We start from the raw sequence: 144,179 nt of genomic DNA on the forward strand, positions 1-144,179 counted from the left end.
TGCTTTCTTAAACTTTTTGTATATGTCATGTTCACTTTGGTAGTCTATTGAAATCTATGCAAAAATATCAGAATAATGTTAGCAGAAGAACCAAATAAAATTCATAAAATTACCAACATATACTGAAATATATTTACCAAAATGTTGTTCTTAAAGGTTCAATGAAACCAAAGTTTAAAAGTCCTTATAAAGATTTATGATTCTTTATATCAATTATTTCATGTGATGTTCACTAGAGCTACCAGATTTTACAGATTAGGTAAAAGGCTTAGGCACATCAGTATTCTTAGGAGACAACAAAAAACAGGGAAGGGGAAATTTGGAGGGGTTAAATCTATATTTGAAGGCAAAGGAATAGTCAATAGTAATAAGTGAATATTCTTTTATGGCTTCGTATTGAAGACAATAGGATGTAATATATTTGTCAATGAATTTCTGTTTCATTGATTTCAGCTGTTGATTGCTCTGTCTGTCCATATAGTGAAGACCACTTTGTTTCTTTCTAGATTTTCCTCTACCTCTGCTTGGTATTTTTCTGAACTAATGTGTCACTTTGCACCAGTAACTATTTAAACTCAATATGACACTTCCAGGCCAATACAACTTTGCCCAGAGCTGCTGCTCTGGGGATGGTGATGTGTCAGCTGGAAGAAGCAATTGGAGCTATCCCAAGTAGCTGCAATGGAATCATCTTTGTAGTGTTAATAATTTATTCTGTTCCAGAGCTATGTTAGTTGTTTCATGCTCCTCACTCTCGTGCCAAACATACCTACGTTTCTCAGGACCTCCTTCTTCTGTGGTCTTTTAGGCATCATTTATACATCTATGTTTTGATAGAAGTATAATCTCATTGGATGGTAATTCCACAAGTTCTGCATGTCTTTTTATTTTGTATATTTTTGTACATGATCTTCCATCAATCTTTCATGGAAGAAACACACAAAGTGCTGGAGGATATTTTGTGGGATCTTTTAATATTTCATGGCTATCACTGTAATGGATTGTTGGTATTTGTCATGTGGTCTATTGGTATTTGTCAGTCTTCAGTCTTGTCCAGGGGTGCTATCCTTTCTGTACTCAACCTCTCAAAAGTCCTACTTTCTTAAAGGCTCATTTATCATATTACCTCCTAGAAGATATTTTCCTCATTTACTTGATTATCAAAGCTACCTACTGCACTTGTAATTAATTTATATTTTCTTTTTATGTATTATATACTTAGAATGGCAGCAAAACAGACAGATCTAGCCACAACATTATAAGAGACAGACAATATTCCTTATTTAATATTTGTAACTATATCAGAGCAAAAAAGGATGTGTGTGTATATATATATATATATATATGTGTGTGTGTGTGTGTGTGTGTGTGTGTGTGTGTGTGTGTGAGTGTGTGTGTGTATACATATATATGTATGTATAAAACTCCTTAACAAATATTTTAATTAAAATTATATCAGTTGACCCATTCAATTAATATGTGACTGCTAAAATGTTGAAATACATTTTTACTCAATCCCCAAAGTTTAAGAAGTTATCTTATTTTCCTATCTGAAACTGTTCTTACTTTATCACATTCTATATTGTATCATACTGATCTGTGTACATGTTGTATTTCCCCTATTACATTGTTACCTTCACAGTAACTTATAATAATATATTATATCCAGGATACTTTTTTCCCCTGAGGCAATTGGGGTTAAGCGACTTGCCCAGGATCACACAGTTAGAAAGTGTTAAGTGTCTGCTGTCACATTTGACCTCAGGTCCTCTTGACTTCAAGGTTGGTGCTTGTGCCATCTAGCTTCCCCAATGTTTTTAAAAGTAATTTTTGCTGTGGAATTAAAATAAAGACCTAAATGTAAGTATCCCCTACTCCTTTGAGGAAACACTTTGCCTCAAATATCTAAATATTTTAGAAGAAAAAATTTTTATGCAGAAACAATTTGTAAAGTCAGTTGCTTCATCTTTCCAATATGTCTGACACACTTAATTTTAGCTATTTCAGCTCTAAGATGAGAGTCCACAAGTTATAAAGCTCAAAATTAATTATTTCAAATGTAATAAACCCTGATTAAATATTAGGTTGTCACAACTTCTTCCCTGGGGATTTGTATTTCTTTACAATTTAAAAGAAAGGAAACTAAGTTATGATTACCCCTCTAATGGATCTGAGGGAAAATTATTCAAAGTGAATTTGGGGTACTTTTTGGTGTTCAGTCATCTGCAATAGTGTTTGACTTTTGTCACCCCACTCAGGATTTTTTTTTTTTTTGCAAATGCTGGAGTGGTTTGCTATTTTCTTCGCCAGATAATTTTATAGATGAGAAAACTGAGGAAAACAGTATGAAGTAAATTTTCCAAAGTTACAAAACTCAGGAATATGAGCCTCTTTTAACTTTGGTCTGCCATTCTATCCACTGTATAACCTTGTTGCCCTAGGAATCTTGGGGAATCTCAAGGAAATCCAAAGGAGAAAAAGAGAGGTATAGAAGTCCTCCCATTTCAGAAATGCTTTTGTGACAAAAAGCAGCTAGTGACTACTACATCTGAAAATCTCATTTTTTATATGATGAGAAATGACTTTTAAATGCACAAGCTTAGTAATATGTAATGAAATGTTTCTGTTACAGACAATTGCTCTAATACCAGAGAGAAGTAAGCAAGCCAAGAGGAAAGAAACTGGAAAATGATTTGACAAAGACTAGGAGAACTATTGGAAGAAAAAGGAAATAGTAAAGACATTATACTGTACAGGTATCATCTGTTGGCTTCAGTTGACATTTTTCTTAGCTTTAATGTCTGACATATGTTTAACTTACAATTAAAGGAGTAGAATGATCATTAAATAGCAAAGAATCTGTTTGATAAGTGCTGACATTTTGCTATAGCACACTCTTGAAATAAATTTCAAATGTAATTCCTACACAATAAAATTTAGTATCTTGACATTTAACTACTTTTTTTCTCTTTGACCTTCATATAATCCCAGAGATTTTTCAACTAACGACAATGCCATCTACAAACAGAAATATTTGGAGGATTACACCATTTAGAGGGAATCTATCTCTAATTAAGATTATGATTATATACACATGCCATATACATAGACATGCATGTTACATGTTTGTACATATACATGTACACTTATACAAATACATACATGGAATGTATATATTGTGTCTTCTGTGTATCTGTTGTATTTTACTGATGTGTATGTATACAATGTATACAATGTAGTCTTCAGACATGATGAAAAATGCTATCCACATCCATAGAAGCAACTGATACAAGTATACATCTTTATTTTCTTGTGGGCTTTTTTTGGGAGGGATCTTTGTTATCTTTTGCCAATATAAAATGTTTTTCATGACTGTACATGTATAATCTGTTTCAAAGTACTTGTCTTCTCAAGGAGGGGTTAGGAAAAGAAGGTAATAAATTTGGAACTCAAAAGTTATTTTAAAAATGAAAGCCAATATTGTTCTCTATATAATTGATGGGGGAAAATAAAAACCATTATAGAATTTTTTGTTATTGTTTTTCCTGAGGCAATTGTGGTTAAGTGACTTGCCCAGGGTCACAAATTAGAAAGTGTTAAGTGTCTGAGGTCACATTTGAACTCAGGTCTTTCTTATTTCAGGGCTAGTGAGCTATCCATTGTGACACCTTGCTGCCCCCTAGAATTTTTCTTAAAAGATATTCTGTAGAATATGATTTACCTTATTTTGTTTCTTCCCTTCCTGTACTTTTGGTAAAAAATGCCCTCAATATATATATAGAGCTCATTTTCACCCATGTTGTTATTACAGAAAAATCAAGCATGTTAATATTTATGTCCATAATTTTTTCCTCCTTTCAATTTTTGTATACTTAGGAAATACATTTTTTCACAAATATCTTTAAAGATGTCATGCTTCTAATAAGGACATTGTCTACATCAGCTTGTTCAATTACAATTACTCACTTCATCTTTATTACCATCAGTGGTATTTTCATTCTTCCATGCAACATAGTGGAAACTGCAATGATAGCGTCCAAATGTGGGGGATCCGTTGGCATTGAAAGGGGAAAATGAAAAATGATTACAAAGAAAAATATATAAAGCTCCTTTCAATTTTAAACATTTTTTACATTTGTTTTGAAGATTTTTGATTTCCAAGTTCTCTCATTTATTTCCACCCACAATTAACAAACCATATGTAAAGTTATACAAAAATTTCCATAAAAATCATATTGGGAAAGAAAGCACTGATCTTCCACTGTAATAAAAATAAAATTTCTGGAGAAAAAAATAAGTTAAAAATAAGAGAGATAGAGAGAATAATAAAGAATGCTTCAATCTATATGCTGACTTGTTCAATTCTTTGTCTGGGTATGGATAGGATTTTTATCATAAGTCCTTCCAATCTTCGTGGAAGGTGGATGATTTTACTACTGAGAATGGCAAAATCATTTATAGCTGGCCAGGCCAAAACATTGCTATTACTTTGTATACAATATATTTGACTTTGCTCATGGAGGATGTTCCAGGATTTGTTTTCCTGAGAGCATTTCCAGAAAACAATAATATTCTGTCAGAGAAACTTGGTTCATTTTTTTTTACAGTTACTATTGCTAATTGTGTTACCATCAATATTCATTCTCTCTCTCTCTCTCTCTCTCTCTCTCTCTCTCTCTCTCTCTCTCTCTCTCTCTCTCTCTCTCCATCTTATCCCTCCTCAAAAGTGTTTTTCTACTAAACATTCCCTCCTCCAATGTGCCCTCTCTTTTATCACCCTCTTCCTTTTCCATAAGCCATTTCCCTCTTGTTTTCCTGCAAAGTAAGATAGATTTGAATGAGATGAGGTGAGATCTTTCAAGACAGTTGAGAAAAGTGAATAAGGCTTCATCTACTTCAGAGTTTGAGTAGGCCTGAAGGACTTTGAGGATTGAGTCAAGGGCATAATTGAGTCCCCTTCCTGCTATCCTCCCATGACACAATTTCCTCCTTATTTCAGTCAAATATGGGCAACTATGTACTTATTGATCAAGTTCAATTTCTTGGGTAGATCTTGCCTTTATAATTTAAGACTCTCAGCCAATGAGGATAAGGGTCAGTGGTGGGAGCAGGTGTTTGCATTAGGGATTAAAAGTGCTGATCCTGCCGACAGGAAGTGCTTCCTTTCTTCCATTGTCTTCTTGAGGGGTGGGATGCCCTTTTCGTGACAATGTACAATAAACTTTGCTTTACTCTAGAGATCTCTCCAGCTTTTTTATTAAATGGTTACCCCTCACCATTTCTGTACCACACACATTTCTATACTCCTATTGATATGTATGTTAGTCCCTATTTGAGCCAATTTTCTCATTTGCCTTTTCTTCCCTTTCTTCCCCTCCTCTGTAAAAGCTTTTTTTTTTGCCTCTTTTTTATTACACAAAATTTTCAGCATTCCACTTTCCCCTTTCCATTTCTCCCATTAGATTCCTCTCTCACTCCTTAATTTCATCATTTAAAACAATATTTTATCCCTCTCTTACTTACACAGTAAGCTTCCCTTTATGACAAAAAAAAAAAGAAAGAATAAGAAATTCACCAAAAACAACATATGGATCATATATCTAACACTATGTGCATCATTCCCACATCCATAATCTTCTGCCTCTACAACAAAAAGGAAGGAAAAGGATTGTGTCATCCCTTCTTCACAACCAAATTTGTTTGTGAAATTTTTGTAGACTTTAGTTTCTTTGTATGAGTCCATGGGTGTAAAGGGCTAGAACTGAGGAAATGCACTTGGATAATGGAGCACATGAGACTAATTGTCAATTGGACAATTCTCTATTAACATATTTGAAGGATGACCCTTCCCAACTATCCCGTGCTGGTTGGATCAGGGGTGTGGAAAAGGAGGGGAAGTAACATGTGTGAGTGGAGTAGTAGGAGGAAATTGAGGCATTCTCCTGGCAGTGGAGGGGAGAGGAAGGAGGTGTGGAGATCTAATCCCCTGACCAATACCTCAAAAGACCAAGAATAAAGACTTTTGATTATCCTGACTCCAGCTGATTTCTGGAAAGACAGAGTTCCAGCAGATGGGTATGGGTAAATGTGCTCTCTAGTCACAATGAGTCAGACAATGTATATATTATTTTCTTGACTGTGGTTATTTCTCTCTGTATCAATCCATATGTCTTATTTTTAAAATAATTTATATTCCTTGTTTATTGCAGCATAATAATAACTCATTACATTCATGTACCAAAATGTGTTTAGTCTTTCTCTAATAAATGGAAAGCTCACAACAATTTGTCTAGTTTATCTTTTTGCAAACAAAGCATTTAGGATAAAGATCAGGCTCCTGCATAAGCTGGATTTTCTTATATTCTCATTTCTTATTTTTGAACATGTTCCTATATATTTTGTGAATCTATTTCCTATGTTCATATTAACATTCAAATAATGAATTCTCAAAGCTATTGCTAATTTAATTTGGAGATATTGTTGAATTCTAAACTAAATAAAGTTTAAAAATAGTTCCTTTAAAAGTCCTTTCTTTTCTTCATAAATATATTTTCTAAAGTATTTTAAGCATGGGTCACACGTGAAGTTTTTGGAGAAGTTTTTAGATATAAAATTAAATATTTTATTCTATTGAAAACAAAGAAGAACATACATATGAAAATAATTATATACTTCATATTAAAGGAAAAAATAGTCTCTTCCTTGTTTATCCCTTGACTTTCTGGTTTTATCTAGACACATGCAGTGAGTTGGAGAATTGAAGTAATTTTCTAGATCATTCAATCTAAAAACACTTTCACCTGAAATATCCAGATAATTAAGGTCTGAATGGTTTGATTATTATTTTGATGAGTTATCTCAATTCTCTACTGAATTGTCCTGTGTGGCATAACAACTATAAGGTGAACCTCAAAAAATAGTTTTTCTCTGAGTTCTTTTGTTACATCCATCAAATAAGGATAATCATTTCTTTTTGCCACTAAATTTGCCTGATTTTCATTCTCTACACATGTTCACTTTCTAACATTCAGAAATCTCATTGATTTCAAAAAATGACAGTTAGATGAAAAAGGCAAGGAAGAGTCAGCCAATTGTTTGTAAAGTCTGATTGTTATTTTAAAGGAAGAAAGCTTCTTTTAAAAACAAAAATTTACAAACATGTTTCCAAAGAAAAGATATAAGAAGACACCCCCACTTATGTCTTTGCAGAAGTGAAACATGGATGAGGATTGTGCATTTCAAACATCTCAGATTTTTGTTATATATTGATCAGTTTCTGTTCCCTTTTTATATGCTTTTTTGGCTTCAAAAATATTATTTGTTAGAGGAGTGGCCTTAAAAAATTCATTTTAAGACATCAAAGTTGCATACTACCTTTTTCTTAGAGGAAAAATATTCCTATGTTATTTCCTTTATTTTTGCAACTTATATTTATATTCTATAGTGACATTATATACATACTTATAGTTATCTCACAGGCTTACAAAGAAGTGTTTGATGAAGGTTTGATGAGATAAGAGACAAATAAGCAGATTAACAGAGGGAAAGAAAGATATGACAATAATGAAGAAGTGAAACAGAACGTTTTACATGGAAAAAAAATGAAAAAATGAAAATATAGAAGCAAGTTTTGACTTTGCTAGTTTTTGTTCTGACTTGGTAAGAATGCAACTGGACTCTGTAATTTAGATTATGCCTCTATACAATTCAGAGGAGGAAAATAAGATTCTGAAGACGACTGATTTCAAGATATGTGAGTCAACTGAAGTAAGTGGGAATGTTTAGCTTTTAGAAGAAAAGACTGGGGGAACAGGGACATGATAGCTTTCTTCAAGTATTTTGAATGGCTGTCACGAGGAAGATGAATTGGACAAGTTCTTTTTTACCCTAGAGGAAAGAACTTGAGTAATGGTTAAAAGTTTCAAAGAGACAAATTTATGCTTGATGTAAGTAAAAAATCTTGCAATAATTAGAATAGAATAAATAGAAATTTTTGTAAAAGCAATGGATAAGTTTTGATCAGAGACCTTCAAATAAAGTTGAGACAATTTGAATGATATTTCAGAAGGGGGAAAACTTTTTTTTTCTCATAAATGACTTTGAGCATATAGATATTGAGATATAATCCAACTCTTCTTTGTTTCTGGAGGTGGAAGAGGAAGGAAGTAAAAAATAAATGGCCATACAAGAGAATATAACAATTTGACTTAGAAATGAGTATGCATATAGAGAAACTGAGAACTTTGATTAGGCTGAGGTGGTAGTGGGCCTTGAAAATCATGCTAAGAACTCTGAAATTTAATTTGGCATTATAATATTATGGAATAATTTTAACTTGAATTGGTATTATCTAATTATTGACTGAGTAAAAATTATCTTGGGGACAATATGAAGAATGTACTGAGAGAGGACATTTGAACAGGAAGATTAAGTAAAAGACTCTTGCCAAAGTCCCAGGCATGGAATCATTAGACTTTGTCATGTTCAAAAAAAGGTGTAAAGGGTGAATTTTTTGCCTCTCTATCATCAGTACATTGTATATCAAGTGATAGGAGCTCAGGCTTGCTTAAATATAAACTTCTCTTCTGGACTGGAAAATTTAAAACACCACATCTTTTTCCCACATGGTAAAAACATATAGTATCTTCCATTACTGCCTACAATTTGTAGACTATATCATAATTTCATATTAAACCAATATCATCACTACTTAATGGAAATCTCTGATTTTTTTTTTAAATTTGGCATTTTTTTACGTTTTCTCTCAGGCCCTGAGGTTTATATCAATGAATTGGCAAGAGTCCCCAATATGCCAGTTATAATCAATGTCCAGAGATTCCATTCTTACAATTCAGATGCTGTTGTGGAACACAGAATAGGCAATTTATGCATCTTCTTAAGAGAATTTTAGAGATAATAAAGAGCTGTCAAAATTCATGCCTTTGTTAGACTAGGGAGACAAATGTAATGGACCTGTCATGTCATTGAAGGAAAGACATTAACCATTGGTAGCTGTCATCTTCTCTTCAATGCAAAATCTTTGGGTTTCTTGGAAAATTGCTGAGATGTCAAATTAATTGTCTAAGTTCACTCATCTTGTATATACCATAAGGAGTGCTTGAATCCTAGAGTTCCTAAGTATGTACACAGATCTTTATTTACTATTTTATTATTATTGAGTAATAGTATTTATCTATGATTTATCTGTCTATCCATATACTGATCATCTATCCTTCTATTCACTTATCTATCACTTTCTATCAAACTATTTGTCTATCTCTCTACTTCTCTCTCTTTGTATGTCTATCTTTAATAAAGAGCAATTTAGATGAATTAAGTTTAAAATAGTGAACAACTTTGTAATAAAAATCCAACGCAAAAAACTTGAGTATGTGAAAAATAAGAAATAAAATTGGACACACATGTCACTCTCTCTAATAGCACTGTATCTGGCTAATTCAGAGCGAAAAGAATTTAATCTCCCTACTTTGCAAACCACAAAGTAATATATAGTCCTGGTTCTTTGCATGAATAGTCCTTCAAACACTTGTCTTAGCTAGTCATAGGTTGTTTCAGGACTTGGAATAGCTATAATTGGTAGAAATACTGTTTGTCTGTCACATAAAATCTAAATTTGTCCTCTCTGTCATATTATAGAACCACTGATTTTTAGAGGTAGAAGGTACTATAGTTCTTCTCTATTCTAACTAATACCTATACATGTATATTTTGAAAATAGTTACCTAGCCTCTACAGGAAGATTGTGTTATGATAGAGAAGTCATTACTGATTAAAAATGTCTATTTCAATTGTTGCTGTGGTTGTGGTGGTTGTGTTTGCGGTTGTTACTGATGATAATGTTAATGGTGACTAGATTGTTCAATAGATAGAGTGCTAGATTTCAAGTCAGAAAGCCCTGGATTTCAATTTAGTTAGATCCCTTACTTGTACCCTTGAGTAAATCATATGCAACTTCTCAGATAAATTCCTCATTTACAAGATGGGGTTACCAGAATGCAATTTACAGGTTTATTTTAAGAATCACATAAGAAAACTTAAGATGTTTTTAAACCTCAAAGTACAATATAAATGTTAGCTATTATTGTAATCACTGTTGTTCTTGTCTTTGCTATGTATGAATCATGGATTTCCTGAATGAAAGTCTAGTTGCCTTTGAAACTTCTCTGTATTTCCCCTGATTGTTTTCTCTGAGAAAGGCAAAAAAGAATAAGCATAATCCTTCTTTTACATGACAATCCTTCTGATACTTAAAGAAACATATTATGCCAAGCCTGTTCCTCTAAATTTTCTCTCTAAATAGTAAACATTTCCAATTCTTATGTCTTCTTATTCTACAGCCTATTCTAACCAGTTGTATGGCCTTCATCAAGCAAATTTACCTTTTGCAGCCTAGATTTCTACCCTTGTAAATTAGGGATATTTTACATTACTAATCTGGTTTTCAGCAAAGTGATAATAATTTTGTGTCAAGAATAATATTAGAAACTTCTGGCCAAGATGGAGGAGAAGACACAAACATCTATTTAAGCTCCATCTTTTCTCTCAGAATACTTTATTTCATGACAAGGCATCAGAATTAGTGCTTGACTTGAAAAAAAACATACAAATAATTGCCAACAGAAGATATCTTCGAAATTTACTAGAAAATGTCTGTTTTTGCTCACAGGTGGGAATAGTTACATCGGGTGCAGACTGAAGGCAGGCAGGCAGCAAGAGCAGTGAGTGTACTAAAGGGAGCTCACACTGAACAGAACTGAGCAGGGAAGGGTGTGATCTCAGCCTTTTTGTGGGGAGAACTTGAAAACAGTGTGGCTACTTTACCCAGCCAGTAGATCAGCAAAGAAGCTATAAACACAAGGGGTAAAGAGTATAACTCCAAAAAGCTAGGATCTCTCAGGACCTGGACACACCCACCCTGATTATCTTTAAATTATAAAGGCTCTTACAAAAGAGCTAAAAGATAGATGGTGGAGAAGGCACATGCAGGATTCTGAGCTCCTCTCATATCCTCATTACCAATTTTTAAAATCAGCCTCAAAAAGAGCACTAGACTGGTAAAGTTCATGAAGATCGGAAATACAACTCCAGCCAAATATAATCAGGAATATTGCCAGAAAAGGTATCTCCTAAGTGGAGGGAACAGACCAGCGCAGGGCAGGGATAGAATCGGGAGTGGGGGTGGCCTCTGCAGTTGGAAGGTTTACATAGAGCTCTCTGCCATAGGCTGACTGCTTTGCTTTGGTTGTGGAATAGTGGGCCAGCAGAGAAATCAGAGCATGGGGTACTGGGTACTCTGAGGGACACCAGAGCAGGATCTGGCTGCACCCACCCAGGACTAGAAGTAACTCAGCACAGACCATAACACAGCTCTTCATGCCATTCTGCAGCTAGGGGCTGTTGGTGGGCAGTCACAAAGGCAGGGGCACACCCCAGAGCAGCCTCTCATCTAACAGTGAGGGGCTCCGCCTGGGGTAGTGTAATCTCCCGAGCTCAACTGTGCTCCTCAGGCAGAGACACTTCGTGTTTGGTGAGAGATAGGGCAACTGCTAATACTCAAAGTAGGCTTTGTGGGAGAGAAGGGGGGCAGTGATACTTTTGCTGCTTAACCTCTAGTCCCAAGGCAGTCACTAATCCTCACAGCAGGACTCCTCCCAGGGCACATACACAGTCTGGCCCTTGATACCCAGGCTTAGTCACTTTCCTGTGAAGCTCTTCCCAGAGCAAGCCCATAGCTTGGCCACTCTTTGCAGCCCATTGACAGGACAGGTACTGTCCATACACCCATCCTTGCTCTTCAGAGGAAGTTAGTAACCTTCTTCCCCTGAAGGCAGACTCTAAAGGTTTTGAAAAAATTGAGTAAAAACAAACAAAACAAAACAAAAACAAAAACAAAACAAAAAAAAAAAAAAAAAAAAAAGAGAACAATTGATAGCTTCTATACAGAAAGAGAACAGTTTTCAATCCTTAGGAGGCTAATAGCAAACAACCTCCAGAAAATTCCCCAAATAAAAATAAAGCTTTCCTAGGAGAGACTATTAAAAATCTCAAAAGAGAGTTAGAAGAAAAATAGAGAAAGGAAAGAGAAGCTATGCAAGAGAGTAACAAACTCCTGAAGTGTGAATTGAAAAATGTAAAGAATTCACATGAAGTACAGGGAAACAGAATTAGGGAATTGGAAAAGATGAAGAAATCACAGAAAAGTAGGATTTGTGAATTGGAAAAGATAAAGAATTCCCAAGAAAGTAGAATTTGTGAATTGGAAAAAGAAAATAATTCACTAGGAAACAAATTTAGTGAAGTAGAAAAAAATCCCATAGAGCAAAACAACTCACTTAAAAACTCAATTGGACATATACAAAAAGAAGTAAAAAAAGCTAATGTAGAAAATAATGATACATACAGAGTAAAGCTAAAAGGTTGGAGCAGAATCTAATATGCTTCAGGTGAAGCCAAAAAAAGCAGGGGTAGCCATCCTCATCTCAGATCAAGCAAAAGAAAAAAAAATTATCTAATTAAAAGAAATAAGGAAGGACACTATATCTTGCTAAAGGGTAGCATAGATAATGAAGCAAATATATTAAACATATATACACCAAGTGGTGTAGCATCTAAATTCTTAAAAGAGAAATTAAGAGAGCTGCAAGAAGAAATAGATAATAAATAGTGGGAGATCTCAAACTTGCACTCTAAGAATTAGATAAATCAAACTACCAAATAAATAAGAAAGAAGTAAGAGGTAAATAGAATACTAGGAAAAAATATTAGATATGCTAGATCTTTGGAGAAAACTAAATGCAGACAAAAAAAAAAGAATACATTTCTTCTCAGCAGTTAATGGAAATTAAGCAAAAATTGACCATATATTAGGACATAAAAACCTCAAATTCAAATGCAGTAAGACAGAAATAATAAATGCATCCTTTTCAGATAACAATGTAATTAAAATTACATTCAATAAAAAGTCAGGGGAAAATAGATGAAAAAATAATTGAAAACTATATAATCTCATATTAAAGAATGATTGGGTGAAACAGCAAATCATAGACATAATTAATAACTTCATCTAAGAAAATGACAATAATGAGATGTCATACCAAAATGTGTGGGATGCAGCCAAACTGGTAATAAGGGGAAATTTTCTATATCTAGAGGCCTACTTGCATAAAATAAAAGAAAGAGAATATCAGTGAATTGGGCTTGTAACTAAAAATGCTAGAAAAGGAACAAATTAAAAACCCCTAGTCAAACATGAAACTTGAAATTCTAAAAATAAAAGGAAAGATTAATAAAATAGAAAGTTTAAAAAAATGACTTAATTAGTAAAACTAAGAGTTGGTTCTATGAAAAAAAATACTAACAAAATAGATAAACCCTTAGTAAATCTGATTTAAAAAAGGAAAGAGGAAAATGAAATTGTTAGTCTTAAAAATGAAAAGGGAGAACTCGCCACTAATGAAGAGGAAAGTAAAGGAATAATTGGGAGTTAATTGCCCAACTTTATGCCCATAAATTCAATGACTTAAATGAAACCAAGAATACTTTCAAAAAATAGCTTGCCCAGATTATTAGAGGAAGAAGTAAATTGGTTAAACAGTCCCATCTTAAAAAAAGAAATTGAACAAGCCATTAATCAACTCCATAAGGAAAAATCCCCAGGACTAGATGGATTTACACGTGAATTCTACCAAACATTTAAAGAACAATTAACTCCAATGCTATATAAAGTATTTGATAGAGATTGAAAGAGTCCTACCAAATTCCTTTTATGATACTAATACTGATACCTAAAATAGGTAGGTTGAAAACATAGATTGGCTAAGAAATAGATTAGTTGATCAGTGGAATAGTTTAGAGTCACAGAACAAAATAGTTATTAACTATAGCAATCTAGTGTTTGGCAAACCAAAATATCCAAAAATTTTGGAATAAGAATTGATTATTTGAAAAAAACTGCTGGGAAAACTAGAAATTAGTATGACAAAAATTAGGCATGGACCCACACTTAATACTGTATACCAAGATAAGATCAAAATGGGTCCATGATTTAGGCATAAAGAATGAGATTATAAATAAATTAGAGGAACAAGGGATAGTTACCTCTCAGATGTGTGGAGGAGGATGGAATTTGTGACCAAAGAACTAGAGATTATTATTTATCATAAAATAGAAAATTTTTATTATATCAAGTTAAAAAAACTTTTGGTCAAACAAAACTAATGCAAACAAGATTAGAAGAGAAGCAACAAACTGGGAAAACATTTTTACAGTTAAAGGTTCTGATAAAGGCCTTATTTCCAAAATATATAGAGAATTGACTCATAAGAATTCTAGCCATTTTCCAATTGATAAATGGTCAAAGGATATGAAGAGACAATTTTCAGATGATGAAATTAAAACCATTTCTATTCATATGAAAGGGTGTTCCAAATCACTATTGATCAGAGAAATGTAAATTAAGACAACTCTGAGATACTACTACACACCTGTCAGATTGGCTAAGATGACAGGAAAAAATAACGATGAATGTTGGAGGGGATGTGGGAAAACTGGGACATTGATGCTGGTAGAGTTGTGAATGGATCCAGTCATTCTGGAGAGCAATTTGGAATTATGCACCAAAAGTTATTAAACTGTGCATACCCTTTGATCCAGCAGTGTTACTACAGGGCTTATATCCCAAAGAGATACTAAAAAGGGGAAAGGCACCTGTATGTGCCAAAATGTTTGTGGTAGCCCTTTTTGTAGTGGCTAGAAACTGGAAAATTAATGGATGCCCATCAATTGGAGAATGGTTGGGTAAATTGTCGCACATGAATGTGATGGAGTATTATTGTTCTGTAAGAAATGACCAGAAGGATATATACAGAGAACCTTGGAAAAACTTAAATGAACCGATGCTGAGTGAAATGAGCAGAACCAGGAGATCATTATACTCTTCAACTACAATAGTGTATGAGGATATATTCTAGGGAAATGGATATCTTCGACAAAGAGAATATCTAATTCAATTCCAATTGATCAATGATGGACAGAATCAGTTACACCCAGAGAAGGAACACTGGGAAATGAGTGTAAATTTTTTGCATTTTTGTTTTTCTTCCCAAGTTATTTTAACCTTCTGAATTCAATTCTTTTTGTGCAACAAGAGAACTAAATGGTTCTGAACACATATATTGTATCTAGGATATAGTATAACATTTAACATGTATAAGACTGCTTGCCATCTAGGGGAGGGGGTGGATGGAGGGAAGGGAAAAATGAGAATAGAAGTGGGTGCAAGGGATAATGTTGTAAAAAATTACCCATGCATATGTTCTGTCAATAAAGTTATAATAATATAAATGGAAAAAAGAATAATATTAGAATTTTACAAACCCATAGGAACCACTTGATTGAATTTGCTTAATTTATTGGAAACCCAGGTGGAGTTACATAATATATATTCAAGGCAAAAGTTGAACTCAAATGTATTCCAGGGCAATATAAGAACTTAATTTGATTTTTATGGCAATAGTATCCTTTTTCGATATCAAAAGACTTTAGGTCCATATGTGTATTATCTGTGTGTATATGTATCAGCATATATAAGTGCATTAAAAAAGCTTTTCTCCACAAATTTTCTATGATTATCCAACCTTATCCAAAAGTTTACAAAAGCAACAAAAAGAAAATCATTTTAAAATTGAATCATGAAATTGTCAGAACTATTCTTCTATGGATTGTGTGTTCTTTTTTGTTTGTAAAGACTTGCCTATTCCCACTCCCTTTGTATTTCATTTAGCATTCTCTCTTTAGGCTGAGTCTAGGTCAGCCTCTCCTTTTACCTTTTCTTTTTCTCAAAACAATGTCAGGTTTTTCTAAAACTTTGCAAATTCTATTTTCCCAACATCCATTCTTAGGTATCTACCTTAAAAGAAAAAAGAAAAATTTATATATGGGAAACAGATAAAAGTGACTCTCAGATTGTGCATAGAAAAGACATTGGGAATAGATCAAAATTTAGCCTTTCTATAGAAAGATTTCCGTGAAAATCAAACTGAAATAGGACAATTGTTCATTGAAGTTAAATTTCCTTCATTTTATGTTTCAAAGCAATAGTTTTAAATAAATGTGTATAATATAATATAATGTATTCATGAGTGATCTATTCAGTATGCCTCCTGGGTCTATTACTTAGTAAATGAAGCAAAAATAAAAATCTCTCTTAGAGCTAAACTTTTCTTAAGCATACAGTTAGAAGAATACAGTTAAGAGTATCACAATTAAATATGAAATGTCATTGCTGTTCCTAATGTTTGCAAAAGATGACTTTCTTATTAAAACATCCCAAGATTTACATAATTTTTCACATGTTTACCTTCACACTTTAGTATCAGAAAATTCAAAATGCTTCTATAAACAAAGAATTTTTTCCCAAATGGAAAGAATAATTGCCAAATCCATTCTAATAAGGGGATAAACTGGAAACCTACAAGGTTATGGAAGATTAATTCCTTTGTCTATTCCATCTACTGAGAGAAACCATAATACATAAATAATGAAGGTTCCAATTGAACAATATTTTAAATAGTATCTTTCTATTTTCAAAATACATAGAAAGATAATTTTCAATATTGACCCTTGCAAAACTTTGTGTTCCAATTTTTCCCTCCCTTCCCTGTACTTCCCTCTCCTAGACAACAAATAATCCAATATAGATTAAACATATGCAATTCTTCCAAACATATTTTCACATTCAACATGCTGCACAAGAAAAATAAGATGAAAAATGAAAAAAAATGAGCAAGAAATAAAACAAACAACCAAAAGAGATGAAAATATTATATTGCAATCCACATTCAGTCCTTCCAGTCTTCTTCCTGAACAATCTCATGAAAAATACCTTTTTAGTGAAGGTATTTGGGTACCAGAAGGAACACTGGCTTTATTATATTCAATATCCCTGTACTTGAATATTGGCATTTCCCCTTACAATTTATGTGACTTTGGTTTTCTTTTCTTCTATGATATTCAAGTTTGTTGTGTGTTAAAGGCCGGGGATGCAATAAGTAGTACCAAAACTAAGGTACCACATTGATAAGTTTGAAGTTTTATTTAAGAACACAACTCAAATGGTCATTTTTTCATATGTGTGCCAAATAATCAAAAAACAAACAAACAAGAAAAAAATTTTTTTTTACTTATTTTGGAAAAGAGAAGGTATAGGATTGGATGGAGAAAACTAGAGAGAAGGTTTCAAGTATTGCAAGGGAATATAGAAAGGAAATTAGACATGTACTGCTCTTGATCAAATAGGTGTAATAAATATGAAGACATTGCAATGAATGGAATTTAAACTTTATATTGGGGGGAAAACTTCCTAAGAATGGTTGGCCATATAAAAATATAATTGATTGCCACTTAAGTAAATTATCTCACTGGAACTCTGCAACCAAAGGCTTCAGTGATCACATGTTGAGTACATTACAATGATAATCACCCAGATTAAAAAAACAAACAAACAAACAAACAAAAAAACCACTTCTGATAATAAATTACAATTTACTTTGCTATTTTGATTAGAGTTAACTAATTCATTCTCAATTCCAATCCAAAATGTTAAATTTTGATAAAAAATATTTGTTGGAACAAAAATTCAAAATGGCTTAAGGGCATAAAAGGCAATTCTGCAAAATTGCAGAAATATGAGATTAGAAATTTGAATAAATATAAAGAATAACAGTTCTCAATTCTGCAATAATGCAATAGGTTCAATAAAATATAATAAGATTTAAAGGAATGTAAAACATGTAAATTCTCTAGGGCACTTCTAGAATATGCACAAAAATCAGAGAATAAAAAGAGATATGCTTTGATAAATAAGTATTTATCAAGTTTTATCTATGAGCAAAATGCAGTACTAAGCACTGGAGATGTAATGGGATAAATGAAATAAATAATATTCTCCATCCAGGAACTTATATTGCATAGGGAGAACAACTTAGATCCATGTAAATTTATCTCTATCAATACAAATTTTAAAAAATCAAATCAACCAACCAAGGAATTTTTAGATGGGACATGCTAATAGTTATCAAGATTATAAAAGACTTCATGAAGAAATTTTTTGTAACATTTTTTGTTCCAAATTTTTTGTCCTCACTTCTCTGAGTTCTCCTTTCCAAGGCCAGCAAGTATTCTGATATATGTTATACATATGCAGTCATTTTAACATATGTCCATGTTAGTTATATTGCAAAGAAAATCAAAACAAAAGAAAAAAAACACAAAAAAGAGAAAGCAAGCAACAAAAAAATTGTGGTAGTATTTTATTTGGATCCCCATTTAGTCTTCACTGTTCTCCCTCTGGGTGCAGATGTATTTTTTTCATCCCAAGTCTATTGGAATTGCCTTGGATCATTGTATTGCTGAGAAGACCTAACCCTATCACATTTGTCATCACATTATCTTGCTATTAAGTTGTACAGTGCTCTTCAGTTATGTTCACTGTAATCAGTATCAGTTCATGTAAGACATTTCCAGATTTTTCTTAAATTCATCCATGCATTATTTCTTACAGAACAATAATATTCCACTGTGTTTCTATATCATAACTTATTCAGTGACTCCCCAATTGATAGGGATCCAATTTCCAATTCTAGAGTCATGGCATCTACACAGCAATAATAATGAAATTTATTAAAGTTGGAGAGAGTTTATAGAGAGAAGAAAATTGAACACAGTTCAGAGTCAAGGGGACAAGCCATACTTTATAGGTTTAATTTAGATGATTGTTCACAATAGGAAACAAAGATAGCATGGTTCAATAAGTAGGAGGATAATTAAAACCATAATGTCACAAAAACCCAGTGAGTAGAAAGTATAAGTGAGTAGAAGATAGTCAGTAGTATCAAATGCTGATGAAAAATCAATAAAGATGAGGACTGCAAAAAAGGCATTAAATTGGAAAATTAATAGATCATAGAAATGCTAGAGAACCATTTTCAACTGAAGGTGAAGATCAGGATCCAGAATGAGAAGTGGTTACCTTTGAGAGATATAGATTATATATTTTTACTCTAAGAGCTTGATTATGGACAAGACAAATTTGCATTTACAGAGGGTGTCCATGTAATCAATGAGATTGATTATTCAATTTGTAAACTAGGTCTGATAAAAGTTTTAACTTTGATCTTGATTCTATTATGTGGCTATTTCTCCAAAGATGAACAGAAGATGAAATGATACTAACTTTTCAATATATACATATATATTTATTTAGAAAACATTTATTAAATGTCTCTGTTGTAGAAATTTCCTGTGGGTGATTGCTATATTCAACTTCGAAGGTAGATAGACTGCATTAATGCTATGATTATGACAGTAATTATAATATGAAAATATTTTTACAAAGTTGATAATGTCTCTGCATTGTAAGACATTACTACTTGTCTCAAAAACCTTATTAGAGAAAGAAGTGCAAAAAGACAAATCATTTTACCTATTTAATCCCATTTATACTATGAAATACAATATAAAGTACTTGAGCAATAATAACAAATAGAAAAGAAATGTTATGTAACCAAAAAGTGGCCTTTTTTGATGATACAATAGTTTTTAAGTGGAAAAATAATATCTGTATCTTTGTAGATTATTTTCTATTAAGCTTGTGACCCAACTAAGTGGAAAGAATTTAACAGTTTCAGTACTTTGATAGAGAAAGCTTTCCTGTGATCCCAACAGTTTATCCTCAGTGATGATTTCTATAACCTTTATCCTTAATAAATATTATCAGTAAATGTAATGGCAGCTAGATTCTTAGTGAATCTTATTTTGGCACATTTGAGTATTCCAGCTAAAATGAATTCACCATTTTGACTTTTTATTATTATTAAGGAATTGAGAATTATTAAGAAAGGGGGATGCTATGGAATCCAATCTTTCAAGAGTGGTTAGAATAAACTTCTCCATGCAGCATTTTTTATTCAATTCTGCAAAGCTGGTTGATTTAATTTAATGCATCTTCCTAATAGAGCAAAAAGCTATTGTGTCTCTAACTGCAAAAAAAGAACTGACTTCTGACCTAGTAGGATCTAAGTTATCTTCAAGGAGAGCATGAGGACATACCATGAAAGGCAGCAATTAGGGGAAGGAATTGACATTGAAGGTAACTCTCTCTTTGGAGACAAAAGGCTTGGTGTTATACAAGGTGAACCATTTAACTTTTCTGTAAGAAATAATAGATTGAATAGTGGATTCTAATATCTTTTCTATCTCTTAATCTGTGATCGACATACAGCATCTAATTGATACAGTGGGTAGAATATTATAATTGGAAGTCAGTAAAACCTGAATTCTAATCCAGTTTCTTATGTTTACTTTGAGAAGTTATTTAAATTCCTCCAGCCTCAGTTTCCTTATGAATAAAATGGGGAAATAATAACACTTCTTCCATAGAATTGAAATAATCAAATAAAATAACATTTGTAACAGGTTTTTTCCTAAAACTTGATAGCTTAGATAAGGATTATCCTCTCTTTCTCATCATTCTCATCCTAAAGAAAGAATGTGATATTTGAAATTATCACAACTAGGTTTAAATATTAATCCTAGAACATTTTAGTAGGGTGAATTTAGAAAAGTCACTTTCTGAATCCAACATCTCTTTCTGAATCCAAGTTTATTCATCACTAAAATAAAAAAAAATCCAAATATATATTATTTTTACAAGTATTGTTAATGACATAATGTACTTAAAATGCTTTGTAAAATGCTACTTCAATCTCCATTAAAATTATATGGTTATATTATAAATGATCACAAAACCATTGTAACATGATGGGAGGATGCAGTAGAAAGAGGCTTATAAGATCATAAGAGCCCAGTAAGTACAACTTGTTCATTTTAAAGGTAAAAACACTGATGCCCACTTAGGTTAACCAATTTGTCTAATTTCACAATGATGTGAGGAACACAGATCTTTCTGTTTCTAGTTCCCATGATCTCCATAGCACCTCTTGTTGCCTATAGCATACTCGATTAAGAATCAGAAGAATATGTGTTCAAATTCTGACTCAATTACATACTTACTTTGTGATCTTACAAAAGTAACAACATTTTTCTTGGTCTCACTATCTTCATCTCTACAATGAGGGGTGACTTCTGAGATTACCTGAAACACTGCAATTATTACTTCTACATCACAAGGTGCAGTATAGGTCTAAAAAATACATTTTTGAGAAAAATCAGTGTAGAAAATCAAAATTTTAGCCAATAGGAACAATTTCAATGTGGAAGGTATAATTACATATCTCTATTCATAAGACTTCTTCCTCTAGCACTGTATTTGTTATAAATTTAAAGAAAAGTATGAGGCAGATGCTATGGAGATGAACCTGCAGAGCAGAAGACGTATGGGTAATTATGAGAAATAAAAGCAAGAAGTTTCAACCATAAGATAATTTAAAAAAAAAAAACATTTTAACAAAAACTGAAAAGGTGTCAAGGGATGAACCAGATTAATTCATGATTAGAATGAGTATTCTTATTTACATTTTGCCAGTGAAGAAAGACAGCTTCAGATGGTCATCTGTTTTCCTAGTAGTATTATTGCCATACATAATATACTCCAAATTCAAAAATAATTCTTGACTCTAGGGTCAGTCCTATTCCAATTATACCATATTGTTCTGATTTCTGTAAAACAAATGCTCATCTTAATTCCACTGCTTTTTTTTTTTTACTTCAAACTTTTAGAAATGTCCATCATTTAATTTTTAAAAATATAACTGATAAAACTTTTATAATTTTATAAATTCATATTCAATCATTTTCTAGTTTTTAATTAGTATCACTTTAAGCTAAAATAATATTTTGGGTATGCCAGATGAAGCTAAAAATGGGACAGAACTGGAGGTTACATGAGAGTATCTCCATAGCTTATCTATTCATAATACTATTTTACAATTATAAATAATTTTCCTTGTTGTTTTTTCATGATGAAAGTCAAATAATATAATTAATATAAATTATTATCAGTGTACATAAATATATGTATATACATATATTTTGTTAATTTTATAATTATAAAAAAATTTTGGCAGTACATATGCATGAGTAATTTTTTATAACATACCTTGTGTTCATTTTTCCAAATTTTCCCCTCCTTCCCTCTATTCCCTGCCCTAAATGACAGACAATAACATACATATTAAATGTATTACAATATAACCTAGATACGATATATGTGTGTAAATCCAACTTTCTTGTTGCACGTTAAGTATTGGATTCCGAAGGTTTAAGTAACCTGGGTAGAAAGACAGTAGTGCTAACATTTTACATTCAATTCCCAGTATTCCTTCTCTGGGTATAGTTGTTTCTGTCCATCATTGATCAACTGGAAGTGAGTTGGATCTTCTTTATGTTGAAGATATCCACTTCCATCAGAATATATTTTCATACAGTATTCCTGTTGAAGTGGATAGTGATATTCTAGTTCTGCTCATTTCACTCAGCATCAGTTCATGTAAGTCTCTCCAAACCTTTCTGAATTCATCCTGCTGGTCATTTCTTAGAGAGCAATAATATTCCATAGCCTTCATATACCATAATTTACCCAACCATTCTCCAATTGATGGACATCCATTCATTTCACTTTCTAGCCACTACAAAAAGAGCTGCCACAAAAATTTTGGCAAATACAGGTCCCTTTTCCCAATTTAGTATTTCTTTGAGATATAAGCCCAGTAGTAGCACTGCTGGGTCAAAGGGTATGCACAGTTTGATAACTTTTTGGGCATAGTTCCAAATTGATCTCCACAATGGTCAGATTCTTTCACAAGCCAACCAACAATGCATTAGTGTCCGAGTTTTCCCACATCCCCTCCAATATTCATCATAATTTGTTCCTGTCATCTTAGCCAATCTGACAGGCATGTAGAAGTATCTCAGAGTTGTCTTAATTTGCATTTCTCTAATCAGTAGGGATTTGGAACACTGTTTCATATGAGTGGATATAGTTTCAATTCTCATCTGAGAATTGTGTGTTCATATCCTTTGACCATTTATCAATTGGAGAATGGTTTGATTTCTTATAAATTGGAGTCAGTTCTCTATGTATTTTGTAAATGAGGCCTTTATCAGAAACGTTAACTGTAAAAAATATTTTCCCAATTTGTTACTTCCCTTTTAATCTTGTTTGTAATAGTTTTGTATGTACAGAAGCTTTTTAGTTTGATGTAATCAAAATCTTCTATTTTGTGATCAATAATGATCTCTAGTTCTTTTCTGGTAATAAATTCCACAGGTCTGAGAGGTAAACTATGCTCTGTTCCTCTAATCTATTTATGATATCATTCTTTATGCCTAAATCATGGACCTATTTTGATCTTATCTTGGTAAATGGTGTTAAGAGTGAGTCCATATCTAATTTCTGCCATACTAATTTCCAATTTTCCCAACAGTTTTTTCAAATAATGAATTTTTATCCCAAATGGTGGTATCTTTGGGTTTGTCAAACATTAGATTGCCATAGTTGTACCCTTTTTTGTCCTTTGTACCTAATTTGTTCCACTGATCGACTGGTCTATTTCTTAGCCAATACCAAATGTTTTTGGTGACTGATGCTTTATAATATAGCTTTAGATCAGGTACATCTAGACCACTTTCATCTGACTTTTCTTCTTCATTAATTCCCTTGAAATTCTCGAACTTTTGTTCTTCCATATGAATTTTGTTGTTATTTTTTCTAGGTCATTAAAATCGTTTCTTGGGAGTCTGATTGGCATAGCACTAAATAAATAGATTAGTTTGGGGAGTATTGTCATCTTTATTATATTTGCTCGGCCTATCCATGAGCACTGAATGTCTTTCCAATTATTTAAATCTGTGGCAAGTGTTTTGTAATTTTGCTTATATAATTCCTGACTTTTCTTTGGTAAATGGATTACCAAATATTTTACACTCTCAACATTTGTTTTGAATGGAATTTCTCTTTGTATCTATTGCAGTTGCATTTTGTTGGTGATGTATAAAAATACTGAGGATTTATGTACATTTATTTTGTATCCAGCAACTTTGCTAAAGTTGTGAATTATTTCTAATAAATTTTTATTAGAATCTCTAGGGTTCTCTAAGTATACCATCATATCATCTGCAAAGAGTGACAGTTTAATTTCCTAATTACCTACCCTTATTCCCTTAATCTCTTTCTCGACTCTTATTTCCAAGGCTAGCATTTCTAATACAACATTGAATAGTAATGGTGATAGTGGACAACCTTGTTTCACTCCTGATCTTAATGGGAATGGTTGCAATCTTTCCCAATAACATATGATGCTTATTGATGTTTTTAAATAGATGCTACTGATTATTTTAAGGAAAAGTCCATTTACTCTTATCCTCTCAAGTGTTTTTAGTAGGAATGGATGTTGTATTTTATCAAATGCTTTTTTCTCCATCTATTGAGATGATCATATGGTTTTTATTAATTTGATTATTAATATGGTCAATAATACTAATAGTTTTCCTAATATTAAACCAGCCCTACATTCCTGGTATAAATCCTACTTGATCATAGTGTATTATCCTGGGGATGATTTTCTGAAGTTATTTTGCTAATATTTATTTAAGATTTTATCATCAATATTGATTAAGGAGGTTGGTTTATAGTTTTCTTTCTCCGTTTTCACCCTTGCTGGTTTAGGTATCAGTACCATGTCTGTGTCATAAAAGGAGTTTGGTATGACTCCTTCATCCCCTATTTTTCCAAATAGTTTATATAACATTGGGGCTAATTGTTCTTTAAATGTTTGGAATTCACATGTAAATCAATCTGATTCTGGGCATTTTTTCCTGGGGAGCTGATTAATAGCTTGTTCACTTTCTTTTTCTGAAATGGGACTGTTTAATCAGTTAACCTCCTCCTCTGTTAATATAGGAAACCTATATTTTTGGAAGTAGTCATCCATTTCACTTAAGTTATCAAATTTATTGGCATAAAGTTGGGCAAAGTAACTCATTATTTTTCTCATTTCCTCTTCATTGGTGGAAAGATCCCCATTTTCATTTTTAAGACTTGACAATTTGATTTTCCTCTTTCCTTTTTTTGATTTTTTTAACTTTCAATATTATTGATTTCTCCTTTTAATTTTAGTATTAGAAGTTTGGTTTTTGGTTGGGAGTTTTTAATTTGGTCTTTTTCTAGCTTTTTAAGTTACAGGCCCAATTCATTAATCTTCTCTTTCTGTATTTTGTTCAAATAAACCTCTAAAGATATAAAATTTCCCCTTATTACTGCTTTAGCTGCATCCCACAGATTTTGGTATGATGTCTCATCATTGTCATTATCTTGGGTAAGAGTATTAATTGTTTCTATAATTTGCTCTTTCACCTAGTCATTCTTTAAGATGATGTTATTCAATTTCCAATTACTTTTTCGTCTATTTACCCCTAATTTCTTATTGAATGTAATTTTTATTGCATTGTGATCTGAGAAGAAGGCATTTATTATTTCTGCCTTCCTGCATTTATCTTTAAAGTTTAATTTAGAGGTTCCATGAACTGCTGAGAAGAAAGTATACTCCTTTCTATCATCATTCAGTTTTTTCTAAAGGTCTATCATATGTAGTTTTTCTAATGTTCTATTTACCTCTTTAATTTCTTTCTTATTTGTTTTGTGGTTTGATTTACCTAATTCTGAGAGTACAAGTTTGAGATCTCCCACTACTATAGTTTTGCTGTTTATTTCTTCTTGCAACTCTCTTAACTTTTCCTTTAGGAAGTTAGATGTTATATCACTTGGTGCATATATGTTTAGTATTGATATGGCTTCATTGTTCATGCTATCTCTTAGCAGGATATAATTTCCTTCCTTTTCTCTTTTAATTAGATCACTTTCTGCTTTTTGCTTGATCTGAGATAAGGATGGCAACCCCTGCTTTTTTGGCTTTACCTCAAGCACAATAGATTCTGCTCCAAATTTTACCTTTACTCTGTATGTATCTCTCTGCTTTAAATATATTTCCTGTAAACAACATATTCTAGGCTTCTGAAGTTTGATCCAGTCTGTTATATGCCTCCATTTAATGGCAGAGTTCATCCCATTCACTTTTGCAGTTAAAATTACTAATTCTGTATTTCCTGCCATCATATTATCCCCTGATTTTGTTTTTTTCCCCCTTGTGCCCTCTGAACCCCTTCCCCACCATTTAATTTATAGACCCCACTTGTGATGCACAGCCTTCCCTTTTTAGTGTCCCTCCCCCCTCCTTTTTAGTCCCTTCCCCTTCCTTGAACCCTTCCCTTATTCCCCTTTTCCTTTTCCCTTTTTCTCTCCCCCATTTTAATGATGTGAGAGAGAATTATCTAAAAAACAAATATATCAATTATTTACTCTTTGATCCTGCTCTGCTGAGAGTAAGATTCACAACATTTTCCTCCCCCTCTCTAAATTCCCTCAGATGTGGTAGATTTTTTATGTCACTTCCTGGGATGTAGTTTCCCTCTTTTAATCTCTCCTTTCCCTTTTCCTGATACTATCCCCTTATCTTTACTACTTCCCTTTTTTATATTATATCAGTAAAATAAAATATATCCATATGGACTTTCTGTGTATCCACAACAGAGATACAGTTCTCAAGAGTTCTTTTTACCTTTTTCTGCTTCTCTTCAGTCTTGTGGATGTAGATCAAATTTTTTGTTTATGTCTGGTATTTTTCTTAGAAACAAATGGAATTCCTGTTTCATTTAATGACCATCTTCTTCCATGGAAGAAAATGCTAAACTTAGCTGAATAGTTTATTCTTGGTTGCAATCCTCATTCTTTTGTCTTTTGTAATATCAGGTTCCAGGCCCTTTGATCCTTTAATGTGGAGACAGCCAGATCTTGCATGCCCTTATTGTCACACCTTGATATTTGAATTGCTTTTTTCCTAGCTGCTTGCAGTATTTTTTTCTTGGTTTGATAGTTCTGCAGCTTAGCTACAATGTTCCATGGAGTTTTTTTTTTAGGGTCTTTTTCAGGTGTTTGATGAATTCTTTCAATGCCTATATTCCCTTCTGTTTCTATTATCTCTGGACAGTTTTCTTAGATGATTTCCTGCAAAATAAAATCTAGGCTCTTTTTTATCATAGTTTTTAGGAAGTCCAATGATCCTCAGATTATCTCTCCTAGATCTATTTTCCAGGTCTATAGATTTCTCCAGTAAGTATTTGACTTTATTCTCCAGCTTTTCAATTTTTGTTTTGTTTTGTTTGACTGATTCTTGGTTTCTCACTGAATCATTCATTTCTATTTGTTCAGTCCTCATTTTTAATGAGTTATTTTCTTCATTCACATTTTTAGTTCTTTTTGTATATGTCCAATTGAGTTTTTAAATGAATTATTTTGCTCTATTGAAATTTTTTTCCATTTCGCTTTTTTTTTTGTGACTTGTTTTCTTTTTCCAATTCTTTTTTATCTTTTCCAATTCAGAAATCCTACCTTCCTGTGATTTTTTAACCTTTTTTAATTCACAAATTTTGCTTCCCTGAACCTCCTGTGAATTCTTTATCTTTTCCAACTCAATTTCAGGATGTTGTTATTCTCTATCATAGCTTCTCTTTCCTTTCCCCATTTTTCTTCAAACTGTCTTAACTTTTTAATAGGCTCTTCTAGGACAGAGTTATGTGATGGGGGGCAGGTATCATTCCCCTTTAGGTTGTTATGTGGAGACTATCTGCTGTTAGCCTCCTTGGGGTTGGAAACCTGTTCTTTCTATGTATAGAAGGTGTTGATCATTCTCTTCAGCTTCTTACTCATTATTAAAAATCTGTGTGGGGCCTGCCCTTTGGGTAGGAAATTTAATCATCAGCTTCTTCTCAGATGGGGATTGGTTGCCGCTGTCCTTTGTCTGGACTAAGTGAGAGCTCTGGGAGAGAGTTCCTGAGTGACTTAGAGATAGTTAGCACTGCTACGTGGTGAGGATACTTAGTGAAGGACCCTCACTATGTGGCCTAGCAACTGCCCTGAGACTAGAGGCTGAACAGTAAAAGCTGAACATCACAAACAGAAGCCAAAGCCTCCTGTGTGGCCGTGGATATTAGCAGCTGATGCAAAAAGCCCCTGCGCTCAAACTGTAAGCATCTGCCTGGAAAGCACAGTCCCTGCTCTGAAAGGTTCTGTTATTATGGGAGTTTCACTGCTGGAGTTTTGTAGCAGAGAGAATTCCACTGCCTCAGGCTGAGCCCTGCACTATGTGGATTAGAGGCTACTCCAAGCTGTGTCCCCCTCTGTTCAGGTTCTTAACTAATCCAAGGAAAAGCCCCAGACAGCAGAACGCGGCTGCACAGCCGTGCTGAGATCTGTTAGGTCTCTTCTGGTTTGGGGTGATTATATTATCTGGCCATTGCTTTAACATGGCTTTGATTTCTCTTCTGATCTGCTATTTTTAAAAGCAGAGTAGAGCTATCAGCCTATGCCAGATTCTTCTATCTCAGTGGCTTGTCTGATCCCAGAGTTCTCCCCAGGCCATTTGGCACTGTGTGCTAGCCCCAATCCAACACTGTCTGTGCTGATCTTATTTTTCCTCCTCTTAGAACCGACCTTTTCTGTTGAAATTCCAGAATCTCTTTGGTTGGTAAGTTGTGCTTCTAATCCTTGTGGTTTTTATCAGTCCAGCGTTATTTTTGAGGCTTGTTTAACTAGTTGGTATTGAGGGAAGAAGGGAGCTTACAAATTCACATGTATCTTTTCTGCCATCTTGGCTCTGCCCCATAAATTCTTAAGAGATAGGAAATACTTCATATTTCTCTTTGTATACTAAAATAATAAGCCTGTATTAGTCATATAAGAGTACTTTTACAAATCTATGTTAAATTGTATTCAGTTAGAAATATTATCTCAGACTCTTCCAGATCATTTATAAGTATTTATGAGAATATGCAAAAAGAAAGTAAATATTATCTAAAGAATCCTCATGAGGAAAAATCAAGTCAGAATCAGTAAGTTAATTAAATAATTAAGCAATTAAAAATATTCCCCTAAGACAAAACATAGTATATTTAATAGCATGTTAGAATTTGAATCAGTAAAATCTGAGTTTGAATCCTATTTCTGATACTCCTTAGATATGAGATTCTTGACAAGTTTTTAAACCCCTCTCTTCCTCAGTTTTCTCATCTGTTAAATGAAGATAGCAGTGATAATTGAATCCACCTGTAAGTTCATATCAGAATGTTCCCAAATCATTTTTCTTTCTATTCAAGCTCTCTAAAAGTATGGATTGTTTCATACTTGTCTTTTTATCTCCACTACTTAACATGGTCTCTAAAATATAGAAAGCATATTGTAAATGCTTATTGAATGAATGAATGAGTGAAAAAGATACTTGTACATTTACCTCAAAACAAATTTTGACTCAGTTGAGATGATGTTGACAAAGGGTTGTAAACTGTAAAGTTTTCAATATAAATATGTTCAAAAATAACCACGGCATTTTAATGATGATCAACTGTAGAAGATTTAGGTATACTATAAATGTCATGATCTAAGACAATTCCAGAAGAGACCATGAAGAAAAGCATTATCTACCCCCAGAGAAAGAACTGATGAACTCTAAGAACAAATTAAAATATACTGTTTTAACTTCTTATTTGTAACATGGATAATATATGTTTTACATTTGTTACATATGAGAATATATGTTCTCAATGGGCAGAATAGAATTAAAAATTTTAAAAATGAATGTTAAAATAATTTAAAAAGTAGTATTATTTACAACTGACAGCTATGTATTAATTATGAAATTATGAAAAACATACACACAAAAATTCCACTAAACATCTAGTGCTAAATGATGGCTTAAGTATACAAGCATTTCCTGTGAGATTCAGCATAACATACTTCAGCATCAAAAATTCTTGAAAAGACCAGTAGGGCACAGAAACAAATTGTACTTTAACCAAACTCCTATAGCAGGTCATTGGTCAATCCAAGAATAGAATTTAGAAAATCCCTGACTCCAAAGGGCCTTGTTGAGGTTAATAGAGACCAAGAATCATCTTTTAGGTATTTCTTTAAGCTTTGAAGTCTTTCCACATAGATATACCTCCTATCCTTTGTCAGAATTGTTTTGTTTGGTTTGTTTGGTGTTTTTTTTTTCTTTCTTGAATCTCAGAAAAAAATCAGCTCACATTAAATTTCTATCTTATCTCTTCATAAAAATATTCTTAGGAATTTTTAAGTGACTGTATGAAATATTTATGTAACATGACTCCATGATTCTCTTATGATAAAATAGCTAAAACATAATAGAAGAGGCAGTGTAGTCTAGTAATTAGTGTAACACAATTAAAAATGAAGACCACTAAAATATGTATAAGGATACCTGGAGGCTTTTCAGGCTTACAATGCATAGGTATTTTTAAAAATTATACTTCAACACACTAAATTCAGATGTGAAGCACATTTTCATGTGGTCTGGGCTACATCCTGGAGTACTGACTGATTATCAAGCAATATTTTTTTTATTTTTTTATAATAGCTTTTAATTTTCAAAATACATGCAAAGATCATTTTCAACATTCACCCTTGAAAAACCCTGTGTTCAAAAATTTTGTCCTTTTCCAGACAGCAAGCAATCCCATATATGTTAAACATGTTCAATTCTGCAATTCTTCTATACACATTTCTACATTTATCATGCTGCACAAAAAAAAAAAATCAGATTGAAAAGGAAATAAAAAATGAGAAAGGAAAAAAAAAGTAAGCAACAGCAAAAAGGTTCAAACATTATACTGCAATCCACATTCAGTCCCTATAGTCTTCACAGGAGATGGTCTTTCCAACAAAAGTCCATTGGAGTTGATCCAAATTACCTCATTGAAAGGAGCAAAGTTCATCAGAGTGGATCATCCCATAATTTTTTTGCCACTGTGTACAATGTTTTTTTAGTTCTATTCACTGCTTAGCTTCAATTTATGTAAGTTTTCCCAGGATTCTCTGAAATCATCCTGCTGATTATTTCTTATATAATAATAATATTCCATAACATACATATACCATTACTAATTCATCCATTCACCAACTGATGGGCATCCAATCAATTTCCAGTTCCTTGTCACTACAAATAGGACTGCCACAAACAATTTTGCATATATGGGTCCTTTTCCCTTTTTTATTATCTCTTTGGGATACAGATCCAGTGGAGATACAAAAGGTATGCACAGCCCTTTGGGCATAGTTCCCAAAAAGCAATACTTTTTCTATAAAAATATATCAGCAGAGGTTTAAGTCAATGACATTAGAGAATTTTTCCTCATCCTTCAGGTCTACCTACAGGTATTACATAACTAACCAAACTCCAGATCCAATTTATCAGGGAAAAGTGAGAAATCAGAGAAGAATGCTTTAGAACTTCTATGACATTTTCTGTGTTAGCTGTGTTGCAACAAGATACATTTTACCAGTCATTTAACAAGATTAATAATCTCCACATCGTGCAAAACATAATTGTATATAAGCAATGTAAGTGAACTAGAGTTAACTGTTCTGAGCCTTTTATATTTGCAATGGGAATAGTGCTAGATTTGGAGTTAAAGTAATTCTTAAATGCCAGATTTGCTATTTATTCCTAGTATGATCTTTAGAAAATCGCCCACCTAGTTTCTAATTGTAAAATTAGGAATTGTATAATCTCTGTTTTTTTCTTCATTATTGGCCTTATAAAGAGATCAGACAAAATACCATGATGCTGTACTACAAAAACAGTTTCTCAAGTAGCCATTATTGCTCAGATCCTTGCAGAATGACTACTTATAAGACAATAGATATATACCCAATGGAAGAAAAAAAGCTTGACCTAATGGAGAGTCAGAAGAGCTGAGTTTCCATCCCCTAAAAATCTTTGTTACATTTTCAAGATGCTCAATCACTTTGGTCCTTAGTTTACATTTTTATGAGACGTGAGTTTAGAATAGATGATATTGTGATATCATCTAGCTCTTGCTATGATCCTAATAGAAACTATGAAGAATTCTACTTTCAAAATTTAAACAAAGCATGCCTCTGACATTAATCTACATAGTAGAATTTTCTGAGTCTTACTTTTTCCAAATTATATAGTTTTCTTTGAATTATTATATAATATTTATTATGACGACATGATAGAGCCAGCACAGTGAGGTGAGGGTCTCAAAACCAAGAATATTTGGATTCATATCTTACTTCTGCCCTTATTTTTTTATGTGAAGTAGTGCAGGTTACTCAATATCTCTAATGTTTATATGCTTTAAGTTCCAAAAAATAGAGATAGTAATGCCTATAAGTAGCTTATTTCTTGTGATCCTGAGGGAATAAATGGTTGGTTGGTTGTTGTCCTTTGTTCTTGAAAAGTACCAAAATGACATCATTATGTTGGAATCAAGATACAGTATGCACAACTGTGACAATCAGATCAATATGACTTTGGAAAGCACTACCACCACAGACTGGGCACAAATAGCCCATATGAACAGTTGGAGTCAAAGTATCTCTAAATTTGCACTTCTCATATTCTGAGATGTAGCGAGCTGTTGTCTCCAGAAGCTGCCAGATTGCTCTCTGGGAAGAGATCTGCTGTGTCTACTCAAATCTCTCAGACAGATTCTTCTTCCTGTAGCGAACCGTTGTCTCCAGGCAGTTGCTGTTAACTCTTGTCCAGAGAAGTGACTTCCCTTCCTGCAGAGAGCCCCGTCACGCCTGATGTAATGCAGAGACTTCTCCTATCTCTGGAGTGGTGTCCTCTTTTATCCTCCCAGAGAATGGGCGTGGGATAATGCAAGGGCTTCTGGGAAGAACCACTTCAACCAATGAGCTTGCTCCTTCTAGGATTCCTAAGGTGTAAACTGCCTTTACAGGTCTGAGCCAGAGAACTGTCAAGTCAACCTGAGTTCTCACCTTGTAATTGTCCAGACAACCTGAGTTCTCACCGTGTAATTGTCCAGACAACCTGAGTTCTCACCTAGTAATCCTAACACTGAGATACTAAATTTTTGTTTTGCTCATAGATCAAGCATCTTCATTGAAGTGGACCTACCAGTTGGGCATTTGTTAGCATTTCTCATATCATACAATTGATTCCAGAATTCTTCAGAGACCTTGAATGCGTCCTTACATTACTTCTTATTACCATATGAGTTACCATCTTGTGTGAGTTTTCTGTAAGATAGTCTTTTAAACAAAAATATCTTTAGTATTTGATCAATGTGGCCAGCCCATCAAGTTACACACTCTCTGGTAGCATTTGAATGTTAGTAGTTCAGACCTCACTGATATACAGTCCAGATTTCATAGGTATATAATAATGAGATCAGCAAAACAGCTCTGTAGACCCTCAATTTTCTAGTCAGTCTAATACCTCTTCTTTCCCACACTATCCTTTGAAGCCTCCTAACCACTAATCAGCATTCTTGTGTAATATTCTTCTCTAAAATATAATCTTCTCTGGAAGCAGGTTTCTTGGGGGGGCTTCTGGAGGCAGCCTTAGTTTCAGTTCATTAATCACCCCAAATGCAGCCAGGAACTAAAATCCAAATCCTTTATTGTCTCCTTCAAAGTTTTGTCTGTTTTCCTGGGGCCCAGTTAGCTTTAATAGAGACCTATTTCTCTCCTTGGTTTCGAGAGCTCCTGCCACTAGTCTCTGCCAACTGCTGCCTCTATTTTCTTCCAAATGAGCTTCTAGTGGGCTTCTCCTTTTTGCCCTGAGACCCCTGCTTATATGCCCCACAATGAGTATACACCAATCATTATATCACTAGGAAACCATTATATGTTGTGGGATTAAATCAATGCTAAACTAGATTTAATCATTGTCTCCTCAATTCCACTTAGTACATTGATTCAAGTTCTGGCCCATAACATCTCCTTGTAGGATCAGATCAATCATACTGAACCATGCTAAATTAGATAATTAGTATCTCTATCAATTCCAGTGACATAGCACCTGGTAAGAATCCTAACATCTCCTGCTTTCTTTTGATTTTTACATAGGTGGTCATGACCTCCCTGACTTCTCAAGGAGGTGAGAACCCCCAAAAAGAAGGTGATCCCACCTTCCCTACCGGCTCAAAAAAGGGGTAAAAATACCATTAAAAGAGGTGATCACACCCTCCCTGACATCTCAGGAAGGGAAATGAAAACACAAAGGAAATGGGAAATCAAATCGATTAGCGAGTTTCTGAAGGGTCTCACTCTTAAAACAGGTATACATAAATCCATCAATCTGGGAGGTATTGCACATAATTACATAAATTACATAAGCATATAGCAATATAACACAGGCTGCTGGAACTCTATCTTTCCAGAAATCAGCAGGAGTCAGCATCACTAAATGTCTTTATTCTAGATCTTTACCGTCGCCTCCAACGCCAGGTCACGAGTGCAAATGAGCGTGAGTTCCACCACCCAAGTTTTTCTTACTCCTCCCACACAAGTCACTTCCCTCTCTTTGTCTCACCAATCAAGTCAGCACAGAACAGCTGGGGAGGGTCAACCTTAAACAAGTTAATAGGGAACTGTCCAATTGGCAATTAGTCTCACGTGCTTCATCATTCAAGTGCATTGCTCAGTTCTAGCCCTTTACATCTCCCGCTTTCTTTTGTTTTAGACCACAGGTGGTTGCGCCATCCCTGACTTTTCAGGGAGGTGAGAATCCCAAAAAGGAGGCGATCACGCCCCCCCTGACTTCTCAGGAGGGGAGATGAAAGCACTAAAAAGGAGATAATCACTCCCTCCCTGACATCTCAGGAAGGGAGATGAGAAGCACCAAAGAGAAATGGGGATTTGCTAGAGGGTTTCTGGATTGAAGGGCCTTATTAGAGACAAGTATGCACAAACCCATCAGCATGGGAGTTATTACACTAGCACATAGCAATAACGCAGAGGCTATTAGTGGTGACTCTCCCCACAGTCAGTGCAGACTAGATGTGGTGTAACAAACAGGAATTGTACATGCAAGTAGTGATATAACAAACAATATAAATCAACATGGTATTGTAAGAGATTTCCAGAAGTCCTAGAAGGAGGGTATGTAAACACCAGACACACATACCCCTTCTTCAGCAACCAAGAGATAGTCCAAAACCAATCTATTGTCCATTGCTTCACTGTTAGGGAATCCAATGATCCCCACAAGTTTTTGAAATCCCACATCAGTCTTTTTATATGTTAGGGAATCCAATGATCCCCACAAGTTTTTGAAGTCCCACATCAGTCTTTTTATATGTTAGGGAATCCAATGATCCCCACAAGATTTTGAAGTCCAGCAACAGTCTTATGATGCCTCAGAGAATCCAATGATTCCTGAGGACTTTCAGTCCTACAATAGTCTTATGATGTCTCAGAGAATCCAATGATTCCTGAGGATTTCAGTCCTACAGTTTTTGATGTCCATGGGTCAAACGCCATAACTGCCAGGTTCTTTCAGTGGTGGGCACAGTCAGCAACGGAACCACCCGATGTTTCTTGGGCCTTCTCCTTCGTTTCAAGGGTCTGCTCTGTCTCTCTCCGATGGACAAGGCGAATACGGCTCATTGGTACCCATCTGATTCCTTCTCCATCTGTAGAGATACAAGCAAACCCTCTCCCCTAAGCAGTTAACCTATCTGGTCCCTTCCATTCACCACTTTCTGGGTCTCTCCACATTACTGGTGATTATCTAAAGACAGTGGAGATGCTCGCACTGGACACTGCCCTTCCGGTGAGTTATAAAACCTGTCTGCTGGAGCCAGTGCATCTTTGTCAAAAATTAAAAAATTAATGGTATAGAGAACTAAATTTAGAAGTTCTCTAGGGTTACCCGTGGCTCCCCCTTTCTTTTGTTTTTGGAGGAGTGTCTTAATATCTCTGTTTCTTCTCTCTACTATTGCCTGCCCTTGAGGATTAAAGGGTATGCCCGTGGTGTGTAAAATCTTATACTGTGCACAAAAGTGTGTAAAATGTTTAGATGTATATGCAGGTCCATTGTCTGTTTTTATTGCTTGTGGCACACCCATAATTGCAAATGCTTGTATAAGGAATTCAGTTACCACTCGGGCTGTCTCTTTTGCTGCTGGCATTGCAAATGTGAATCCTGAAAAGGTGTCTACCACAACATGGATAAAAGATAGACGACCAAAAGATTTATAATGGGTCACATCCATTTGCCAAATTTCATTAGGTCTCAAACCACGAGGGTTCTTCCCTGGAGGGAGTGTAGGAGCATGGAAAGGAAGGCAAGCTGTACAGGCTTTTACTATGCTCCTAGCTTCTTCTCTTGTTATTCCAAACTGCAAAGTAAAGCTCGGGCAGCCTGATGATATTTAGAATGAGACTCTTGTGCTTCTTGAAATAAAGGAGTACTGGCCAGCATGGTTAGAAGGCTATCTGCCTTTGAATTACCATCAAAAATAGGACCTGAAAGTCCACTATGGGAATGGACATGCAAAATATAAATCTTACCTGGATGCTTTCTCACTTGCTCTTGAAGCTCTTTAAAGAGCTGATATATATTGGAGGCTACAAATTTTATTTGGGCTGTGGCAATTCTTTGTACCACACCTACTGAATAGGCTGAATCAGATATTATATTTATGTCTTCCGGATAATAAGTAAGAGCTAGAATGATTGCATACAATTCATTCTGCTGAGTGGACTGAAAAGGAGTTCTGATTACTTTCTTTATAGTTAAGTCACGAGAATACACAGTGCAAATATTATGTTTGGATGCATCTGTAAAGATAGTTGGTCCTTTAAGAGGAACTTTAGAAACCTTTTCTTCAAGAATCCATTGCCAATTATGTAGCAGTCTGGTTATCTTTAATGGAGACCCGTGTGCAAAATTTGGAGCCATGGTTAATAAAATTTGCCACTCTGGGATGGTTTCGCAGCACACATTAACTTGTGCATTAGTATAAAAGGTATATATCTTGTCAGGTCTTGTCCCAGATAATTGTACTGCTCATTTAATGGCGTTTAATAAAATTCTAGCCACAAGCACTGGGTAAGGAATAAGGCTTTGTTCTAGTTGTGCTGGGAGGTTCACCCACTCTATCACACTGTCTCCTTGATGAAGGACTGCTGTGGGGGCCTCTTGTGTAGCAAAAACTGATATTTCCAAGGGTTTTTGAGTGACTCTTTCAACCACATTGGATAAAGCCAGTTCAACTTGTCTCAAAGCCTCTTGAACTTCTTTTGTAAGCTGGCGTGGTGAATTTAAAGCACTGTCTCCCCTTAAAATGTCATATAATGGTTGCAATTGACAGGTAGTCAAGCCTAGCACGGGACGCATCCATTGGATATCTCCTATCAATTTCTGGAAGTCATTTAAGGTGCTTAGCTTCTCTGTTCTTAAGGAGAGTTTTTGTACTATAAGCACCTTAGGATATACTTCATATCCTAAATATTGAAAAGGAGCATGTCTTTGAATCTTTTCTGAAGCTATGTGCAATTTATAATTCCTTAGTGTTTCTATGGTTTTTTGTAGACATGCTTCTAACATTTGTTCCTCAGGTGCACATCCCAATATATCATCCATGTAATGTAATAACATTACTTTTGGAAATGCTTTTCTTACTGGACTAAGAGCAGCAGCAACATACATTTGACACATAGTAGGGCTGTTTTTCATTCCCTGTGGCAAAACTGTCCATTCATATCTTTTATAAGGCTCAGCTAAGTTAACGCTGGGCACTGAAAAAGCAAATCTTTTCATATCCTCCTTATCTAGAGGGATAGAATAGAAACAATCCTTAATGTCTATAACCCACAGAGGCCATTCTCTAGGCAACTGAGTAGGAGATGGAAGTCCAGGTTGAAGAGTTCTCATAGTTTCCATCTGTTCATTTACCTTTCTTAAATCAGGCAACATTCTCCATTTTCCAGATTTCTTTTTTACAACAAAATTCCAAGGACTTAGAGAAGGTTGTAAGTGTCCTTGATCAAGTTGTTCCTGTACTATATCTAGTAAGGCCTGAATTTTATTGTTATCTAAGGGCCACTGTTCTATCCACACTGGTGTATCAGTTTTCCACTGGATAGGAACAGGTGAAAGTGTTGGCAGGCCTTCAACAGCAGCCCTGCCTAAAAAACCGAAGTACTCATTTTTAACCCTAATTGTTGTAAAATGTCTCTTCCCCACAGATTGATGGGGATTTTTTCAACTATAAAAGGAGTAAAAACTCCTGTTTCACCTTCAAATACCCATCTTAAAGGGGTAACACTAACTTCAGCTGCTATTGATCCTCCTACCCCAGACATGTAGGTGTCTGCCTTAGTCTTTGACCAGTGACTGGGCCAGTTGGCACCTCTAATGACTGTGCGATCTGCACCTGTGTCCACCAGTCCTTCTAGTGCTATGCCAGTTATATAGATGGTGAGCATAGGTCAGTCAGCTGTCACAGCTGCTGTCCAGTATATTCTTGGGTTTTTCTGTTTGGAGTCAGAACATGGGTGACTGTCACCAGGTTGCTTATTAGGGATCTGTATCAATAAACCCGATGCTACTACTTCCCCTGGTTGATAAGTCATACATTGTCTCCCTGTGTTAGTGACTGGGATATTATCTACACATTCCCCAGTTTCCCACATCAGTGTATGAATGAACACTGTCTTGTAAGTACTCTCAGGAGGTGAAATGGTCAAGCCTACTATGCCTGGAGGCAAGGGATCCATAGGTTGGAGAGGAACAGATTTCACCTCTCCAGGGGGTATCTCAATTGTCCCAGCTGCATACAACTCTATCCTCCCTAATTGTAGTCCCTTTCTCCCATCATGTTGCTTCCTGGCTGACTGACTGTGTAATCCCTTTCTCCCCTCAGATGGCTTCCTGGCTGATTGGTCATGTCTGGGTATTTGACTTGGAGGCACTCTCTGGGTGTGGCATCGGCTGCCATCATGCCCCAAGTGATTTTTGCTTGGGGCCCTGGAGCTGGGCCCCTCATCCCGTTTCCCTGAATCAGTCTACACTCTGAGGCCCAATGGAGTCCTCTGTTGCATTTTGGACATGGGGTTTTGGGTCTTGTTCTCCCAGCCTGTCTTCTCACTCTGTCTCTATGCCAACATTGAGCTTTCAAATGGCCTACTTTACAGCATTGAAAGCATTAACGAGTCTCTCTGGTAACCCCTTGCCAAAAGGGATCCTGTCTCCCCATGTTGGGATCTTGGGAAGTCTGCACCATAGCCTTGCTATAAAAGGTATTTGTGCCCATTGTGGCACAGCGTCTTATGATCTCCTCTAAAGGAGCATCCTTACATAGCCCTAGTATAATCCTTCTACAAACCTCATTGGCATTGTCTCTAGCAAGTTGTCTCACCAAAGTGTATGTTACTTCATTTTCACCATTAGCCTGTATGACAGCTGTCTGCAAACGTGCCACAAAATCAGCAAAAGGTTCATTTGGTCCCTGTACAATTTTTGTGTAGTTCTCACCCTTGTAGTTTTTACTGGGGAGAGAAGCTCATGCTTTGATAGCAGCAGCAGAAATTTGCTCAAATGCTGTTATGGAGTAATTAATCTGTACCGAAGCATCTGCATAAGAACCTATACCTATTAGTAGGTCATAGGTGATGGAAGTATTAGCTGCATTTTGACAATTTTGTTGGGCTTGAATTCTACAGAGCTCAGTAAATTCAGAAAACCACAACAAATTTTGTCCAGGTTCTAAGCACACTTTTGCAATGACTTTCCAGTCACTAGGGGTTAAGGTTTCATAAGCCAAATTGTGTATTAACATCTTAACATAATCTGATGTAGCCCCAAAGACAGTGCAAGATTTTTTCAGGTTTTTAAGGACATCCATATTAAAAGGAGCATATCTTCTACTCTCTTGACCTGCAGAATTATGCTGTTTAATCACAGGAAAAATTTGAAGTTTGAAATCATTATCTACTTCTTTTCCATTTTCAATTGCTTCAATAAGCCCTCTTTCTAATCTAGTTACAGGAGTGGGCAGTTGTTGGGAGGGGGGGCTCTGTGTGGGAGGAGGGGGGGCGCTGATGATGTCACCGCCCCTCCTACTCCTCCTCCTCCCTCTGTCCCTGAAGATGGAGTGGATGTGGGCTGATCAATAATCTGCTCTCTAGGTGGGGTTGAAATTTCTTCTGGACAATCAGAGTCTACACACTCAGATTCCTCATTCAAATCCCCTTGCCCTCTGGCAATGTCCTGAGTTTGCCTATCTTCTATCTTTTGTTCCTCACGCTTCCTTCTCTGTGCCTTTTTAGAATTCTTCCTTCTTCTAAACTCTTCTGGATAGCTTAAGTCTAATAGAATCAAGTTGTATAGATAAAATACCTCTGGGAAAATTTGACAATTCCCATTTTTTGAGTAAAATTCTTTCATTTCAAGTCCCACTAGCTTCCATTTATCTATATGTAGTTTTTCTTCATTTAAGAACCAAGGGGACGTGCGAATCAATGAGTGTAAGAGATTATTCATTTGTGGGATGGGAACAAGTAAACTTTTCTCATCAATTATCTTAATTATATCCTCTATAGCATTGCTAGATGAGGCAGGGGCTGGGGTTGAGGCAGGGGCTGGGGTTGGAGCAGGGTCAGCTGAGGCCCAGGATTTACCTAACATCTGCCCCATCTCAGTTACTAGAGATTGCTGATTTAGTCCTTAACAAGGTAAGTTCCTTATTTCTATTAGAATACTCACCTAATCTCCTGGTCACAGGAGAACTTCGGTGGAAGTAGGGTGCCAGCCCCACGTTGGGCGCCAAATGCTGGAACTCTATCTTTCCAGAAATCAGCAGGAGTCAGGATCACTAAACGTCTTTATTCTAGATCTTTACCGTCGCCTCCAATGCTAGGTCACGAGTGCAAATGAGTGTGAGTTCCACCACCCAAGTTTCTCTTACTCCTCCCACACAAGTCACTTCCCTCTCTTTGTCTCACCAATCAAGTCAGCACAGAATAGCTGGGGAGGGTCAACCTTAAACAAGTTAATAGGGAACCGTCCAATTGGCAATTAGTCTCACGTGCTTCATCATCCAAGTGCATTGCTCAGTTCTAGCCCTTTACAACAGGCTAGTAGTGATGTAACTAATAGCATGAATCAACATGAAGAATTATACATGTTCATAAGCCCTAGAAATAGTCCAAAAGGAATCTATTGTCCATTAGCTCATGTGCCAGGAATCCAATGATTCCTGCAAGCTTTGAAATACTGCAATAGTCTCATCAACAATTTATCATCTCAAGAAATCCAATGATTCCAGCTGGTTTTCAAGTTCTGCAATAGTCTCATCAACAATTTTTCATCTCAAGGAATCTAATGATTACTGCTGGTTTTCAAGTCTTGCAACAGTCTCCTCTTTATGTAAGGAAATCCAATGATTCCTGCAGATTTTGGTCTTAAGTCTTCTCCTTTGTTTTGAGGTTTTTCTCTTTTTCTGTCTCTCTCCAGGTGCTCATTGGCACCCATCTGATGGCACCTTCTCCTTCTGTAAAGATACAAGCAAATCCCTTCTCCCAAGCAGTTAACCTGTCTAGTCCCTTCTATTTACCACTTTCTAAATCTCTTCTCATCATCTGGCAATTACATTGGAGCTGCTCATTATATTGGAGCTGCTCTCACTGGACAGTGCCCTTCTCTTGGGGTAAAATGCCTATATTCTCTCTAATTGTAATCCCTTTCTGCCATCTGATTGCTTTTCTGCTGATTGATCATGTAATCATTTTCTTCCATGTGATTGCTTTTTAACTGATTGATCATATCAGAGTATTGAGCTTCTAAAGATATAACCTCTTCTGCCATCATGCCCCACCTGTCTTTTGATTGAGGCTTTGGAGCTGGGCCCCACCTCTCATTTCTCTGGTCAATCTATATTTTGAGGACCAGTGGAAGCCCTTATGGCATTTTGGAAATAGGGTTTTATGTCTTCTATTACCCTGTCTTCTCATTCTTTCTCATACGTACATTGGTCTCTCAGATGTCCAATTTTTCCACACTGAAAACATCGATGACTTTTTCTGGAATTTTTTTTTGCCAAGAGAGAACCTTTCTTCCTATGTTCATCATAGTCTGGGTATAATAAGCATTTCTGCCCACTGTGTCACAGTGTCTTATGATCTCCTATAAAGGAGCATCTTTGTGCAATGTAAACTTCATTAGCATTTTCCTTAGCTACTTGTCTGATCATAATTCTTATAGCTGCATTTTCTCCAATGGTTCTTGTGACAGCTATTTGCAGATGTTCCACAAAATCAACAAAAAGGTTCTTTGGGACCTTGCTCTATTTTTATGAAGCCTTTCCATTGATCTTTTCCTGAGAGAGAATCCCAATCTTTTATAGCAGTAGTAGTAATTTGTTCATACACTCCTATGGGGTAATTAATTTGTGATGAATTCTCCACATAGTGAAATTTGTGATGAATTCTCCACATAGTGAAATTCACCTGCTAGTTGGTCTAATGCAAACAAGATTAGAAGGGAAATAACAAATTGGGAAAACATTTTTACAGTTAAAGGTTCTGATTAAAGGCCTCATCTTCAAAATATACAGAGAATTGACTTTAATTTATAAGAAATCAAGCCATTCTCCAATTGATAAATTGTTAAAGGATATGAACAGACAATATTCAGACGATGAAATTGAAACTATTTGCACTCATATGAAAGTGTTCCAAATCACTATTGATCAGAGAAATGCAAATTAAGACAACTCTGAGATACCACTACACACCTGTCAGATTATCTAAGATGACAGGAATATATAATGATGAATGTTGGAGGGGATGTGGAAAAATTGGGATACTGATGCATTGTTGGTGGAGTTGTGAAATAATTCAGCCATTCTGGAGAGCAATCTGGAATTATGCCCCAAAAGTTATCAAACTGTGCATACCCTTTGACCCAGCAGTGCTACTACTGGACTTATATCACAAGGAAATACTAAAGAAGGGAAAGGGACCTGCATGTGCCAAAATGTTTGTGGCAACCCTTTTTGTAGTGGCTAGAATCTGGAAAATGAATGGATGTCCATGAATTGGAGAATGTTTGGGTAAATTATGGTATATGAATGTTATGGAATATTATTGTTCTGTAAGAAATGACCAACAGTAGGAATACAGAGAGCCTTGAAGAGACTAACATCAACTGATGCTGAGTGAAACGAGCAGAACTAGGAGATCATTATACACTTCAATAATGATATTGTATGAGGATGTATTCTGATGGAAGTGGATATCTTCAACATAGAGAAGAGCTAATCCAATTCCAAATGATCAATGATGGACAGAATTAGCTACACTCAGAAAAGGAACATTGGGAAATGAGTGTAAACTGTGAGCACTTTTTTTGTTTTTCTTCCCAGATTATTTTTACCTTCCAAATACACTTTTGCAACAACAACAACAACAAAATTCAGTTCTGCACATATATATTGTACCTAGGATACACTATATGATATTTAATATGTATGGGAATGTCTGCCATCTAGAGGAAGGGTGGAGGGAAGGAGTGGAAAGATTGGGAATAGAAGGACGTACAAGGGATAATGTTGTAAAAAAAAATTACCTATGCATATGTACTGTCAAGAAAATGTTATAATTATAAAATTAATTAAAAAAATAATATCTCCTTGCTATGGATTTCCAATCTATAGGGGTTAGGGTTTCATAAGCCAAATTATCTAATAACATTTTAACATAAGACGATGTTGCCCCATAAAGAGTGCAACCTTTTTTTTTTTTTTTTTTTTCAAATCCTTAATTATTTTGCAAATTAAAAGGAGTGATCTTTTCCTTTTTCATGTTCTTCAATCACAGGGTATGCATTTATTAAATCAGGTACATCCTGTCCTTCATTTTTTGCTTTAACCAATGTTTTTTTGTAATCTTGTCATAGCCTTTTTCATAGGTGGTGCTAAATGTGTTACTGAGTCTCCCCCTCCTCCTTCTCCCTCTACCCATGAAAGGTTAATTGAGGGAAGTAGGTTGGGGATGTGGAATGACCTAATTTCTCCTGCTGTAAAGTACCACACTTAAAATTGTACTTAATTCCATTCTTATCTGATTATTCATCATTTTCACCTAGTTTTTTGGCTCCTTCCCCTCCTGCTTTTTCTTCTTTTTTCCTTATTCTAGTACCTATGTAACTTCTTAAAGCCAGTTGTATTAAATTGTATGTATAAATTTTAGAAATTGAGTTTGGATTGGAATTGTAGTATTCACCTAGCTGCTCTCCTACTAATTACCACTCATCTGGATTTAATTATTTTTCCTTAGAGAACCAAGGAGATGTGTACTGTGCAGTTTCTAAAAGTTCAGTGATCTGCTCCCAGGTTACAATTAAATCTTGATATTTTTATCAGTCTGACCAAGCTTTCGACACATTTTCCTTGAAGAGGAAAACAAAAGCTGTTTTCTAAACTGCTGTCCCATTTTAACTGAAATACCATTTTAGCCCCTTAACAAAGTTTCCTTCTTGTACTTACCTGAATTTCTGGGTCACAGATGAAGGTTCTTGGTCCTACTTTGTTCCAAAATGTAATATTATTCGCTAAAATGTATTGTTCTCTGAGAGCAAGTTTCTTAGGGGGCTCTGGAGGCAGCCTTCCTTCCAGTTCAGTTATCATCCTAATGCAGACAGGAGTCAAAGTCCAAATCCTTTATTGATTCCTTTTTAAGTCTTGTCTCCTTCCTGGGGCCCAGTTAGCTTTCTTAGAGGTCTACCTATCTCCTTGGTTTCAAGAGCTCCTGCACCTAGTCCTTTGCCTCTGCCAGCTTCTGCCTCTAGCTTCCTCCAAATGAGCTTCTAGTGGGCTTTTCTTTTCTGGCCCTGAAAACTCCTTCTTATATGCTCCACACTGAGTATATATCAATCATTATATCACTAGGAAACCATTATTTGTTGTAGGATTAAGTCAGTGCTAAACTAGATTTAACCACTGCCTCCTCAATTCTACTTAATATTTTGTTTCAAGTTCTGGCCCATAACATCTCCTTATAGGATCAGATCAATCATTCTGAACCATGCTAACTTAGATAATTATAGTTGATAAATTACAGTGACTTACCACATTGTAAGAATCCTAACATTCTTGCATGTATTAATCTTATTATCAATGTGTGCAACCCTAGAAAATATACTGCCAAGATAGTCTATATAAAGTGTTTTTGCAAACATTTGGTTAAAATGTATTATTAATAATGATTAAGAAACATATATAGTAAACTCATCAAAGGATGTGGGCATGAGATGCATGTGTAAGTACTGATAGTTTGAAATTAAAGAAGTAATGCTATCAAATATTCAAATAACAATTTGAATTTCCCAATTAATGAGTCATAATGGGAAACTGGGGAGACAGAATGAAAAAATAAACAGAAGCATAGTCCTAGAATCAGAAAAACCTAGACTATATTATTATCTCTGATATATACTAGCAGTTTTACCCTAAATAAATTACCTTAAGCATCTAATGTGATACATGAAAAACTGAACTTTGGTTGTGAAGACTGAGTTCTAATCCTCCTTTAAGCTCTTAATAAATATATGCTTTGGGAAAAAATTAACAATCTTGAATGTCAGTTGCTTTATCTATTAAATGAAGATAGTGACAGAATGTAAATTTATAGAGTTAGTATGAAGACTAAACAAGATAATATATGTAAAAAATTTATACGTGCAAAATAATTTGTAAATCTTAAAGGGTTACATTACACATAAGTGATATCATCATCATCATCATCATCATCATCATCATCATCATCATCATCATCATCAAACATCAATAGAAGCAGCAGTATATAAACTCTTAATGTACTCAGGCAGCTAAGTGTATAACTTATAGACCAGAGTTTGATGTTCATGGTAGACAGAAGTTCTATATGATAAGAATCTTTCATGAATGAAATCATCATTACAAGCCAAAAGGGGAAAAAATCAGATTAGAAAATACATATCGGGACTCTAGTTTTAAAGTAATATATGTATTGTTTTCATTTTGCTAAAAGACTGTATAAGTAATTACAAGGGAATTATATTCCAGTGATTTCATTATAAATTGAATTATAATTCTCCTTTTTGCACATGAATTTGCCTTATGACATTTATATAAAATCCATATAAAATGAATCTGTCAAAGGCAAACCTGTGACTTTGACAGTAATAAATATTTTTTCGTTGTTCCAAGTGGCCATGTGGAGCTGACCATTTTAGTGTTAGGGGGAAGAAAGCAATTATGCTATAATTAAAGCTGGAGTAGAGATTTTCCTGTTTCTTGTAACTGAGAAATCATGTAGTGAGTCACAGAAGGGATAGGCAAACCTCACATAAAATTCTCATAGACATTTTTTCTTTAATAATGTCCTTAATACATTGCTTTCATCCAATTTCATTTTAAAGTCTAGGGTTACCTGAAAAAAACATAATCTGACCAGTTTCCTGAGAGTGGTCTCTCCCAAAAGTTATATCTAGAATGGCATTTTCGCCCTTCATTTCACAACCTACCGTGTTTCCCCGATAATAAGACACTGTCTTATTATTTTTTTGGGACTAAAAAACACCAGAGGGCTTATTTTCAGGGGAGGGCTTATTTTATCCTCCATCATGCCCCTTTTATCCTCCATCATGCCCATTTTAGCCTCCATCATGCCCCTTTTATCCTCCATCATGCCCATTTTAGCCTCCATCATGCCCCTTTTAGCCTCCATCATGCCCCCTGAGTGCTTATTTTATTCTCCATCGCTTACTGAACTTACCGAGTTTTTAGATGGTCCTGTCTCAGCTCTACTCCACGGCGCTGCTCTCAGTAGCGCCAGCAAGCAAATCACCAGGGAAGAAGAGGATGACGCGCTCACTGCTGCAGCTCTGATTGGATGCAGCTCGGAGCGCGACGTGCGTTTCACCCGGGACGGGAGGGCGGCGCTGCTTACTGAAGGTACCGCTACGCAGCATATAGCGCAGGGGATCACCATGATGACCGTTTTCATAGTAAGTTCGATAGGGCTTATTTTTGGGGGAGGGCTTATTTTAGCGGAATATTAAAGAGTATGTGGGTGTCTTATTTTCAGGATAGGTCTTATTATCGGGGAAACACGGTATGTATACCAATATTCCTTATTTTGACTTTAAGCCTGTTTTGGGTCCCAGTGCAATAACTAGCTACTATCACAATAGAAATAAATTATTTGATTAAAATATGAAATATTAATAGTCATTTCAAAATGAATAATCATCAATGCTTATAAACTGTAAATGAAAAAAAAACTTGAAAATGAATGGAAAATTTCAAATTTCAAAAATACAAATCATTTATAGCATCTCAAATCTATCACTAATAAAGAAAGTAAAAAATTTAAGGCAATGATTGAAGGAGGTACTGTGAGAACACAGGTCAGAATTCATTATTTGTATGATTCTAAAATTGTTCAGTCATTCTAGAAAGCAATATGATATTATTTCTTTGACCCAGAGACACATTTGTACCTTGGGAAGAAATTATATGTCAATAACTTCTTCCCAAGGTACAAGTGTGTCTGTCTCTGGGTCAAAGATTAGAAACAGTTTTCTTGAATATATACATATATATATGTATATGTATATATGTATATTATGTATGTACATATATATATACACATATATATTATATATATGTGTGTGTATATGTGTGTATATGTGTATGTATATATGTATGTGTATATATTTAGAAGTTGCCATAAGAGCATTATTTGTTGTATCAAAAAGTTGAAAATAAAAATGTTATCAATAATTGAGTGATAGCTAAAAAATATGATTTAGAGATGTAAAGAAGTTTGATCATATCATAAGAAGAATCATATGGAATTATCCATAATAAAGGAATGAAATCAATAAAAGTGAACATAACAAAGTAAAAAATAATCTGGAATATCAAACACAAATGGGAAGTGTTAATATCATAATTTCAAAACCTGAGTACATATCATTCTTTTGGGTAATAACTAATAATCTAACTCACTGCAATCTTTCCAAGGAATATACTTAATAAAATGGGTTCTATTGGTATTTGATGGAAAGAATCTCATATCAAAGTAAAATACATACATATATATATATATATATATATATATATATATATATATATATATATATATATATATATATATATATATATATATATATATATATATATATATATATATATATACAGATATACTCCCAACCTGAGTTCAAATCCATCCTCATGCACTTAATACTTCCTAGCTGTGTGACCCTGGGCAAGTCACTTAAACCAAATTGCCTCAGTAAAAAAAATGCTACAAATATGATGGTTTGCCAATGTTATGCACTTCAGACAAAAATTAACATCTTGTTTTAGTAGAATTTTTATTTACAATTTAATTTGACTATTAACAATTGGAGCAATCCAATTAAAATACTCTTTTAAAAAAGCCTTCTGTTGAGAATCTCTGCTAGACTAGAAAGGCTAAATTTGTAGAGGTCTTCCATTCATCTTCCACCACTATAACTTATTTCCTATGTATTTTTGAACATGTCATATCTTAAATAGGATAGGAGAAAGGGTTTGAAGTAGATGGCTTCTGAAGTTTTTTTTTTTTTTTTCCCAATTTTAGATTAATGATTTTTGTCCAGCTTCATTATTATTGAAGCATTTTTTGAGTTGACTTTACGTTCCCATTGCAAAGATGAACTGGATTCTCAGAATGTAATCAAATGATTTGTCACTTGTTGGGAGTTAACTCATACTGGTGTGCACTTCATTGATTATCCAATTGACAAATTAGTAAGCCAGAGTTAAGTAGCTTGTAAAAACAAACTTATTAGGATAATAAAATTAGTAGGTATTAAAATATTCCCACCAAAGTATGAGAAACACTCTTCCCAAATCTGACAAGTAATTGGCCCATCCTTAGAAACCAAATTGGCAAAAGGATAACATATTTCCTAATTGAATGAAAGTCCATTTTTCCCTTTCTGGAATCTTTCTGGAACTTCCATGAAATGTGAGTAAATGTCTATTTGGTCCAAAATATTTGAGTTCATGTACAATCTTTCTGAAGTTTTACTTCTGCCTTCATTTTGTGGGTCACACTGTCTAAATCTTCCCTTTCTTCATTCACTGTCTCACCTTTGCTGGATACATATATTTGTTTGTGCCTGATGCTGGTCCAGTTTTCTCTTTGATGATAAGGAGAAAGAGAGGAAGAATCTTAAAACTAAATTCAATATAAGAATCCAGCCATTCTGGAGAACAATTTGGAACTATGCCCAAAAAGTTATCAAACTGTGCATACCCTTTGACCCAGCAGTACTACTACTGGGCTTATATCCCAAAGAAATACTAAAGAGTGGAAAGAGACCTATATGTGCCAAAATGTTTGTGGCAGCTCTTTTTGTTGTAGCTAGAAACTGGAAGATGAATGGATGTCCATCAGTTGGAGAATGGTTGGGTAAATTATGGTATATGAAGGTTATGGAATATTATTGCTCTGTAAGAAATGACCAGCAGGAGGAATACAGAGAGGCTTGGAGAGACTTACATCAACTGATGCTGAGTGAAATGAGCAGAACCAGAAGATCACTGTACACTTCAACAACAATACTGTATGAGGATGTATTCTGATGGAAGTGGAAATCTTCAACATAAAGAAGAGCCAATTCACTTCCACTTGATCAATGATGGACAGAGGTAGCTACACCCAGAGAAGAAACACTGGGAAGTGAATGTAAATTGTTAGCACTAATATCTGTCTGCCCAGGTTACATGTACCTTCGGAATCTAATGCTTATTGTGCAACAAGAAAATGGTATTTACACACATGTATTGTATCTAGGTTATATTGTAACACATGTAAAATGTATGGGATTGCCTGTCATCGGGGGGAGGGAGTAGAAGGAGGGGGGGATAATTTGGAAAAAGGAATACAAGGGATAATATTATAAAAATATATAATAAAAAAAAACTAAATTCAATATGCCATTGCTATAATGTTCTTGTTAGAATCTCTTTCTTTGATGCTCTTTGGGTTTTTTTTTTCAAACTATTAAAATACTTTTATTCATCTGATTTCATGTAGACGCAAAGCATTCTACTCCTTGCAAAATTTTTAACTAGACTTTTCACATATAGAGCAAATCTTTGGCTGATTTATTTAATGAAATGGATTAGCAATTGGTCTGACTTATTTTATGTGTTTGGTGGGTTTATGTAAAATTTTCTAATTCAATAAAAGAAGCATTTTCATGTCAGAAATGTATATTCCTTTTGGCACTCAGGAGATAAATAACCAAATCCTAGATATTCCTTCTTGTCTCCCATTTTTAGCCAAAGTGTTATTTGGAATCATATGGGAGTCACTGCCTTTAAATTTGTATCAGTTTAGTTAAAATGAGAGACGAGAATCAGTCTCTCCAATGTGATGTCTCCTCTATTCTGAAGATGAGGAAATATCCCCAATGTCACAAAGCTAGAAAATGTCCCAACTACAAATCCATCAGCTCTATTCAGCATAAAATGTTTTTTTCTTCCCATAATTAGCTCATTTGAATCCCAGAAAACAATATATTGAAGCTTAAAGTCTTGCTTTAATTTTCTTTATTTTTAGGAAATTTGTTTCAAATAAAAAGTTCTATTTTTGAATTATAATCTTTCTAAGCTCCAAACTTGAGGTGGCTGAAGAAAAGTCAATATTTCCCTCATTTTATATTATATCTATTTCAGGTTCATCTTTGGACTCTGGTTGAGGAAAACATGTTCACTGGAAATATTTGTGTAACGCAATAGGAAATTGTATTATATTATTTGTGAATAGATAGCAATTGGGAGATGAAATTAGAGAAGGTTGCCCTTTCCTTGGGACTCCTCTCTGAGATGTTAATATGGAGAGAAATTCCCTTCTAGTTGTCTCCCTTCTCTCCACACCTCATTTCTTTCCTTATTCCATGCTTTCTCCAACTAATGCTGAGTATCTTTTTTTTTTTTTTGATTCTTTGATAGCTTTCCTTCTTTTTTCTTTAAATAGAAACAAATTTTAGAGCATGCCCTAGTCACTCACAATAGATTTAATTGATATAAGAAGTGCACATACTCTTCTGATTCTTTGATTCAATGAAAATGTTTTGTATCTTTTCATGACCAAAAGAGATGGCATTAATTCTACCTTTATACCACAGAGTCTTGTTTACACAGGAGGTTCAAGCTTTTCCCTCTCTAATAGCCTCCTTATATCAACTTGCTAAGTCCCATCTAGCATAACTAAAGCCATAAAATCTGACAAAATATTTTTTTAGTTATGTTAAAATAGTTATTTCTCAGGAAGAATGATAGATAACATAAAGAAAGAGCATATACTCATGAAAGAAAATACAAAGCACAAAATCTGAACAGGAAAAACTAAAAAATAGTAAAATAGATATATAGACAGGTAACTAAATTATGATCCATTTTAATTATACAGATCACTTTCCAAAAGTAATTTAGAATATTTTTAAAAATTTATTAAATATTTTTATTTTTTCCTGGTTACATTAAAAAAACATTTTTTTATTACTTGTTTATATTTAATTCTCTCCCTTCCTCCCCACCCACACTCCATTGAGAAGGCACAAGTAAAATTATTCAAAATATTTTCATAAATGTCATATTGCAATAGAAAACATATGATCTTTCTCCTTCACCCCAAGGGAAAAACACAAGAGAAATCATATTTTTAAAGTAAATTTCAATCTTTAAGCAGGCACAATCAGTTCCATCTTTGGGCAACAATTTTGGTTGTAATTCCTTCACAGTATTTCTCAATCATAGCAAAGGGAGTCTCATCATGAAACATTTCTAGTTTTTTTTCAATTTTTTCTTTTAATTCATTGCTTTATCAATCATGTTGGGACAAAAAATTTGAGCAAAAGGGAAAATACATGGGAGAGAAAAAAAAACAGAAAAAAAGAAGTGAATATAGCATGTGTTGATTTACATTCAATCAATCTCCTTAGTTTTTTGTTTTGTTTTTGTTTTTGTTTTTGTTTTTGTTTTTTTGTTTTGTTTTGTTTTTGTTTTTGTTTTTGTTTTTGTTTTCTGGATGCAGATGGCATTTTCTGTCCAAATCTATTGAGATTCCTATGAATAACCAAACCAGTGGGGAAAAACAAATGTTTTATAATTGATGATTACACATTCTTGCTGCTATCATGTACAAGTTAATCCTTGTTCTGTTGTTTTGCTCAGCCTCAGTTCATGTAAATCTTCCCAGGCTTTTCTAACATCAGTTTGCTCAGAATTTTATATAAAACATTAATATTAAATTACCTTCTTATAGCATAACTTGTTCAGTCATTCCCCAGTAGATGGGCATCACACTCCTTTTCCAATTCTTTGCTATCACAAAAAAAAGTTGCTAGAAACTTTTTTGCACATGTGGATTCTTTTTTCTCCTCTATGATTTTTTTGAGATACATACCCAACAAAGGCACTGCTGGATCAAAAGATATTTTCACTTTGATAGTCCTTTGCTTTCCAGATTGTTCTGCAGAATGATGAGTTCATTTTGCCACTCCACCAACAATATTATTTTCCCACATTCCCTCCAAAATTTATCATTATATTTTCCTTTTATCTTAGCCAATCTGAGAAGTTTGAGAGGACAGTTACTGTCCATATACCTATTCTTGCTCTGCAGAGGAAGCTGATAATCTCCTTGCCCAGAAGGCAGACCCTGAAGGCTTTAAAAAAATGAGTAAGAAAAATCAAGAGAATGATTGATAACTTCTATACAGAAAGAGAGCAAGTTTCCTACCCCAAAGAGATTAATAGCAAACAGCCTCCAGACAATACCCAAAATAATGCTCTCCTAGAAGAGACTATTAAAAATCTCAAAAGAGAGTTAGAAGAAAAATGTGGAAAGGAAAGTGAAGCTATGCAAGAGAGTAACAACCTCCTGAAATGCAAATTGGAAAAGGTAAACTTCCTGAAATGTGAATTGGAAAACGTAAAGAATTCACAGGAAGTGCCTGGACACAGAATTAGTGAATTGGAAAACTGTGAATTGGAAAAATAAAATAACTCACTAAAAAACAAATTTAGTGAAATGTAAAAAAAAAAATTCCATACAGAAAAACAACTCATTTAAAAACTCAATTGGGTATATACAAAAAGAAGTTTAAAAAAAGCTAATGAAGAAAATAACTCATTAAAAATCAGAAATGAACAAATAGAATTGAATGATTAATTGAGACACCAAGAATCAGTCAAGCAAACAAATAAAAAAAGAAAGAAAAAATAAAGGAAAAAAAAAAAACTGGAGAAAAATGTCAAATATCTACTTGGAAAAACAACAGACCTGGAAAATAGATCTTGGAGTGATAATCTGAGGATTATTGGACTTCCCGAAAATTATGATGAAAAAAAAGAGCCTAGATACTATTTTACAGAAAATCATCAAAGAGAACTGTCCAGAGGTATTAGTACCAGGACATAAAATAGGCATTGAAATAATTCATGAAACACCTTCTGAAAAAGACTGTTTAAAAACAAACAAACAAACAAACAAACAAACAAACAAAAATCTCCATGGGATATTGTGGCCAAATTTCAAAATTATCAGACTAAGGAAAATATATTACAAGCAGCCAGGAAAAAAAAAAATCAAATATCAAGGTGCCACAATAAGGGTCACTCAACATCTGGCTGCATCCACATTAAAGGGTCAAAGGGCCTGGAATCTGATATTCTGAAAGGCAAAAGAACTTGGAATGGAGCAAAGAATAAATTACCCAGCTGAAACTAAAAAGAGAAATTAATAGTATTGAAAATTTAAAAAAAACCTATTGAACTAATCAATAAAACTAAGAGTTGGTTTTATGAAAAAAACAATAAAATAAATAAACCTTTGATAAATCTGTTTAGAAAAAGGAGAGAGGAAAATCAAATTGTTAGTCTTAAAAAATGAAAATGGAGAACTTTCCACCAATGAAGAGGAAATTAGAGAAATAATAAGGAGTTACTTTGCCCAACTTTATGCCAAAAAAATTAATAATCTAAGTGAAATGGATGACTACCTCCAAAAATATAAGTTTCCCAGATTAACAGAGGAAGAAGTAAATTTCTTAAATAATCCCATTTTAGAAAAAAGAAATAGAACAAGCTATTAATCAACTCCCTAAGGATTTTTTCTTAGGGCCAGATGGAGATACATGTGAATTCTACCAAACATTTAAAGAACAATTAGCCCAATGTTATATAAACTATTTGAAAAAATAGGGAATGAACTAGTCCTACCAAATTCCTTTTATGATACAGACATGTTACTGATACCCAAACCAGGTAGGTTGAAAATGGAGAAAGAAAACTATAGACCAATCTCCCTAATGAATAATTAAATAAGATTTTAGCAAAAAAAACTACAGAAAATCATTCCCAAGATATTACATCATGATCAAGTAAGATTTATACCAGGTATTCAGGCTGGTTCAATATTAGGAAAACTATTAGTATAATTGGCCATATTAATAACCAAATTAACAACAAAAAAAATGACCATCTCAATAGATGCAGAAAAAGCACTTAAAAGGGACCTGTATGTGCAAGAATGTTTGTAGTAGCCCTCTTTGTAGTGGACAGAAACTGAAAATCATGTGGATGCCCAACAATTGGAGAATGGCTGAATAAATTCTGATATATGAATGTTGTGGAATATTATTGTTTTGTAAGAAATGACCAACAGGATGATTTCAGAAAGGCCTGGAGAGATTTACGTGAACTGATGCCCAGTGAAATGAGCAGGACCAGGAGATTGTTATATACTTCAACAACAATACTATATGATGATCAATTATAATGGATGTGGCCATCTTCAACAATGAGATGAACCAAATCAATTCCAATAGAGCAGTATGAACTGAGCCAACGACAGCCAGTGAAAGAACTCTGGGAAATTACTATGAACCACTCCATAGAATTCCCAATCCCTCTATTTTTGTCTGCCTACATTTTTGGTTTCCTTCACAGGATAATTGTACACTATTTCAAATGATTTTTTTTGTACAGCAAAACAATTGCTTGGACATGTGTATATATATATATATATATATATATATATATATATATATATATATATATATATATATATATATATATATATATATATATATATATATATATATATATATATATATATATATATATATATTGTATTCAATTTATACTTTCACATATTTAACATGTATTGGTCAACCTGCCATCTGGGGACGGAGGGAAGTAGGGGAAAAGTTAGAACAAAAGTTTTGGCAGTCGTCAATGTTGTACAATTACCCATGCATGTATCTGGTAAAAAAAAAAAAAAAAAAAAAAAAAAAAAAAAAAAAAAAAAAAAAAAAAAACTATAAAAAATAAAATAAAAATATATTAAAAAAATATTTTATGAGTACTTCCAAGAAGCCTTTTTGGGCTTAACACCAATTCATATCATTTTTTAAGATTTCCTCTGTGAACATTCAATACCCTTTTTGAGTTTGTGTTGTGGACTGCCTTGTAAGGTTCTTTTCTGTTTCTTGCTCATTTTCTTCCCTTTTCTTTTGTTATTTTTATTTATTTATTTATTTTTTACTTGTAAGGTTGAGAGCTCCATTCCTGGGATAAAGGGGACACTGTTCCAATCTGCCTGTGAGTCTCAAAGCTTTGGCTTTCAGCACAAAGCCCATTGTGTTTGTAGGGAGTAGCTTTGCATTCTCTATTCAGGAAAAAGTCTGGTTTTCCAGAGTTTGCCTTCTGAGCTGGAACTAGAAGCTGCCCCACTGATTTGTGCCTCTAGTAGGTCAGAATTGAAGGTTTTAGTTGCTCATTTGTTGTGATTAAGACATTTTAACCAGCTTTCCTGCAATCTAAACTGGATTGAGCACCCTTTTCATCCCAATGAAAATGACATTATTTGAAGTTTTTTCAGACCATTGGTTTTCAAAGGGAAATTGGGAGAGCTTGGGCAGCTTCCTGACTTTTCTCTGCCATGGCTCCACCCCTGGAAGTTAATTTGGAAGATTATAATAACATTTGATTTCTTGGTATATTATGTTTTATTAAAAAGGCTATTACTAGTTAGAGCCTATTCCAATGCCACATATTTAACAAAAAGAAAACCTGCAAATAATTTAACACAGCATTGAAACCTTTAAAATGGGATTTAGAAAGCAAGGGAAAATTATAAATTGATCTAGGGAAATGCAAGAAAGAGAGAGAGAGAAGGAGAGAGAGAGAGAGAGAGAGAGAGAGAGAGAGAGAGAGAGAGAGAGAGAGAGAGAGAGAGAGAGAGAGAATCCCTGGATATCCCTTAGAAAGTAACAAATAAGTTTGTTTATTTTTTATATTTCTTTCCAGTTTACTCCAATCCAAAAGGCATATCTTTCTTATCTAAGGCATGTTCCTCTTTTAGTTCAATAACAAGTTATGAAAATATCCTAAAATTTTGCTCTTAAAATGTGGTTCCTTAGACCTCTTAGTCACATACTAAGAGTAACAATAGCAGCAAATGCTTACCTTTGTATAGGTCCAACCATGTGCCAGTTACTTTATTGACATTATTATTTTGATTGTTAGAACTATTTTGGGTATTTGATGCATTTACTATGATTATATCTGTTTTTTAGATGTGGAAATTGGGGTGAACGGAGTTAATTACTTGTTCAGGTATATACAACTGGTAAATATTTGATGACATATTGAAACACAGTTATCATTGATTTCAGCACCAGTACTCTATCAGTGTACCCATTGTCAACTTTATTATTTTATAAGAATCTAATGGATTCTAGAATTATTTTTTGATTTTTTAAAGAGTTTGTCATTCCTACATCCTAATTGCCTCAGAGAAGCAACTTTAATGGAATAGGAAACATTACAGAGGTATAAATTATTTTCTAATAGTCTCATAGGCAATATGCAACCCTCTTTTCAATAACATTATGCAACATTGGGTTAAAGTCCTTTCTACATATTAAACATTCTTTTAAGATTACTTAAAATATTAAGATTAAGAACTATTAAGAATATTTTGTAGCTACCCTCTTCCTGTTCCAAATTCTCTCAAGAAATATAAATACTTATGTGACTTTGGACAAATTAACCTCCTCATCTGGAAAATTAGAGTTCTAAATATGTTACCTTTTATGTCTTAGTAGTAGATTATTTTATTCTAGTATGCTTTTCAAACCTTTTCCTCCTTTATTATCTTTCAAAAATTGCCTTTGATAAAGGAAACAAATATTTATGGAAATGTTACCTTGAACGAATAAGCAAATAATAGGACAATAACCTTCATACTTTTTTTATATTGTCAGCTATGATATTGGTTCTTATATTTCAAGATTTGATAAGCTTTATTTATGCTTAAAGTCACTCAGCCCAGAATCCACTGAGTTAATCACATGAACATCTAATGATCCTAAAATAATATTATGGGGAGTATACAAGGATAATAATTTTAGGGGAAAATTATATACTGGAAAATAACCTGTTCTTGTGCTTCTACTATTTGCTTGATACTGATTAAATGATTTGAGTTTGAGACTCTGGACTAAGGAGTAAAAATCTCTTTTTCTTTTTTTAAATGAAGAATTCACTCAAATACTTAAATAAATGTTCCTTTTTTCCCCATTCCCTTTTGCTTACTCCAGTGGTACAAACTGTTCTGAGATTTCATCTTACTTCTGAAACCAGAGATAAAAGTATTCATTCAGCCACAAATATAAACTTATCACAGAAATCACATAAAAATAAATTTTATAATATATTTTAAGGTATATACATTTTTAAACATTTAAGAAAATGTCTTCATCATGAATCTTATAAAACATAACCCACTTATCTTTTTTTTTTTTTCCCAAAGATCAATCAGTCTAACCTGGACTAAATACCAGTGTCCTTTTGCACACTATGTTTGTGACATAACATAAATACACAAGCTAGCAAGGTTTTGTGAATGATTCAGTTAATATAATGTATGTCAATCACACAAAGACCAGTAAAACTGAGTGTGGAGATAAACATGACCAAGCTGACAGCAAAAACTTTTATTTGTTTATTACTTTCCAGATTAGTGAATTATGGAAGATTAAGAAGTTCCTTAGTTGCAGAGTGGATGAAGTACTGGACCAGGAATCAGAAAGTCCTATGTTCAAATGAGGGATCAGCATTTATTGGGCAAATCACTTTAATCTACTTGCCTCAGTTTCCTTATCTGTGAAATGAAATGGAGAAAGAAAAGCAAATCATTCCAGCATTTTTGCTAAGAAAACCCCAAATGGGATCATGAAAAGCCAGACATTACCAAAATGATAAAACAACAAAGGGAAAGACCTATTGCAGATTGGAATTATGGAAAGAATGTACAAACTGAAAATATCCTTGAAGTTTAACATATGAAAATACATTTAAATAAGGAAAACATTAACTATTTCAATAACCCATTTATTCTTATATTTTGATTACATTATAAACAATAAACCAACCAATTTTCCTCTGGGTTTATGTACTATAAGAATGACTGCTATTTCTGAAATTATCATTATAAAAATATTTTTTCTTATGAAGAAAATAACCCTATTGTTCCTCATGTGAACAATAAAATTGGATTTTCACCTCAGTTTTTGTTTTCAATAGTAGGATTTAGAATAATTCCTTGCCACTTAGCATAAGCAGAATATGACAGTACATTTTCCATAAAGTTAAAATTTTAATGGGATTATTCAACAGTCCCAGAATAAAAGGCAAACTATACTATTGCAGTCTTATATTGAGTGTTTTGCTTTTATGACTTAATAAGATGGGCTAATGGTGTCATTACTATTTTTATGTTTTAACCTATAGACTCATTAAATCACTTTACTATGCCTTTAACAATTTCTTCCAACCAGTTTGTTTTCCTTTATGTATCTTACTTTCTCTATCTCTCTCTTGATTTGATTTGTACAACTCTGGCTCTGTACCCTGTCACTACAGTGTATGGGAGTATTAGTGAAGTATTCCACTGTGGTGTGTAAGTAGTTTTTATATATTGTATAGATTTGTACATTTTTATGTGGCTATACATATTTATAAGTTTTTTAAAAGAATCATTTTGTTTACTGGTACAGTTCAAGTTTATTGGGGAAATATATATTTATGCATACTTTTAAACCATATCATATATTATATGAATACTTATTACTTATCTGTAAGCCTAAGAAAATTTTTCTGACACAAATGATTAGGTTTTTATTGTTTAAATAAGACATCTTTAAATTTTTAAATATTTAAATTAGCTTATATAGCCTTTGAATTAAAATAATAACAAATCAATATGGACTAGATTACTATATGATATTTATTTCCATAAAAACTTGGTCTATAGAAAATAAAAACTTTCACATTCATTATATTTTTGTAATTCAAAATGCTTTCTAATTTCATAAAGTGAAAATACAAATAACTATTTCCAATACCATTTCAATATTTGCAAAATAATTGTATATTATTTCACATGGTCCTCATATAATCCTATCAAGTAATGGTTTATATCATCCTAAATTTATAGATTAAAAATCAAGATAAGGAAAGAAAAAGAGATGTCAGCTTTCATATATCTAATGAAAGAGGAAGGATTTGACTCCAGAATTGGGGTTCAATACATTCCTTTCACTACTACACATTTATTCCCACTTCCTCTCAAATACAGCCATGCACAATACATAAAAGAAAAAAAAAAAAAAAAAAAAAAAAAGGAAATACTGAAAGAAAATGAGCCAGAAACAGACTATAGAAAACTACTATGATGACAGAGCAGACCAAAAAACAAACTCAATGGGAACAGAATGTCAACAGAGGCAATCCCAAAAAATTATATTAATTGGTTTTCAGATCAAAGAGTCTTCTTGTAAGTGCTCATAAAAGTCTTTAAAAGGAAAATAATGGAAGTAAAAGAAAAAAATGAGAAAAGAAATGAGAGGTGTGCATAAGAGAGTCAACAACTTTGAAAAGGAAGGAAAAAATTGTCTGAAGAAAACAATTCCTCAAAAAGTAGAATTCAACAAACGGAAGAGAGATACAGAAGCTAACTGAAGAAAATCACACATTAAAAACTAGAACAAGACAAATTGAAGATAATGACTCTGTGAGAAAACAAAGATGAGCAAAAACAAAAACAAAATAACTTAACAAGAATCAAAAAAAAAAATGGAAGAGAATGTGAAATAACTCATTAGAAAAAAAAAAAAAAAAAAAGCTAACCTGGAAAATACATCCGAAGAGAAATTTAAAAAATTATTTGCCTACCTGGGGCCATGACCAAAAAAAGTGCCTGGATGGCTTAATATTCTCGAAACTGAAGGGGAAATAGTAAATGAATCCAGTGGGGTGGAGTCAAGATGGCAGAGAATAAACAGGTCTTTGTCTGAGATCTTCTTGAGTTCCTTCAGATCAACACCAAATCAAGATTCTCAGATAATTTTGAAGTGACAGAACACACAGATTTATGAAGTATAACAAATTTCCAATGGAAGATATTTTGGAAGAATTCAGAAAAGGTATGTTTCAATCAGGCATGGTGGGGGGAGTGGCTGAGTGCAGGCACAACACAGGAACCTCAGGTGGTATAGTGTCCACACAACAGGTGAAAATACAGGGAGTCTCTTAGCCAAAATACAGCACTGCTGGCTACTCTGTCCTGGTTCAGAAACCATGTATCAGCAGACTAGCTGTGAGACATCTAACAGAACTACAAAAGGCAAATGGAGCCCTAAACTTCAGAATAATATAAGACTTGGCAATTCCCACCTAGCATAGGAAGGAAGTCAGCAGCACAGAGCAGCATGAAGGCACTGTTGTCTGTAGAGGAAGCTTGGGATAATCTCCCCTTTCCCTTAAGGACATATTTAAATCTTTAAAAATGAGCAAAAAATGTTAAACAAAAACAAAAACAAAACAAACAAAACAAAACAAAACAAAAAAAACAACTCTGACCATAGATAACTTTTATGGGATAGAGAACAGAACTCCAGATAAAGTTCCAAAGGATAATATGAATTATTCTCCTTCTCAAAATACTTTCTTAGAAGAATTTTTAAAATGTCTAACAAGACAGTTAAAGGGGGACTTCTAGCCAAGATGGCAGCGTGGAGGCAGACAGCTGCTTGAGCTCCACATTTTCTCTCAGGACTTACTTCATGACAAGCATCAGAGTTAATGCTGGACAAGAAAAGAAACCCACAAATAATCACCAACAGAAGACATCCTTTAAATTCGCCAGAGAAGGTCTGTTTGCTCAGGGGAGGGTCGAACAGATTGGGCACAGACTGAGGGCAGGCAGCCAGAGTAAGACAGGCAGCTTACACAGCTCGGACCATAAGGGGGAGGGGTGCAATCTCTGCCATTTCTGTGAAAAGACTTTTTCCCCAGTGTGGATGTTCCATCTTGGCAGCAAGCCAGGAGCAGTGGAGAGGGTACACCAGAGGTAAAGAATAAAACCCCAGAAAGCTAGTGTCTCTCAAGACTCGGCCACCCCCACCCCCACCCAGAGTGACTCAGCTCATTCTCAGAGCCTCAGAGCACAGACACAGCACAGCCATCACTGTTAGTGCCTCGCTACTGTCTCCCTCAGTCTGTAGAGAAAGCTCAGTAAAAACATTCAGCCCCATCCCCCCCCAGAAACAGGCCAATTGTTTCTTTTGTCAATTTCTTTTCTTTGATTCATGCACTGACAAAATGAACAAAAAAATTTAAAAGGGCTCTAACCATTGACAGCTTTTGTAGGGAGAGAGAGCAGACTTCAAACCCTGAAGAGACTAAAAGCAGATTATCTCCAGAGGAATCCCCTAAGGGGGATATGAGCTGCTCCTCCATACAAAAGAATCTCATAGAGGAAATCAAAAAGTCTCTCAAAAGAGAGCTAGAAGGAAAAGGAAAGGGAAGCTTGGCAAGAGAGTCTGGAGAAGTCATTCAGAGTGGATAAAGATATCAAATTATTGAGAAATAAAATTAGTGAGCTGGAAAAAGAAATTAGCTCTCTAAAAAATAAAATGCAGGAAATGGGGAAAAATTCCATAGAAGAAAAAAAAAAACTCACTTAAAAACTCAATTGAACAATTACAAAAAGATATAAAAAAGTGAGTGAAGAAAATACATCATTGAAAATTAGACTCGTACAAGTAAAAATGAATGAATCAAGGAGAAACCAAGAAGTAGTCAAGCAAAACTAGAAAAATGAAACAATTGAAAAGACTGGAGAGTATCTTATTGGAAAGACAACAGACCTGAAAAACAGATTCAGGAGAGACAATTTGAGAATAATCAGACTCCCTGAAAAATGTGAGGAAAAAAAGAGCCTGGACACTATTTTCCAGGAAATTATCAAAAAGAACTGCCCAGACATTTTGAAATCAGAAGGTAAAATATATATTGAAAAAATTAATCTATAACCTACTGAAAGGGACCCTAAAATTGAAACTCTAAGAAATATAGTGGCCAAGTTCAAGAACCATCAGACAAAGGAACAAATACTGGAAGCTGCTAGAAAAAAAAAAAATTCAGATATGGAGGAGCCATAATAAGGATAAGCCAGGATCTAGCAGCATCCATATTAAAGGAATGAAGGGCCTGGAACATGATATTGCTAAAGGCTAAGGAACTTGGTATCCAGGCAAGAATAATTTACCCAGCAAAAATGAGCATCGTTTCCAGGAAAGAAGATGGACATTTAACAAAATAAATAAATTCCATCTATTCTTGATGAAAAAACCAGACGTACATAAAATGTTTGAACTTCAAATACAAAACTCAAGAGATTTCTAAAAAGGTAAAAAGAAATCTTGAGAACTATATTCCTGCCATAAAGATATGTAAAGAATACAGGTATAAGTTGTCCTAGGAACTAGAGTTGGAAAGGAAATTATATCATAAAAAAGGGTAAAGTGGTGGTAGTACATCTCATGAAGAGGCAAAGGTAACCTATTTTATCTGAGAGAAAGAAAGGAGGTAGATGAACATAGTGTGTATCAATAGACATATTCGATTTATGGTGAAACTTCTTGCACTTCATTGAAAAGTGAGAGGAAAAGAGTAAGCTAAGGGGAAGGCAATACAGAAATTATGAGAAAAAGGGGTAAAATAGGAAGAGGAACTTTAAGGTGGGGGAGTGATACTAAAAATGGAGGGCTGTGAAAAGCAAGTGGTGTTCAGAAGTTTAATCTGGGTAGGGGGGTAAGAGGGAAGAAAAGTAGAAAAGCATAAGCAGGGGATAACAGGATGGCAAGCAATATAGAATTAGTCATTCTAACCATAAATGTGAATGGGGTAAATTCCTTCATAAAGAGGAAGCAATTAGCAGACTGGATTAAAAGCCAGAATCCTACTATATGTGGTTTACAGGAAACACAGCTGAAACAGGGATATACATTCAAACTAAAAGTAAAAAGGTAAAGCAGAATCTACTATGCTTCAGGCAAAGCCAAAAATGCAGGGATAGCCATCTTCATCTCAAATTAAGCAAAAACAAAAATTGATCTAATTAAAAGAGATTAGGAAGGGCATTATATCCTGCTAAAGGGTAGTATAGATAATGAAGCAGTATGAATATTAAACATATAAGCACCAAGTGGTGCAGCATCTAAATTCTTAAAAGAGAAATAAAGAGAGCTGCAAAAAGAAATAGATAGCAAAATTAGAATAGTGGGAGATCTCAACCTTGCACTCTCAGAATTAGATAAATCAAACCATAAAATAAATAATAAAGAAGTAAAAGAGGTAAATAGAATACTAGAAAAGTTTGACATGATAGATCTTTGGTGAAAGCTAAATAGAGAGAGAAAGGAGTATATTTTCGTCTCAGCAGTTCATGGAACCTATACAAAAATTGACCATATACTAAGACATAAAAACCTCAAAATCAAATGCAGTAAGGCAGGAATAGTAAATGCATCCTTTTCAGACCACAATGCAATTAAAATTACATTTAATAAAAAGCCAGGGGAAAATAGACCAAAAAACAATTGGAAACTAAATAATCTTATACTAAAGAATGATTGGGTAAAACAGCAAATCATAGACATAATTAATAACTTCACCCAAGAAAATGACAATAATGAAGCATCATACCAAAATGTGTGGGATACAGCCAAAGCAGTAATAAGGGGAAGTTTTATATTTTTAGAGGCCTACTTGCATAAAATAGAGAAAGAGAGGGCCAACGAATTGGGCTTACTACTAAAATTGCTCGAAAAGGAACAAGATAAAAACACCCAGACAAACACAAAACTTGAAATTAAAAAAATAAAAGATGAGATTAATAAAATTGAAAGTAAAAAACAAACAAAAAAATTATTGAATTAATTAATAAAACTAAGAATTGGTTCTATGAAAAAAACAACAAAATAGACAAACCCTTAGTAAATCTGATTAAAAAAAAAGAAAAGAGAAAAAGCAAATTGTTAGTCTTGAAAATGAAAAGGGAGAACTCAACACTAATGAAGAGGAAATTAGAACAATAGTTAGGAGCTACTTTACTCAACTTTATGCCAATAAATTTGATAACTTAAATAAAATGGAAGAATACCTTCAAAAGTATAGTTTGCCCAGATTAACAGAGGAAGAAGTAAGTAGTCTAAATAGTCCCATTTCAGAAAAAGAAATAGAACAAGCTATCAACCAACTCCCTAAGAAAAAATCCCCAGGACCAGATGGATTTACATGTGAATTCTACCAAATATTTAAAGAACAAGTAACTCCAATGCCATGTAAACTATTTGAGAAAATAGAGATTGAAGGAGTCCTAACAAATTCATTTTATGACACACACATGATACTGATATCTAAACCAGGTAGATGGAAAACTGAGAAAGAAAACTATAGACCAATCTCCTTAATGAATATTGATGCTAAAATCTTAAATAAGATATTAGCAAAAATACTTCAGAAAATCATCCCCAGGATAATACACTATGATCAAGTAGGATTTATACCAGGAATGCAGGGGTGGTTTAATATTAGGAAAACTATTAGTATAAATGACCATATTAATAATCAAATTAATAAAAACCATACGATCATCTAAATAGATGCGGAAAAAGCATTTGATAAAATCCAACATCCATTCCTACTAAAAATGCTTGAGAGAATAGGAATAAATGGACTATTCCTTAGAATAATCAGGAGCATATATTTAAAACCGTCAGTAAACATCATATGTAATGGAGATAAACTGGAACCTTTCCCAGTAAGATCAGGACTGAAACAAGGTTTCCCACTATCACCATTACTATTCAATATGGTATTAGAAATACTAGCCTCGGCAATAAGAGCCAAGAAAGAGATTCAAAGAATTAGAGTAGGAAATGAAGAACTCAAACTATCACTCTTTGCAGATGACATGATGGTATACTTAGAGAACCCCAAAGGCTGTGCTAAAAAGCTATTAGAAATAATTCAGAATTTTAGCAAAGTTACAGGATACAAAATAAATCCACATAAATCCTGAGCATTTTTATACATTACCAACACAATCCAAGAGCAAGAGATACAAGGAGAAATTCCATTCAAAAAAATGGATGTAGTATAAAATATTTGGAAATATATCTACCAAGGAAAGTCAGGAATTATATGAGCAAAATTGTGAAACACTTGCTACAAAAATAAAGTCAGATTTAAATAATTGGAAAGACATTGAGTGCTCTTGGGTAGGCCGAGTGGATATAATTAAGATGACAATATTCCCTAAACTAATCTATTTATTTAGTGCTATACCAATCAGACTCTCAAGAAACTATTTTAATGACCATGAAAAAAATAACAATAGAATTAATATGGAACAACAAAAGATTGAGAATTTCAAGGGAAGTAATGAAAAAAAAAATTAAATTAGGTGGTGTAACTGTACCTGATCTAGAACTATATTATAAAGCAACAGTCACCAAAACCATTTGGTATTGGCTAAGAAATATACTAGTTGATCAGTGTAACAGATTAGGTTCACAGGACAAAATAGTGTGCAACTATAGAAATCTAATGTGTGACAAACCCAAAGATACCAACTTTTGGGATAAGAATTCATTATTTGAAAAAACTACTGGGAAAACTGGAAATTAGTATGGCAGAAATTAGATATGGACCCACACTTAACACCATATACCAAGATATGATCAACATGGGTCTATGATTTAGGCATAAAGTAAACGATCATAAATAGATTTGAGGAATATAAGATAATTTACCTCTAAGACTTGTGTAGGAGGAAGGAATTTATGACCAAAGGAGAATTAGAGGTCATTATTGATCACAAAATAGATTTTGATTACATCAAATTAAAAAGCTTTTGTATAAACAAAATTAATGCAAACAAGATTAGAAGGGAAGTAACAAATTGGGGAAATATTTTTACACTTAAAGGTTCTGATAAAGGCCTCATTTCCAAAACATATAGAGAACTGATTCTAATTTATAAGAAATCAAACAATTCTCTAATTGATAAATGGTTAAAGGATATGAACATACAATTTTCAGATGATGAAAATTGAAACTATTTCCACTCATATGAAAGAGTGTCCCAAATAACTATTGATCAGAGAAATGCAAGTTAAGACAACTCTGAGATACCACTACACAACTTTCAGATTACCTTCAATGACAGGAACAAATAATGATGAATGTTGGAGGGGCTGTGGGAAAACTGGGACACTGTTGGTGGAGTTTTGAAAGAATCCAGCCATTCTGGAGAGCAATCTGGAATTATGCCCCAAAAGTTATCAAACTGTGCATACCCTTTGATCCAGCAGTGTTACTACTGGGCTTATATGCCAAGGAAATAGTAAAGAATGGAAAGGGACCTGTATGTGCCAAAATGTTTGTGGCAACCCTTTTTGTAGTGGCTAGAAACTGGAAAATGAATGGATGTCCATCAATTGGAGAATGATTGGGTAAATTATGGTATATGACTGTTATGGAATATTATTTTTCTGTATGAAATGACCAACAGGACGAATTCAGAGAGGCTTGAAGAGACTAACAACAACTGATGCTGAGTGAAACTAGCAGAACTAGGAGATCATTATACACTTCAATAATGATACTGTATGAGGATGTATTCTGATGTAAGTGGAAATCTTCAATATAGAGAAGAGCTAATCCAATTCCAATTGACTAATGATGGACAGAATCAGCTACACCCAGAAAATGAACTCTGGGAAATGAGTGTAAACTGTGAGCATTTTTTTTGTTTGTTTTTCTTCCCAGATTATTTTTACCTTCCAAATACAATAGTTCCTTTGCAACAACAACAATAACAAAATTCGGATCAGCACATATACATTGTACCTAGGATATACTACAAGATATTTAAAATGTATGGGAATGCCTGCCATCTAAGGGAGAGGGTGGAGGGAAAGAGGGGGAAAAAATCAGAACAGAAGGGAGTACAAGAGATAATGTTGTAAAAAAATTAACTATGTATATGTACTTTCAAAAAAAGTTATAATTATAAAATTAATAAAAATAAATTTCCATTGATCATAACCGAGTATGAAAAAAAATTACTTTCCATGTATTTGATCCCATTGGATATTAATAAACCATTTAAGAAAAAAAAGACAGTTAAAAAAATTTGAGAAATGAAATGGGAATTTTACAGGAGAGTTTGGAAAAAGAAACAGAAATTGTCTGAAAAAAACTTCTTTAAAATAGATATAGAAAAATGGGAAAGCATAAAACTCCTTACAAAATAGATTTAATGAAGTGAAAAAAACATATAACACTTTATAAAATAGATCTGACAAAATAGGAAAAGAAACCAACTTATTGAAAAACAGAATTTTTGAAATGGAAAAACAAAAGTCAATGAATAAAGCTACTCATTTAAAAGTCAAATTGCCTAAACGAAAAAAAAAAAATTAAAAAAACCTGAAGAAAGTAATTCACTAAAAATTAGAATAGAACAAAATGAAGTGAATAACTCAATGAGATATCAAGAATCAGGTAAAACCAAAAATATGAAAAAAATAGAAGAAAATATAAAATTCCTCACTGGAAAAGATAACTAACCTGGAAAAGAGATATAGAAAAGAAACTTTAATAATTATTATTCAAAACTTTCTGAAAATTATATCAAAAAAGCATAGATATCATCATTTAGAAAATCATCAAGGAAAACTCTCCTGATGCCCTAGACCCAGAGGGTAAAATAGCCATTGAAAGAATTCACCAATCACCTCCTGAAAGAGAACCCAAAATGAAACCTCCAAGAAATATCATTGCTAAATTTCAGATCAAGGAGAAAACAATGCAAGCAGCCAGGAAAAAAAATTCTGAGGAGCCACAATCAGGATTAGTTACTTTCTACTTTAATTGAAGGGCCTGGAATATATTACATAGAACAAAGGAACTTGGATTGCAGTCAAGAATCAACTATCTGGCAAAACTAAATATTGTCTTTCAGGGAAAAAGATGAGCACTTAATGAAACAGGTGAATTTCCTTTATTTTTGATGAAAAGACAAGAACTGGACAGAAAATCTGATCTACAAATACAGAGCTCAAGAAAAGCATTGAAAGATAAAAGGGAAATTGTTTCTTTTTAAAATTTAAAAAGTTTACATGCCTGTAAGGGAAGATGATATATTTAACTGTATTTATTTAGCTGTATCTCTGATATGGATATACTTAGAAAGTGTAGGTATAATTTGATTTAATTATGATCATATTTAAAAAAAAAGAAACTGGATGTGGAAAGAGGATTGTACTGGAAGAAGAAAGGGAACATAAAATGGAGTAAATTACATCTAACTAAAAAGTTAAAAAAAAAAGACATTCCAATTCAGAGGAGAAAGGGAGGGATATGAGCATTGTGTAAATATCAGTCTCATCTGATTTAAGTCAAAGAGGGAAAATCAGAGATTTAGCTTGATAAACTTGTTTCACCCTATAGGGAAATAAGAAAGGAAATGGGAAAGAAAAGGGGAAGGCTAATAAAAGAGAGAACAGAAGAAGGGACAGAAAGATAAGAAAGAAGAAAGTACTGTAACAAGGAAGGGCTATTTTAGAGAGATTGTGGTCAGAAGGAAAACAGTGGGGAGGAGGGAAAGTGGGAAAGGAAAGAGAAAAGTATAAATTGGGCAAAATAAGATGGTGGCAAATACAGAATTAGTTACTTTAACTGTGAATGTGAATAGAATTTATTCTTCTATAAAATGGAGTCAGATAGCAAAGTGGCTTAAAATTCAGAATCCTACTATATGTTGTTTATAAGAAACACATTTTTATATATTACAAAGTTCAGCAGCAAGACATACAAAGATAAATTCCATTTAAAAGAAATGTAGATTATATAAAATATTTGGAAGTCTATTTTCCAGGGGTAAGTAAGGAAATATACACAATCCTTTTCACACAAATAAAGTCAGATATCATTAATTAGAAAACTATCAAAAACTATATATTTATTTATAAATAAATAATTTAAGAAAGTGAATAGAATTTCAGAAAGCTTGGATAAACCTTTGGAAAAAAATGAATGAAGACAAAAATAAATATTTGTTTTTCTCAGTGGCACATTGAAACAAAACTGGCCATGTATTTTTGAGGAAAAAGCTCAAAATCATTGCAGAAATAGTAAATGAATCATAATGAAAAAAAAAAAAAGGAAAAAAAAACATTTATATGTAACAAAGGGCCAGGAAAAAATAGACCAAAAGTTAATTTGAAACTAAATAATTTAATCATAATGAATGGGTGGGTGAAATAACAAATTATTAGCACAATCAATAATTTCATCTAAAAATGACAATAATGAGACAACATACTAAAATTTATAGGATGCATCCAAAGCTCTTCTTAGGGAAAGTTTTCTATCTCTAGAGCTTACTGGCATAAAATAGAGAAAATGAAAATTGATGAATAGGCATGCAGATGAAACAAATAGAATAAGAACAAATTATAAGCCCTCAATAATTCTGAAAATAAAAGGGAAAATAATAAAATTTGAAATATTTTCTATAAGGAAACCATCGAATTATAACCCCCCTACAAAATAGATAAATCTTTAGTTAATCTCATTAGAAAAAGAAGAAAACCAAATTGCTAGTAACAAAATAAAAAGGGCAAATTTTCCAACCTAAATGTTATGGAATTTTATTGTTCTATAAGAAAGGATAAGAAGCATAATGTCACAGAGCCCTAGAAAGACTTATATGAACAGGTGCTAAGTGAAGTGAACAGAAGTAGGATATCTTTGTATATGGCATCAAGAAGATTTCTGATAGACATGGCTCTTTTCAACAATGAGGTAATTCAGGCCAGTTTTAAGGACCTTGTAATGAAGAGAGCTATCTATATCCAGAGAGAAGGCTGTTAGAACTGAATGTGGATCACAAAATTGTATTTTCCCTCTTTTTGTTGTTTTATTGAATTGTGTTTTCTTTCTCATTTTTTTTCCTTTTCAATTTGATTTTTCTTGTACTACATGATAATTATGGAAATATGTTAAGAAGAATTGTGCATGTTTAACATGTATTGAATTATCTGCCATCTAGGGGAAGGGGAAGGAGGGAATGGAGGGAAAATCTGGAAACAAGGTTTTCCAAGATTGAATGTTGAAAATTTACTATGCTCATATTTTTAAAATAAAAAGCTTTAATAAAAAATAAATAATAATAGATAAATTCAATATGATGTAGACATAAATGCTGATATAATTAAATAAAATAGGATAATATAGATGAGTTTAACTTTCACATCTATGGAGATAGGAAACATGTATTAACAAGTAAGAGATAAAGAGCATTACTATAAATAAAATGAATAATTGTAATTACATTAATTTAAAAATGTTTTGTATGCACAAAATCAGTCCAATCAAAATAGCATGTGGAAAAATTACAGCAAGTGTCTTTAATAAAGTCTCATTTCTCTAATTTACAGAGAAATAATTTAAATTTATGAGTATATTTTATTCACCATTCAATAATCAAAAATATAATCAAGTACTTTTTAGAGAAATCACAGCTGTCTAAAGGAATGTAGGATAAAAATTCTCTAATCCATTATACTTTAGAGAAAAGCAAATTAAAAGAACTTTGAGGCAATATCTCATACCTATCAAATTTGTTAATAAGAGAGATGTGGGAAAATTAGAAATGCATTGTTGATGGAGTTTTGACCTGAAACAACCCTTCCATGAAAAAAAATACAATTATGCTCAAAAGGCAACCAAACTGTGCATACCCTTAATCCAACAATACACTTATTAGATATGTATCTCAAAGAAATCATAAATAAGGAAAAAAAGAAACTATATATGCAAAAATATGTATAGCAGATCTTTTTGTAGTGACAAAATATTGGAAACTGAGGGGACTCTTTTCAATTGGGGATTGGCTGAACAACTTGTAAAATAGGAATGTAAAGGAATATTATTGTGAAGTAAGAAATATGGATTAGCATATATCAGAAATGTCTTAAAAGACCTACACAAACTGATGCAAAGTAAAATGAACAGAACTAGAAGAACATTGTACATTGTAAGAACATTAGTGTATGATTATAATCTGTTAATGATTTAGCTGTTCTTAGCAAAACAATAACCCAAAAGTCTTATGAAAAAAAAATTCTATCCATCTCTGGAGAAAGATAAGATAGATTGTGATTGCAAATCAAGCTTAGTATTTTTCATTTTCTATATATATTTATTTTCATTTTTTGTTCTGACTGTACAAGTGTAATCTATATCAAATTGCTTGCAATTTAAAGTAGGGATTAGAGGAGGAAGTGAAGGATAGAATTTTTTTTTTTTTTTTTTGGCAATTGGGGTTAAGTGACTTGCCCAGGGTCACACAGCAAGGAAGTGTTAAGTGTCTGAGACCAGATTTGAACTCTGGTCCTCCTGACTTCAGGGACTTCCACTGCACTACCTGGCTGCCCCTGTGAAGGATAGAATTTGGTACTCATGTAGTAGAAAAAATCCAGGCTGGTAGAATCTCCTCACTGGGAGTATTTGAAATATGCAACTAATAATTCTTCTTTGATAGATGTTTTTGACATGATTGACTTCTTTCTCTGTGCCTTTTCATACTACTATATGGACTTGATTTCACCAATAGAATATGAGTTCCTTGAAAGTAGAGAGAGTTTAAGTTTTGTATTTACTTTGCTAAACAAAGTTGCTAACAAATAGTTAATATTACTAGATTGATGGATCTAGTATATGCCTAGAATGTACTTAATTTTTACATTTTAGTTTTTGAAACTCTAGTTAGCATCAAATCCCAGTTCAACTGCTACCACTACCTAAATGCTGGCTTTCTGGATGCCCTTCTCATCCCAAGCTTTTAATGTCTCCTTCCAAGTTGCTTTACATATTTTCATTTTGTACATACTTAAGTATGTGTATGATATTTCCCTGGTATTATTCAAACTTCTTAATGACTGGGACTATCTCAATTTTATTTTTCAGACCCAGTATGGACTATAGGACAAAACATTTATGTGCTAGCAAAATATATATATTAATTGGTTAGTTTATTGAATAGCATTTTGAGTCTTAATCTGAAGAGATATTTGCTTATTTCTATCTCATTCCAACTTGGAAAAGTGGAATTATGAAGAAATAACAATTCTCCCTTGTTCTGGCTGCAATCTCCAGGACCAAGAGGAAGAATGTGAAATTCTCTTCCATATGATACTTTTTCACAAATTGAAAAGAAAGTTCTTATCTATGTAAGAGACTAGGTGGCTTCTTGAAAGCTGGGATAGGGTGCTAGTCTTGAAGTCAAGACTCTTCTTCCTCATTTCAAATATGGCCTCATATTATGTGTTGCATACCCTGAACAAGTCATTTAACTCTGTTTCCCTCAGTTTCCATATATGTAAAATGAACTGAATAAAGAAATGTCAAAACAAGCTATTATCTTTGCCAAGAAAACTTCAAATGGGATCAAGAAATGATGGAAAATATTGAATTGAATAAACCATTATAATATAAACCATCCACTATCAAACACACACACACACACACACACACACACACACACACATACACACATGCACATACACACACATTTTCTCTTCTCCAGGCTACACCACTTATCATCATATGACATTAATTTTAGTCTTCACAAAATTATGCAAAACTTACTCAATATGTGCTCTGTAAGAAATGAGCAGCAGGAGGAATACAGAAAGGCCTGAAGAGACTGATGCTGAGTGAAATGAGCGGAACCAGAAGATCACTATACACTTCAACAACAATACTGTATGAGGATGTATTCTGATGGAAGTGGAAATCTTCAACATAAAGAAAAGCCAACTCACTTCCAGTTGATCAATGATGGACAGAGGTAGCTACACCCAGAGAAGAAACACTGGGAAGTGAATGTAAATTGTTAGCACTAATGTCTGTCTGCCCAGGTTACATGTACCTTCGGAATCTAATGCTTATTGTGCAACAAGAAAATGATATTCACACGCATGTATTGTATCTAGGTTATATTGTAACACATGTAAAATGTATGGGATTGCCTGTCATTATATATATATATATATATATATATAAAAAAAAAAACTTACTCAATATGAACTTATTTTACAACATTTCCCCTAAGATCTAATATCCAGAGATGAATATGATATTTCAAAAGATGTTTGACTGAGGTAGATTATAGAATTATTATTATATCCTTCATTCTTGACATTGCATTTATTCAATGATCACAATATTTTTTGGATTTCAATATTGTGCTTTTAATTAAAATTGAATTTGTAGTCCACTAAATCTTCAAGATATATGTTTTTTTCCTCATCAAAAATCTCCTTGCTACTTACTCACCCTTCATTTTGTCATTATGTAATGAGGAATTTGTATCTTGACACTTTCCTCTAAATGTTATAAATTTTCCATCTTTATCTTCATCTTACTTAGTTATTCCCAGTTTTCAAACCACTATGTCATGCTGCATTTCAATTTTATAATGCCATCATTATAAACATCATTGAAAGCATAGGTGAGGCATACACAGAATAAGTCTAAGGTACAACAAGTGCTCAAGCTGAGAAATAATATGGTATCTACACAAAATCAAAGCGTCCAGTTTAAAGTAGACTCTCCATGGATATTCTGAAAATTATAGCTAAGACTCTAATAGTTTGAGAAGACTGGAAGCCATCAATTTATTTATTGTTTGAGGGAGAAAACTGCAATAATATTACAATCCTAACAAAGTAACAAACTGATTTCATTTTAATGAAAACATTATAGTATTGTATTCTCTCTTGTTAGGATTCTTACAAGGTGCTAAGTCACTGGAATGGACTATCTAATTATCTAATTTAGCATGGTACTTAACAATTCTCTAGTTCAGTAGTGTATTTACTAGAATTCCATGAGATTCACACCTTTAAGAGAGCATACTTTTAAGGAGCTCCCACAACCCCAGGGAGTACCCATAAAAAGCCCATTCTCTGGGAGGATATAAAAAGCCAGGATTGAGTCAAGGGGAGGACTTCAGGGAAGCTCAAGGAGATTCAGAGCCAGGATTCAGTAGATTCATAAGTCCAGGAGATTCACAAGTCTAAAGGAAAAGCCTGCTCATAGACTTCTGGGAGATTCAGAACTAGGATTGACTTCCGGGAGATTCACAACACAGAAGCCTGCAATCCCACACTCTTGGAAGCAGTCAAGATTTCATTCCCATTTCTAAGTTCATGCTAGCTGGTGATATTCTGACAAGAGCTCTCGAAAACCAAGAAGAGAGATATGGCTCTACTAAAGCTAAGCAGACCCCAGGAAAAGATTCAGGATTCAGGACACAATAAATGATCTGGACTTTAACTCCTGGCTGCATCTTGGGGATTATTTAATTGAACTGAAACTAAGGCTGTCTTCCAGAAGCTCCCCAAGAAACCTCCTCCCAGAGAATGATTATAATCTACATAAAAACAGAATATTACACTTTCCTTCCAAAGCTACTGATTCTCAGGGCCATATATACTGATCTTCCCTGGATAGACATGAAAACAACCTGATGTTAAGGTGCCAAACAATATTTCTTTATTGGCAATTTCAGCAGGGATTAACAGGAAGCAAAATCAAATGTATATATAGCTCTGCTTCTCTCTTTCTGCTTCCCTGAGTCTCTCTACAGCTCTACCTCTCTCTGCTTCTCTCAAAATCCTTTTTCTGCCTATGGACTCAAAGCTGGTTATTTATATTTACTCTCCTCTGGGATTACTCTGTGCCTAGCCTATTTAGCACAGTATAGGTGGATCCGCAGAAGGGAGACACCTGAAGTTAGTGCTCTGTCCTAAGAAAAGTTCTGTATACCTGTAAGACACAACCTTCTGCTTCAGAGTCCAATCCCCTTTTTACCTCCTGGGTCCACTTTACAAGGTGACATGACAATTCTCAGAAGGAAAATCCTAAACATATTCTAACATATTCCCCTTTCTGTTTAGCAGGGACCACTCATAAAACCAGCTTTGATATTAAAAGTGTAAACATATATAAAACATAGGCTTAAAGTAGAAAAGGTATAACAATGCAATAGAGGGGGTGAGAAGGGAAGTATGTTTGATCAGGTATTGATAACAGAGCTAGAGAAGAATTTCCCCAGGTTTTCAATAAGGGGCTACTTCAAGCAGTTAAACCCAGATTCATCCATGACAAAAGGATGGAGGTCTCATTTTCTGGAACTACTTCATGTTATGGGCCAGAACTCTGAAACAAGGATTCTTAGAAGGTAGTATTGATAGAATTGATAATACAATGATTATCTAGTTTGTCATGGTCTTAATAGTTCTCTAAATTCAGTATGATTGGTTTAATCTTACAATAAATAATGGTTTCCTAGTGATATAATGATTGGCTTATACTCAGTGCAGATCATATAAGCTGGGAGCCTCAGCCAGACAGGGCAGAGAAGACAAAAGGCTGGAGGTTGAAGAACAAACCCTTGGACTCAGACTCACTTCATCTCACACCATTGTAGTGGCTTATTCTCCTGCATTTTCTCCACAGAAACCAAGTCCCCTCTGAAGGCCAGGAGAAAGCTAGCTGAGCATCAGGTGAAGGAGATAATAAAGACTTTTGGATTTTATTACCTGGCTATTCTTGTGATGATTACTTGATTAAAAAGAAGGCTGCCCCAGAAACCTCCAGAAAACATCACAAGGGGCACATAACTGGCCCTACCCAATGGGTTCTGGACTGAAGAGGGGGATATGAGTGACTTGTAGGCAGCAGCAGCACCATTGGGTACCAAACATCAAGATTAGATCTAAGGTGTTTTCAGGTTGACCAAGCAATTGGTATTTCTGGGATCCTTCTGAAATCCAGTGGCCTTCCCCATCAAGACCTGCAAGACATAAATATCCCGGCCTTCTCCAAAGTAATAAGGTTGGACTTTGCCAATGTCCTTCCTTGTCCTTCCAAAGGACCTTTTGAATATTCTCTGGTGCTTGAAGCCCTGTTTTCATAGGATCTAGTTTACTATCCTGTAAACCTTTTTCCACATCCATCCATCTGCCTCTCTAACTTATACACTACAGCTGTGTCACTTGCATGACCACAGGCAAACTTACACTCTGACCCATTATGCATTCATGTCTTCCTGCCTCTCAGTGAGGCTGTTGAACCTTCCCTTATGGAGTCAGCTATTCTCACTTGTAAAGGCTCCCTTAGAGATTACTGATTGTCAGCATGCCTAATCCCAGGTCTTTGAACATTTCTGGTCACTGCCTCATCAGGCAGTGGTTCTTGTTCAACAGAGCACCCAGACACAGGAGCTTGAGAGCTCAAGTTTGAAAGACACTGGAGCCAGCATTCTCACATCTTTTTATCATGTCCTCAAAATTTGTGTCCTTATATAAGGAGGACATGGCTTTCTGGCAATAGGCGTTAGTGTTCTCTCTAGCTAATTTCCAATAAAAAGACTAGGTGCTTCTTTTTTACCTACTAACTTCTCAACAGCCACTTGTAGGCAGCCACAAAATCAGGGAAAGATTATACTACTGGAGACTAGAAGAGCCAGCAATTCTGTAACACATAGAGATTTCAGTCTTGTAAGTGTTAACTGCCTCTTTCAATTCCTTAATTTTTTTTCCCATTCTCATGGGGCCTATGTGCTTTCCTAGGGACTATCAAACACACCAAATCCTTGCTTCTTGGTTTCCTTCCTTTGCTGCTTTCTGCAACATAAATCCTAATTCGGTCTGTAAATCTACTTCCTCCTTCTTTCCCCACTGCCTCTTCCTGTGATGTCACATCTACTTTTGGCTTGCTTTATCATTTTGGGGTCTCCTCTCTCTTCCATGATCAGACCAGTTGAACCCATGAGGTTCCTGGCCAATCCTGTCCCTGTTCAGGCATTATTTGTTACCTCCCATTCCAAGGCTACTTAGTTCCAAGGCCATACATACCAATCTTCCCCGGATATATATGAAGATGAGCCGATATTAATGTGGCAAACAATCTTTCTTTATTGGAAATCTCAGCAGTACTTAGCAGGAAGCAAGAGCAAGTATATGTATGGCTCTGCATCTCTCTTTCTGCTTCCCTGAATCTCTCTATGTCTTTGCCTCTCTCCTTCTTTCTGCTTCTTTTTTCTGCCTATGAACTCAACGCTGATTATTTATATTTACTCTTCTCTGGGACTACCCTATGTCTAGCCCACTCAGTCCTGTTAGGTGAATCCACAGAAGGGAAACACCTGGAATTAGTGCTGCGTCTAAGCAAAGATCTTAATACCTATAAGACACAATCTCCTGCCTCAGAAACCAAGCTCCTTTTTGCCTCCTGGGTCCATGCTACCAGCCAACGTGGCATACATGGCAATTCTTAGAAGGGAATTCCAAACATATCCTGACATAATACTGTTCCTAATTGGGAGACTTTGTAATCCATAATTTAAGAGGGATATAGAAAACATGAATTATATGAAAATCCTGGAAGGTTTAGAAATAAAATGGATGAGCAATATTACTCTTTACAAAAATAATTTATTTTGTTTAAAGCTGCAGGAAAAAATAATCAATAATTATAGTGACTGCTGTAAATACTTATTAAGATTGTGTTTGCTTAGGACCTATTCAAACAGATACTGGGATATCAGAAACTCATGGAAGCCTGAAACAATCTCAGTTTGGATCATAAGAAATTACCAATTGATTGATTGTGGCTGTCATTTAAATGTTATCTCCTGGAACCCCAAATGAACTAAACCAAGAGACCTGTTCTTCAGAATAAACCAAGAGCAGGAAATCACAGCACCCAGACCAAGGTAACTGGAGATAAAACTTTGCTCTGAATCATATTTTGAAAGGAAAGAAGGAAAGGATGAAGGAAGAGAAAAAATAAGGGACAGAAGGGAGCAATAAAGCAATGAAGGAAGGAATACTTCCTTCTACTATTTGTTATGGTATCATTGCACTATTACTATTATATTTGCTAATTCTGCATGCATTGAAGTTGGACAATATTATTCTAGAATATCACCACAAGTAATTTCTTTGAGATTCAGTTTGACAAGGGCAAATTATAGGAAGATTATTTGATTTCATTGTTATTATTCTGAACATCACCTCAGTACTAACAAATTATACTATTCATTCATATTGAATGGTGCCATGCAGAATTGGAAATAAATGATATAAGTAAACAACCACAACAAAAATTCTAGCATTTTTATAAGAAATTTTATCTCACCATCACATACCTGATCTTTACCTGACCAGTCATCTATAAGATTTGACCTTATGGAGATTAAATAAGATTTGTTTATATTAAAACTAACAAATTTCAAGGGAACTAATGAAAAAAAAACTCAAATAAAGGTGCCCTAGCTGTACCAGATCTAAAATTATATTATAAAACAGCGGTTACCGAAACCATTTGGTATTGGCTAAGAAATAGACTAGTTGATCAGTGGCATAGGTTAAATTCAAATGACAAAATAGTCAATAACTTTAATAATTTAGTGTTTGACAAACCCAAAAACCCAAGCTTTTGGAATAAGAACTCACTGTTTGACAAAAACTGCTGGGAAAATTGGAAATTAATATGGCAGAAAATAGACATTGACCCACACTTAATACCATACACCAAGATAAGGTCAAAATGGGTTCATGATTTAGGCATAAAGAATGAGATTATAAATAAATTAGAAGAACATAGGATACTTTACCTCTCAGACCTGTGGAAGAGGGAGGAATTCATGGCCAAAGAAGAACTGGAAATCATTATTTCTCACAAAATAAAAAAAAAAATTGATTATAACAAATAGAAAAGTTTTTGTATAAACAAAACTAATGCAGACAAGATTAGAAGGGAATCAATAAACTGGGAAGACATTTTTACAGTCAAAGGTTCTGATAAAGGCCTAATTTCCAAAATATATAGAGAATTGACTCTAATTTATAAGAAATCAAGCCATTCTCCAATTGATAAATGGTCAAAGGATATGAACAGACAATCTTCAGATGAAGAAATTGAAATTATTTCTAGCCATATGAAAAGATGCTCCAAGTCATTACTAATAAGAGAAATGCAAATAAAGGCAACTCTGTGATACCACTACACATTTGTCAGATTGACTAGAATGACAGGGCAAGATAATGCAGAATGTTGGAGGGGATGTGGGAAAACTGGAATACTGATACAGTGTTGGTGGAATTGTGAATAAATACATCCAGCCATTCTGAAGAGCTATTTGGAACTATCCTCAAAAAGTTATCAGACTGTGTATACCCATTGATTCAGCAATATTATATCCCAAAGAGATCTTAAAGAAGAGAAAGGGATCTCTATATGCAAGAATGTTTGTGGCAGCCCTCTTTGTAGTGGCCAGAAACTGGAAACTGAGTGGATGGATGCCCATCAATTGGAGAATGGCTGAATAAACTGTGGTATATGAATATTATGGGATATTATTCTGTAAGTAATGACCAACAGGATGATTTCAGAAAGGCCTGGAGAAACTTACATGAACTGATGCTGAATGAAATTAGCAGAACCAGGAGATCATTATATACTTCAACAACAATACTATATATGATGATCAATTCTGATGGACCTAGCCCTCTTCAACAATGAGATCAACCAAATCAGTTCCAATAGAGCAGTAATGAATTGAACCAGCTACACCCAGCAAAATAACTCTGGGAAATGAGTATGAACCATTTTATAGAATTTCCAATCCTTCTATTTTTGTCCACTTGCATTTTTTATTTTCTTCACAGGTTAATTGTACACTGTTTCCAAGTCCGATTCATTTTGTACAGTAAAATAACTATGGCCATGTATAAATATATTGTATTTAACTTATAATTTAACATATTTAACATATATTGGTCAACCTGTCATCTGGGGGAAAGGGTGGGAGAAAGGAGGGGAAAAATTGGAACAAAATGTTTTGCAATTGTCAATGCTGAAAAATTACCCATGCATATATCTTGTAAATAAAAATAATAAAAAAAAAGAACTAATAGTTGAAACTGATATTAGAATAAAACTATGTATTCATTCTGAGCTTCTTCTACTAAGAAAATAGAGTTAGTTTTTTGTGGGGAATCTGCCTTTGACTAGTTATATAACCATGAATGAGTGACTTAATTATCCTCATCATCTTTCCTCATTTATAAATAAGCGAATTAGATTTGATTGTCTCCAAGATCTATATCTACTTCAAAATTCATTACTCAAAAATAACCCTGAAGTTCAAATCAGTAGTCCTTAGAAGAGTTCCAGACCGAATTTTTATTGTTTTATGGATCTTAAGAAACTCACATAAAAATCCTTCTGCTTTAGTTTGTCATCCATAGTATGGTGCTAGCCTTGAATGCACTATCCAATCCAAAAGGCATTTAAGAGAAAATTTTATAAACAGCATACCTCTAAAAATTATAATCAGGGAGGTATAGTTGTGATGTGTGTTTTGAAGAAATTGGATGATCTGGTAAAATTCTGCCATTCTTCTGCCATTCTGCTATTTCTTAACTTCTGCCATTTATTAACTTTTAACATTGATTAAATGACTGAATATCAGTTTCCTTATCTCTATCTTAGGAAATATAATACATCTACCTCAAATGAGTTTCAGTAAATTTCATTGACATACTATATTATGTGTATAAAATTTAAGTAAAAATTACTTTACTGTGGTATTTGATCTATATTTTCTAGGGCAACCTCAGTTCCAAGAATTTTATGTTTACTGCTATCCCCATAAACTATGAACATATATTAATAATGTAATAAATTGGAAATAACTGAATAGAATAAATATGCATAATTAAAAATAATAAGCTATAAAAGATTGAAGATAACAATAGATGGATGACAGAATGATAAAACATTGTTAATCCTCAAGTGTCTCCATATTCACTACCATGTTCTGTCTATATTGTTCACTGATTAGAATTGCATGTACTAAGAGATGCCCCAAGAATGTGGTTTGGGAAAAGAGACAGTTATAACTTCTCTCAAACTTGAACTTAATGGTAGTTCCTACTCCATATTTCAGCTTTATAATTCTTTAATCATAACTATAAGAAACATTGTAGTGTGATTTTTAACATAGAAGTTTTATAAATTTGTCAGAAACAATAATTTTATTTAGTTATTTAAAATGGTCATAATATTACTCTGCTACATTTAGGATGAGGAAGAAAAAACAATAGAGAGCCTGAAAAAAACAAACAAACAAAAAAACCCAAAAAACAATCAAACAAACAAAAAGAAGAGTGAAAGTAAGGAAGGAGTAAATCTAAATGATTCATTTCAGGAAAGAAGGAATAATTATATTAATGATATTTAAATATTAATTACAATAATTATAATACTCATGGCTTACATGTGCCACTTTAAGTTTTGCAAATCATTTTACACACCTTATATTCTTTGAACCTTAAGAAGTGGTATTAAATGCAGCAATATATTTATTTTAGAAATGAAAAATTTGAGACTTAGAATAATAAACTGATATGCTCCTAATTACTTCAGCTACAAAGTATCTGGAGTTAACTGAGTAAGAGGCAACTGGTGAAAACACAGAATTTTGTTTGTTCTGTTTGGTTTTTTCTATATGTTCATATTACTGTCTACTATATCAATTTGCCTATCTGGAAAATCTGGAAGATGAAGAAGAGGAGGAAGATGAAGAAGAGAAGGATGAGAAAAGAGAAGAGGGAGGAGGAGGAGGAAGAAGAGGAAAAAGAAAAAGAAGAAAAAAAAAAGAAGAGGAAGAGGAAGAAGAAGAGGAAGGAGAAGGAGGAGGAGAAATAAAAAATGGTAGTTATATTCACCAAGGACTCAAAGAGATCCATTTTTAGCTCAGGGATGATTTTACATAGTGGTATTTCCATTTCTGGATCTTTTGCTTCTCCAGTTAAAATTACCTTAAGCCTGAATGATGTCAAGTGACATTAGGTGTTACTAAGCCATGATGAAGAGTAATGCAGAAGAAATTCAGTCTAAGAGCCTTTTTACTACCTTCATGAGTACTCCAAGACGACCTGTGCTTCATCACTGAACTGCAAACCCATCTGGCAAGAGAAGAAAAGACTCTGGAGAGAGTTCCTAGAAAACTATGAGCTTGTGATGACATGAGATAAGATAGCTTGACTGTCCTGAATCTCCAGTAGTTACTTGACTAAGCAGAAACAAAGGTTCATTTTAATGCTAATGAACAAATTCCTATTATCTAATGACCTCAGAAAGTTCTAAAAGAAAGTATTCAAGTTACTGAAATTATGACCCCTATCTGATCAACACTGAGGTGACCCTAACTTCTGAAATAGCATTCTGTTACTAAAATGAGATTATAATGAAAGAATAGTATTTTTGGTCAAAACTCCATTTGGGAAAGTTCCCATGTTCAATATCTTTGAACAATCTTTATAAACTCTACCTAGATCTGTTTTTATTCTGCCCTGATCTGAAGGACTTTAAAGTTTTTTTTTTTGTTTGTTTGTTTGTTTGTTTGTTTGTTTGTTTTTGTTTTGTTTTGTTTTTTTAAACACTGGAAAGCATTGTTCTTTTTGGCAATCTGTAGTTTTTCTACTACCCCAAATGAAATGAGAAGTGATTTTATTAAATATGCATATATTTCCATAGACATATGCAGAGTCATCTCTTTGTGCTTTGTTGCATTGCATAAACAGGTAGCCCCTGTGTAGTACTTAAATATAATTAGAAAAAATACAGATAACAATCTGAGTCTTAAAAAATTCATTCTAAATTCAATAGTTGACCAAAAAAATAAAATGTCAATCATGTTTGCAAGCTGTAGACTATAATTCCAATCAAAAGAAATTGCTATTTTACAATTGGATTTTGAGAGAGGGGTAGATCAATGTTATTGACTTAACAGATGCATTCATTATTTATTTTAAACTTTGTTTATTACAAAAGTTTCATATATAGACTAATTATTTAGATGGGGATTTGCCACTGTTTAAAGTAATACTTGGGAAATGGAATCTTTGCCCTGAGGCTGCAAAGTTGATCTTTGTCAGGAAACTGATGGGATGGGAAGCAGATAGTGTGTAAAGAAATATCTTTTTTAGTAAATGCTGCAAACTTGACCATGAAAGGAAGAGACTATAGCCATTATTTTCCATTTGAGTGTAATTAAATACAAATTTAAAAAGACTGCTTTGTTTGATGTTCTGCATTCTCTCTTCACAGAAAATGTATGCATAAATGACAGCTGTCAGAGGGCTAGACTTCCTGACACCATCAGTTTGAAGATTTATAATTGTATATTTCCTGAAGAAATAGTGCAGGCACTGTGACAGTCCCTTTGCTACCAGGTGGATCTTGTGCCCAATGGCAGCGGCAACTGAACCCCAGACAGGGCATTGAAAAAAGGAAGTCAGACAAACAGTGACTCTGAACAGAGGTCATGAGAACAACAAGCTTTCCTTTCATTCACAAAAGTGACTTTTAAGACTCCTAAAGCAAGGCCAGGAATATTCCCACAAAAATGAGATCAGAGGTCTGGTATGTCACCTAAGAATAATCACTCAAAAAAAAAAATGTGATAGGAACTCTCTCATCAGGAAAACTCTTCTATTATTGGAAATTTACACAAGTGATGCCTCTGAGACAAACTTTGTAGTTGTTTTTATTTTTTAGTCAAGGAATGTATAGAGAAGTGATCAATCACAAGCTTTAGCAAAAGCCTACTAAGTGCCATGTACTTAATCAGGCACTGGTGATATGAAGACAATAACACAGCAGTTTCTGCACCCATGAGCTTATGATGATTGAGCCTACTACAATCATTCACTCAATCCACTTGTATTTATTTATTTAAATTTTCTTTTCTTTTCTTTTTTTTTTTTTTTCCTAAACATTTCCACATTTACCATTTGGAATTAACCTGAATTACTTCATTGTTGAAAAGAGCTAACTCCATCTGAACTAATCATCACATAATCTTATTGTTGCTGTATACACTGGTCTCTTGGCTTTGTTTACTTCACTCAGAATCAATTCATGTAAGTGTCTTCAGACCTTTCTGAAATAATCATATGGATTGCTTTTTTAAAAAAGCTTTTTATTTTCAAAACATATGATGGATAATTTTTCCACACTGACCCTTGCATAGCCTTGTGTCTCAGATTTTTCCCTCCTTTCCCTCACTACCTCCCCCAGATGCCAAGCGATTCAATATATTTTATACATGTTAAAATATATGTTAAATCCAATATGTGTAAACATATTTATACAATTCTCTTGCTTCTTATAGAACAATATTATAGCATATCATTCATGTACTATCACTTATTCAACTTTTTCCCAACTGATGGACATTCACTCTGTTTCCAGTTCCTTTGCATTTCTTTTATCAACAGCTTTTTTTTTTATTTTCAAAGTATATTCAAAGATAGTTTTTAGCATTCACCCTTGCAAAACCTTGTGTTCCAAATTTTTTCTGCCTCCTTTCCCCACCTTCTCCCCTAAACAGCAAATAATCCAATATATACTAAACATGTGCAATTCTTCTATACATATTTCCACATTTATGATGCTGAATAAGAAAAATCAGATTAAACAGAGAAAAAATGAGAAGGAAAACAAAAAAGCAAGCAAACAACAAAAAAGTGAAAATATTATTTGTGATCCACATTCTTGTGATCCACATTCAATCCTCTTTCTGGATGCAGATAGCTCTTTCCTTCACACATCTATTGGAATTGGCCTGAATCACCTCTTTGTTGAAAAGATGCACAACCATCAGAATAGATTATCACAAAAGCTTCCACAAGTGTTTAGAAAGAGATTATTATATGTCAAGTAAGAGGAAACATTATGGAGTAGATAAAGAAGTGGCCTCTAAATCAGGAAAAACTGCTTTTAATTTCATCCTCAGATAAATTCTGAACATTTTGCTAGACACAAAAGAACTTTTCTGGTCTTGACACACCTCCTTCAACTTCCAATCCCTTCCCTCTAAGAGGATGTCCCCTTTAAACCATATATCTTGTATATACAAAATTATTTGCATATTTTATCTTTTCATTAGAATATCAATTTCTTGAGGGTAAGAACAGTTTCTGTGCTTCTTTTTATCCTTACTTCTTGGAATATTAATTGGCTCATACTAGGTACTTGTTGACTGACAGTGTTCTAGGTAAATATCTAAGACTCAGTTTTTGAAATTTTTGAGAAATTAGAGTGAGTTTCTTCACTGGAGAATTAATTTTTCTAGACATATATGTGTAGAGTATGTCGCTATTCACCTTTACTTTCACCTTCCCTGATTGTTTCAAGGTGGAAAGCAAATGTCATCAGTTCAGGAAGTTACTTTATCCATTTGCAAATGCCTTCACTTCTAAGAGTGCCTTCTATCTACTCTTTATTTAAGTGAAAAAATATGCTGCAATATGCATTAGAAATCCATCACTCTTATATGTAGTTATGGATATCATCTTCCTTAGTGGGTCTTTTATACTTGTCTAGAATCATTGTGTTGCTAAAAAGAGCTGAGTCAATCATATTTGATCATTAGACAATGTTGCTGATGCTGTGGACAGTATTTTCCTGATTTTGCTGATTTCACTTTGTATCACTTATAAATCTTCCCGGGTTTTTTCCCCTTAAATCTATTTGTTCATCATTTCTTACTGCACAATTATATTGTATAACATTGATATGCCACAAGTTGCAGCCATTCCTCTTTTGAGTACATCCCTCAGTTTCCAATATGTTGGCACCATGGAAAGGGCTTTTATAAATATTGTTTCAAGCTGTAAATCTTTTCACTTTCATATAATTTCTTTGACATATAGATCTAGTAGTGATATTGCTGGGGAAAAGGGTATTTATAAGTTAGATACCCTTTGGGCATAGTTCTGAATTGCTCTCCAGAATGGAGAATGCACCAAATTTCCCATATCCTTTCCAGTATTTGTCACTTTCAATTTTTTGTCATATTGTCCAATCTTATAGGTATAAGGTTGTAGCTCAAAGTTGTTTTAACTTGTATTTCTCAAATTGAAAGTGATTTAGAACACTTTTCACATACCTATGGATAGCTTTGATGTCTTCTTCTGAAAATGACCTATTCATATTCTTTGACTATTTGTCAATTGGGAAAAAGCTTTAGCTCTTATAAATTTGACTTAACTCTTATGTATTTAAAACATAAGGCCTCTAACAGAGATCTATAAATATTGTTTCCTAGCTTTCTGCTTTCCCTCTATTCTTAGTTGTATTGACATTGTACAAAAGCTTTGTAATTTAATATAATCAAAATTATCTATTTTTTTCATTTTGTAATGCTCTCTATCTCTTGATAAATGGTGAATTTTTCTCCTCATAGATCTAACAGGTAGACTATAGACTGTTCTTTGCCTTTTTAACTTATTTATGGTGTCTAATATTCTCTTTTTATCTCCTTGGATAATTTTCTTTTAAACTTTTTTGGTTGGATTTATCAACTTCTGAGACAGACACAGTTAAGGTCTGCCACTTGTCTAGTTTTCCTGTCTATGTCTTTCTGTGATTTACTTAACTGCTCTTATAAGAATCTGGATACTACATCAATTGGGACATAGAAATTTAGTACTAATTTTATTCCATTGTACATAATATCTTTTATTGAGATATAATTTTGTTACTTTTGTCATTTAAGTAGTTTATTTTTGTTTTTATGTTATCTGAGATCAGTATTGTTACTGTTGCTTATTTTTTTTTAAACTTCCGCTGAGGCTTAATAGATTCTGCTTTAGCCTTTTATCTGTACTCTCTCAATGTGTGTGTATATCTTTGATTCAAGTGTGTTTCTTTTAAGCAATATATTGTAAGTTTCTAATTTTGGATTCACTTTGCTATCCACTTTCACTTCTATATGGGAGAGTTCCTTCCATTCACATTCACAGTTGTGATTACTAAGTGTATATTTCCCTTCATCCCATTCTTTCTCTTGTCCACTCTCTCCTTTTAACCTTTTCCCTCTCCACCTTATATCCACAATTTCAGTCCATGTATTCCTTTTAGCTATACTATTAGTGATATAATTATTAAGAATTATAAGTTTCTTCTTCCATATATGAATTGAACTATTTATCTCTATTGAATACCTTGTGCTTTCTTTTCCCTTTTTATTTGTTTATACTTCTCTTGAGTCTTGATATTGGAGGCCAAATATTTTATTAGTTGTTGTCTTTTCCTAATAAAAGCTTGAAATCTTTCTATTTCATCAGTTATTTTTCCCTTGAAGAATTATGCTTAATTTCACTTGGTAAGAGATCCTTGATTGTAGTCCTAACTCCTTTGCCTTTTGGGATATCATGTTCCTTGACCTATAATCTTTTTTAAATGTTGCAGTTTCTAGGTCTTGTGTGCTCCTGATTGTGACATTCTGATGTCTGAATTGTTCTCTCTAGCCACTTTTTTTGACCTGATAATTCTGACATTTAGCTATAATGTTCCTTGGAGGTTTTATTTTTGGTTCTCATTCCCAAGTTGGTCAGTGGATTCCTTCAGTGTCCATAGTGTCCTTTGATTTCAGGTTAGCAATTTCCTTGATACTTTCTTAAAATGCTATCAAGATCCTCCTTTTGACAATGGCTTTCATTCTCTTCTTTCTTTCATTCTTTTGAATTTTTTTGATTCTTGATGTCTCATAAAGTTATTAGTTTCCACTTGCCCAACTTTAACTTTTAAGGCATTGTTTCCCTCAATTATGTTTTGTATTCCCCCCCCCCCAATTTGGTTAATTGTACTCTATAAGAAGCGAATTTCTTCAATGGAGTCTTGTGTCTCCTTTTCCATTTGACCAATTCTGCTTTTAAAGCGCTTTTGACCCTTTCCTCCCATGATATTCTTATATTTCTCAATTTTTCTTGTACATCTCTTATATGAATTTTTGATTCCTTTTTGAGATGTTCCACAATTTTTTTCTTGGCTTGAGATCTGTTTTCTTTGAAGTTTTGCCCATAAGTATTTTGACGTTGTTTTCTTCTGAGTGTATGTATTTTATCTGCTACTATAATAATTTTATATGGTCAGATTCCTCTCTCATTGTCTTTTGCTCATTTTTTTTACTTAAATTTGAACTTTGATATAAAGCTGGGGGAAAAATTAAAGCTAGTCTTTCTGAGAAAACTCTGATTTCTAAAATATATAAAGACCTGTGTTTCATTTAGAAGAAAACAAGTCATTTCCAATTGATAAATGGCCAAAGTATATGAATAGACAGTTTTCAGATAATGTTAAAACCATCTACAGTCATATTTAAAAATGCTCTAAATCACTATTGATTAGAGAAATGCAAATGAAAACATATCTGAGATACCACTTCATACTCCTTAGATTGGCAAAAGTGACAGGGAAACATGATAAATGTTGAAAGAGATATGGGAAAACTGGGATAATAATGCATTGTTGGTGGTGGTGTAAAATGATCTAACCATTCTGGAGAGCAATTTGGAATTATGCCCAAAGGGCTATAAAATTGTGCATACCAGTTGACCATCAGTACCACTACTATGTCTATATCCCAAGGAAATCATAGGAAAAGGATCCACACATGCGAAAAATGTTTGTAGCAGCTCTTTTTGTGGTAGAAAAGAATTGGAAAATGAACAAATGCCCACCAATCAGGAATGACTGAATAAGTTATGGTATATGAAGATACTGGAATATTACTGTTCTATAAAAATGATGAACAAGCTGATTTTTGAAAGGTGTAGAAAGATTTACATGGACTGATGTTGAGTGAATCAAGCAGAAACACAAATATATAATACACAATAACAGTAACAATGTGCAATGATCAACTATGAAAGACTTGATTATTCTCAATTGTTCAGTGATCCAAAGCAATCCCAACAGGCTTTGAACAGAAAATTGCATTCAGGAAAAAAAAAAAAAAAAGCTATCGAAACTGAATGCAATTTCTACTTTTTTCTGTTTTTTTTTCCCTCTCCCATGTTTTTTTTTTGCTCTGTTTTTTCCTCTTCCAAAATGATTCATAAAGAAATATTTATTAAAAATAAATACATTAAAATAAATAAATAAATTTGAGCTCTGCTCCCAGGGTTGAAGGAGTAATTTTTCAGGGTTCCTATGATAATGGGTGCAGGCTATAGTTATTTACCTGGTGCTGCTCTGATGTTGCTCTGAGGCCCACAGGAAATTGTCATTTCTGGTACTGTATTGAGGGGTTGAGGTGGAGGGATGACCAATGCTGCTGGAGACTGTAAGGGTCTGATAGCTTACCTAGTGCTATAAAGGTTCGAGTTACAGTGATTGTCATGTGCTGCTATCACAGTGCCCAGGAAAATATGTCCAAAATGTGTTATCTCTAATTGACTATCATGGAAATCAAAGATATGGATCCTTTATATAAGGTACCCTATTGTGTACTGGTGATTCAAAATCAAAACTGAAATCATTCCTGCTATAAGGAGCTTTTGTTCTATCAGAATAAAAGAGTAAAAATAAATTCAGTGCTCAAGAAGCCACACCCTCAACCTAATCATCACAGCTACATCCCTGCCATAAGAATAAATCGATTTATAAGCAGAGTCATGAATTGCAAGTCAAAATTCCAAGAGATCTTAAGTTTTAACTCAGGTAGGCTATAGGACACCAAATCTTAGAGAATGATAACTAAATTTACCTTTTTCATCAAAGGCAAATACCTTCACTTTAGTACCAAAGTTGCAATAATGACTAAGTATCATAAGAAATGCTTCATCTGGTGTGCTTTTTACCTCACAAACAGGGGTTCTTCAGTTGAGGTGCATCAACTTTTTGAAAAAAAGATTTTGATAATTATTTCCCATATAATTGTGTTCCTTTGTAATACTACATATTTTATATCATGCAAATTCAACATTATTCTGAGAAGAAAAACTCTATATTACATCAGAGTGAAAAAGGGGTCCATGAAACAAAAACAAGTAAAGAAACCTTGTACTCATGAATTCTTTTTTTTTTTTTTTTTTACTTCATCTGTCTCTACTTTCTCTTTCTGGGAAGATGTCTGCAGTAAGCATGAGACTTCAGATGTATTCATGTTAAGTGAACATTTAATGCTTTTTATTTCATGCTATATTTTGTTATATTTTCCAAGGTACCAGAATTGTTAATTATGATTCTGCCTAACAAATGTGAGATAATTTACTGAATTTTTTGTATTTCTAGTTTATTTAAGGTAGTATTTAATTGAGCAGCCTCAAGTAAGGAGCATGAACTCAGCTATACTATAATGAATGTATTTCCAAGTTATTATTCATTTATACATATCTTATAAAAACCCATTATTAGTCCTTTCCTTTTAAATATACAAATTTAGTTCCATAAACTGTCAATATAAAAATGTTATATGCTTAATATATGTTAGTATCTGAATGGGGCTATCTTTAGCCTTTTCAGTCTTAGTATTTGGTGTTATATTCTTCAAGCCCCAAAATGTGAAGGCCTAGACCAGTTCTGAAATGTTATTCTTTAGAATATCTCTAAAAATAGTAATTCAATTAGTTAAGGTAGAAGGGAAAGATCTGAGATAACTTGTTTAGCTTTAAATATGCTAAATCCAGTGAAAATACCCAGAATATACATACAATATGCAGGGGGAATCACTATCATTTTAAAGTTGACTTTATGGAGTAAATGTGCAATGAAATGTGCTGTTTATCTGGAGCATTTCCTATATGTATTATGTGTCTGTCTCCAGACCTCAGAACACATAGTGACCAGTGTATCCTTAATCATTCCTATCATGATATCTAACCAATCAAGTCAATGTATAGCTCTAATAGTCAGGCTTTTGTTTATTTATTGTTTTCTTTTGTTTTGTTTTTCCTTAATATCATGTCTAAATTGGATTGTTTTTAATTTCTACCCATTGCTCCTGGTTTTATAAACAAAGCAAGGTAAAACAGTTTTTCAGATGACTCTTACAAATATTTGAAAATAGTTATTATGTCTCCTTGGAGTCTTCATTTTTTCATGGTAAATATGCTTGGCAATTTCAGTCTTCCTTACTGCAAATAGCTTTGAGAGTGGGGATGCTCACACCCCTATATAATGTCCAATTAATTAGGGAATTATTTATTCATTTAGAATTAAATACCTCAATTAAGTCAGAAGAGATGAGAGGAAAATTAGTAACCTTCCTATTTCTTTAAGTTCACAATTCTTGATGTAGCCCTAGATGGCTGCAAAATCACACTGCTGATTCATGTTGAGCTTTAAGTTATCACTCAAATCCTAGTCCCTCCCCGCCCCAGAATAACTTCTGTTTATGCTTACTTCTCTCATCATGTATTCACAAAATAGATTTTTGTACTTGTGTGGGTGGTTTTTTTTTGCATTAAATTCCTTCTTATTAGATTCTCTCTAATATTATAGGCTGCTAAAACCTTTTTTGGATTCTGACTCCATCATCCATTTTAATAACCATCCCTCTCAACTTTGTGTTGCTTATAAGTTTAATGAGAATGATGTGTTGACTTTTTTATTCAGTCATTGATAAAAATGCTAACCTACACAGTGCCAAGTACAAATTCCTGTAGTATTCCACTGGAAATCCCTACACCATGTTGATATGGAACAACTAGTAACGCATCTTTGAATGCAGTTATTTAACAAGTTCTATTTGATTCTAGTTTCACCTAAATCACATCTCCTCATCTTCACCACAGGAATAACAAGTGATATCTGTGCTAAAATCTAAATAAAATTCATCAAACTTAACTCTCACTTTTAACTATATGAATTTGAATATTCCTGAAGTAGGACTGGTTTTCAAATAGGGAATTACAATCATACATTTTTTTTTAAAAATTCACTGGATTGCCAAGATTAAAATATGTTCCAAGTTATGATTTCTATCTATGCCACTAGAATGTTAGGAAAAAAAGAAAACAAAAAAAAAAAAAAAAAGAAAAGAAAAGAAAAACAAACAATGGAAACCCAATTTGACCTGGTGAACTACAATGTAAGAAATGCATATTCTAAAATAGCTCTAAAGTTATTTGGAATTATTCACAAAGGGCTATAAAATTTGTTTATAATATTTGATCCATCACTATCATTACTTTGTCTGCATTGAAAACACATAAAATGTACAACAAGAAGACTTTTTTGTACAAAATATTTGTAGCAGCTCTTTTTTCTTGTGGATAAAAATAAAATTGGAGGGATACTCATCAACTGGGAAATGGATAAACAAGCTTCAGGATGTGATTGTAATGGGATATTATTGTTTTATAAGGAATGACTCCTGGGATGATTTCAGAAAAAAAATATCCTGGAAAGACTTACATGAAGTGATGCAAAATAAAGCGAACAGAAACAAGTGATGGTGGCAGCAATAGTATTTGATGAAGAATTGTGAATGAAAACTATTGTCAACAAAATAACAATCCAGGGCCATTCCCAAGGGTTAATAATAAAGCATATTATCTATTTCCTGAGGAAGAACTGATATTGTTTGAATCTCAATTTAAACATTCTATTTTCACTTTCTAACCATAATTTTGTTTTCAAGGTTCATGTATAAAATGACTAATATGGAAGTATTTTACATGATTGAACATAAATGATCTATATCTGTTTCCTTATCATCTCAGGGAGGGTAAGATATGGAAGGATATGGAAGGATATGGAGGAAAGGATAGAATTAGAAACTCAAAACAACAGCAAAATATGTTAAAAAATTAATATGCAATTGGAAGATATCAAATATATTTTAAAAAATAAAATAGTTCTAATTTAGAGGCTATCACAATTTTAAGAACTAATTAGCCTCTCCACTTCCTAACCAACAGAATCTTACCCTAACTTGTCATATGATTCCCTGACTTTGGTGACAGCCAATTTTGAGAATTAGAGATGATCACACAGATCATTTCTTAACTGTAACATGCTTTAATAGCATAGAGATCAGTAATGGAAAATTGCACATAAAAGAAGTACACATTTTTAACATCCACTCACCAGAATCATTGGTACAAAATTTGATTAGCCTCTGAGAAAGGAGTCTTATTTCTGACACATATCTCCTATATGACCCTGCACCAAGTCATTCAAAAACACCAAAGGGAACTTTTAATATTACATTTTAGTTCTAGAGAAAATCATGACTTTTGTCAGCAGTGGCAGTTCCTTCAACTGGAAATTTCCTGTGCAGTGAAATCAGAGATCTATCCCTATCACTATGTGGGTAATAAACCTACAGATGTAATTATTCACTTGATAAATAAATGTCTCTATTCATATAAATTGTGTTTTTTAAATTTATAATTTTAGAGTAAGTAAAACAGTCACCTTTTGATATTTCAAATAATAAATACATCAGATAAATAAAAAGATGAAGGCTAGTAGAAATCTTTGAATGTATAGAGAAGAACTCCAGTCTGTATATATTTTCACTTCTTTCTCTAGGGGAATGAATTTAGTATAAAAGGTCTACATCAATGTGCTTAAATTCTGGTATTACTTTTTAATCTACTTGTAGGGTTTGTCATGATGATGCTATCTGACACTATAATTTCTCTGATCTTATAAAGTTGGGGAAGCCTGACATCAATTGGGGAAGAAAAGTCCCTGAAAATGAAGTAGTAATAATGACTAATATTCATCAATAGCAACAATCTTTTCATCACAAGGGATTAATATTAATATTTTTTCTAAGTAACAAAACTGAGATACATTAAATGTTGTTAAAGCAATGTACTCAAGTTAGGGAGTCCTTGATTTACATATCGTCTTAGATACCTATTACTTGTGTGGCATGGGGGAAATGACTATTCTGTAATTCAGTTCCTCAACTCGAAGATGAGGGGATTAGTCTTAGTAGCCCTTAAAGTCATACTCTATGCACATCTCATAATAATTATATCTTAATAACAATATTTTGTGGATTATCTTTGTTCTACTGAATAACAGGCCAAATATCAAACTTCTGTGGCTGATTTGGCTATTTCATTGAAGGGTCAAGAGGACTCCACTGATACATATTACCATTCCAGCAAAAAGATTTTAATAGCCAGTATTTATTATGTGACTTTTTTTTTTCTCACACAAAATGAACCAAACTTCTTTGGAAGTAAACCAGTGACTTACATCCTGTTTCTTTTGTCACTCTAATATACCAAAGGAGAAATATCTTTGAGAACAATTTTGTCTTTAGTAGACCAATAAATTTACCTACACATAGCACCACATTGAACATAAAACCTTGTAAATGGAGGCCTTACAAAATTTAGGAAATCCACTGTGAAGCTCTCAAATTGTTAATTTATATTCACTCAATAAATAATAATTAAGTGGCAAACATGTACCAAGCACTACCTTGGGTGAGGAAGATACAAAGGATTAGTAAAAAGACTTGAATTTATGATTTTACTGCTCTAGGGAAGCCCTCTGCAAGCCTTATTGTGAGAGGAAATTCCCCAGGGACACATACAAGAAAAAGGATGTAAAAATCCTATCTTCAACAAACTTCAAGAAATATTTGGGGGAGGCAGTGAGGGAAACATATAGACCAAGGGATCTTAACTGACAGAGATGAACAAGCTTCTATCTGGAGCTTGGTAAAATTATAAAGCATAGGACATCAGCAGTCCCAAAGGAAATTTGCAAGAGTTATTTTTTTTTGTGGTAAATCCACATACTTATGTCTTTCTATTCTCTATGGAACCCTGTCTTGGAGACCTACTTATATCGCCACAGACTAACATCACGAAATCATGTAATGGTGACAAAAACAAAACAAAATTAATGAAGCTAATTAGACATTTTCTAAGTAGAAGTTAACTATCTTTCCCAGAAAAAATAATGATCATAGCAATAATGCATACAATTGCATATATAGGTATGTGTATATATATGGTTTCAGATATAGACAGGGAAAGATAGAGGAAAAAAAGAGGAATGGAGACAGAAAGAGATAAAGAGAGATATGGAAAGGCAAAAGCACACATTAAGAGAGAGAGAGAGAGAGATACATACACAGACACACAGAGACAAACAGAAATACAGAGAAACAAAGACAGACAGAAAGACAGAAACAGAGACAGAGAGACAGAACAAAACAGAGGAAGGAAGAAAATTTTTGTGTTCTTTTAAATTTCCCTAAGCAATTCTCCAAGACAATTAGTTACAGATGACTTTCTGATCTGAATTGGTGGAAGTGATTTTCATACCAGTAGTACTAGATAGATCAAGAAGATCTGGATGTAAAACTTGAATCAGATATTTATTTTTTTTTTGTGAGCTTGGTCAAACTACTTCTACTTTTTGTAAGTTTTTCCATGTGTAAAAAAGGGGCTGAAATGAAATTGCAGTTCTACATATATCCCTCTCATCCCACTAAACATGTATCCCCATACTGAGGAAAATATAAAATGGAAGAATGAATCAAATGCTTCATCCATAACTTGTGTCCTGCTCAGTATATTCACCACATGGCAAGTACCTACAAGAAAGTTATTCAACGTAAAATTCTATCATTAAAAAAAAAAAAAAAACTAAAGAAATTCTCTTGTCGACAACAGAAAGACTTGCCACCATCTGCATTATTCAACTTACTCCCTTTTAGCTTTTACAATGGATTTAACTACTGTTATACATATTTTGTTGTTTTGCTTCCTCTTCTTACACAAAATCTACGAAGAATATAACTTTCAGTGAATCTCACATATGTAGGTATAATATATAGGGGAAAATGATTGCCATTCCACTTATGCAAGAATAGAAACCTGACATGATTTTGTGTCATGAAAAATAAGTGAAATGAAATCATTTGGAAGCATAACTAAGAGTGAATACTTCCTTCTTCCTTGGGATATGCTTACTTTCATGCCTCATATATGAATGTCCACTGGCAACTGTATAGATTAAAGACATATTAGCTATATATTTTATCTGATATAGATAAGATATAGATATAATATTTTCTCCTTCCAGAGTCTTCAGCTCCATGTCAAATGATTGCTTTCAAAGTTCTGCTGCTGTCTGATGCATATTCCAGCTATGGTTTTTCACAGTAGTTATATTGTCCCTTTTCATTCCCTATTGCTCTTTTTTACCACCCCAGTTCTTTTTTAAACCTCTTTCCCCTCAAACATAAAAGTCATTTCCTAGGGGAAAAATTGATCCATATGTCTCTTATGGCATGAAGTGTTTCCCCATTAGTGAGTTTCTAAAATATCAAATTCAGTTCTGTGACCTGTTCACTTTAAAGATGCACCTAAGTCATTCAGAACTTAGCTTTTCTTTCACTTAGTGATGAAATGATTTTCATCCTGCTGGATGAACTTTGCAGGTAATCTGAATAAGGGTTATTCCATTTGGGGGCAGGTTCCACTTTCCTCTTCCTAATGTACATGTCTGCAGGGAAGAACAGGAAATTCAACTAGAATATAAAAACTTTAGTGTCCGACTTAGTAGAAATAGTGGTGGCACAGATGCCAGGTGTGGAGGGCTACACATTTTTATACATAAACCTACAGAGGCTGATTTAGACCTAGAAAAAAATCTCCTATTTTCTAAGCTTAGCTTTTCATGCCTTGCTTAACAATAGCTGACTAGGGAAGAACATCCATAGTCTCTGTCTCTCTGTCTCTGTCTCTCTCTGTCTTTGTCTCTCTCTCTCTCTCTCTCTCTCTCTCTCTCTCTCTCTCTCTCTCTCTCTGTTTCTCTCTCTCTCTTTCTCTGTCTCTCTCTGTCTTTCTCTCTCTCTCTCTCTCTCTCTCTCTCTCACACACACACATACACACACACACACACACACACACACAAAACACACACACACACATATACACACATATATGCAAACACAGAGTATTGTTTTTCTTCCAGGGGAAGATCAAGAGACTAATCTAAAAAATGACAGGACAAGAAAAAAAAAAAGTGACACTGCTTAAGGGAATTTTGCAAGATCTTAAATATCACCATCTTTCTCTTATCATCTAGAAATAATTGTGTTAAAAGTAGATCATTTTCCCCAACAACCATTTTGAACTCAGAATAATACAATAGAAAGAATACAAGTTTTAGATTCAGGAATGGAGTTCAAATTTCAGCTAAGTTACTTTTGACCTCATGACCTTGGACAAGTCATTTAGCCACAGAAGCCCTCAACTTCCTCATTTGTAAAATGAACAGTTTTGACTTAATTGCCTTGAAGGTCCCTTTCAGGGCTTAATTTATCATCCTGTGAATCTATGGTCTGAGTTTAAATTCCTTCTCAGTCACTTTTTTTTTTTTTAACCAACTACTTTTTTTTTTTTTAAAGCAAAGAACAACAAAAAACTTGCAAGAAAATTCCCAAGCAAAATATATTACTACATTATCCAATTCAAAAATTTATCTCATTCTTCACTCTAAATATCTCTCTTTTCTGTTAGGAGGTAGGCAGCATAGATCATTTCCTCTGGAACCAGAGTTGGTTACTTTCTGGATTACTAATTCTTAAGTATTTCAGATGAGCTTGTCTTTACAAATTTATTAGCATATAAATTATTTTCCTGCTTCTTATTTCATTCAATATGAGAGTTGAAAGTTGCTTACTAGATCTGAGAGGTATCTATATATAAATAATATAATTGATAATGAATGACAAAAGGAGAGATTGAGAGACGGATTCAGAAACAATTGCATGCAGAGGGACAGAGTCAATAACAGAAAAAGAATGGGAAGGTGAAGGAAGAAGAGGAGCTATAATTTGAGGAGGATGGAAAGAAGGAATAGGAAAAAGAAGAACAAGAGGAAGAAGAAGAGAAAGAATTAGGAGAGTCATAAAGATATTAGGAAAAAAACAATGTATGAAATATTTTACAGAAGGAGGATGCAGTGAAATATATCAAATTAAGTGCTATAAGATTTTTAAACAATGCGGTTTGAAATTGCCTTAGATTGAGTGTGAGGAAGGGCACATAGACCAATGTAGGAAGATACTAAAGGGTATAAAAGGGAATAAAACATAAAAAGACTGGAAACATAGGAAGAGAACAGGTCATGAAGGGTTTTAAAAGGTAACACTTTTTTTATACTTAATTCTGTAGGCAATAAGGAATTGCTAGAATTTATTGAAAAGAGATGTGATACAATTAGATCTGTGCTTTAGGGAAATAACTTTGTCACCTGAGTAGAAAACATATTATTAGAAGGAGAGGGACTAAAGACTGGAAAATCAATCAAAAGACTATTTCAATAGACCAGGTGATAAAGAATAAGGGACAACATAAGGATGTTAACTGTTAAAAGTATCAGAAGCAACATATGAGAGAGATAACAATGATAATAATGACTGTCATAAGAATTTGATAATCAATAAAAGTTAATGCATATTTACTGACTGCCTATTAGGTATCAAATACTGCTAAATGCTGGGAATAGAAATGTGAAAATGAAAGATAGTCTCTGCCCTTGAGAAATGTGTAATCTAATGGGAGAAAGACTACATATTGCTGAGAAGGGGTGTGTGTGGATGCCATAGAGGATACATAGAACAGGGGTATATTGAAGAAGTCAAAGAAGAACAAAATTAAAAGATCCTTGTGAGGATTGAGGAAATATTTATTTTGTGGGGAAGGTTGATCTAAAAAAATCCTTCTCCTCCCCAAAAAGAAACTTATTCTTTATTACATCAAAGAAACATAAAATTAACCTAAATAAGTTTCTTCTTATTTATAAGTTAATGAATAGTTTTTTTTTCTTTTTTCTTTTTCCTTTTTTTGGGGGGAAAGAAGGGACCCTAAATTTGGATAAATAGCTTCTTATGACTTTTTGTGCACCCTGAAATGTTAATGATGCATTCCGACTAATGATAGTAAGCTGAATGAAATCTGAGGATAAATGGATAGGATACCATAGTTCTATGAATTAACCATTCATTCTTCCATATTAACCCACTTCCCTTATTTGGGAATAATAATTAGAATGACATTATCCATTTAAAAGTAATTCATGACCTTTATTTTAATAGTTTTTTTTTTAATTTTCAAAATATATGCAAAGATAGTTTTCAATATTCACCTTACAAAACCTTGGGTCCCAAATTTTTCTTACTCCCTTTTTCCTAACACCTCGCCTAGACAGCAAGTAATCCAATATAACTTAAACATGAACATTTCTTCTATATGTATTTCCACATTTATCATGATGCACAAGAAAAATCAGATCAAAAAGAAGGAAAAAAGCGAAAAAGAAAACAAAAGCAAACAACAACAACAAAAGTAAAAATATTATGTTATGATCCACATTTAGTCCTGACAGTCATTTTTCTGGATGTTGATGGCTCTCTCCATCACAAGTCTATTGGAATTGTCCTGAATCATGGCTAAAAAAGAGCCATGTCTATCAGAACTTATTGTCATAATGTCTTATTGATACTTTGTATAGTGTTAGCTTGTTTCTACTCACTTCACTTAGCATCAGTAAATGTAAGCCTTATCAGGCTTTTATGCATGTAAGCCTTATCAGACCTTTATGTCATCATCCTGCAGATAGTTTCTTATACAACAATAATATTCCACAATAATATAGCACAACTTATTCAACCATTCTCCAACTTATGGGCATTCACTTAGTTTCCAGTTTCTGGCCACTACAAAGAGGGCTGCCACAAACATTTTTGCACATACTGGTCCCTTTCACTTCTTTAAAATCTCTTTGGGATATAAGCCCATTAGTAACACTATTGTATCAAAGGGTATACACAGTTTGATAACTTATTGAGTATAGTTCCAAATTGCTTTCCAGAATGCTTAATCTTTAATATTTAAATGAACGTAAAAGCTGCACAATTTTCCAAATGACCTTAATGATGATGGGTCTTCAGGGCTTATAGTATCATATATCTAGAATTGGAAGGAACATTGGAGATCAATTAATCTACTTTCCTCATTTATAGATAAATAAACTAAGGCCTAAATATATTAAATGATTTGCCAGTAGTTAGTTGGTTAGTCAACATCAAAGTGGGATTTGATTTCAGATTATTTAACTCAAGACTCAATTTTTGCTTTTTTCCCCCATAATAATTATTCTCACTTAAACAGAAGACATTAGCTTCTCCAAAATACTTTTTAATTCCCTGTTGTCTGTCTATTTTTATGAGTTCATTAATGTTTACTAAATTTAAAGATTTTTTAAAAATAAATGTGGTCCTACACACCTATCAGATTGGCTAGGGTGACAGGAAAAGATAATGCTGAATGTTGGAGGGGATGTGGGAAAACTGGGACACTGATCATTGTTGGTGGAGTTGTGAATGCATCCAACCATTCTGGAGAGCAATTTGGAACTATGCTCAAAAATGTATCAAATTGTGCATACCCTTTGATCCACCAGTTTTACTACTGGGCCTATATCCCAAAGAGATCTTAAAGAAGGGAAAGGAACCTGTATGTGCAACAATGTTGGTGGTAGCCCTTTTTGTAGTGGTTAGAAACTGGAAATTGAGTGGATCCCCGATAAATTGGAGAATGGCTGAATAAGTTGTAATATATGAATGTTATGGAATATTTATGCTCTGTAAGAAATGACAATCAGGATGATTTCAGAAAGGCCTGGAGAGACATACATGAACTAATGATGAGTGAAATGAGTAAGATCAGATCATTATATATTTCCACAACAATACTATATGATGACCAATTCTGGTGTGTGTGTATATATATATATATATATATATATATATATATATATATATATATAGCTAGGATTTTTCCCCCTTTAACAGCTCAAAGGATAGGGTGGTAAAAATTGGCCTAACCTTTTTCAGGTTATTAAACTGTAAAAAACTCACATTAACAATTGGTGTTTATACCTATAGAAACATAGCCTATACCTTGTTTAGGTCAAACTAATAAGCCTGAGAAATATGATCCTATAATTTGGTTTATGTCATGAAATGCTTCACCTCAAATTATTTCTATAGGAAACTGCAGTTTTATTGATGCCAGAACAGGGAGGCTTTGTGATTTCTTCTTTGAGAGCAGAGAAAGGTCTCTGAAAACATTAACAAATTTCATCATCCTAAAAATAACAATTGCTACTTAAATAAAAGCCTTTATATTTGTAATAATAATAATAATAATTGTACTTATGATGAATATAACATTTGAAGCCTTGCAAAGTGTTTTGCACATTTTATTTCCCTGATTAATTTAAAGGACTAGTACAAGTGTCATCTCATCAGTAAGCTTTACCTATTCCCCTTATGTATTTGTGCTCCTCTTTCTTCCTCAAATAAATATATATATATACATAAAGTACACATGTATAAATGTATTTTTACACAATAAGTAGCATGTGAACTCCTTGACAATAAGTAATTGTGCAGGAAAAATGTTCTGACATTGCATAAATAGAATAGAATCGACAAAATATACACCTGGGTGTCTTCCAGATTAAATAGATAGATAGAGTGATAGATAGATAGAACTTGTTACTTCCTATTTTATTTCACCTAAAATTCTCTATATACTCTTTCATTTTCCTATCCCACAAAAAATGTCATATAACAAAAAAAAAAAAATAGAAACAAAAAAGCATAAAAGAAACTACAAAAAGACAATTTGAAGACAAAATTTTAAATAATCTACACATAGTAATTACTAATATTCTATTTACCTCTTTAATTTCTTTCTTATTTATTTTGTGCTTTGATTTATCTAATTCTGAGAATGCAAGGTTGAGATCTCCCACTATTATAGTTTTGCTGTCTATTTCTTCTTGTAACTCTCTTAATTTCTCCTTTAGAAAGTTAGATGCTATACCACTTGGTTCATATATGTTTAGTATTGATATTGCCTCATTGTCTATGCTACCCTTTAGCAAGATATAGTTTATTTCCTTATCTCTTTTAATTAGATCATTTTTTGCTTTTGCTTGATCTGAGATAAGGATAGCTACCCCTGCTTTTTTGACTTCATTTGAAGCATAATAGATTCTGCTCCAGCCTTTTACCTTAACTCTGTATGTATCTCCCTGCTTTAAATGTATTTCCTGTAAACAATATATTGTAGGGTTCCTACTTTTGAATCAGTCTGCTATCTGCCTATGCTTAATGGGAGAGTACTTCCCATTCACATTTACAGTTAAAATTTCTCATTCTGTATTTCCTGCCATCATACTATCCCCAGATTATGCTTTTTGCCCTTGCCTCCCCTGAACCCCCTTCCCCAGTATTGAACTTGTGGGCCTCTCTTTTGTCACACAGCCCTCCCTCTTTAGTATCTCTCCCTCCTCCCTTTAAATCCCTTTCCCTTTCTTATACCATTCCCTAATTATTCTTTTCCTTTTCCCTTTTCTTCTCCCCCTTTTTAATGAGGTGAGAGAGAATTCTTGTAAAACAAATATGTCAATTATTTTCTCTTTGAGCCAATTCTGATGAGAGTAACATTCACACAATGTTCCTCCCTCTCTCTAACTTCCCTCAGATATGATAGGTTTTCTTTGCCTCTTCATGGGATGTAGGTTCCCTCTTTTTATCTCCCCTTTTCCCTTTTTCTGACACTATCCTCTTTCCATTTATACTTCCCTTTTTATGTTATATTGGTAAAATCAAATTATACATGTGGTATTTATGTATATCCACAACAGAAATATAGTTCTCAAGAGTTCCTTTTGCCTTTTTCTGCTTCTCTTGAGTCCTATGGTTGGAGATCAATTTTGTTTTGTTTTGTTTTGTTTTGTTTTGATTTTTTGTTTGTTTGTTTAGATCTGGTTTTTTCCTTAGAAACAAATGGAATTTATCTGCTTCATTAAATGTCCATCTTCTTCCATGGAAGAAAATGCTCAGCTTAGCTAGGTAGTTTATTCTGTGCTGCATTACAAGTTCTTTTGCCTTTCAGAATATCAGATTCCAGGACCTTCAATCCTTTAATGTGGAGGCAGCCAGATCTTTAGTGAGCCTTATTGTGGCACCTTGGTATTTGATTTTTTTTTTCTTAGCTGCTTGTAATATTTTTTCCTTAGTCTGATAGTTCTGAAATTTGGCCACAATATTCCTTGGAGTTTTAATTTCAACATCTTTTTCAGAAGGTATTCAATGAATTCTTTCAACACCTATTTTACCTTCTGGTTCTATTAAACCTAGGCAGTTCTCTTTGATGATTTCCTATAAAATAGTATCTAGGCTTTTTTTTTATCATAATTTTCAGGAAGTCCAATAATCCTCAGATTATCTCTCCTAGATCTATTTTCCAGGTCTCTTCTTTTTCCAAGTAGATAATTAACGGTTTTTCTAATTTTTCATTTTTTTTTGTTTTGCTTGACTGATTTTTGATATTTCAATGAATCATTCATTTCTATTTGTTCAGTTCTGATTGTTATTGAGTTATTTTCTTCATTAGCTTTTTAAAAACTTCTTGAGTTTTTAAATGAGTTGTTTTGCTCTATGGAGTTTTTTTTTTTTTTTGTTTTGTTTTGTTTTTTTGTTTTTCTGTGAGTTATTTCCTTTTCCAATTCACAAATCCTACTTTGTTGGGAATTCTTTATCTTTTCCAGGTCACAAATCCTACTTTCTTTGGAGTTCTTTATCTTTTCCAATTCACAAATCCTACTTTCCTGTGTGTTCTTTACCTTTTCCAATTCACAAAGTCTGTTTCCCTTCACTTCCTGGGAGTTTTTTACCTTTTCCAATTTACATTTCGGTAAGTTGTTACTCTTTTGCATAGCTTCTCTTTCCTTTCCCCATTTTTCTTCTAGTTCTCTTTTAAGATTTTTAATAATTTCTTCTACGTGAGATTTGTGTGATGGGAGCCAGGTTACATCTGGTGACTGTGTGCTATTAGTTTCCTTGGGGTTGAAAACCTGCTCTTTTTCTGTATAGAAGCTATCAATTGTCCTTTTGATTTTTTTACTTATATTTTAAAGCCTGTAGAGTCTGCCTTCAGGGCCAGGAGGTTACCAGCTTCCTCTGCAAAGCAGGGATAGATGCCAACTGGCTACCAAGAGTGGCAAAGTACTAGAGTGCTCTGGGAAAGAGTTCCCCACTGGAAGTGACTCAGGCTTTTACCTCTGAGCTTCAGAAGTGCCCCCCAGAGAACACTGCTATGCAGATTAGCGACTCCTGGGGTTAGAGGCTTAGTAGTGAAAGTGTCACTACCCCAATCCAAACCCTGCTGTGGGGCTGTGGGTATTAACAGTTGCCCAGTGAATTCCCACACGGCACCGGAAGTGGCTCTGCTTAGGGAAGCACAGTCTTGCTTTGGAAGTTCTATTGCCCCAGGCTAAGCCCCCCACTGTACATATTAGAGGCTTCCCTGGGCTGCACCCCCTTTCTGTGCAGATTAGTGAATGCCCTCTAAAGCCTGATGCTGTAGATTGCAGTTGCACAGCTGTGCTGTGGTCTGTGTTGAGTCACTTCCAGTTTTGGTTTGGTATAGCCAGATCTTGTTAGGTTCCTGCATTTTTAGAGTACCCTCTACCTTTGGCTTTAATTTCTCTTCTGGTCTACTGCTTTGTAATCAAGGCAGAGCAGTCAGCCTATGGCAGAATTGTCTCTATAATTTTTCTAGCCACAGAGGCTACCCCCATCCCTAGTCCACTCTGGACACTAGTCTCTCCTCTCTCCCTGCTTGCACAGATCTTCTCCAGCCCCTCAGTACAAACCTGTTCTGTCAGTGTTCCAGATTATCTTTGGCTGGTGAGTTGCTGTACTTCTAATCTTCATGAATTTTGCCAGTCAAGCACTGTTTTTGAGGCTGAATTTAATAATTGGTCATGACGGCATGAGAGGAGTTTAGAAAGTTGCATATGCCTTTTCCTCCATCTTGGCTCTGCCCCCCTACCCCAGCAGGATGATTTCAGAGAGGCTTGGAGAGACCTACATGAACTGATGCTAAGTAAAATGAGTAGAACCAGATGACCATTATGTACAGCAGCAAGAAGACTATATGATGATCAGTTCTGTTGGACATAGCTCTCTTCAACATTGAGATGATTCAAACCATTTCCACTTGTGCAGTGACGAAGAGAACTATCTACACCCCCATAGGAACAGAGTGTGAACCAAATGTCACATTCTCCCTCTCTATTGATATTTGCTTGCATTTTGTTTTCTTTTTTAGTTTTTCTTTTGCTTCCTTCTTGATCAGATTTTCTCGTGCAAAAAGATAACTATATAGATATGCATGCATATATTGGATCTAATATATATTGCAACATATTTAACATGTATTGGATTATCTGCCAGCTAGAGGAGAGGATGAGTGGAAGGAGGGGAAAATTTGGAACAAAAGGTTATGCAAGGGTCAATGTTGGAAAAATTACCCAAGCATATGCTTTGTAAATAAAATGCCTTAATAAAATAAATAAATAAAATATTTAGATTATTTAATTTCCAATTGTTTTTTATTCTATCTTTCCCTATCCTTTTATTGAATGTAATTTTTGTTGCATTGTGATTTTAAAAGAAACCATTTACTATTTCTGCCTTTTTGCATTTGATTGTGAAGTTTTCACTCCCTAATTCGTGGTTAGTTTTTGTGAGGTGCCACATATTGCTGAGTAAAAGGTATAGCTCTTTCTATCTCTTTCAATTTTTTCCAGAAGTCTATCATATCTGTTTTCTAAGATTCTATTAATCTCCTTTGTTTCTTTCTTGCTTATTTTGTGGTTCAATTTATCTAAGTTTGAGAGGGGGAAATTGAGGTCTGCCCGTAGTAATAGTTTGCTATTTCTTCCTATAATTTAATTAACTTCTTTAAGAATTTGAATGCTATACAACTTGATGAGCATTAATTCTGGTAATAATTACCTTCAATCTATTTTCCATGGAATTTTCCTCAACAAACTACTTCAACTTTCACCCTATATATCCCTTCTTTTGATTTTGATTTACTGATTCTTGGTGTCTATGGGAGTTATAAGATTCCAATTTATATATACATGGTTTCCATTTGTTCAATTTTACTTTCTTGTTCTTTTCATCAGTTTTTATGCCTCATTTATCATTCGCCAAATTCTGTTTTGGGATGTTATTTTCTTCAATATTTTTGCCTGTTTCACTATACTGTTGACTGTTTTTATAAATTTTTTCAATTCTCATTTTTTTCCATTTTTCTTTTACCTCTCTTATTTCATTTTAAGTTACTTTTTAAGCTCTTCCAGCAATTCTTATTGAATTTTTATGCATGTAACATGTCTTTTTGAGGCTCCATTTGTTGCTATTTTGACATTGTGGTTTTATTTTGGGTTTCTGTCTTGAGCTTCCCTGATATCATAGTAACTTATCATGGTCAGATTCATTTTTATTTTGTTGCTGATTCCTCATTTCCTGACGTTAATCTCTTTTTCTTGGGTAGAGGTTTCATGATATCAGACTTCAGGACATTCTTGTGTTAATTTCAGATAAGAATAGGTTTAGTAGGAATGGGAAGTTTTGAAGTGATGCTATTGTGGATTTTCAGTGCTTACAAAGTGGTATGATCTAAGGAGAAGTACATTAATTACTCTCTTCTTGTATGTTCTAGTCTTTGCTCAGTAAGGAACCTTGTTTCCACCAGCATTTCTTGAAGTCCTTGGAATTGTCACCAAGTTTTCTATTAAAAATAGCAACATTTCATTGCAACTGAAATGACTACTGTGATATTTTCTTTTAGAATTGAGAAAACAATTCCTACTACCTCATGGACAACCACAAGCTCACATTTCTGCCCTGGAATCATGATCTGGGTTCTTGTTCCCCTGTTCCCACAAATGTTATCACTCCTTTTAGCTCTGAGATTGCAACTTGAAACTACATAGGGACTACAAGGTCCAAAATATAACTCCAGTCAAAAGTCTCCTGAAATTTCCTTCCAACTGTTTGTTTAATCCCATCAACATGAATGAGATCTGTACTAAATTGCCCAAACTCATTAGCATAAGAATATCCCGTCCAGTTTCTAAGTTGTCTTGGGCTATTAAATTGTTTCACCAGACTTTTATTAATTTTGACACACTAGATCCAATTTGACAAATTATTTCAGATTTGTTTGCAGGATAATTTGAAAGATCTTAGATTAGTGCTTCTTTACTCCACCATTTTAGTTCCACCTCTCCCTGATCTTTATACCTATATTTCCACAATTTCACTGACTTTCACTATTCCAAACTTTTGTCATCTTTTTGCCCTAATTTGTTGGGTATGATGTAAAATCTAAAATATATTCTTAAATTTACAACATGCTTTGAAATAACTGATTAGTCATCAATTATACTTTGAGACTTAATTAGTATGTTGATTAGCTTATCTAAGTTTTTTTTTCTGTTTTTTTTTTCTATTTGCTTTCTTTTTTCTTCCCTGCTTCTCCACCCTTTTTTCTTGCTTTCTCCTTTCTTTACATCTACATTTCTTTGCTTTATATAGTTTCTTCCTTCTTTCCTTCTTTTCTTCCTTCCTTCTATCTTTTCTCTCCCTCTCTGTCTGTCTCATTGTTTCTTTGTATACGGGAGGAGGAAGAAATGTGTTCAGAACTAAAAATGATACACATGGAAAATGGAAAGGTATATGGATTAAATTTATGATTTTATTGGTCCAGGGAATAACCTGGGTGAATAACAGCCTTTTATCCATCTATAAAGGAAAAATTTATACAACTTGAAGTTTTAAAGAGCTTCCTAAAATACTGAGAAGTTGTGACTTTCTTGTCATCATAACTATTACATGACAGAGGTAAATATTTCTTTGTTCTGTATTCACTGCACCATACTGCCTTTTAAAAAAATAATTGTTTAATAAATTTAATATTTTAAAAAGGTATAGTTAGTATCTATAAAGAAAAGGAAATAATTGTCTTAAAAATTAGCATGGATTCAGACCAAGTGAAATAAGACCATTGAAAGCTTATTTTCCTTTATAATAAAGTCACTAAATTTGTTAATCAGTAAAATGTGATTAAACTTGATAACCTCAATTTTAGAAAAGTTACTGATAATGGATATAATGTTTTTATTGTAAAAAATGGTGGCAAGCAAGGTGTGGCTAGATGGTAAGCTAGTTAAAGAAATCAGAATTGATTGTATAATGTTATTCAAAGAATAATAATTAACGGATTCACATCAACTTGAAATGTCTCCATGACTCTGTGCCTGAGCTTGTGGTACTGTGAATAACACAAGTTTATGCATAATATTATCCTAAAGGGGGAAAGTAGTAACAACATGGCAAAATGAGTTTCAGAGGTTAGAAAACAAATATAAATCTAATATGATAAAAGTTAATGAAACATAAATTTAAAGTCCTACTCTTGTGATCAAAAAATTGAATTCACATATACAAGATGGAGAAAGTTTGATGAGATGGTAGTTTGAAACAAGTTCCAGGTGTTTTTGTGGATTGTAAAATCAGTTCATAAAATAGTTAATTTTACATTTGGCTGAATTAAGATAGACACAGTTTGCAGAAATTAAAGAGATGTTTGCTTTGTTGTACTCTGTCCTAGTTAAAATATAACTAGAATATTGAGTTCATTTCTAGACATCAAATTTTAAGGAAATTGGAAAATTGAAGGGTATCCAACACATCTATCCAAACAAGTACAATAGAGAAGAAATCAAAATGAAATCTCTTCCATATAGAGATAAGATAAAGAATCAATTATGTTTATCTAGAACAGAAGGAGATAGTTATTTTAAGTATTTGAAAGGCTACCAAGTAAAAGTAATATTAGTGCTGTATTTAGCCTTAGAATAAAGTAGAGGAGTAAAAGATGAATATTTTAAAAGTACTATTTGGGCTGTATATCATAAAGAACTTCCTTAGAGTTTTCCCAAAATGGCATGAATGTTTTCATGAAGTGATTGGGTCAATCTGATTAAAAATCTTCAATCAAATTTTTGATGATAACTTGTTGTACCAGCTATAAGAAAGGGATAGCTAGGTTGCACAATAGGTAGAGCACTGGCCCTGAAGTCTCAAAGTATCTGAATTCAAATCCAATATCAGACACTTACTAGCTATATGACCCTGATTGGCAAGAGAAAGAGAGAGAAAAACAGACATAGGAAGAGACAGAGAAAGAGGATTATTTTATAGTTGTGACTTGGACAGAGTATTTAATAAGCTCCAATTCAAATTCTAAATATATTTGAATCCCTGATATGTGTGTGTGTGTGTGTGTTTGTCAGTTGGTTTCTCAGAGCAAGCTAAAAAAATGTGAAACATACTGACTTAAGAGGTGGTGGAAACCCTGTGATTAGAAGTCTTTAAATGAAGGTTGGATAACCATTGTTATTAATAGAATTTTAGCCCAGTTAAAGAAACACTAGGAGATTTATGGGATCTCTTTTACCTGTGATTTCTATAAGTTAGTTAGACAAAACATCCTTAAGGGCAAGTGTTACATCTGATGAGTATCAAAGGTAAGGTACTCCCCTGCCAAACTAGTGATGGAGAAAACAGCTTTTGGATCCAAAGCCAGACAGATGAATTGTTATGGAGCTGAGCCTATAGCCCTAAGTGTTGCAGGTGCAGTCACTCAGTTAATTCCTAGGTCTTCCAACTACACAAGGAGGCCTGCAGCTGGACCTGTTCCCATTTTAATGATATTGCCAAACTCCTAGTCTTAATGTCTAGTGATAAGAGCCTATAAATGCATTTTTCTTGGAAGAGAGAGGAAGGAATTTGGAGTTTGAAAAGATAATGGATAGTTGTTTTATTCTCTCCTAAAAGATTTGATTTACCTTAAAATGCTATAATGTTATGCCTTGTCCTTTTCCTCTCCAAACATAAAGAAAAGAAAAAAGTAAGAGATAAAACTATTTTTTATTCAATATTTTCTCCATTGGACATGCTTTAAATAAGGAAAGCTAGCTTTGGGGATTTGTGACTTTTTGATCTTCCTCAGAATATCAATAGTTTGTCCTTTGAGAAATTAAATCATTTAATTTTTAAATCATTTAAATCCCTCAAAAATGTTCTCATCAAACAAACTGATACAATTATTTGGGAGAATTGGTATTACTCATGTGGAAATTGTCCTTGTTTTTCTCATAATTTTATTTTTAACAAACACTTATTTTTCCCTCTCACTACATCTTCTAATTGACTATGTTTACCATGTTTAAAAATATATGACTCATTCTGGATTGTGAGGCCATGATCGTTCTGGCAAAAGGTAGGTGGCATCTTTTGTCTTCATTTTTCTGCATATACAGTTTATCTTTGCATTGATCAGTGTTCTAGTCTTTAAGAAGCTTCTTGCCTCCTTCTTTAATATTGTAATAATTATATAAAGTGTTTTCTTTCAACTTGTCACTTAAATCGGCTTTAATTCATAGAAGGCTAGCAAATTTCCTCTGAATTTTTTTTCATTTTTGTCATTTCACATGATGCAGTCGTGTTCTATAACATTAATAGGCAAAATTTTTCTGTTTCCAATATGTGGACAATTCCTAGCTTGAAACTATTATGAAAAAATAAACTGTTATCAATATATTTTGCTTATAAGTAATTGTATTTCTTTGTTCTACAGGACTAGTGATAATGTAGATGAGTTTAAAAGTTATACAGCATTTATTAACCTCTGTTTCATAGTTCTACCTTTTCTCCCCAGAATAATTAGATCAATTATAAATATCACCAAAAATATATAAGGGAGGTTCTTTTACTGTAGTTTATCATCATCCACTCTTGGTAATTTTCCTTTTTTTTTCTTTTTTGATATCTTCACCCATCCTTAATATATTTGAGGTAAAACCTCAAAGAGGTTTTCATTTGTAGGTTTCCATCATCTAACTACGAATTTGGAGGGCAAGCATTTTTTATGATCTTCATGACCTCTCAGAACTTTCCAATTATGAATTATGTGTAGTTTTAAATTTTAGCTGTCTTCATTGTCTAGAACAGTAAGAATAATTATTAAGTAAAAATTTAATTAACAAGAGATATCTAATCCTTAATGTCTAATGCACTTAGTGCCTTTATCTCTATAGATTACCACCTTCCAGCATTCAGACTAAACTGAACTCTATTTCTCCCTGTCTTCCTCCTTCTGCTGAAAAAAAAATCAAAAAGCAGAAGAAATTTGGTTAGAGTAACAGAGCAAAACAGGGAATACTGTGGCTATGTTACATTCCACTGAAATTGAGGGATAGAGTACAGAACTATTTAGATTTGTTTTGAACCAACTTCCCCATTCCAAAGTCACTTAGTGCAGTGGATAGAGTACCAGCCCTGCAATCAGGAGGCTGGAATTCAAATTTGGCCTCAGACACTTAACCATAGCATTTCCTAGCTGTGTGACCCAGGCAAATCACTTAACCCCAATTGCCTTAGGAAAAAAAAAAGTCACTTAAGAGAGAGACTTATGCTGGTAAAAATAATGAATTTTGTAAGAGAGGCTGATAGCTTTGAGGTTGAGCCAGTAGTATGTTGCAAAATGTTTAATAACTGGCTATCTGGAAATGTGCACTTATCATACTTTTAAATTTAAATTTTCTTATATGTTCTACCACTTATTAAGATTAGACCAAAATAAAAAAACACATTTTTGATTAATAGAAAAGTTATATATGCTCACCTCAAAAAAATTAATAATTAACTCTCAAGAATTAGTTCAGCTCTTTCAAGGATACCTTTGGAAACTCCGCTTGGGGAAATGGGCACCAAGAAGGAGATATTCAGAAAATGAGCAATATGGTAAAATAAGAAAAAAAAATTACCAGCCATTCCAAAAGGAAGGAAATTGATTTAAAGATGCTGAACATAATCAATGTTCAGCAACAATAGGGATGTAAGTGTATGTATTTTCACATGTAAGTGAAAAATAATATATGAGAAGGAAAAAAAAAAGCAGTAATGTTAAAAGAATACATTTTTCCATGCGAATGAAACATAAATTTCAGCCAGAATACATAAAGACCACTTGGCAACTTAAAATAAAAGAAAAAGACAAGTCCAAAAAACTGATTAACAAATGCAAAAGAAATAACACAAGAAGACTGTCTTACACTTCTAAATATATAAAATAAAAGGGCAAATGGAAGAATGTATAAATCATCTGAGGAAGCAAAAGAGCCTAAAACAAAACAAGCAAAGAAATAAAGAAAACACTCTATGTGGCAAACTCTAAGTCATATGGTAGTTAAATTGTACAGTTCCAATGAAAAACAATAAATGTTTTGAACAATCAAGATAAAAAGAGAGGGGAATATGTGATGTGTATTAAGCTATGCAAAGCTCAAAAGGAAGAGAAAATAATCTATCTAGTCTCTCAGAAAGAAGAACAACAAAAGGAAAATGGATGAGGAGGCAAAGTAAAATATATTTAATAGGGTGGATGGGAAGAAATCTTATTTCAATAATGGGAAGAGATACCACTGCTGAATGGCTTCATGGAAGAAGAGAAATATTTTATAAAAGAAGATCAGTACCTTATTATGGATAAAATCTACAGGGATATAATTCTTGGAGACCCTATTCATTCAGCCTACTGCTCCTATAGCCAACTGCCTTGCAGAAGACAGGGAAGAAATGAGAAATTTCAAAGAGAAAGTTTTCAGAAAAAATCAGTGTAAGGAAAGAAAGATATTACCTCAGAAGCATCAAGGGTAAATAAAAAACTAAACGGTTAAGGCCATAAATTAAATAACAAAAGATTAGAGTAGAGATAATTAATGAAGAAAGCATTTTTAAAAATATGTAGACAATTTGAAAACAAAGTTGAAAAAGGGAGTGATACAATAAAAGTAGGAAATTGTATTGCCTCTTTCAGTTTTTTGATGACCACAACGATAAGATAAGTTAGAGATAACATATAGAATTGAACAAATTTCTGGAATGGCTAAGGCTAAAATACTTATTATGTCATCCAAATGAGACTCTAAAGAATACATGTATTCTCAGTAACAAATGAAACTTATAAAAATGATCATGTTTTAGGGTTCAAAGATATTGAAAAAAATACAATATGGCAGAAATAAAACATACACATTTTAGACTATAACAATAAAAATAATAATTAATTTAGACAGACTAAAGAAAAGACATAGAACCAAATAAAAAACTTAACAATGAAATCCTTTTTAAAAAGCTTTTTATTTTCAAACATATGTTTGGATAATTTTTTCAACATTGACTCTTTAGTAGCCTTGGTTTCAGATTTTCCCCTCCTTTCTTCTACCCCTTCTCCTAGATGGCAAGTAATCCAATATAGGTTATACATGTTAAAATATATGTTAAATCCAATATGTGTAAACATTTATATAATTCTCTTGTTGCACAAGAAAAATCAGATCAAAAAGGAAAAAAAATGAGTAAGAAAACAAAATGCAAGTGTAAACATCAAAACGAGTGAGAATGTTATGTTGTAATCCACATTCTGTTCTCATAGTCATCTCTCTGGGTGTAGATGGATCTTTTCATCACAAGATCATCTGAACGCAAAGCTGTATGACTCTAAATCCAGCTCTCTATCCACTATGCTCTATAGCTAATTCTAATTAAAATAACAATAAATTGTCATTTTAAAGAAAATTATGTAATATCCCCAATAATGCAATTCCTTCCAACAGTGAATATAGGATATTGCTTTGCATTGAAAGAATTAGAAATTTCCCAAGTCTTGCATTTGTCATTGGCAGTCCTTCAACTTAGGTTTTTTTCAGAATCAGAAACAGTTTACTAATCACCTTTTCATAATGTGTGTCTGCCTGCTACCATGACTTTCCCCTCTTTTAACAATGGTTATTTGTGAACAATGACATTTGTCTGGTAAACATCTTACCATTTTCCAAGTTCTTTTGCATATATGAGTAGATTTCAACTTCATGATGACTCCTAGAGATAACAAGATCAGGTATTATTAATCTTCATCTTGCAGAGAAGTAATGAATCTCTGATTAAGTAACGTGATCAAGATTGAATTACTAGCAAGTGAAAAACCACAACTGGACCACTCCTTTGTCCTCTTCTTTTTAGTGTTCTTTTAAATACACCTCATCTTGCCTGTCAGTAACAAATAACTAAAATATTCTAACTGATTATATACTTAAAATAATGAATGGATTATTTGTAATATGTCACATATGAATCCACAACAAAATAACAAAAGCAATAACTATTTCCAGCAAAAAGGTAGGTATTATCAAATGTTCTACAAATTTCTAAATGCAAACTCATATAGTTGAAATACCATTAGATTTTTAATCAGAAGACCTGATTTTTAAAAAATTTATCAAGCTGTACTTGCTCTAAGCAGCATGCATAATAAAATTGTAATGAAATAAACATAAACCATGAATAGGTGACAATGCATTTTGGAAAAAAAAATATTGTACAACTTTTCTGACTAAATAAAATTTTAATTTAGGGTTTTTTAAATTACATTTTTTTTCATTTTTCAGGCTCTGTAATCTCACTTGAAAATTCAGGGATAATCCTTTTACCATCTATTCTTAATCTTAAAGTTATCTTACTGTAACTATGGGTTCAATCTCAATGGAAACAGTATTGATTATAATTTAGATTCTCAACCTTGAAGTAAGGAAGAGGTATACAAATCCTTCCTTTGATATCAACTGTGGAGTTATTTTTCCAATTTATTTCACTCACTATAGTATCAATTTTCTCTTATTTAAAATGGATGAAAGACTATCTGTAATGCTTACCCCACAGCATTATTAAGTGAGACAAAAGAAATACAACATGCAAAAGTGTTCTTGTTTGTTTGTTTTACAAACTTTAAAGTGGTATATAAGTGCCAATTGTTCTTTTAAGTATCAGGATTAAAGATATATGGCAAATTATACATTAACATTAGTATGACCTAAAAAGTTGTCTGTATCAGAGACATTCAAAAATTAGATTCAATAAGGGGCTTGAAAGCTCAGGTTGAGAATAGCTGATAGAACTTCCTAGGTTTATTTAGGTTTTTTATTTCCTTATCTGTTTATCTAGGTAATTTATAATTTCTTAAATATTGTCAGATTTATGGGCAAATAACTGAGAAAAATATTTTCTAATGGTTGCTTTAATTTCTTCATCAATAGTTTTGATTTCATCATACTTTTTCCTTTTAGATATTGAATATTTGGGTCTCTCTCTTTTCTTAAATTAAATTAGTCAATGATTTATCTAGTCAATGATTTCCCTATACAAATAGCTATTAGATTTAGATTTATAATTAGTTCAATATTCAATGATTTCCCTATACAAATAGATATTAGATTCAGATTTATAATTATAATTTATAATATAAATTAATTTTTTAATGTTTAAATTTAGTAATATCACCTTTGATTTTCAGAATTTCCAATTTGGTACTTGATTGAGAATTTTTAATTTGTTCTTTTGGTAAGAAATTTTTTAATTGCATGCCTAATTTTTAATTTGTCTTTTGTTGCAGTGTAAGAATTTAGAGGAGCAAATGTTTAGAAAATGGAGTCAATTTATTTTTTTATAAAGGGCCTTTCTCCAATTGATAAATGATAAAGGATATGAACCATTCCCAAAGGGTTATAAAACCATGCTTATACTTTATACTAAAAATACCAATACCAGACATGAAACCAAAAGAGATTAAAAAAAAGGAAATTAACCTATGTGTACAAAACATTTACAGCAGCTGTTTTCTCAGGACAAAGAATGGGAAATTGAGGAGATGTCATTAACTTGAAAATAACTGGATAATTGTGTTATGTGATTATAATGGAATATTATTGTTCTTTAAGAAATGATGAGCAGGATGTTATCAGAAAAACCTGAGCTCAAGCAAAGTGCAGTATATTGTGGAATATACACGGGAATAATAAAGTTGTGGGATGATCAGCTGTGAATGACTGCTATGCTCAGTAATATAGTGATCTAAAACCAATTTGAAAGTCTTATGATATAAAATGCTTTCCATAGCTAGAGAAATGACTGATTATGTCTGAATACAGACTACAGCATACTGGTTTTGTTATCTTTTTCTTTCTTTCTTTTTTTTTTTTCTTGGCAGCAGGGTGAATTTATGTTTTATTTTGCCACATGACATTAATGGAAATGTTTTACAAAAAATCACATGTGCCTTTTCCATGGGAGAGGGAGAAAGGAAAAGAAACTAAAACTCAAAGTTTATGAAACAGTTGTAAAAAATGTATTACATGTAACTGGGGGAAGTAAAAATATTGAAATATGAATAAATCTAAAAATATTTTTCCATTAAGTATTACTTTGGCTATATCACAGAAATATTGATATACTTTTAGTTGTTGATTTAAAGAAATTATTGATGATTTCTATTATTCCTTGACCAACTTGTTTTAAGGTTAGATAATTTAGTTTCCAATCAATTTAATCTATCATTCCACTGACATTTTTGCCATTGCAATATTATCTAAAAAGAATACATTCAATATTTCTGCATTTTTCCACTTGTTTTTGAGATTTTTCTGTCATACTACACTATCTGTTTTTGTGTGGCTGCCATGTGAAAAGATATTTTTCTATTCTACTCTTATTCAGTTTTCTCCAAAGGTCTGTTATAGCTAACTTTCCTAATATTCTATTTACCTTTTTATTTTCTATATTCTTTATTGGTTGGGTTTATCAACTTTTAAAAGGGTACAATTGAAGTCCTCCACTAATATTGTTTTGTTGACTATGTCTTCCTGTAATGCTCTTAACTTTTACTTTTAGAATTTTGATATTATACTCTGGTTCATATTTGGTTCATATGTGTTTTGTATTGATGTTGCTTTGTTGCTTATCCTATCTTTTACCAACATATAGTTTCCTTCCTTACCTAATTTAATTTAATTAGGTTTATTTTGCTTCTTTTTAGGGGTCTGATATCAGAATTGTTACCTCTGTCTTATTTTTGGTTTGTTTGTTTGTATTTTAACTTCAGTTGAAGCATAATAGATTTTGCTCCATTGCCTCAATTTATTCTGTGTATATCTCTCATTGTTTCAAGTGTCTTTTGATAAACAGCATATCACAGGATTGTAGTTTTTGATCCACTCAGTTACTTACTTCTGTTTTATGAGAGAATTCATCCCATTTTTGGTTACTATTAAAATTATTACCTATATATTCCCCTCTATCCTATTCTTTCTTCTGTTTGTCCTGTCTCTCCTTTAACCCATTCTCTTCTCACTAATTTTTTGCTTCTATCTACAATCTCCCCTACTCTGCCTTCACTTTTGTTAGTCCCCATATTGCTTTTTATTTACACATTTCTTCCATTCTGCTTTCCTGTCAGGTAAAATAGATTTCTAAATTCAATGGATTGTGTATAGTGTTCTTTCTTTGAGCCAATAGAAATGAAAATAAAATTTGAGTGATGCTAATTGTCCACTCTCTCATCTTCTCCTCCACTGTTATAAGTCTTTCTTTCGTACCTTTGCATTTGAAAAAAATACACTTCTACATCTCCCTTCCTTTGGCACCCAGTATATTCCTTTTTTCATCCTTTAATTTGTTCATGTCATTCCTTCCAATTCACTTTATATACAAGCCCTCCATCTATATTTATTTATTTTCATTCTTTTTAATTTGTTGATTGATTCTTGATGTTTCATAGAGTAATCAGCTTCTACTTACTCAATTCTAATTTTTAAAGTATTTATTCTTCTTCATTTTGCCAATTGTATTTTTAAGGAGTTGTTTTCTTCAAGGTCAGTGAAATAGTTTTCTAAGCTGTTGACATTTTTATATAATTCTCTTGCATCACATTCATTTATTTACCTACTTTTTCTGTCACTCATATGAATGTTAAACTTCTTTTTAGCTCTTCCACGATTTCTTTCTGGATTTGAGACCACTTCCTATTTTTGAACATTTGTCTATGGGCATTTTGACATTGCTGTCCTCTTTTGAGGTTGTGTTTTGGTCTTCCCTGTCACCATAATAACTTTATATGTCCACATTTTTCTTTATTGTTTTTAATCATCTTTCTCCTCTTATAGGGAAGATTTGAGGCTTGGACTACACTGTAATATTCTTCTCTAAAGTGCAATGTTCTCTGGGAGTAGGTTTATTGGGGGCTTCTTGAGGCAGTCATTAATTACACAAGTGAAGCCAGAGATTAAAGTCCAAATCCTTTAATGTTTCCTTTTAAGCCTTGTCTCCTTCCTGGGGCCCAGTTATCTTTCTTAGGGGTCTGTCTCTCTCCTTGGATTCGAAAGCTCCTGTCCCTAATTCTTTGCCTCTGCCAGTTTTGCCTCTAGTTTCTTCAGAATGAGCTTCTAGTGGGCTTGTCCTTTCTGGTCCTGAGACCTCCTCCTTATTTGCCCCACACTGAATATACAAAAATCATTATATCACTAGGAAATCATTATTTGTTGTAGGATTGAATCAATGCTAAACTAGATTTAATCACTGTCTCCCAAATTCCACGTAGTACCTTGTTTCAAGTTCTGGCCCATAACATCTCCTTGTAGGATCAGATCAATCATACTGAACCATGCTAAATTAGATAATTATTGTCTCTATCAATTCCACTGTTTTAGTACCTTGTGAGTCCTAACATCTCCCACTTTCTTTTGATTTTGAACAAAGTTAGTTATTACCTCCCTGACTGCTCAATGAGGTGAGATCCCCAAAAAAGGTGATCACACTTTCCCTGACAGCTCAAAACAGGGGTGAAAACACCATAAAAAGAAAACACAAAAGAAATGGGAAATCAAATCCAATTAGCGGGTTTCTGACAGAGCTCACTCTTAAATCAGGTATACATAAATTCATCAATATGGGAGGTATTACACATAATTACATAAGCACATAGGAACATAACACAGGGTAGTAGTGATGTAACAACATGAATCAACATGAGAAATTATACATGTCCATATGTCCTAGATATACTCCAAAAGGAATCTATTTTCCATTAGTTCATGTGCAAGAAGCTTTGAAGTCCTGCAATAGTCTCATCAACAATTTTCCATCTCAAAGAAGCCAATGATTCCTGCTGGTTTTCAAGTCCAGCAACAGCCTTATCTTGTGTTAGGCAATCCAATGATTTGTGCAGATTTTTTCTTAGGTCTTCTCCTTTGTTTTGAAATTTTTCTCTTTTTCTGTCTCTCTCTGATGGACCAGACAAGTATTGTTCATTGGCACCCATCTGATTCCTTCTCCATCTGTAGGAATGCAAACAAACCCTTTCCCATAAGCAGTTAACCTATCTAAATCATTATATTTACTATTTTCTAGATATCTCATCATCCCCTGGCAATTACATTGGAGCTGCTTACACTGGACACAGGACTTCTGGTGGGTTAATAAAGCCTGTATCCTCCCCAATTGAAATCTCTTTCTCCAATCTGATTGTTTTTCTGCTGATTGAGCATTTAATCCTGTTCTGCCATCTAATTGCTTTGACTGATTAATCACATCAGAGTCCTGATTTTCTAAAGACTCTCTGGGTGTAACCTGTGCTGCTATCATGCCCCACCTGGGGCCTCTCATTTCCCTGAATCAGTCCACATTCTGAGGCCCAGTGTAAAGCCCTTGTAGCATTTTGGATACAGGGTTTTAGGTCTTTTTTCACCCTCTCTTCTCAATTTATCTCTGTGCCTACACTGAGCTCTCAGATGTCCAACTTTTCCACATTGAAAAAATCAATGACTCTCTCTAGAAATCCCTTGCCAAGAATGACCCTGTATTTCCATATTCATCATAGTCTAATACAAAAAGGATTTGTGCCCACTGTGGCACAGTGTCTTATGATCTATAAAGGAACATTTTTGTGTAGTCACCATATAATTCTTTTGCAAACCTCATTGATTTTTTTTTTTTTTTTTTGCCAGTAGTCTGATCATTATTTCTGTAGCTGGATTTTTTCAAATGGCTTTTTTGAAAGCTGTTTGCAGATGTCCCGCAAAATCTGCAAAGAGTTCATTGGGCCCCAACCAAAAATTAAACTGGAAATACAAAAATTAAAAGGAGAAATCAATAATATTGAAAGTAAAAAAACTATTGAATTAATAAATAAAACCAAGAGTTGGTTTTATGAAAAAGATAATAAAATAAATAAACCTTTGGCAAATCTGATCAGAAAAAAAGAAAGAGGAAAATCAAATTGTTAGTCTTACAAATGAAAAGGGGGAATCTTTCCACTAATGAAGAGGAAATTAGAGAAATAATGAGTTACTTTGTGCAACTTTATGCCATTAAATTTGATAACTTAAGTGAAATGGATGACTTCCTCCAAAAATATAGGCTTCCTAGATTAACAGAGGAGGAGATAAATTGCTTAAACAGTGCCATTTCAGAAAAAGAAATAGAACAAACTATTAATCAACTCCCCAGGAAAAAAAGCCCCAGGACCAGATGGATTTACATGTGAATTCTACCAAACTTTTAAAGAACAATTACCCCCAATGCTACATAAAATATTTGAAAAAATAGGGGATGAAGAAGTCCTACCAAACTCCTTTTATGACACAGACATGGTACTGATACCTAAATCAGGTCGATTGAAAACTGAGAAAAAAAATTATAGACCAATTTCCTTAATGAATATTGATGCTAAAATCTTAAATAAGATATTAGCAAAAAGACTTCAGAAAATCATCCCCAGGATAATACACTATGATCAAGTAGGATTTATACCAGGAATGCAGGGCTGGTTTAATATTAGGAAAACTATTAGTATAATTGACCATATTAATAATCAAATTAATAAAAAACATATGATCATCTCAATAGATGCAGAAAAAGCATTTGATAAAATCCAACATCCATTCCTACTAAAAACTCTTGAGAGTATAGGAATAAATGGACTATTCCTTAGAATAATCAGGAGCATATATTTAAGACTGTCAGTAAGCATAATATGCAATAGAAATAAACTGCAACCTTTCCCAGTAAGATCAGGAGTGAAACAAGGTTGCCCACTATCACCATTACTATTCAATATAGTACTAGAAACCTAGAAACGCTAGCCTCGGCAATAAGAGCCAAGAAAGTGATTCAAGCAATTAGAGTAGGAAATGAGGAAATCAAACTATCACTCTTTGCAGATGACATGATGGTATATTTAGAGAACCCCAAAGACTCTGCTAAAAAGCTATTAGAAATAATTCAGAATTTTAGCAAAGTGGCAGGATACAAAATAAATCCACATAAATCCTCAGCATTTTTATATATCACCAACAAAATGCAACAGCAAGAGATACAAAGAGAAATTCCATTCCAAACAAATGTTGAAAGTATAAAGTATTTGGGAATCCATCTACCAAAGAATGGTCAGGAATTATATGAGAAAAATTACAAAACACTGGCCACAAAAATAAAATGAGATTTAAATAATTGGAAAGACATTCAGTGCTCTTGGATAGGCCAAGCGAATATAATAAAAATGACAATACTCCCCAAACTAATCTATCTATTTAGTGCTATACCAATCAGACTCCCAAGAAACTATTTTAATGACCTAGAAAAAATAACAACAAAATTCATATGGAAGAATAAAAGGTTGAGAATTGCAAGGGAACTAATGAAAAAAAAAAAAGTCAGAGGAAGGTGGTCTAAGTGTACCTGATCTAAAGCTATATTATATAGCAGCAGTCACCAAAACCATTTGGTATTGGCTAAGAAATAGACCGGTAGATCAGTGGAACAGATTAGGTACAAAGGACAAAAGGGTACATCTATAGCAGTCTAATCTTTGACAAACTCAAGGATACCAACATTAGGGATAAAAATTCATTATTTGGAAAAAACTGTTGGGAAAACTGGAAATTAGTATGACAGAAATTAGACATGGATCCACACTTAACACCATATACCAAGATAAGATCAAAATGGGTCCATGATTTAGGCATAAAGAATGAGATAATAAATAGATTAGAGAAACAGAAAATAGAATAACTCTCAGACCTGTGGAGGAGGAAGGAATTTATGACCAGAGGAAAACTAGAGATCATTATTGATCACAAAATAGAAGATTTTGACTACATCAAACTAAAAAGTTTCTGTACAAACAATACTAATGCAAACAAGATTAGAAGGGAAGTAACAAATTGGGAAAATATTTTTAAAGTTAAAGGTTCTGACAAAGGTCTCATTTCCAAAATATATAGAGAACTGACCCTGATTTATAGGAAATCAAACCATTCTCCAATTGATAAATGGTCAAAGGATATGAACAGACAATTCTCAGAGGAAGAAATTGAAACTATATCCACTCACATGAAAGAGTGTTCCAAATCACTACTGATTAGAGAAATGCAAATTAAGACAACTCTGAGATACCACTACACACCTATCAGATTGGCTAAGATGACAGGAACAAATAATGATGAATGTTGGAGGGGATGTGGGAAAACTGGGACACTGATACATTGTTGGTTGAGTTGTGAAAGAATCCAACCATTCTGGAGAGAAATTTGGAATTATGCCCAAAAAGTTATCAAACTGTGCATACCCTTTTATTCAGCATTGCTGCTATTGGGCTTATATCCCAAAGAAATACTAAAGAAGCGAAAGGGACCTGTATGTGCCAAAATGTTTGTGGCAGCTCTTTTTGTTGTAGCTAGAAACTGGAAGTTGAATGGATGCCCATCAATTGGAGAATGGTTGGGTAAATTATGGTATATGAAGGTTATGGAATACTATTGTTCTGTAAGAAATGACTAGCAGGAGGAATACAGAGAGGTTGGAGAGACTTACATCAACTGATGCTGAGTGAAATGAATAGAACCAAAACATTGCTGTACACTTCAATTCTGTATGAAGATATAATATGATGGAAGTGGATATCTTCAACATAAAGAAGATCCAACTCACTTCCAGTTAATCAATGATGGACAGAAATTACTACACCCAGAGATGGAACACTGGGAAGTGAATGTAAATTGTTAGCACTACTGTCTATCTATTCAGGTTACTTATGCCTTCAGAATCTAATACTTAATGTGCAACAAGAAAATGGTATTTACACACATATATTGTATCTTGTTTTTACTGTAACACTTGTAAAATGTATGGGATTGCCTGTCATGGGGGGGATAATTTGAAAAATGAATACAAGGGATAATATTATAAAAAATACTCATGCATATATACTATGAAAAAAAATTCCAAATTAAAAAAAAAGAGTTCATTGGGACCTTGCTCTATTTTTGTGAAGGCTTTACCTTCATCTTTCTGTGGAAGGTAATCCCAAGCTTTTATGGCAGAAGTAGCAATTTGTTCATAAGATAATATGGGGTAATTAATCTGTGCTGAATTCTCTGCAAACTGAATTTCACCTACCAGTTGGTCAAAAGTGATTTGTATGTTAACTCCAGTTTGCTTTTTGCACTGGGCTTGTACCCTGCAAAGTTCACTATATTCTGAAGTTTTGTCTAGGTTCTAAACATGTCCTTGCTATGGCTTTCCATTCAGAAGGGGTTGAGAATTCATAAGCCAAATTATCTAGTAACATTACATGATGTAGCTCCATAAAGAGTGCAACCTTAAACTGGAATCTTTCCCAATAAGATCAGGAGTGAAACAAGGTTGCCCACTATCAGCATTACCATTCAATATTGCATTAGAAATGCTAGCCTCAGCAATAAGAGTCGAGAAAGAGATTAAAGGAATAAGAGTAGGTAATGAGGAAATTAAAATGTCACTCTTTGCAGATGATATGATGGTATACTTAGAGAACCCCAGAGATTCTAATAAAAAATTAGAAATAATTCACAACTTTAGCAAAGTTGCTAGATACAAAATAAATCCACATAAATCCTCAGCATTTTTATACATCACCAACAAAATGCAACAGCAAGAGATACAAAGAGAAATTCCATTCAAAACAAATGTCAAGAGTATAAAATATTTGGGAATCCATCTACCAAAGGAAGTCAGGAATAATATGAGCAAAATTACAAAACACTTGCCACAAAAATAAAGTCAGATTTAAATAATTGGAAAGACATTCAGTGCTCTTGGATAGGCCGAGCGTATATAATAAAGATGACAATGATCCCCAAACTAATCTCTACATAATTTCCTTGAATTGAAAATGAAGGCTGTTTAATAAGCATGTCTCATTTTAGCTGAAATACTATTTTAGCTCTTTATCAAAGTTTCCTTGTTATACTCACCCTAATTTCTGGGTCGAGGAGACTTTTCCACTGGAATCAGGATTGTGTCTGTTCCATGTTTAGGCACCAAAATGTAATATTCTTCTCTAAAATGCAATCTTCTCTGGGAGCAGGTTTCTTGGGGGGCTTCTGGAAGTGGCCAGTAATCACCACAAATACAGCCAGGGATTAAAGTCCAAATCCTTTAATGTTTCCTTTTAAGTCTTGTCTCCTTCCTGGGGCCATAGCACTTTCTCCCTCACTGGAAAAAGAGAGCCCCAAACTGACCCAAATTACCTCTGGCCTGAGGCACTTGAACTTTCAAGGAGTACTCAGGGACCCCTCCCAGATGTAGTATTCTCTCCCAGTCCCCAAGAACCCCAAAGAGAAGGAGGTTCCTGCCCTGAAAAACGACCCGGCAAGCCCGACTCCTGGGTTCCCCATGTTTCCCCACATGACCTAGGAGTGACCAGTTTCCCTTGTCCCGTAGACGGTTTATGCTTTTGTATCTCAGAATGTTGTGTCTTGTCAGAAGCCAGTTTTCCATGGGATTTTGTTTGGTCCGGTTTTCACAATGTTTGGGTTTCTTAGAGGCATATTTCTCTCCTTGGTTCCAAGAGCTCCTGTCCCTAGTCCTTTACGTTGGCCAGCTTTTGCCTCTAGCTTCCTCAGAATGAACTTCTAGTGGGCTTTTCCTTCCTGGCCCTGAGACCTCTTCCTTATGTGTCCCACACTGAGTATAATCACTATGAAACCATTATTTTTTTAGGACTAAATCAATGCTAAACTAGATTTAACCACTGTCTCCTCAATTCCACTTAAGTTCTGGCCCATACCATCTCCTTGTAGGATCAGATCAATCATTCTGAACCATGGTAATTTAGATAATTATTGTCTCTATCAATTCCACTGCCTTAGTACCTTGTAAGAATCCTGACACTACGCCCTCTTCTTATCTGAGTGAGAGCGATCTTTCCTGACAATCCCACAAATTTCCTGGACTAAAAAGATTGTTTCACTTTTTCTTTGTTGGTTCTACTTCTCCAGGACGTGTTTTGTGGCATGATTTTATGGCTGCCTGAAGATGTTCATGGAAGGTTCACTGCTTTCTCTGTTGTTTTGGCTGCTGGAAGTTGAACTTAAACTATCTAATTGTTAACATTCCTGGATACTCAAAAACTTAAGAGCCTTTGCTATGAAGTTAATACTTTCTGTGCTTATATAAACTGCTATATAAATTTCAGTTATTTGGGATTTATGTGATATCCTTGTATGGATGTGAGCACTCCAAAGATGTGATGGGTTTAATTATCTTTTTACCATCATAATTGTCTGTCTTTCTTTCCCTTTGTCCCTCTCTCCCCTTTCTTTCTCCCCTAAAAAATAATTATTTTCTTTGACTTTATGTGAAATGCAAAGCAATCTAAGGAAACTGAGGATTCCTAATTGTTTGTTTTTTTAACTCTATAGTATTATTTAAATTAGTGTTGTTAAATTCCTGAAATAAAAATGAATATTCTATAGTTGTTTGCTTCTTTGAAGACTCAAATCAGCTAATCCATAAGAATTATCATAAGCTGATATATCAAATATTTTACTAAGTACTAGGAAAATAGAGAAATGGTATAGCTATTGGCTTCAGGAGCTTCTTTTCTAAGAAAGGAGGCATTGTATTCACATATATGAAAACATTCAGATATTATGCTTACAAATGCTGATTTATTTGAAGTGAAGAGAAATAACATCCTATGTTCTACCTTAATCACATGTATAAGAAAGGAGTGAGAGATCATTCTATTACTTTAAATATTTAATTTATGTTGATATTTTCTGTCATAGCATCCCATATATTCTTTCCTATATTCCTCCTCAAGAATTATCTCATATGGCAAATATTTTTAAAATGTTAAAAATATGCTTTATGTAATATCTTTGGATCTCCTATTTGCATCAAGGGATAGGCTGGAAGTGTCTTCTCAGAACTGTATGTTTGAGTACTTCTCAACTTAATAAATTTTGTTATATTTACTATCGATTTTTGTTTTTCTTATTCTATTTACATTATTGTAATTACAGTTGTTTCTATGGCTCTACTTACTTCACTTTGTATTATTTTACACAGACCATTGTATGCTTCCTTGTATTCATCATATGCATCATTTCATAAAGCATAATGATACTGATATATTCATGTAACAAAGTTTGCTTAGTCATTCTCTTTGGAGTACAGATCTAGTAGTGATATTGTTGGATCAAAGGATATATATATATATATATATATAGTTTTTATAGCTCCTCAAGTATTGTTCCTATTTGTTTTCCAGATTGTTTGAATTAATTCGCTACTTTACCAACAATGCTTAGTGTCTCAATTTTTCCACATTCCCTCAAATATTTGTTCTTTTTCATTTTTATTAGATTAGTTAATTTGATGATAGGTGTGAGATGATACCTCAGAGCTGTCATAATTTCCATTCTCCAATAACTTGCCATTTAGAGATATTTTTTTTCATGTGACTTGATCCTTTGATTTATTCACCTGAAAACTGTTTATTCATCATTTTATCTTTAATCAAAAGGAGAACTCTAATGTTCTTTCTAAAATATAATGTTCTCTGTTTCAGTTTCCTTGGGGTCTCTGGGAACAGCCTTCCTTTCAGTTTAGTAATCATCACAAGTGCAGCCAGGGATTAAAGTCCAAATTGTTTATTGTCTCTTTCAAAGTCCTATCTCCTTCTCTTGGGGCTCGGCTAGTTTTGTGGAGGCCTTCCAGAGTCTTGGTTTCAGTGGAGAAGCAAAGCAGGAGAGCCTGCCACCAAGGTGGTGTGAGATGGGATGAATCTGCATGAGTCCAAGGGTTTGTGCTCCAGCTTTCAGCCACCAGCCTTCTGTCAGCTTGTCTCTGAATCTCTGAATCTCTGAATCTCCCAGGCTGAGGCTTCTAGCTTGTATGCTACACACTGAGTACAAATCAATCATTATATCACTAGGTAACCATTATTTGTTGTAGGATTAAATCACTGCTAAACTAGATTTAACCATTGTCTCCTCAATTCCTCTTAGTACTTTGTTTCAAGTTCTTCCCCATAACATCTCCTTGTAGGATTAAATAAATCATACTCAACCATGCTAAATTAGATAACAATTGTGTCTATCAATTCCACTGACTTAATATCTTGTAAGAATCCTTTGTGTTAAATTCAGAGTTCTGGCCCATAACAGAGAACAATGCAGATTATTATAAACATGTCTTTATAAGGGAAATTTGCTTTAAATTTTTCTTATTCCTTTCCTATCTAGGCTGCATTGGTTTTGTTAGTGCAATTTTTTTTTAATTTAACGTAATCAAAATTATCTATTTTGCATCCTGTGATGCTCGCTATCTCTTGTTTGGTCATAATTCTTCCATTGTCAACAATGGAATCTTACAGATATAATAGCCCATGTTCCTCTAATTTGCTTATCGGCCTTTATGTCTTAATTATCATCCCATTTTGATCTTATCTGAGTATAATATTTTAAATGTTGGTTAACTCCTGAAATTTCTACCAAACTACTTTCCAGTTTTCCTAGACCATTTTTTTCAATTCGTGATTTTTATACAATACAATTTGTGTATTTTATAATTAATATACACATATAAACACAATTCTATACTATTACAAATATATATATATATACACATATGTGCATACACACATATATACACACATCTCTCTCTCTCTCTCTCTGTATATATATATATATATATATATATATATATATGACTAGTACCTCTGATGTGAAGGGTGCCAAGTCCTTTAAAGGGCTGCTTTCCACTTCAGTGTCTACTTGATCCATCTAACTATCACCTGTGGGTCTAAGAATCTGTACGAAGCACACTGGCAACAATTCTATAAACTGTTTTGGCATATATGTTAAATTACATTGAGTAATGAAAGGGTCTCAAAATCTGTGGTGAGTCAGGGAGATGACCAAGCCAGGCATGTAAAGACTTCCCCTAGTGAAATGGGCGGATGAGAGCAATTTGTTCCAATGGCTATGAAGACCCGTGAAGTAGGTGATGTGGAGTGCTTAAAACTTGATTAGACATCAAAGACAGCAAGGTATAGACAGTATCATGATTCATCTTAACTATTTCCTGCCATTGGACAGTAGTAACTTTACATGCACATACACACATATACACACATACATAAATGGATATTTATATGCATTGATATTTTTTTTTGTTTTAAAATAATTTTGACATTTTATATGCACACATATATGATTAAACCCATTTTTTTTTTCTATTTTGGGGAAGGAGAGATCTAGCAGCTGGAAGAAACAAAAATTGTATCATGTAAAATATATTGTATGAAGAAACCAGGGATTCCAAGAGGCAAAGGTGAGGGGGGAGTGTATTTCCAGTGTAGTTAGCAACCTGTTTAAAGGTACAGAAAAAGAATATAGATTGTTTTATATACCGACAAACAATAAGAACATGGTACAACTATGGAATATGAAGAGTGATTTATCAGAAAACAGGAAAGGTACAGAGGGATAAAATGATGAAAAAGTTAAAATGTCTTCCATAGGAGTTTATATTTTATGGTAGATATAAAGAATTACTAGAATTCACCAACAGGATTAGAGAACAAAATGTTCTATCTTGTACTTCAGGAAAACCCTTTTTGCTTCAGACCTACAAGTTATTAGTCTACTTTTTTTTTAAACTTAGGTCATCATGTCATTCAAATATATCATGATGTCATAATAAATCATGTAATAGATTGGGTTTCTGGCTTGTTTTTCTAAACTTAGATAAGTGATTTAATTTTTCTTAGCTTTAGTTTCTTCATCACATCACAGGAATAACAATTTTGTTGATTCCACAAGGTTGTTGTAAGATTCTAATGGCATAAAGGGTGGAAAGAGATTTGTTAACTTTTAAATGCTTTCTAAATATCAGTCATTGTTATTTTAGTTTTTTTTTTTTTCCAGGCATTGGCTTATGATGAACTCTGATTAAAATATCTGAAAAAGTTCAATTTTTTGTAAATAACTAACATGATTTTTTTTCAAGCAAGACTAGTATCTTGCCTCTGTTTCTTACAGTTCCTAGCTCCTTTTAGGCTACATATCTATTCTCTCCTCCTATAGCAAGTATTTAGCCAGTGAATTAATAAGCATTAATTAGACACTCTGTGCCAGGCACTGTAAGAAGATCAGGTATATAAAGAAAGGTAGAACACAAAAGGTTTCCCATAGTTTTTCTCACCCTTAAAATTAATATATCACAAGTTGTATACCATGGAGCATGCACAGAACTTCCTTGACCAGATAATAAACCAATGTGTAGGTAAAAGGGTTCAAGTTCAAAAAACATTGAATGTAAATGAAAAACTTCAAAGTGCTGAATGGCCATAAAATCCTCTGGATTACAAGTCTTCAATTCTCAATGGGAGTCTAAGGACTGTTTGTGTGTATGTCTTTCTGTGTGTGTGTGTGTGTGTGTGTGTGTGTGTGTGTGTGTGTGTGTGTGTGTGTTTTAGCACAATATAGCTAAAGAGAGTCATGTGGGACACTGAAAAAGAAAAAAAAAAAAAAAGAGAAAGGTAAACTAAGAGTTATCCCACATCAATGGCATATAATAGAAATAGCAGTTGGTTCTGTACATTTCTATAAATTCCTTCTTCAAAATGATGTATTAAACTCATTCCAATGGACAACCTATAATGATGCATATTCCTCCAGGAGCAGAATTAAAGGGAGAAACAAATCCTCTAAGAGAAAGACATGAAATTACTTGTCCTACCCCGGTGTTACTTTATTTTTTCTTTTATCTATATTTATTATTTTAATTAATACTTTTGCTATAATTTATATTATTTTTCATAAATCTCTGGGATAAATTATATTCTTATTTTACTGAGTATTCCTTTTTTGTATCAAGAGGATGAAATGGGAGCTGCACAAGGGTTTGGAGAAGGGGGCACCTTTCTTAGCATTGTGGTGAGCTCCAACAAAATTTGCTCTCTAACTAGGATTATAAATCTGAATAATTTCAGAACTATTATTTTAAGTGGAGAATTAATATGATTTCAGGCATTAAGTGATCTCTTAAACACGAATTCTAGTTACTTACGCGTTTTCCCAAGAATCTGCAGTCATCTCAATTTTAAAGGACTCCAGTATATTGAAGCAGCAAACAATCCCCTTATTATCTCTTTATCCCAAGATAGTGGTAGGGAAGAGTCTACATAAGTTTAAAATAGGACAATAAAATGTTTTTCTCTTCACATCAATAGTTCTCTTTTACTAGAGTTCTCCAGAGGTTTCAGTCAAGGAATAATAACTTCTTGTAGCACTGACAAATGGTGTACATTATCTCATAGAAATTAAAGCAGTCACTGGTTCTTAGGGTCCTTGACTATTTTTATTTGTTCTGCATATATGTGTAGAGAGTTAATTCAAGATGGAGTTTCTCAACTTTAGAGACAATTTTATAAATTCAAAAGGTTGAGAAATACTGGATCCTTTGGTTGAAGCTCACTGATAGCAAAATGAATTTCTGTTTATGGGAAGATACCAGTAATTTGTGAAATCCCTAATCTATTTTACCAGAAGACATGAAGCTAGCAGGAAACATTTGAAAAACATTTTTAAAGACATTGTAAAAAATTTGATGCAAAAGTTCAATTTAGCAGACTTAAACATATTTTACATTTTTATTGTTTTACTCATCAACATACTGGTCAAGCATACAAGTAATTATGTTTCTGTACCTTGTTGAAAGTTGTTTTTTATGGTGATGTGTGTTAGTGGTTCTTGTACATAAGATTTCCTTTGTGTAGAATATATAAATATGTCATTTTTGTTTTATACTACCTGATTTGTATCACACATTAAGTACCTTTGTATTCTTCCTTTAGGGGACCCTAAATATGGATTAAATTTAATTTATAAATATCTTTTCCCTGGGGCACTAAGATGGGTATTGTTATTCATTCATTTCACTCATGTCCAACTCTTCATGAGCCATCTTCTTCTCAAAGTTATTGAAATGGGTTGCTATTTCTTCTCCAGTTCATTTTACAACTAAGTAAACTGAGGATGACACAGCTATAAAGTATCTGAGGTCAAATTTGAACTCAGGTATTCCTGAATCCAGACACAATTCTTTTTTCTTTGTCATCTAGTTGTCCAGGATTGTTATTTGAAGAGTGAAAGAAAGAAAAAAAAGAAAAGGATCTTAAATTTTCTCATTCATTCCAAGTGCACATAAGATTGTTTCAATTAATGAATACAAAAGGCTATAGTTCATAGTTCAGTTTAAGCAATATATATATATATATATATATATATATATATATATATATATATATATATATATATATATATATATATATATATATATATATATATATTTATATTATCTAGTTTTATCTTCAGCACAATCCTGGTAGATAGGTACATTATCAGATAAATTATATAGATGAGAAAATTGAGGCAGGGGTCAAGTGACTTGTCAATCATCCAACAGATAGTAAATACCAGAGTTCAGATCTGAATTCAGGTCTTCCTGACTTCAGGTCCAAAGTTATCACTAAAACACTAGATTAGTATGGTTTCATTTATGATAAATCTCTAGGTACTAGATGGTAAGCCGCCAGATGCTTTCCCTTTTTAATTTGAATGTTATTTCAATTTTTAAATTGTGGTAAAGAATAAATGATTTAGCTCTTTTATTTATACAGATCAATAAATCTCAGATAACTCATTCCTAATACATCTACTATTTCATGATAAAATAATGACAGCTTAAAATAAACAGAAGAACATCTTTAAAGCTTTTTGGCTCAACTACTTTCATTTTATCCATTAGAAAACCAATGGTGGGAAAGAATATATGATTTGTTCAAGATAATATAGGTAGTATAATAATAAGAGTACAAGTTTAGATTCAAGATCCCATGGCATTCTGATTCCAAATACAATGAACTTCTTATTGAAACATGTAGAATCAGATTTCAGAATTCACTTTTAATTAAATTATTTTATTAAAAAACAAATTTAACAAGAAATGAATTTTAATAGGAATAAGAAAAAGTATATATAAACCAGGAAGTTAAGAAATTCACATGCACATAAAATTTACTAAAATAACAAGACCACTCATATGCAAACATTTGAACTTTTTTCTTCTGTTGATCAAAAAAAGAAAAAAAAAGATGTACTTTCTTCTGCAAAGCTATCTGACCTGCTTCCAGTCGTAGAAACTTTCCTTTTAAAGATGTATGTCTAACAAAATAAATTAGAGTATTTCTTTGATTATTCTTCCCTAGCAAATGGAATATTTAAAAATCATTATATGATTCTAGAAAACTTTGATTGAAAATAAGAATGATAAGGGTTGATCCATATATCACTCTACATTTTATAATGGGTCTTAGTTAAATTTAGAGTACTTCTTGTCAGATTTAAGTTCAAATCCAGCCTCATCCTCTAGGACCCTGGACAATCATACAAGAACAACCATAATTAGATGAAATAGATAAAGGGAAGAGAAAGTACATGACAAAAGGAACATAGTAGGAATAGTTCTACATGAACATCTAATAGATCAAGAGCAAGATTGGTTATAGGGATGGGTATGATTTAGACAGAGTGCTGAAAGATTTAAATTCATTCAAACTATGATATAATACTTTCTAGATGAGAGATAAGCATTAAGGTTTTAAGACACATTTTCTATGAATAGAACTGAATGTTTATGCCCATATTAAATGAGGGCTTGGTAAATAAGCAGCAATTGAAAGACATGGAGAGTATAAGCTAAGATTACTATATACAGGTTTGTGTTCTGTTTATCTTCCTTCAAATTGGATGTTCTGCTATAGTTTTCATTGATCCAGTAGAGGGTTATAAAAGTATTTATTTCATTCATTAATAAATTCTATATTTTTCTAAAAGTGATTTTTTTTCTCAGAATCATGTTTAATTATAAGCATGAAGTTTTTAGATAACAAATGAAGAAAAAGGTGTATTTCCAGTGTTAAACTATTTGAAGAATATTCAGAATATGTCCAGGTTTTTGAAGAAGAAAGAAGAAGAAACAGGAGAAGGAGGAGGAGGAAGAGGAGCCAAGAGGAGGAGAAAGAGAAGGAGGAATTGGAGAGGAAGAGGACAGGGACAGGAAGAAAAAGAGAAGAAAAGAAGAAGGAGAAGAGAGAAGAAGAAAAAGAACTTTGAAAGGATAATTGACACCTATGCCTTTACATGGAGAGGCTGAATACATCAAATTGATTAAAATAGTAATAAAATAATCATTAGCATTTATGTAGTACTATACATCTTGTAAAACATTTTTCAAACATGATCTTATTTTGTCCTCAGAACAATCCTTGAAGTCTTATTATTGCTCCCATTTCAAATATAATTCATTTTAATTGTTTATGAAGAGACTTCACCTGAGGATTTTCTTTTCAAGCAAATTATCATCATTATCATCATCAACATGTTATCCTTACTATAGGGCTGTTGACAGTTGTAGTCATAGGTAGCAGTTTTAGTACTGGAGTTCAATTGACCATTTTATTCAGAAAGAATAGAGAGACCTTAGTAGAGCCAAGTCATAGAGTTATTGAAGAGCAGTATTAGAAGGTCATGCATAGCTTTAAAGTATCTAAGAAATCATTGAGTCCAAAACTCTTATTTTTATACATGAGGAAAATGAGGCTAGAATAGGTAAGTTACTTATTCAGTGGAAAATCAGTAGTATATGTTTGAGATGGAATTTGAAAGTGATATTCCTGAATTCATTTGCAAAACTTTCCATTACACAGTGCTATTTCTTGGGAGAAAGTTGACAAGGAATTTGCCTAGAATATATAAAGATGAGAAAGAAATTTTATTTTCAATAACTATTCTTAAAAGATCAATGCTATAACTGGGCATTTTTTTATTTTAACGTAGATGAAGAAATATATGTATTTAATGCCCCAAAATATTGACTCCTTAAACTAGTTTCTTTGCTGTCATCCTGCTGGAACTCTATCTTTCCAGAAATCAGCAAGAGTCAGGATCACTAAACGTCTTTATTCTAGATCTTTACCGTCGCCTCCAACGCCAGGTCACGAGTGCAAGTGAGCGTGAGTTCCACCACCTAAGTTTCTCTTGCTCCTCCCACACACGTCACTTCCCCCTCTTTGTCCCACCAATCAAGTCAGCACAGAACAGCTGGGGAGGGTCAACCTTAAACAAGTTAATAGGGAACCGTCCAATTGGCAATTAGTCTCACGTGCTTCACCATCCAAGTGCATTGCTCAGTTCTAGCCCTTTACATCTCCCGCTTTCTTTTGTTTTAGACCACAGGAGGTCGCGCCATCCCTGACCTTTCAGGGAGATGAGAACCCCAAAAAGGACGTGATCACGCCCCCCCTGACTTCTCAGGAGGGGAGATGAAAGCACTAAAAAGGAGATAATCACGCCCTCCCTGACATCTCAGGAAGGGAGATGAGAAGCACCAAAGAGAAGTGGGGATTTGCTAGCGGGTTTCTGGATTGAAGGGCCTTATTAGAGACAAGTATGCACAAACCCATCAGCATGGGAGTTATTACACAAGCACATAGCAATAACGCAGAGGCTATTAGTGGTGACTCTCCCCACAGTCAGTGCAGACTCGATGTGGTGTAACAAACAGGAATTGTACATGCAAATAGTGACATAACAAACAATAAATCAACATGGTATTGTAAGAGATTTCCAGAAGTCCTAGAAGGAGGGTATGTAGACACCAGACACACATACCCCTTCTTCAGCAACCAAGAGATAGTCCAAAACCAATCTATTGTCCATTGCTTCACTGTTAGGGAATCCAATGATCCCCACAAGTTTTTGAAATCCCACATCAGTCTTTTTATATGTTAGGGAATCCAATGATCCCCACAAGTTTTTGAAGTCCAGCAACAGTCTTATGATGCCTCAGAGAATCCAATGATTCCTGAGGACTTTCAGTCCTACAATAGTCTTATGATGCCTCAGAGAATCCAATGATTCCTGAGGACTTTCAGTCCTACAATAGTCTTATGATGTCTCAGAGAATCCAATGATTCCTGAGACTTTCAAGTCCTACAATAGTCTTATGATGTCTCAGAGAATCCAATGATTCCTGAGACTTTCAAGTCCTACAATAGTCTTATGATGTCTCAGAGAATCCAATGATTTCTGAGGATTTTCAAGTCCAACAGTTTTTGATGTCCATGGGTCAAACGCCATAACTGCCAGGTTCTTTCAGTGGTGGGCACAGTCAGCAACGGAACCACCCGATGTTTCTTGGGCCTTCTCCTTCGTTTCAAGGGTCTGCTCTGTCTCTCTCCGATGGACAAGGCGAATACGGCTCGTTGGCACCCATCTGATTCCTTCTCCATCTGTAGAGATACAAGCAAACCCTCTCCCCCAAGCAGTTAACCTATCTGGTCCCTTCCATTCACCACTTTCTGGGTCTCTCCACATCACTTGGCGATTATCTAAAGACAGTGGAGCTGCTCGCACTGGACACTGCCCTTCCGGTGAGTTATAAAACCTGTCTGCTGGAGCCAGTGCATCTTTGTCAAAAATTAAAAAATTAATGGTATAGAGAACTAAATTTAGAAGTTCTCTAGGGTTACCCGTGGCTCCCCCTTTCTTTTGTTTTTGGAGGAGTGTCTTAATATCTCTGTTTCTTCTCTCTACTATTGCCTGCCCTTGAGGATTAAAGGGTATGCCCGTGGTGTGTAAAATCTTATACTGTGCACAAAAGTGTGTAAAATGTTTAGATGTATATGCAGGTCCATTGTCTGTTTTTATTGCTTGTGGCACGCCCATAATTGCAAATGCTTGTATAAGGAATTCAGTGACCACTCGGGCTGTCTCTTTTGCTGCTGGTATTGCAAATGTGAATCCTGAAAAGGTGTCTACCACGACATGGATAAAAGATAGACGACCAAAAGATTTATAATGGGTCACATCCATTTGCCAAATTTCATTAGGTCTCAAACCACGAGGGTTCTTCCCTGGAGGGAGTGTAGGAGCATGGAAAGGAAGGCAAGCTGTACAGGCTTTTACTATGCTCCTAGCTTCTTCTCTTGTTATTCCAAACTGCAAACGTAAAGCTCGGGCAGCCTGATGATATTTAGAATGAGACTCTTGTGCTTCTTGAAATAAAGGAGTACTGGCCAGCATGGTTAGAAGGCTATCTGCCTTTGAATTACCATCAAAAATAGGACCTGGAAGTCCACTATGGGAATGGACATGCAAAATATAAATCTTACCTGGATGCTTTCTCACTTGCTCTTGAAGCTCTTTAAAGAGCTGATATATATTGGAGGCTACAAATTTTATTTGGGCTGTGGCAATTCTTTGAACCACACCTACTGAATAGGCTGAATCAGATATTATATTTATGTCTCCCGGATAATAAGCAAGAGCTAGAATGATTGCATACAATTCATTCTGCTGAGTGGACTGAAAAGGAGTTCTGATTACTCTCTTTATAGTTAAGTCACGAGAATACACAGCGCAAATATTATGTTTGGATGCATCTGTAAAGATAGTTGGTCCTTTAAGAGGAACTTTAGAAACCTTTTCTTCAAGAATCCATTGCCAATTATGTAGCAGTCTGGTTATCTTTAATGGAGACCCGTGTGCAAAATTTGGAGCCATGGCTAATAAAATTTGCCACTCTGGGATGGTTTCGCAGCACACATTAACTTGTGCATTAGTATAAAAGGTATATATCTTATCAGGTCTTGTCCCAGATAATTGTACTGCTCGTTTAATGGCCTTTAATAAAATTCTAGCCACAAGCACTGGGTAAGGAATAAGGCTTTGTTCTGGTTGTGCTGGGAGGTTCACCCACTCTATCACACTGTCTCCTTGATGAAGGACTGCTGTGGGGGCCTCTTGTGTAGCAAAAACTGATATTTCCAAGGGTTTTTGAGTGACTCTTTCAACCACATTGGATAAAGCCAGTTCAACTTGTCTCAAAGCCTCTTGAGCTTCTTTTGTAAGCTGGCGTGGTGAATTTAAAGCACTGTCTCCCCTTAAAATGTCATATAATGGTTGCAATTGACAGGTAGTCAAGCCTAGCACGGGACGCATCCATTGGATATCTCCTATCAATTTCTGGAAGTCATTTAAGGTGTTTAGCTTCTCTGTTCTTAAGGAGAGTTTTTGTACTGTAAGCACCTTAGGATATACTTCATATCCTAAATATTGAAAAGGAGCATGTCTTTGAATCTTTTCTGGAGCTATGTGCAATTTATAATTCCTTAGTGTTTCTATGGTTTTTTGTAGACATGCTTCTAACATTTGTTCCTCAGGTGCACATCCCAATATATCATCCATGTAATGTAATAACATTACTTTTGGAAATGCTTTTCTTACTGGAGTAAGAGCAGCAGCAACATACATTTGACACATAGTAGGGCTGTTTTTCATTCCCTGTGGCAAAACTGTCCATTCATATCTTTTATAAGGCTCAGCTAAGTTAACGCTGGGCACTGAAAAGGCAAATCTTTTCATATCCTCCTTATCTAGAGGGATAGAATAGAAACAATCCTTAATGTCTATAACCCACAGAGGCCATTCTCTAGGCAACTGAGTAGGAGATGGAAGTCCAGGTTGAAGAGTTCCCATAGTTTCCATCTGTTCATTTACCTTTCTTAAATCAGTCAACATCCTCCATTTTCCAGATTTCTTTTTTACAACAAATACTGGGGAATTCCAAGGACTTAGAGAAGGTTGTAAGTGTCCTTGATCAAGTTGTTCCTGTACTATATCTAGTAAGGCCTGAATTTTATTGTTATCTAAGGGCCACTGTTCTATCCACACTGGTGTATCAGTTTTCCACTGGATAGGAACAGGTGAAAGTGTTGGCAGGCCTTCAACAGCAGCCCTGCCTAAAAAACCGAAGTACTCATTTTTAACCCTAATTGTTGTAAAATGTCTCTTCCCCACAGATTGATGGGGATTTTTTCAACTATAAAAGGAGTAAAAATTCCTGTTTCACCTTCAAATACCCATCTTAAAGGGGTAGCACTAACTTCAGCTGCTATTGATCCTCCTACCCCAGACATGTAGGTGTCTGCCTTAGTCTTTGGCCAGTGACTGGGCCAGTTGGCACCTCTAATGACTGTGCGATCTGCACCTGTGTCCACCAGTCCTTCTAATGCTATGCCATTTATATAGATGGTGAGCATAGGTCGGTCAGCTGTCACAGCTGCTGTCCAGTATATTCCTGGGTTTTTCTGCTTGGAGTCCGAACATGGGTGACTGTCACCAGGTTGCTTATTAGGAGTCTGTATCAATAAACCCGATGCTACTACTTCCCCTGGTTGATAAGTCACACATTGTCTCCCTGTGTTAGTGACTGGGATATTATCTACACATTCCCCAGTTTCCCACATCAGTGTATGAATGAACACTGTCTTGTAAGTACTCTCAGGAGGTGAAATGGTCAAGCCTACTGTGCCTGGAGGCAAGGGATCCATAGGTTGGAGAGGAACAGGTTTCACCTCTCCAGGGGGTATCTCAATTGTCCCAGCTGCATACAACTCTATCCTCCCTAATTGTAGTCCCTTTCTCCCATCATGTTGCTTCCTGGCTGACTGATTGTGTAATCCCTTTCTCCCCTCAGATGGCTTCCTGGCTGATTGATCATGTCTGGGTATTGGACTTGGAGGCACTCTCTGGGTGTGGCATCGGCTGCCATCATGCCCCAAGTGTTTTTTGCTTGGGGCCCTGGAGCTGGGCCCCTCATCCCGTTTCCCTGAATCAGTCTACACTCTGAGGCCCAATGGAGTCCTCTGTTGCATTTTGGACATGGGGTTTTGGGTCTTGTTCTCCCAGCCTGTCTTCTCACTCTGTCTCTGTGCCAACATTGAGCTTTCAAATGGCCTACTTTACCGCATTGAAAGCATTGACGAGTCTCTCGGGAAACCCCTTGCCAAAAGGGATCCTGTCTCCCCATGTTGGGATCTTGGGAAGTCTGCACCATAGCCTGGCTATAAAAGGTATTTGTGCCCATTGCGGCACAGCGTCTTATGATCTCCTCTAAAGGAGCATCCTTACGTAGTCCTAGTATAATCCTTCTACAAACCTCATTGGCATTGTCTCTAGCAAGTTGCCTCACCAAAGTGTCTGTTACTTCATTTTCACCATTTGCCTGTATGACAGCTGTCTGCAAACGTGCCACAAAATCTGCAAAAGGTTCATTTGGTCCCTGTACAATTTTTGTGTAGGTCTCACCCTTGTAGTTTTTACTGGGGAGAGAAGCCCATGCTTTGATAGCAGCAGCAGAAATTTGCTCAAATGCTGTTATGGAGTAATTAATCTGTACCAAAGCGTCTGCATAAGAACCTATACCCATTAGTAGGTCATAGGTGATGGAAGTATTAGCTGCATTTTGACTATTTTGTTGGGCTTGAATTCTACAGAGCTCAGTAAATTCAGAAAGCCACAACAAATTTTGTCCAGGTTCTAAGCACACTTTTGCAATGACTTTCCAGTCACTAGGGGTTAAGGTTTCATAAGCCAAATTGTGTATTAACATTTTAACATAATCTGATGTAGCCCCAAAGACAGTGCAAGATTTTTTCAGGTTTTTAAGGACATCCATATTAAAAGGAGCATATCTTCTACTCTCTTGACCTGCAGAATTACGCTGTTGAATCACTGGAAAAATTTGAAGTTTGAAATCATTATCTACTTCTTTTCCATTTTCAATTGCTTCAATAAGCCCTCTTTCTAATCTAGTTACAGGAGTGGGCAGTTGTTGGGAGGGGGGGCTCTGTGTGGGAGGAGGGGGGGGCGCTGATGAGGTCACCGCCCCTCCCACTACTCCTCCTCCCTCCGTCCCTGAAGGTGGAGTGGATGTGGGCTGATCAATAATCTGCTCTCTAGGTGGGGTTGAAATTTCTTCAGGACAATCAGAGTCTACACCCTCAGATTCCTCATTCAAATCCCCTTGCCCTCTGGCAATGTCCTGAGTTTGCCTATCTTCTATCTTTTGTTCCTCACGCTTCCTTCTCCGAGCCTTTTTAGAACTCTTCCTTCTTCTAAACTCTTCTTGATAGCTTAAGTCTAATAGAATCAAGTTGTATAGGTAAAATACCTCTGGGAAAATTTGACAATTCCCATTTTTTGAGTAAAATTCTTTCATTTCAAGTCCCACTAGCTTCCATTTATCTATACGTAGTTTTTCTTCATTTAAGAACCAAGGGGACGTGCGAATCAATGAGTGTATGAGATTATTCATTTGTGGGATGGGAACAAGTAAACTTTTCTCATCAATTATCTTAATTATATCCTCTATAGCATTGCTAGATGAGGCAGGGGCTGGGGTTGGAGCAGGGTCAGCTGAGGCCCAGGATTTACCTAACATCTGCCCCATCTCAGTTACTAGAGATTGCTGATTTAGTCCTTAACAAGGTAAGTTCCTTATTTCTATTAGAATACTCACCTAATCTCCTGGTCACAGGAGGACTTCGGTGGAAGTAGGGTGCCAGCCACACGTTGGACGCCAAATGCTGGAACTCTATCTTTCCAGAAATCAGCAAGAGTCAGGATCACTAAACGTCTTTATTCTAGATCTTTACCGTCGCCTCCAACGCCAGGTCACGAGTGCAAGTGAGCGTGAGTTCCACCACCTAAGTTTCTCTTGCTCCTCCCACACATGTCACTTCCCCCTCTTTGTCCCACCAATCAAGTCAGCACAGAACAGCTGGGGAGGGTCAACCTTAAACAAGTTAATAGGGAACCGTCCAATTGGCAATTAGTCTCACGTGCTTCACCATCCAAGTGCATTGCTCAGTTCTAGCCCTTTACATCATCCTAGTTTTCTTCTTGATGGTATGACCTCAACAAATATATTTCATTAAATGTAAGAAGTGTGTCTAATCACACAATATAAACTCTTGCCTAGCTCTAAAGTTTCCTTCTCTATAGTGTAAAATTTGCTTTTAACTGTTATTGTTTTCCCTTATGTCTTCAAAGTGAAAGTCTTTGGGAATGAAAAATGCAAACAATTATCTATGAATTGAAACAAAAAAAAATTATGTAATTTGTGAAATGTATTTATGCAGTTTCATAAATGTTCTGTAACTCATTAATAACCATGAAATTTTATTAGCTGTATTCCAGTTTGACTACAAGAGTGTATCCTCTTAAATTACTCATAGTCACATTTCCAACAATTTTAGTTCTTAATTATTTATATAATGATGATACTTCTACCTATAAATAATTATGATATGCAAAAAGCATTCCTATAATTGATTTGTTTTAAAGATCCTTAGCAAATGAATCCCCACTTCTTAATTTTTAATAAGATTAGTAACTCAAATACTTAAGTTCCAAATTTTGATGGGAAAAAATAAAATATCAGTGCTAAATAATCATATCCAAATTTGTTCCTCCCTCTTATTTTTGATATTTGAGTTATTTTTTAAATTAATGACTACTGCAAAGCAACATTCAGAAGTACAGCTACTGCTGCTGCTGCTGCTGCTGCTGCTGCTGCTGCTGCTACTACTACTACTACTACATTTTAGATTTTTAAACATTTAATTTTAAATCAGTGTAAATCATAAATACTATGTACAAAAATGTTAGGTTTAATTTCAAATTTGTGTTCACTCTTAATTCTTTCAGGTATTTGCTTTTATAAATCATATTCAGTTGTAGGAATATGTCTCGGTATGATTTGGCTTGCAAAGAAATAATCATTGGTGAAAGTAAAACTGTCTGATTTTAAAAGGTAAGATAAATAGATATGTCTGAAGCAGCATTGTATTATCATTTGTAATCAGATAAGCATCTCCAGTCTATTCAAAATAAACAAATGAACTCAGTCTCATAAACTGACCAATGTCTCCTTGCATGTCTTGGTCTTCAATGAAATTCAAGTGAACATGAAGAGAGATGCAAAAACATCTTTTAAATAAGCCCCTTAACCCCAAAACAATAAACAGGAACTGATTTTGACATGTAATTTATCAAGCTCTGAAAGTTTTACTATTATAAACAAAGAGGAGAAAGAAACAAAAATAAATGAATGTTATGAATGCTGCCTTGGGGAAAAATCCTTAGGACAAAATATGAATTACCATAATTTGGGAATGCATTCCTAAACTCATTTTTGTCCATTAAACTTCTGCATCCCTAAAATAATTGATGCTATTTAATTGTAACAAATATTTCAGAAAATCTCTAAGAACTAGAAAAGACAGTTCTTATTTACATGTTTGTCTTCTTCATTTATATCTAAATTAAATAATTAAAAGTCCAGAGTGCACTGACTGGTTGGAATAAAAAGTGAAAAAAAATACATAGAAATGTTTAGAGAATGTTTTTCTATCATATATCATATGGTTTACTCTACACCAAGCATTATTTACTTGACAATATTATCCCTCGTTCCTTTATAATATTCCTTTTGACTAAATACTAACAGAAAAAGAAAAGGCTTCATTTAAATAAAGTTGTTATGCAAACTCACAATGTTAGAATATTTAAGGGTGAATCATGTCACTGCAGTATGAGATAAGGTTGGAGTTTTCAATATTTAGGGTTTTTTTGGTTGGTTTGATTATTTTACAAAATAGATTTAAACACATATTTAATATCAAAATAGAGCTCTTCATGAGTTTTCTCATTCCTCCAAAAATAGTCTGAAAAGGAAAATTATTATTTATGATGAACTATCAATTGGATGGTATCAGCCTTAGGGATTTGATCCCTAACTTCATAATTATTTAGTTTCTTCCTCAAGAAAATTCTGGACTCACTGGGTGCATATTGAAAATGCACTGCTTTATCACTTGAATTATTTTCCCGAGAACTGCTCCCATATTATTCTCAACTGGATACATTTAGCTAACCATGTTAATTTAAAACACATAATAGTCAATAGCATATCCTTTGAAACCATTAAGCTGTGTTCTGTGAAAGCATATTTGGCTATGTTTTCAATCTCCTACTCTTGACCCCAGACACTGAGTATTACTGAATAAGTCCAGTTGATACTTACATTATAAATGTCTGAATACTCTAATTCATAACAACTTTTAAAATTTGATAAAATAACATTATTCTTCTTCCTGATTCCCTATTCAGCTTGGATTTGTACTTGTTGGTCTAAGGTGGAAGGGAGAGTGCAAATGGAAAATGACCTTGCAATTAGTTATAGCAGATTCTCATGAAACTCTCCAATTATAGCCAATTTGTATTCTGACCTAGCTACAAAGCACAACCCTAATTAGTGCAACTATTTGGGAAAGCTTAGAGAATACCTGTCTGCACTCTGCCCCCAGCAAATGTTAGCCCCTTCTTTTTCTCACAGGAGAGCTAGGACTCTCCATCAAATACTTGAAAAATAATAGGAAACAGGAGATGATTGAAAAATAACATAAAAGCAAAAGATTCTTTTTTGAACTGTGCTTTGAAGTTAAATTTATTCATTAAGTATTTTATATATTCACATATATTAAATATATATATATATATATATGCACATGCATGAAGGGATATATATGTATTTATACATGCATACAGATATTTTATGTAAACCATTTTTAAAATGTATAGAGGTCCAAAGAGTACATACTTAGGTATATTTTTTTCCAATGTATTCTAATTCCTGCCATTTATTTTAAATAAGTCCAAAGCATTTTGGTATATCATCTGGCACCACATAATTGCTTATTTAATTGCAATGCAAGAAAACATTTAGTATAAAATATTAATAAATTGTCAGCACATTTGTTGTGATA

Source organism: Sminthopsis crassicaudata, chromosome 4, assembly GCF_048593235.1.
Source record: "Sminthopsis crassicaudata isolate SCR6 chromosome 4, ASM4859323v1, whole genome shotgun sequence".
Taxonomy (NCBI): Eukaryota; Metazoa; Chordata; class Mammalia; order Dasyuromorphia; family Dasyuridae; genus Sminthopsis; species Sminthopsis crassicaudata.